Source organism: Furipterus horrens, unplaced genomic scaffold (genome assembly GCF_987537825.1).
Source record: "Furipterus horrens unplaced genomic scaffold, mFurHor1.1.pri manual_scaffold_9, whole genome shotgun sequence".
In the NCBI taxonomy this organism is placed as follows: domain Eukaryota; kingdom Metazoa; phylum Chordata; class Mammalia; order Chiroptera; family Furipteridae; genus Furipterus; species Furipterus horrens.
Genome location: NW_028327179.1, coordinates 1411561 through 1551386, shown reverse-complemented (window position 1 = coordinate 1551386; position 139826 = coordinate 1411561). Strand labels below are relative to the sequence as shown.

Here is a 139826-nt window from a genome sequence, read left to right as displayed (position 1 = left end):
TGAGAAACATCCATCGGTTGCCTCTCACACGCCCCCAACTAGGGACCTGGCCTGCAACCGAGGCCTGTGTCTTGACTGGGAATCGAACTGGCAGCCCTTTAGTTCCCAGGCTGGCCCTCAATCCACTGAGCCACACCAGCCAGGGTGAAACCATTGTTTTTTCAGCCATTTTCTTAACGTGACACAATGACTAACATACATCAGCTCACGCGTGGGTTTCCCTCACGCCTGTGTTTTTGAGTCTTTACCATCTGCCAGGTGCCAGTAAGGCATGAAATGCCTTTCACGTGTTCTGTGTTTCCATTCCCACACTGACAGTTTGAGTCGGGTACTGTCATTGACCCATTTAACGGATAAAGAAGGTGAAGGACGAGGAGGCCTGGCCCTGGTGATGCAGGGTTTCCCCCCAGGATGTCTGACCTCCAACCTCGGACGCGGAGCTCTGGGCTGTGACTGTCTCCTGCTTCCCCGGTGACGGCTTCTGAATGAGTGATTTGCTAACCTCACTCTTGAATGCCGAGTGTGTGTGTGTAAATACGCACACATGTGATTCAGTATCCCGATTACACAAGCTTTCTAACCCAACAAGTCATACACATATTCATATTTCGTGTCAAGTAAACAATGCTTTTTGACAATTAGACACATCTTTTTACTTTTAAGCATGTGTTTGGGGCCCCATGGAGACAGCCTAGCCTACATTAAGTGTCACGATGCATGAACCAAAGTGACAGGCAACTGAGCCTCTTATTATCACGATTTCCGCTCTGTCATATGGGATTTTGAAAAGACATGAGCGGCCACTGCACGCCTGGGAGCGTTTCTGCTGAGCCCCAGGATGTCACAAAACCCCGGCAGTCGTAGGCTTCTGGTGTTGAATTGTGTTCAAGAGGTTTGGGGGAAATTCTCTTCTTGTTAGTTTCTCAAGTCTCTGCTCAGGAAAACCTCGCCTTTTAGCCTGTAGAACAGCAGGACTTTTCCAGACAGGCTGGTTTTGTCTGATGCTGCCCACACTAATGGACAACGATGGATGGGCATCGCTTGTTTTTCTAAATTATTTACAGCTCCTTAAAGTACAGAAAAAATAATGCAGGGAATATACTTCTGGCAGACGGCATGACACGGTGGGATGGATGTGGCCGGCGGAGGCTGAAGGCACGGCTTAAATGTTGGCCGGACTCCGTGCAAGTTAGCTTCAAGTGCACGCTGGCTCTCCCTCGTCCGTGACGTAGGCCTGGCCAAGTAAGCTTCCTGCCTCTGTATGCGCCTCCACTCCCTCCCTCACTCATTCATTCCCTCCCTCACTCATTCACTCACTCACTCACTCATTCATTCATTCCCTCCTTAACTCATTCATTCATTCCCTCACTCACTCATTCACTCACTCACTCATTCACTCATTCATTCATTCCCTCACTTATTCATTCATTCATTCATTCATTCACTCACTCACTCATTTATTCCTGTCACTCCCTCACTCATTCATTCATTCCTTCACTCACTCATTCCTTCATTCATTCATTCATTCACTCACTCACTCATTTATTCCCGTCACTCACTCACTCACTCATTCATTCATTCCCTCCTTCACTCATTCCTTCATTCATTTGTTCATTCGCTCCTTCCTTCCTTCACTCATCATTCACTCAACTCACTCATTCATTCCCTCACTCACTCATTCATTTTTTATGTTTCTACTAAGTTTCAGGCATGGGTTTAGGTCCTAAGTAAGACACTGTGCTCTTCTCTTTCCTGTTCTATAAAAGAGCCATGATACTACTTCCTTGACTTCCAAAATATTGGTTACTGAATAAAATTTTCAGACAGGTGCAACACAAATGTTGGGTATTACACTTTCTAAAAAGGGTGGCGTGTGAAGCATGGCATCACCCTCACTACTGTGTGGTCCAGAACTGTGTTACTGGCCCCATTAAGCAGATGCTCCCTGTGACCGCTGTGTGGATAGGATTTTATTCATCGATCGTCTGTTGTTGGGCATTTGTATTATCTCCACCTTTGGGCTGTTATGAATAATGTCACTCTGAATGTGTCTGTATCAGTTTTGTTTGTCTACCCATTTTGAAATCTTTTGGATTTCTACACAGGAGTGAAATTGCTGGATCATACGGTAATTCTATGTTTAAGTTACTGAGAAACAGCCAAGTCGTTTCTCAGGGAAGTTTTGCACCATGTCATATTCAGACTGGCAGTGCCTGAGGCTTCTGATTTCCAGCCCCTCCCACACCCTGGTGACTTCCAGCTCTTTGGTTGTGGCCATGCTAGTGGGTATGAAATACTATCTCATCGTGATTAATAATGTTGAACATCTTTTCACGTGCTTGCTGGCCATTTGTATATCATCTTTGGGAGAGTATCTATTTAAATCCGTTGCTCATTTTTAGTTGGGTTGCTTGTCTTTTTGTTAAGTTGTAAAAGTTCTTTATATCATGTAGGTAATAGGTCCCTGTCAGATATATGATTTTCAAATATCTTCTCCCATTTTGTGAGTTGATTTTTGCTTCTCTTACTAGTATCCTTCGATGTACAAAGGTTTTTAATTGTGATGGAATCCAATGTATCCATTGGTTTCTTCATCGCTTGCACCTCTGATGTCCTATCTAGGCGTCTGCTGAATCCATGGTCATGGGCGTTTACTCTTATGTTTTCTTCTAAAAGTTTTATTATTTTAGCTCTTATATTAGGTTGTTGATACATTTTGAGTTAATCTTTGTATACTTTGTGAGGTAAGGGTTCATTTTTATTCTTTTGAATATGATTATCCAATGGTCCCAACACCATTTGTAGAAGACCATTCTCTATTCATTGAATAATATTGGTCCCCTTATTGAACCCGACGAACCACAGATGAATGCGCTTAGTTCCGGACTGACAATTCTACAATATCACATTGACCTATATACGTCTACCGTATGCCAGTACCACACTGAAGATTCGTAGGAATCTCTGAAAATGGGAAATGTCGACATTCCAAATTTGTTCTGCCTGGTCAAGGTTGTTGTTAGCATTTGAGGCCTTTTGCAGTTCTTTATGGAATGTAGAATCAACTTTTCCATTTCCTCAGAAAAAACGGTTGGGATTTTAGGGGTTGCATTGCTCTTGGGTATATTGCTATCTTAATAATATTAAATGATCCCGTCTGTGAACACAGCAGGTCTTCCATTTCTCTCCTTCACTGCGCTCAGCAACAGTTTGTAGTCTCCACTGTATAATTGCTGCCCCTCCCTGGTACCTTTATTCTGAAGTACTTTATTCTTTTGGACGCTATGCAAATAACACTGTTTTCCTAATTTCATTTTTTTGTTTGTTCGTTGTTGCTGCAGAGATCTACAACTGAGATTTTGCAAAATTATATTGTTTCCTGCAAATCTGCTGAAGTCATTTATTAATTCTAATATTTTTATGAATTCTTTAGGACAGTCTATATACAAGATCATGTCATCTACAAATACAAGAACTGTCCAGAAGGTATCCAGTCATATAATGTGAAAAATAGAGACATTTATTGAAAAAGATATAAGATATAAGAAACATTGTACACAAGACAGTGACACCTCAGTCCCCTTCAAAATAGGCCCCTTGGGACCTCACACAGTTCTCCTAGTCGCCATCAGCTGCCCTATCGTATTTTCCTGAAACTCACAGACAGTCTGAAATCTCTTCCCTTTCAAAGGTGATTTTAGTTTTTGGAAAAGCCAGGAGTCACAGGGCACCAAACCTGGGCTCTTGTGGGGCAGAGGCGGGGGGGTGGGGCTGAGTCACCGGGGTGATTTGATATTTCTCTAAAAGACTCTGCGCGAGACGTGATGCGTGAGCAGGCATGTTGTCGTGATGAAGCTGCCAATCACCAGTGCCCGTAGCCATGGCTTCTGAAGCATCCAAATAGTTTCCAGGGAGAAATGTTCAAGCTTAATGCAGATTTTGATGCAGATTCTTTGTTCTATTTGCTCAGTCATTTTGAATGCAATGGCCACACAGGACACATGCTCAGTTAATGGCATCTACAGCCCCCAATGACTAGTACAGTGAAGTCATCATTGTTCACACACGCGCATTCCAGCCCACTCTCCTTGGCTGCCGGGCTACATCGATGTTGAGCAAACCATTGCCGTTATATTAACAATGGCTGGACTTCTTCTGGACAGACCTTCATACAGTTTTGCTTCTTTCTTTCTCATCTGACTACCTTTATTTCCTTTTCTTACCTAATTGCTCTAATACAATGTTGAATAGAAGTGGTAAGAGGCCACCCCTGTCCTGTCCCAGAAAGCATCAATCTTTTCCTGTTAAGTAAGATGCTATTATGAGTTGTTATAGATGCCTTCTATCAGGTTCAGGAAGTTCCCGTTGTTGGGAACTGGACTGGATCCATCCCAAATTCATAGGTTGAAGCCATAGCCCTTCGTGCGACTGCATTTGATACAGTGTCTTTAGGGAGGTAACTGAGGTTACACGAAGTTATAAGGGTGGTGCCCTAATCTGATGGGACTGTTGTTCTTCTAAGAAGGGGAAGAGACCCCAGACTTCGCATTCTCTCTGTCTCTCTGCAGATGCAGAGGAAAGATCCTGTGAGGACACAGCAAGAAGGAGGCCTTCTGCAAGCTTGAAGGAGGGGCCCCATCAGGAGCCGCTCATGACGGCAACTAAGTCCAGGGCTTCTAGCCTCAAAAACTCTGAGACAGTAATTGTTTATTCTGTGAGCCCCCCCCCCACTCCCCCGTCCACGATATCTTGTTACAACAGCCCTAGCGGACTAACAAACCATTAATTCTTAGTTATTCATGTGCGTGTTAGTCGTAAAGGGAGCTGGGTTTTTGTCAAATGATTTATCAGTATTACTTGAGATAATTATATGGTTTTTGTCCTTTCTTTTGTTGATATGTCGTATAACATTAACTGATTTTCAGATGGTAAACCAACCTTGCATTCCTCTATCCACGATACACACCAAATATATGTTTGCTGTAGATACACATGTTATGTTTTTTAACCCACATAGTATGTTGCTAGATTTGGGTTGCTAGTACTTTTTGAGGGCTTTTGCATCCATAGTCTTAAAAGGTCCTGGTCTGTCTTCTTGACCTGGTGACAGTGGGGATTTTAGAATTCACAGGAGGCAAAGAGCTGGGCAGGCAGGAAGTGGCCAAAGCTCCTGACCAACTAGAGAAGTGTCTTCAAGTGACAAGACTGTGCCGAAGAAGCAGGAAAGGGCAACTGTATTTTATGATTATGCTTTAGACTTGCATTCAAAGGTTCCCTACTCCAATTGCCCCACTTACAAATCAATTTTTGGATGGGCTAAAGGGACTGGAGCTCAGCTCCGTAGCTCTGCAAGGCCAGCTGCAACCCCGCATCAAGTGTGGAATGCAGCTTCGAATGGACCTTTTTCAACCCCCTGGCTTCTCTCTGTTTAAGGCGTGATCTATGACAAGTCTATGAAGAGCACCACGAGCCTGTCTCATGTTTGGCTGAAGTCAGAATCCAGTGAATGTCAGGGTTCCTTTTCTAATGGTTATATTACTGGCGTTAGTGGGTGAAGAAGCAAAATGCTTAGACAGCCAACCGCATGGCATTCCTTAATTTCTTCCCAGCAAATCATGTGTGTATCTACACATACGTGTATGCATTATGCACCTGTGTGTCTATGGCCCCTGTGTGTCTATGATTAAGCGCACCCTGCATGAGAATTTAATAAGAATTGTGCGATGGTTCACAGAGATGCTCTGGAAGGCTTAGGTCTCCAGTTGAAACGGTTTCACTGGGTTAAAAAGTGAGATAGCCCAGGAAAACCGACCTCTCGTTGTGGGCTGCTTATTTCCCATTTTCAGAGCAGTTCTGCCACCGACGGAGCTCCGGCAGCATGGCCTGGAGTGTTCCATTTCTTCTCATAGGGCCAATGCTGGGGCTCCAGGGCAGAACTGGAGGAGGGGTGCCCACCTCTGCTCCCACCCGCGGGGAGTCTCCTGCCCTGGCAGCCACACCCTCCCCCTTCCCCTCAGATTAATCTCCTCTCCATTTCCTGCGGAGCCGGCGATTGCCTGGTCCCTGCTGGTGTTACCCCACTTCCTCTATTTGGAGATACTTCTTGTCTCCTTCCCTAATTCATCTTCATGACGTGTCTCAAACTTTTCCTACATGAAATTGTCATTAATTCACATCCCTCACTCTTTGGGCCACTACTCTGTCTTGAAATGCGGTGGATTTTACAAAAGAACACCATCAGCCACATGAGGAGGTGGAGAGCTGGGCCTAGGTGGTACTCGGTCTGCCCCCCCAGACAAGCAAGTCGGGGCTGGAGGGACCCACAGGACTGAGTGCTGTCTGGGGCAGGGCACAGCTGAGTTAGGGCTCAGCACACACTGTCAGCTCTGGGGGCGGGAGCGGGGCTGGCGGGAGGTGACCGGCTCCCAGTGGCAGGTGAAGGACAGACTGCAGCCCATCAAGTAAACCATGCGAGGTGGGGTGGAAACACCTGGGAAATTAGTTTCCTGAGACAAGGCCCCGGCCACCTGTGGGTGTTCAGAGGCCGGGGTCACAGCCCAGGGGCACGAGCTGTGACAGGCGCAAGAGGTCTGGGGGGTCGGGTGGGGACTGAGAAGGGTCGCGGCATCACCATCCGCAGCCTGGAGCCCGCAGAGGCCAGGGAGGGCTGAGGACTGGGGCCCCGGCCAGGAGCTCCCGCTCAGCTTAGTGAAGGCAGCGATGACATCAAAGTCACCCTGCTGGGGGGGTGGGGAGAGGCTATGGCTGCGGAGCTTTGAGGATCTCAGTCCAAATTGACTCAGGAACTGCAGATGGAACAGGGAGTGATGAGTGACTAGGCTGTCCACCTCTGAGATGGGAGCTGGGAGAGATGAGGGGCAGTGAGGTCAGAGCATCGGGTCAGGGAAGGAGGCCCACGCCACGCCGGGTTCTCTCACGCCGTCATTTGGTGATGTTTCCAGGTCAGGGGTCAAGGCCTCCGGGTTTTCCGGTGGGAGAGGGTCAGTTTTGCCCTTGCCTCCTGAAGTGACCCATCACCAGAAACAAAGTCATGATGTTCAAACTCACAAGGCACTAGGTTACAACTCCAGAGAGTTTTCTTGTTAAGTTTCAGTAAGACTAATTCCTTGCTGGTGACGCCCCTGTGTTCCGCCTGCGGCCCCACTTCCAAATCAGCAGCCGCTGCTTCTGGCTCGGGTCTGAGCCGGGGCTCAATGGTCTGCGCCTCTCACAGGTTCCCAGGTGGTCCCGGGGCCGCTTGGCTGTGGATCTTGAGTGACAAGGCTCTGGGGTGAAACCGTGGGTTTTGGAGACTCACTGTCCTGTGTGGTTAGTCAGTTTCCTGCACCGCCAGCATTGTCAGCCTGGCTGCACCCCTGCACCCTGAGCCTCAGCCTTGCGTCCATGCAGGGAATACTCCCTGCTTCCCAGGCTCCCGTCTGGATGCAGGTCACGGGTATTCAGTGCTTTGGATGGTGACTGTCACCCGGAATCCTTCTGTTCTTACCTGGCCCTTCTCTCTGAGCCCCTCTGAGCCCTGTACCTGGATGAGCCCGCCAGCAGGTCATGGTGCCGCTGTCCCTGGGGCCTCTTCCAGGGCGTCCGGTCTGCTCGGGCACCAGCTGGCCCTCCGTGTGGCCACAGCTGCTGTTCTCGGCAGGCAGCCGCCTCTCTGTGGCCCCTGGGTTGCGGCTCCCAAGACCGGGGCTCTTCCTGAGCCTGGGAGTTCTGAGCGCACCTGGCGTGAACCTTCACCAGCTAGGGACACCGTGGAAAGGGGCCTCACCTTGATGACCTCACCCACCCCGCAACGCGGCTGCCTGGAGGTAGTGAGAAAGTCTTGCTTCCAACCTGAACGGGGGTGTTTATTTGGGGAGTACATCTCCTGCTCTGGCGATCTGTCCCTCTGAGGAGTGGGTTGCCGGCCCGCCTTCGCCCAAAGGCTGAGTGACCAGACAGCACCTGGGAAGCATTGAAAGACCGCCCGTTCTCATTTCCACGGGAGGCGTGCGAGCCAGGCTGCTGGGCAGGGCCGGGTCACGGGCTCCCGCCTGCGGGGGAGGGGGCAGGCGCCGGCGTTTCTGGAAGGGAGCAGGGTGCGCGAGTGTGGAGAGAGCGAGGAGAAACTTCAGGTCGTCCACGATTACCAAAGGACGTGGCAGAAAGGGGTGTCTAAAGTGGAAATTGCTCCCCTTGGGTAACAGGAAAGGCTGGCCATTACGTTAGAAGCAGGAACTGGGAGCTAATGAAATCAGCACCCAGCACAGCACAGCACAGCCCCCATCCATCCTCCCAGACCCTCTTCTCTCGGGCACGTAAACGCTGCCCCTGACACCAGCTGGGGAAATGGCCCCAGAGGTTTGCCCGGCGCCGCCGCTGTGACCGGAGACCGACGCCGAAGAGCTGTCAGTAAGACGGCCCCGCGACGTCCTCCAAGGGCAAACGCACCCTGAGGGATCCGAGCGGACGGCGGGTTCCTGCGCCCCTGAAACGCTGGGTCCAATGGCCTGTGGGTCTCAGGGACCTCACTGCGTCCCAGTCTCGATGGACTCGGGCTCTGGTCGGGTCTGCAGCCCAGTGTGTCTGGAGAGGCCCCTGTGAGGATGCTCTTCCTGCAGGGGAGTCCAGCGCAGCCCCCTGAGATGCGCGGGAGCATTTAAACCACAGGCCCGGCTTGTTTCCCGCGGGTGCGAGGCTGCTGATGGGTGGTCGGGTCTCCGTGAGAAGTTAGGCACCAAGGGTGTCTCCCCGCGTGTCCCAGACGACGTGACTCCAAGGCTCCTCAGAACACACTGCCGCCTTCACACGGGCCCTCTGTCCCGGGTGGTCGCTGGGAGAGGGTCCTGCCAGCCGGGACGAGGTGGCTTCCTGCCTCTGTGGCTTCAGGACATCGGTCGCTGTGAGGGAAGCCTGAGGTCGGACACGTTCGAGATCAGGTTGGGACCCAGGGTCCCTGTGACACCACCCCCCAGCCCCGGTCGGTCCTTCCTCTGCCGTCAGAGCTGCTGTGACAAGAGGTGCCCACTGGGGAGACAGCAGGGGGACCCAGGCCTGGGCCGTGTCCTGAGGAGGGTCTCTGAGACCCAGGCCGCGTGGGGTCACAGCACAGCCTGAGGGCCGGCTCGTCCCCAGTGCCTGGGACAAGCTCACGCTTGTCCGTCAGGCCTCAGGCCTCCTGCAGAGACAGGGGGTGAGGTGGGGGTGACGTGACCATTTCTTTGTTTCATCTGCCAGACCTGGTGCTGATCCCCACTTTACACGTGGGTCAGCTGAGGCCACGTCCCAGGGAGCAGGCTTCCTGGGATTCCCCCCCTCCTTGGGGTCTGAGGTCACGCGCCTGACCTCTGACGTCTTTCCACGTCCACGCTGGATGCACAGGCCACGTGCTTGGGGGCGGGGGACGGCATAATTGAGACAGGGCCCCAAGGTGCCCCCCGGCGCACAGTGCAGGGAAGATGCCCAGGCGAGGCCAGTTGCTCCCCCGGCACGGGGGCACCTTGCCATGCGGACCAGCGGGTGGTGCCGGCCCTGTGTGTGGGCGCGCGTGCTGCTTCGTGCAGACCGAGATGGAGACGCAGGGGAGGAGGGCCGGGAGCACGTGGAGGGGCCCTGCAGCCGGGCGCTGAGGCCCAGGCCCGCCGTGCCCTGCAGAGGCTGTTGGCAGGAAGCGGAGGCAGCTGGTGGAGGCTGGCGTCCTCAGCGCCGGGCAGTTCCTGCCGTATATAAGCCGAGGCACGGATGTGGTTTCCAACTCTCTGGAGGCCCCAGAAGATATGTATCCTGGCCGGGTAGGCGCTTGATTTAGAGATAAGCCCGGGCCTGGAACGGGGCGGGGGCAGGGAAGGGCGCCCGGCGTGGATCCCCAGTCTCCACGCCACTCCCCCAGGCAGCCCCCCGGACTGCCCCCTGCCCGGCGTGCCCTGCTCTTCCCTGCCCCACCCCGTCCTGCTGCTGCTGCCCCACAGGCCATGCCGAGCCTCGGTGTCCTGGGTCTGCCCGAGGCCTCGGACCTCCCTGCTCCCCCCGCCCCCGTGAAGGTGCCACTGAGTTCATCAGCGTCCCTGTGACAGTCATGGGAGAACTGAGCTGGAGGGAGGCCCTCTGTCCCGCCCATCGCGTCCAGGGCCCTGCGGGCCGGCACCCTTCCCTGGCCTGTGCCCAGCTCTCATCTGGGCCTGTCCGGCCATCAGCTGCCACCCGCCTCCCCGTCCCCCTGGTCTGGGCTCCTCCCAAGTCCCAGTCACACCTCGTCGTCACCTCAGGTGGCCCCAGGCCACCCCTGGGCACCCCACCACCAACGCCTCAGGCACTGGCCCCGTCTCTGTAACCTTGCAGACGCAGCTGTCCCTCCTCGGCCTTGGCACCTCTGGGACATGGCCCAGGGCTGCGTGGCCATCAGGGGCTGTGGCCCTCTCCTCCCACGGGCTCTGGGTGACAGCAGCCAGATCGCAAGCACCTCTGGGTGGTGGTGGGACTGTCTGCCCCTCCCTGACACATCCTCAGTGGGACAGAACCCCAGGAAAGTGCTCGGCGAGCCAAGGGGACGCAGCCTGAAGGGAGCTGGCAGGACCTCAGGAGGGCAGGCCTGGGCGGGTGGGCACTTGGGGGTGGAGGGACGGAGACACGGGAAGGTTGGGGGCAGGCACCGGCTCCGCCAGGGCCCTGGGAATCTACCCTGGTGACAGTGAACTGCCCCCTGGCCCTGCACTCAGCTTCCCCTCCCTGGGGGTGGAGGGGGTGACACTCGCAGCCGCTGAGCTCAGGACACCTGGACGTGTGTGTGGCAGGGTATGCTGCGCCCTGGTGCGGAGCTGGGGTGGCTCCCGGTCGCCCCTCACCCCCGTGTTTCCGGAAGGGGCTCTGAGCAGCGCCTGCAGACAACATGGCTCTCCCTGCAAACTCGAATGGTGCGAGTATGAGGTTGCGAATGGCCTTGGGGCGGGGGGCCGGGGGCCAAGGGGCAGGGGGGGAGCAGAAACCAGGCACAGGAGGGGAAGAGGCCACACGCAGCTGCCACCACCAGCCGGGGGCAGCGCAGCGCCCTGCGGCTGCACGGCGGGGCTGGGACCCAGGAGACGGCGTGTGGTCTGAGGAACGTCACTGCGTTTAATGCTGGCTCACGAGGAAGGACAGTCAGTGTTTATGGTGACACTCTAAAGGGGAGACTGAGGCACGAGGGTGTGGCCTGCGCCCCGCACGCTGGCCCCACCACGCCAGGCCTCAGGCCCAGGAGGCTGCAAGTGCCCTTGGGTAAGAGGCCTCTCCGGGCCGTTGCACAAGGCGCTTGGTCAAGCCACCGAGGGTTCCCTCTGGCTGGTGCTGGGGACACAGCCATCGCACAGCGGACGCCGTCTAGATAAGGAGGCTTTGCGCAGCCCCGGGGCCAGTTTGCACACGGTCCCACCTGACCCGGCTCCCAGGCCGCGAGGCCCTCGCTGAAAGGAGGGCCCGATGGAAACAGCTGTCTGTCTGGTGGCTTCACCTCAGTGACTCGGGGGCTGGGGACAGCTCCGACGGGGTGTCCCGGGACGCCCCATTGTGATCGGCAGGACAGACCACACTTGGGAACGCGCCAGGCACGGAGACCCCAAGCCCAGCCCCTGTGTGTGCTGCGTGACGCGGGGCTCATCTGTGTGCTGGCTCCCGGGGGGCCGCGGGCATGAGCGAGGCCCGGTGAGTGCGCGTGGCTGACAGCGCCCACCACGCTGCTGGGGCGCGGGGCTGCGGGAGTCACCGCGGGGAGACAGGGCCTCTCCCCGGCCTGCTGTCTCCTGGGCACCAGCTTACACAGCTGCCTCTTCCGTGCCACGCGTGACTGATGTAAGCATGCTGGAGATGCCTCCTGGGGACGAGAGGATGGTGTGACCCATGCGGGCAGCCCTCTGCCCCCTCCCGCCTCCCTTCTCCACGGGGCCAAGGGTGGGCTGGGCGAGCCCTGGTCGGGGACTCTCCGCCCCCGCCTTCCCCGAGGGTCTGTCTACAGTCATGTGGAAACCTCCAGGCTGCGCTCACGGGAACGTGGAAGGTGAGCGGGGACAAAGCAGGGCCACAGGGGAGACAGGAGACAGGAGGCAGCGGGTCACTGGCGGGCCCTCTGAGCTGTGGGCACGGGCGGCCCCCAGGAGCCGCCGTGAGCGCCTCTTCTATTCGGTCTCAAGGCTGCACGGACCTCCTGCCACTGCGTCACGGGAAACACACGACCGCCGCTCCCAGCCTTTGTGGCAGGGGCTCCCCCAGCACCGCCCGCACCGGGGGAAGCATGAAGTTGATCCCGCAGGTGCTGGTCAGTGCCCTACCCCGCCCCCCGTGCGGCTGTCTTGCTGTCCTGGCGTCCAGGCTGTGGTCGCACTGGGCCCTGCGCTCGCCTGCAATCGGCGTCCGTCAGCCACGGGCTCTGGGCAGACCCCGCAGGGCCCTCCCCTGTCCAGGGCCTGCCCGTCATTTGATAAGAGTCGGATTAGGAACGATATCTAACACTGTAACAATCTGTAAAGTATTGTGCTTTTCCAAAAAGAGATCCCTGTGACCCAAGCAAGGATCTGGCTTTGCGCGCTTGCTTTTCCCCCTTTGGCAGGAAACCATGTTAAATTTCTGTCTCAACGCCTTCCTAGGATTCTGTGAAAATGTTTGAAAAATGTGTTGTTCTGGAGAAATACACACCAGCCTGTTCAGAGGACAGTTTCTCCAGAGAAATAAAAAACCAGTCAAGTTGCGACAGGTGCCTACGGATGGGGGCCGCTTGGCTGCAGCGAGGCCCCTGAGCGAAGTTTGGGGTCTCTCACAGAGGGCGGGGCCGCTGTCTCCCCTGGCGGGTCTCTTCCTGACGAGGGAAGGAAACAGCTTCTGACCAAATGGGACGGCCTGTAGTCCCGTGTGGCCTCATCCCGCCTGTCACTGTCCCAAAGGGCCGGTGATGACGTGCCGGCCGGTAGAGTGGAAGGCCCCGGCGACCGGTGCCAACAGCAAGAAAAGAAGAGGTGGCAGCCTGGAAGCAGAAAGACGCCTCACGTCAAAGGGACGAGGCCAGGCCCAGAGCCGAGGGGCAGCGCTGGCCATGCTGAGGCCCCAGGCGGCCACATGTGCCCATGGGGGGACATTGGACCCTCTCCTTCCATCCACTGAAACATGGCTTTTGCCAGAAACCTCAGCCTGAGGTGCCAAAGGTCTCTGGTGACATCAGAGGACCCTCCCCCGCTTACATCACTCTGATTTCACTCAAATGATCTTTCAATGACCTTTCACCCCAGTTCCCCTTTCACTGCCCCGCCCCCACGCCGCACATCTGATCCATTGGGAGGTTCTCACGCTTCACCTGCGCTTCAAGCAGCGTCCTCACCCTGCACCCTCATCCCCACCCCGACGGCACACTCTGTCCCTGTCCCTGGACCACGCCTACAACCTCCCGCTCAGTTTGTTCTCCAACCTTCCGGGGACGGAGTGACGGTTGTTCATGCCTCTGGATGATGTCAGGACCCCCCCTCAGACCCTCTCAGTCTCCCTCCTTCCCAGAGTGAACCCCACACCCCTCCCGGCCTGGGCGCCCCAGCCAGCCCCCTGCTGGCCCCGCACCCTGGCGTCCCTCTGGGCCCTGCCGCGCCTGGGAACGGGGGTCCTCTCTCGCGAGTCTTCCTCAAAGGCACCTCCTCAAACGGGCGTTTCCTGACCACACAGTGGTCACTGTGCTGCCCCCCAGGGTCCTGGGAAGGAGAACATCTGAGTCCACTTTATCTCTGCTGGTCGGCCTCCTCCAGCTGCAGCCGGAGCTCCCAGTGGGGAACTGGTCTGTGTGCCCAGGGGCCCCCCAGTGCTCAGTCCACATCCCCAGGGGTCCCCAGTGCTCAGATCCACGTCCCCAGGGGTCCCCAGTGCTCAGATCCACGTCCCCAGGGGTCCCCAGTGCTCAGTCCACATCCCCAGGGGTCCCCAGTGCTCAGATCCACGTCCCCAGGGGTCCCCAGTGCTCAGTCCACATCCCCAGGGGTCCCCAGTGCTCAGATCCACGTCCCCAGGGGTCCCCAGTGCTCAGTCCACATCCCCAGGGGCCCCCAGTGCTCAGATCCACGTCCCCAGGGGCCCCCACCTGGGACAACCTCACCTTCCTCCCTAGCAGGCAAGTGTGAGTCACAGGTGACTTCAAGCACAACCCAAATGTCACCCCCCTTTGAACAGCCCCTGCCCCTCTTCCTGCCCCACCCTCATGGCAGGAGGACTCCCTGTGGGCGGAGTAGGGCCTTCAGGAGGACACACTGGAGGGGCAGGCGGGCTCCAGGACGGGGTCGGAGGGCAGCACACGTGTGCCACCGCAGGCATGGGACTCGCTCCAGGGAGTGGAGCTGGGAGCCGTGCGGGCAGTGTGCCAGCCCCGCCCCAACAGAAGGGACACTGACGAGTGACCTGGGGGCCGAGTGTGCCTGTCGGGTGGTGAGCTGACGCTGGGCCTCAGTGTCCTCCCTCCCCCGAGCGGGGTGCGGGGTGTGTGTGTGTGTGTGTGTGTGTGTGTGTGTGTGTGTGTGTGTGTGCTCCAGGGCCCAGTCACTACTGCCACCTGCTGGCTGTTTACCCGCTGTGCAGGGGGGCTCCTGGGAGGAGTCCCCCCTTTTAGGCTGGTGCAATCCCTAATCTGTCCCCGGTTTTAGGGGGGGAAGTATCACTCAGGCACGACAGGAGAGGAATTCCTCCTATGACGCCCCCCACGCTCGCACCCTGGCCGAAGGTCACTGTGCCCGTGAACGTTCCTGGCGGAGCACGGCCTGGCCGTGGGCCCCTGCCCCTCTGTGTCCCCTCCCCGCAGCCTCAGCCTCCTGGGCGCCAGGTCAGAGCAGCCAGGTGGGGACCGGCAGCACCCAGCTCCGCTCCAGGCCAGTCTCACGCAGGCCCAATGCAGACGTTCTTACCGGTACATTGAAAACGCAGCCCAGCCGGCAGACTCTGCTTTACCTTCCCCGTGACTAACAGCTCACAGAACAACGAAGCGCTTGCTGCCTCCTGGGACCCCCTCTGCCTCCTGGGAGCCCCCTCTGCCTCCTGGGACCCCCTCTGCCTCCCGGGACCCCCCCTGCCTCCTGGGAGCCCCCTCTGCCTCCTGGGAGCCCCCTCCTGCCTCCCAGGACCCCCCTCTGCCTCCCAGGACCCCATCTGCCTCCCAGGACCCCCATCTGCCTCCCGGGACTCCATCTATCTCCCCTCCTCATGACCACAGTTCCAGAAAATGCTGACGGTACATTCTTCCTCTCTGGTGCCCAGGGCAAGGGTCAGGCCATGAGAGGCAGGGATCACATTCTCCCGAGGAGCTGGGGTCTGTGGGCACCCAGCCGGCCATCCAGAACAGCCACAGCAGGAGGTCGCACTTCGTCTGCTCCAGTCTGAGCAGGGGCGTGTGCTCACCAGAAAACGCTGCTGGTGCGCTTCCTGCCGACGCCCTGGGGTCCATCTCAGGGACCATGTGCAGGTGGCCCTGGGAGCCGTCCGATGATCCCAGCGGACTTGCTGTGCACACCAGGCCTGTGACATCTCTGTCTCTGAATGGCAGCAGGAGAGGCTGGGGGCGGAGTCCCACGGGGTCACCAGCAGACGGCTCACCTGAGCAGCGGGAGGGACTCAGGGACAGAGGTGGAGTCACAGGGCTCCAGGCAGCAGATGTGCGGAATCAGGAAATCAAAGACTGGCAGAGCCTCGTAGGGGGGCCCTTACTCCCAGATGAGGTCTGTCCTGGGGCCCCACATGGCCGTCTGTGGACTCAGGGGAGATCTCTGCCGACCGTCCAGGGAGACCCACCCCACTCACTGACTCGGTCACTCATTCTCTCGCTCAGCAGATGGTGGCTGATCTTCTCCTGGTGAGGACCACGCCGGGTGCTGGGAATTCGATGTGGATGGAAACCACCCCTGTTCCTGTTCTCAAAGAGCTGGAGCTTCACAAACAACTGGGATCCGTCAGCGTCTCCCGTGAACAATGTATGATCACCCCGAGGAAAGTGACATCTGACGTGGGAGCACCTGTCAGGGACCTGTGCCTGGCCGGGCGCAGCCGGCTTGCCCGAGGAAGGCCCTGGGTACGGAGAGCAGCGGATGGATGAGAGAGAACTGGGTGCAGGGAGGGGCCAGGAGGCTCCCACTGGGAGGCAGGAGAGAGGTGGCGTTTCCAGGGCAGAAGGGCACGAGGCCTCTTGGAGCATCTGAAAGGAGCTGGGAGACGCAGCAGGGGGGCTGCGGGGCAGTGTGTGCCTCCCTGTTCCGGGGGTCCTGGGGGACAAGCCAGCCAGCACAGGGGGTCTCTGTCCCTGAGCTGCCCAGCAGAGAGCTGCTCACTGCACCAGGCAGGCTGGTCAGTGCCCTCGCATAGCGGGGTCCCCTCCCGGGGACGGCTGTCCCCGTGCCTGGAATGCAGCTGATGTCCAATAAGCCTTTGCCGAAGGATGAGGGAAAGAAAAGATGTGCCCCTTGACCTTGCCCCATTCCCCGCAGGGCTCAGTGGAAGATGTCTGCACTTCTCTGTCTCTGACGACCGGAGGGACTTCACACGTCCCCAAGGAAAAGGGGACATTGACTGAGCATCGATGCTCCGGCCGTTCTGACATTGCAAGTCTCAGTCACAGGGTGTCCCTGTCCTGTGATGGGCCTTCCCTGTGTCAGTGCGTTTGCTCCGCCCCTCTGCTCCCGCCACCCACCCAGGGCCCCGTCCCACTCCCGGCTCTGCCCCCACTCTCTTGCCTCTGCAGGTGAACCTACCTGATAAAAATGGAAACTTCTCCAGTCCCCGTGTTGGTCTTTGATCAAAGCTGCAGGAGACACGATCAAACGAGACCGTGAAGAGCAGACAGACAAAGGGCAGGAATAGTGCAATCACAGAACTAGCCTCACAGAGCTCGGCGCAGCCCTATTACTGCGCCCTGATTGGTCAGACTGTGCGCTCACAGCTCGCAGTGGGGGCTTGGCATGTACACGCAAGGCCCTGGGTGGGCAGCTGGAGGGCCGTTCCCATGAGGCCAGGAAACCGCGCATGCCCAGGAGCCCGGAGGCTGGGGTGACCACCGGGCGCTGGGTCATGACAGCGGGACACCTGCCACAGAAAGTCTGCCCCCTAAAGACAGGGCCAGAATGTTCTGTACCCTGAAATCTGCCAAGTGGGTGAGTGGTTGACACATCCCGTGACCGCCTGGCGTGGACGCGTGAGCTTCGCCGAAGACCTAAGGCTGATTATAACCGAACTTCTGGTAAGAAGCGCTCTAATGGCTCAACCCTGCTCATGCCGGTAAGGAGCTTCTGCATCCAAAGCTCCTCAGTTGTGTTAAAATACCCACAGCACGGATGGACCACCTTCTCCATTTTTAAGCCTTCAGGTCGGTGGCGTTAAGCATGTTCACATAGATGTGCGGCCATCACCCCATCATCCCCGGGACACTTTCCCTTTTCCCAAACTGACATGCTGTCCCCACTGGACAGCTGCCCAGGCCCTGCCCCGAGCACTGGCCACAGCCCTCCCCTTCCCGTCTCAGCCCTGCGTGTGCCAGCGTCGTCGAGCGGCGTCCGTCTGTCTGGGTCCAGGGACCTCACTCAGCAGTGTGCCCGCAAGGTCCATCCACGTCCTGGCCTGTGCGCGTCAGACTGTCCCCCCCCTTCAAGGCCGAGGGGTATTCCATGGCGCGTGTCGGTCACATTTGCGTATCTGTTTATTCTCTGTCGATGGAGACGTGGGCTGTTTCTGCCTGTCGGTCACCGGGAAGAGTGCGCCTGAAGCACCGGAGCACAGACAGCCCCTTGAGACTCCGCTTCCGATTCTTGGGTGCACGCCGGGGACCTGGCGTTCCTTGACCACGTGATCAGCCACGGCTAAGTTTTTGAGAGACTGCCAGGCTCTTCTCCACGGTGGCCGCCTCGTTTTACATTTCCACAGCAGTGGCAGGCTTCTCCTCTCTCCACGTCCTTGCCAACGGTTGTTTTCCTGTTTCCTTTCTTTCTTTGGTCTGTTTGCTGTTGTTCTTTATTTAAAAATATCAACCATTTTAATGGGTGTAGAGCTTCTTGATTTGACAGACGAGGGAACCCAGACTTAGCCATCTACACAGCTTGTTCAAGGTCACCCGCTACCGGGGGTGGGCCGGCCAGTGTACGGGGTGGGCCGGAACCAAAGCACTGTCTTTTCTCCCTCTTTCTTCCCAGAGTAATGGGGTGTGAGCTCGGGCTTCCGGGCTCCTGCTGACTGAATGAGACTGCTCACCGTGGGGTGCTGGGCCCCCCACATGCCAGGGTGACGAGGGGGACCGAAGCCCACCCGTCAGCTGGAAGATAGTCAGCAGTGCGCTCGGCCAAAAATAATGGAGAGCCTGGAGCTGATCCCGTCAGAATAACCCCGACCCCGGGTGCAGACACCAGGGACCTGCGCGTGGATGAGTTTGGGAGGCAGCTGAAGACTTGAGTTATGACTTGTCTTGACGCTTCCTGCTTTCGGTTGGGCCTGGAAGTGGAAGTGCCAGGCTCTGCCAGGAAGTCTCCTCTCGTGGTTTTACTGGTCAGGGCTAATTTAGGAAATGCTGGAAATCTTGTAGAAACCCCTTGGGAAATTTTTACCTTGTTTTCCTGCCTAAAAAGTTCCACTCAGTTACAAAACCTCAGAAACGACATCTGGCCTCCCTGCTGGCTTTTCTGGGCTCACCGCTGCATCCCCCCCCCCCCCCACAGTGCAATCCAGTGTCAGGCGGCCGGGCCAGGTGGCATGGGTCGTTGGGGGCCGGGGACAGACACGGGCAGGGCCCTCTGCGCTCCCGCACGTCCTCCTGCACCCCGCACACACCGCCCCGGAGGTGGGCACCGCTGTTCCCATCTCAGTGCAGAAGACCTGGAGGCAGAGCTGGTGAGCTCGTCAGCCGACCTCAGCCCGCGGCCCACCCAGCGGGTCGGCACGCTGAAACACACCTCACCTGAAAAACGAAACTTTAGTCATGACCCCTCTCTGTTTCAGGAGCATCGGAAACAATTCCCGTCGGGGAGGAAGTCTGAGCTCTTACTGCAGGAGGGGAAAGTGTACGTTCCTGCATCAAACGGAAAACACAGATGTGGCTTGGAGTCCCCACTCGGGCCCTTGTCTCCGGCCGGTGGCCCTGTGAGAGCCTCTCCCTGTCTGCTCTGAGCACCTGCACCTGCAACGGCCCTGTCCCCTCTGCTCCCGGGCAGGCCAGCGTGGCCCGGCGTCCCCCCTTCTCCTCTGTCCCCACCCGACTGGGACAAGGCCACGTCCAAAGGACCCATCCGAGAAGCGGTCGCCCTTCCCTCTTTCAGGCCCCGCAGCGTGACCCCGAGACCCCCTTCGTGCACGTCACTCTCCCCCCGTCCCCTGCGAGCTGTCCACGTGCCTGTTTCACCTGAAAGAGGCGCGTCCGTGGCCCGCCCAGCGCGGTGGCCACGCCCAGGGTTCAGCAGAGCCGGGCCCTTAGGTAAGAGCCACACAGGGAAAGGATAAGGGCCGCGCGGGCCTGCGGGGAGGTGACATCGGATGGGCCAGAAATCCAGCGAGCAGAGGGGCGGGGTGGGGACCCCCGGGTGGTGTCAGCAGGAAAAATAAAGGAGAGAAAAGCAATTTGAAAACCCTGGGTGGTTGGGGTTTGAGGCTGGCGGCAGGGAGGCAGGCCTGCGGGGACGGAGACGAGGGGCTGCTCAGAAGCGAGGCGGGGCCCCCAGGTCCGGGCGGGGGGCTCCTGCAGGCCTGGGGAGCAGCGCTGTGGACGCACGTGGCGGGCCAGGCTGGACAGCTCGGCGTCCCCGCACAGAGCAGCGAGCAAACGAGGGACGCTTGCCACCGAACCGCCCTGCCCTGGGGGTGACGCCACGGGGCCGCGGGGACAGGGCCGGCGACGTATCCGCCTTCCGGGGAGGCCCACGCTGTGGCAGGCGGGGCGTCTACGTGCGGCTCTCCCACTAGGGAAAGTCGAGAAACCCAACGTGGCGCCCCCGTCTGTGGGGGCCACCTGCCTCGCCCCGTCCGTCCGCCAGCTCCGCGTCAGCTGTCGCTGCTCCTTTCCGACGGGAATTCTGCGCGTGGTCACCGTGCGTGGCAGTCGGTAGGCCCCGCCCTCCGGGAAGGGAGACTTGGGCGAAGAGGAGGCAGAGTCAAGACCACGGTCCTCCCCCCCGGCCCCTACGTGGAAGGCCGCCCAGCAGCAGCGGGCCGGGGCCAGCAGCGGGTCTCCCTCTGGGAAAACGCGTCCACGCGCAGAGTCACTGGTGGCGGAACTAACCCACTGGCTCGTGGGCCCTCACGGAAACTGGGACACGGAGAGAGAAAACTCCAGCTTGTTTTTTCCTCCTTAACATCAGTTTTAATAACTAAGAACTGCTTCGCAGCAGATTAACCTGATTCTCTTCCTTCGGAAAAATAAAGAGGGAAAAATCTCTGAGTTACGCGTGGGATACCCTTTATCAGGAAGGCACCAGAGATGCCGGCCTCCTGTGCTCTCCTTCTGAGAGTCAGACATGTTCTCAGACGTGTGGAAATTCCACGTGAAGCTTTCGCACTTAATTTCCATATCCAGCAGCGTCTGAGTGAAACAAACAAGTGAGAGTCAAAAACATCCCTTTTCTCTGGGAAACGGGCGGCCAAGGTTGGTGGCAGCCCCTCTGTGAGTCATGGCTCCGCTCCGGCCTCCCACCTGGCAGGCTGGGGGCCCCAGGGCCCTGCGGGCGTGCGGTGACTCAGAGCAGCCCCGACCCCGTCACCCACCTGGGTCAGGCTCGGCAGTGTGACTCACCCCAGGTCCGGGCGGGGAGCCTGCCGGGGTCCCCTCCATGGGACACGAGCTTCCTGTCACCCAGTGCCCCCGCCCTTTGCTTCTCTCGGGCTCACAGGGCAGACCTGGTCATCTCACTGGGTGAGGGGACAAATCGGCCATTTTTGGAGGGGGACCCGATCCTGGATGTCTTGGGGGCAGGTCCCTCCTCTGTCCTTGGGGGCAACAGAATGTGATGGGCTTTTCAGTGGCAGACCGTCTGGTATCACAGAGAAACCCGTGGTCCTGAAGGCCCCCAGGTGACAGGGATGAAGGCAGGAAGTCACCTGTGCCCCTACTGCGCGCTGTGGAAGGGGGCCGAGGCGGGATGGAGCTGGGGTGTCCTGAGGAGGAAGGAGCAGGGCCAGCCTGCAGCAGCTGTGTGGGACCAGGGAGAGAGCTGAGGGCGGGGTGCCCAGCGCTGGCTCGGAGTTTCCTTTCTGGGCTGCGGTCCTCCCACGCCAGCCTTAAGCCGGAGGACAGTCGCTGGAAAGGACAGCCTGCACTGGAGCTGTGCTTCGAGGCTGGAGAGGATAAGCCTGGAGGGCGGTCTCATTGACAGCAGGCTGGAGACTTCGGGAAGCCGGGAGGGGTGGCCAGAGCTGACAGTCCTGGCAGGACGGGTCCGAGGGAAGTGAAGGCCCCCTGGTGGACCAAGCCCACCGGCGCTTGCTCAGAGGGCGGTGGAGAGGGTGGGAGGCTTGGGCGTGGTCAGGTGACGCTTGTTTCCCCTCACTTCTGTGCAGTCCTAGAGGAACGTTATTATCTATCGGCCAGACGTCAGGATGTCCTAAGTCAAAGGCCCATTCACATGTAACGTGAGCTTAGGCAGGTCTTGGGGGGCGGGGGGTAACCAGAGGCCTAAGGGGGCCTGAGAGCAGAGAGATGGGGGTACCTGGCCAAGGGCCGCTGCAGAAAGGACGCGGTCGCCCACCGCTGGACGGACGGGCCTGGAGGTTTCCTGACACTTGAATGCCAGCGGTGCAGCCTGAGCCACCCGGCAGTTCCCCCTCAGGACATCGCAGACCCGCGGCCAGAACGGAGTCTCCGCGTCTCCACTGGGCGTGATGGTTAATCTTTCGTGTCAGCCAGCAAGGCTGCTGCGGCTGGATTTTAGTGCAGCGCCTCTGTGGGTCCTGGGTGCTGCCGTTGCTGTGATTTGTGTGTGTGTGCGTGTGCGTGTGCATGTGCGTGTGTGATGGCCTTTTAAGTCCCCAGACTGTGAGTGGGGCAGAGCACCCTCCGTGTGTGGGTGGGCCTCCCCTAAGCCGCTGAAGGTCACAAGGCTGAAGACTGGGATTCCCTGTGCAGGAAGGCACCCTGCTCTTGGGCTGCACTGTCGGCCCCGCCAGCTCACCCGTGTGCTGGTCGGCCCTGCAGATTCCGAATGTGCCAAATGCTTCAAATTCAGCTCTCTCCGTACAAACACCGACCCCCCCCCCCCGCCCCCCGCTTCTGCTCTTCCAGAGACGCTGGCTGCTACACCCACATCTCCTATTCTCCCAGCCCACCTCTTGGATGCTCAACTTTAAACATGGGCCCACCCTAGAGATTGGGGGGCGTGGGGGAGGGGGCAGGGACCCGTGGAGGTCAGAGCCCACGGCCTCTGGGAGGGAAGGGATGGGGAACCCAGGCTTCTAACGGGAACTGTGGGTCAGATGCACAGAGCTGGCAGGCAGGGGGCTGCGTGGACCGGGCTGCGGGAGCCGTCCCCGGCGTGGGGCTGCACGCAGAGGGTGAGGAAGAGCGGCGAGCACGCGGGCACACCGTGGCTCCTGCCGGTGCCAAGCGGGTGGTAGCCTCAGACCGGGCAGAACCGATGTTCAGCCACGAGTGACGGCCGGTATGGAGGGCGGGCCAAGCGCCTATTCCTCATCCTTTGGCCTGGACCGTGGCAAGAGATGGCCTTGGACGGGTCATCCTCAGTGGGGAAACCCAAACCTTCCTGCTAATCCTAAGAAAAGAAAATGGCTTAATTTGTAGCCCAAGTGAATAAAAGAGGTCGCGCACAGATATATATATTTTTAAGTGTCTCTTTGTCCCGATTATACAAATGACTGTCCTTCAGACGCAGCTAAGGGGCCCTCGTCCCTGGGAGTCTGTAGAAGGGTTGGTGGAGAGCCAGTGTCCTGTGAAGGACTGCCTGTGGGGACTGACTGTAAGATGCTCAGCAGCACTAAGCCCTGGGGCCCCTGCCTGCCTGACCCCATCCCTGGGAGGCACCCCTCCCCCGTCCAGTGCCGGGGCCTGACCATGAGAAATCCTCGGGCTCCTGCCTCCTGGGGCACGCCCGCTCCCAGCGCTGGACGAACCAGACCCGGCTCCCAGGTCCTTTGTCCTGTGCCGGCCGTACTCCTCCTCGGGGCCAGGCTTTTTCTGCTGTCAAAGAGAAGGGCAAGTCTGAAAGTCGGTCCCCAGGTTGATGATCACAGTGTTTATTGTCTGAAATCTAAGCAAAATAATATCATTTCCCTGGGCTCTGCTGCCGGCTTGGGGAGGACGCGTGAGGCTCAATGAGACGCGACGCCGGGGCCGCCCCCGCCGCACGTTACTGGCCGCTTGGAGACAGTTTGTCAAATCGTATTTATGGTTAGACAGGTTCACGCCGCTGCCTGAGAGTTACCCGCCTGGAACTATATTGGAAATGGGAAGTGAGGGCCACGAGAGTAATAAAGGGTCAATCAAGGCTCCGGGGAGGAGAGGAGAAGAGACAAAACCAGAAAGACTGTTAAAAGGAGCCAGAATTTTTTTATTAAACCATCAGGGAGAAAGAGTGTGTAGAAAAAAGCCTCCCGCTGATATACGGAGAAGGCTAACTCTGCAGGCCCACAGGAAAGAATTCTCAGCATTCATCGTCACCATCACCACCATCTGCCAGGAACAGCTCTGCCGCCGTCTCACGTGACCAGCACTGCGTGCCCAGTAAACTGGCTGTTGTTCCCATCTCCCAGGCAGGGACGGCGAGGCCTGGGCGCTCACATAACCCGCCCAGGTCCGCCTGGTGGTCACTGGTGGGTGGTGCTAAGCCCGCAGCTTCTCACTGCTACGCTCTGCCGTTCCCCCGAGACCTCTGCCCCTGAGGTGGGGAGAGGGGCGGAACTGTCCCGGCCACGTGCCGGTCCTCCCTGACCCTGTCCTCCCAGGGACGCACCCACCGGGGGGCTGCCTGGAGCCCGGGCCCTGTTAAGATCAGCTGTGCCGTGGCCCGGTGCTGTGAGACGGCCTGCGGAGACAGCCCCCGACTCAGAGAACCCACGGGTTCTGGGCGCGTGCAGGGGAGCAAGGGCGGGCACGCAGGAAGTGGTCCGGGATCAGGAATGGGGAACAGCAAACCGAGCAGGAGGAAAGTCCCTGCTGGGGCCTGGGCTCCATCCGGTGGGCCCCTTGGAGGGACCGTGGCAACACCTCAGAACTGCCCACTGGAGCCGCAGCTGGGGCCTTTGTCCCCTGGCTGTGCCCCTTGGAGCAGGGCCGCTTCCTGGGGCTCTCACCCCCTCACGCTCCCCGTTGGGCCTGGACTGTGCCCTAGACATTGAGGAGGACAAGCAGGAAGAGGGGCCCCTGTGTGAGGACGAGGAGGCATCAGAGCTGACCTGTCACCCATCAGGGGGACCCGCACTCAACTCGGGAATTCTGCTCTGCAAGACGGCAGCGTCCTCCGACTCCAGGAAGGCCGAAGGACCAGCGGCACGTGGTCCCACTGTTCAGGACCGCGCCGCCTCTGAGAAGCCCTCCTCCGAGCCCCCCGAGACTCCCTGAGCCCGTCCTCGCCAACAGCCCCCAGCAGAGCTCTCCTTTCCTTCCCGAGCCCTCTGCTCCCCACCTGACACACCCAGGTGGGGCGGGCGCGGGTGTTTCCCAGGCCCCTGGACGCTTTGCCAATGCCAGGTGAGTGGTGGGCTTGGAAACAGCAGTGGGGGAAGGTGGGGGGCGGGTGTCGGTGGGTCAGGTCTCCCCGGGAAGAGGCACTCAGAGGCCTCGGCTTTCATTTTGCGCCTGGACCCAACGGCGTGGCAGTAACGTCATCACAGGGCAAGCAGAGCGGGCCCTGCGTCACAGATGTCCGTCCTCCCCGGGCCCCGCCCCAGGTGGGGTCTGAGCAGCTGCAGGGCGAACTGTGCCTTCTCTGCGCTTCCTTAGAGGGAAGCGGGGACCACGTGGGTCTGGAATGTCCACGAGCTGGCCTGTGGCCTGAAGGACCGAGAGCTGGTTCGCCAGGTGAAGGGAGACCAGGCAGCGGGACCAGGCCAGCGTGGTCCGTGGTGCCGACGCCCGAGCAGGGGTGCGCGCGTGCGCCAGCGTCCGGGGAGCGCCGTGGGGCTGGATGGGCCGGGGACCCACTGAGTCCGGGGACGCTGGGGGAGGGCCCCTCAGACTGCAGCCCGGGAGCCTCCGACAGCCTCTGGGTGGGCGTCGCAGGCCCCGAAACACTCAGACCCACTCCTCCCAGGCGGCGGGGAGTCTGCGCCTCCGCAGTGGCAGAAGGGGCCGCGTCCCTCTTGCTCCTTCCCGCCTTCAGAAAACCATCCTCCTTGCAGCGGCCACTTCCGGGCAGACTGCGGGGACTCACCGGCGGGTGGGCCCTGCTCCTGGGCCGCTTAGAACGAGCGATGCCGGGCGCGGAGGTGACTTCCATCCGTAGGACTCTTAGAACGGAATAAGAAGCTGTTTTTAAACCTCTCATTTCAAAATCGTGGCATTTGAATCCTTTTCGAGCTCCCGAACGGAATGCAGTCGGGCTGGTTTAAAGGCTAATTGACACAATTTCAGCTTCAGGTGGAAACATTACTTACCATGCGGCGCCTTGTCATTCACCCTAATGGGTGTTAACGTTGAAGCGTAATTGAGACTCTGAATAAGAGCATCATTAACCCCGTTACTGCTGATCGACGCCCAGCAAACTTCAAATGCAGACGCTCGTCTGGTGCCTCCGAGCCTGAGGGTCTCTGGGAGGAGACGGAGCCTCCCCCCACCTGGCGTGCCGGCCGCGGACGCTGAGGAATAAGCCCGGTGGCTTCCGTTCCTCAAGCAGAGCGTGATTTCGCACCTGCTCTCCGAACGTGATGCTGACTTTCCTTCTCCCGGCTCCCGGGAGCTTCCCACTGGATCTGGAATGTATGCTGAGCTGCAGGAAGCGTCTCAGGGTACACACTGATCTCAATGTCAGCAGTGGTGGAGTTTTCAGTGTGTGACAGGCACCCCACAAAACCCTTCTGATGCAGGAGAGCGTGGGTGCCCCCAGCAACCCCAAACGGCGGTTGTGATTACGCCCCCTTATCTGTAAGGACCTGGAAGCTGGGAGACGTTACGTCCCCGAGTTCACAGGAGGTGCCGATGCCAAGGAAGTGGCAGACCTGGAGCGTCACTTCTCATGGTGACCCATGCCCTGGACAATCACACACCAGGGCTCCTGGAGGGACTCGGGGTCAGTGGGTCGTTTCTGCTTCTGGCCACAGTGCTCAGAAGAGAAGAGAGAATTTGGCGGGGCTGGCTCCACGGCGCGGCCACGGCCCTTCTCACTTCCCTGGGCCTCAGCACCCTCCCCCGGAGCCAGGACCCACCACCGAGACCATTTCCCTGAACCGGCTCGAGAGGTGCTTCCTCGCGGTCACCAAGGGCGTGGGGGCCCCGCCTCTGCCACCTACTGCAGGGCACACGCCGCAGCTACTACTGGGAACCAAAACGCTAGGGCTGATCTTTCCTAGATGGTGTCTTTAAGGTGTCTCCTGACCACAGAGACCACAGAGAGTGGGCACCTGAAACTCACCCCCAGGGTCTTCTCATGGTGGCCCACTGAGGTGGGAAAGGCTGCCAAAGCCTGCCGGTGTCCCCGCTTCAACTGGCCAGCATGCCAACACACACGCATGGTGCCAGCTCTGGGCACGTGTACATGGGAAGACCCAGCCTCTGGTATGAATGAGTTGCCTGTAGTTTAGTGCAGAAACACAGGTATAAACAAACAACACAGTAGAACTAGATCATTCCTATGATCACAATGTTTTGTTTTATTGAGCACTACATGGTAGGTATTGACAGGCATGGTCCCCATTGGTCCTCACTGTGAACCCCCTGATGTGGGCACTGTGACTATTCCACCCTCCATGTGGGAAAACTGGGTCTAAAGAGGTAAAATGACTTCCTTATGATGATCCGGCCATCAGAGAATAGGCCCAGAATGCATGTCTCGGTGGCCTGACTGCAGAGCAGGAGCTGTCACCCAGTGCCCCACACAGCTCCATGTGGATTGAGGACAGATGGTCAGTGCAAAGGGAAAACCATAGAAGGCTGCATGGAGGAGGTGGCATTTGGTTGGAATCTTAAAGCTTGAGGAAGAATTGGCCAAGTAAACAAGAAGAGATGAAAATTCCCAGCTGAAGAAACAGCACGCCCGAGGCCTGGGGGTCAAGGTCATCTGCTGTTTTGGGAACCTCCTGTGGAGTTACTCAAGTGAACTTCCTGGTGAGGGTGCGGCAGGAAGGCAGGGAGAGAAGGGGAAGTGGCCATCGAGCGGGTTGGGTCACAGAGGCCTGCGGGCTGTGCAGAACTGGAGATTTAATCCTGCTCTAGGCGGGGGTGGGGGGGTGGGGTGGGGGAGCTCCTGAAGAGGGTGGAGATCCCCAATGTGGGGCGATCAAATGCATGGGTTAGGTAGCTCTCTGAGGCTATCCCTGGCGCTGGGACAGGGTGTGCAGCTGAGAGAAGGGAGGTGGGTGTGGGGCCAACCACATGCTCCTGCGATGGTCCAGGTGAGGCAGGATGGGGACTTAGAGGCAGTGGCCACCGAGAGGAGAATGTAGCCTGGTCAGGCCTGTGTCACGGAGAAATTATCCGCACTCGGTGAGCGAGTGCACGTGTCGATGGTGGTGGGTCCTGCCCTGTAAGACAAGCCACAGAAACTGACCGACTGCGGCCAAAAAGCGCTTTATTGGCAGGATGTTAGTTAGCAGACCTCAGAGACAGGGAGAGCCGAAAGCCACCTCAGAGAGGCCGGGCCAGAGCAGCGGCAAGGCCCGTGGTGGCTGCAGGGTGAGGAAGACCCCCTAGTCCTGGTGACGCGGGACTCAGGGCTGCGTTGCTCTGGTCTCTTTCTGACTCCAAGTGTGAGTAACACCTGCAGCACCACATGCTGCCAGGACAGATGCACACATGTCCGCCAGGACAGACACACACACACGTGCTCCCAGGACAGACACACACATGTGCTGCCAGGACAGACACACACATGTGCTCCCAGGACAGATGCACACATGTGCACCAGAACAGACTCACACATGTGCTGCCAGGACACACACACACACATGTCCGCCAGGACAGACACACACATGTCTGCCAGGACAGACACACACATGTGCTCCCAGGACAGATGCACACATGTCCGCCAGGACAGACATACACATGTCTGCCAGACAGACACACACATCTGCCAGGACACTACACACATCTGCCAGGCCACCGAGGCAGTCGGCCACTGGCTCCCCAAGATGGCAAAGCAGCCGCCCCTCTAGAAAGGGGGGGGAACTTCAAAGTGAGATAAGCCCCGTGTTTTAACGAGTGAAAAGGATTGAGATTTGCAGAACCTGGAGGCCGTTTCTGACTGTGAAATACAAGCCCATTTCAGGAGTGAACCCCACGATGTAGGATGGTCAGCTGTGGCAGAAGTTCTCGGCGGCTGGGATGCATGTCCTGGCTCCCCCCCGCCCCCAGGGGACCAGAGTGTCATCTCTCCGTGGGCCGTGCCCACTGAGAGCCCACGCCCGGTACCTGGGGGTCTGAGGCCTGTGGGAACGCAGGCTGCCCAGTACGACACACGTGCAGCCCCATGACGCCCGTGACCCCAGCCAGCCTGACGCTCATTAGCTGCGCGCTTCTGGGCAAAACGACTGCAGCCTGTGAGTGAGGCTCCGTTTCCTCGGAAATTCCAGCACATACACTCGTTCCGGGCCTCACCTCCTCAGCCTCTGGTTCAGGAAGGTGAGTTCTTAAAATGTCCCGCAGGCCGTAGGCTGAGCCACAGGGACTGAGAACCGATGGTTGGGAAGTCCCCCCAACAGTCACGTTCCACAGACCCCCTCCCTCCCCCCGTCCGCTCCCTCCCCCAGCCCTGCTTTCCGAGGACCTCACTGCCGGGGCCGTGCCGGGGCCATGCCGGGTGGCACGGCCATCGCGGAGCAGGCAGGACCCACCACCTCCTGGCACTCACGCGCGAGACGCAGTTGTCAGTAATGAGACCCAGCACGGGGGACATGCTCTCGTGTGAAGCCAGAGGCAGGCCCTGGTTACCCCCTGCTGGAAGCTTCCCGGAATCTCCTTGGCTCCTAAATTCCTACAAAAAATGGTCAGGAATTCCGAACTCAGAGATGGTTCAATGTGCCCCAGGCCGCGTCCGCCCGCGTCTCCCGCTCTGCAGCAGAACATCGCGGGAGGCACAGTGAGGGGTGGGCCATGGCGGACCCTTTCATGCGCCTGCCCGGGCCCCCCCCGCTGCAGGTGGGGCTCGGGAGAGCGTCCGCGGCTCCGAGGCACCGGGGACCTTGACCACCGCTGATGGGACTCGGGAGAGCTCCGGCCATGACAGGGTTAACAGGACTGCCGCGCTGCACTTCCACGGGGCAGAAGTGGGGTGCCCACAGCCTGGGAAGAGCGCCCCACGGAAAGAGGAAGCTCTGGCTTGCACTGTGGTCAGGGTGGGGGAGCCAGGTGGGGGCGGGGAGGGGCGCAGCAGGGCTTGTGGGATTTGGCTGGGCTTTCAACAGACGCTAAAGTGACCGGAGAGCTGCGAGGCTTTCACGCAGGTTTGTGTGGCCCGCCTGTCTCCGTGGACACAGACAGAGGAGTGTCACACTGGGTGACGGGATCCGTCTGCACCCCTCACGGCCCCAGGGACGCAGCCTGTGTCACTAGGTGTTTCTGAATGAATAAATGCCAGACAGGTGCTGACCTGACTGACTAGGGCGTACAACCCTATGACAGTAACTAACTTGCTCCTGCGCCTCTGATGCGGTGGAGACAGACCCGGACCTGGGGAGGTGGCCCAGGTAGCCTCATGTTGGCGAGTGGGGACACAGCTGCCAGCCGTCCTGGGCTCGAGTCCCAGCATGGCCACCTGTGATCGGAGGTGTGGAGCGGTGTCACTGAATTAAACTCTCTGTGCCTCGGTCTTCCAGCTGCTGGTGCAGCTGATGAGCGTGCCGGCCGTGACAGCTGGGCCGCTGCGCCCCAGAGCACATTGGTGTAATAGTGCCCTGTGTGTGCGGGGGCATGTGTGTGCATGTGTGCAGGTGCAGGTGTATGGTGTGTGTGTGCATGTGTGCTGGTGTGGGTGCATGCATGTGTGGTTGGGTGTGCACATGTGTGGGCATGTGTGTGCACGTGTATGCATGAGTGTATGGTTGGGTGTGCACGTGTGTGGGGGGGGGCATGTGTGTGTGCATGTGTGTGCACGTGTGTGAGCGCATGTGTATGGGCACGTGGGTGCATGTGTATGGGTGTGCATGTGTGTGTGGGTGTGTGCACATGCACGCGTGTGGGCGCATGTGTGTGCATGGGTGTGTGCCTGTGTGTAGGGAGCAGGTCTATGAGAGACCCTTCGCCCCATTCCCGCCCCAGAGCCAGGCCTCGGCGTCAGCTGTTACCATCCCTGTGACGGAAGCCCCGTCTATACGTTCGGACGGGGACGTCGCCTGAGTCTGGACCGCCGGGCGCGTGGGCCGCGTGGGCCGCAGCTGCTTCCCGGAGCGGCCGTGAGGCTGCGGCTGCAGTTGGCACAGGCGCCCCCGTCGGCCCCGCCACTGGGGCTCCGCAGACCCCAGCCACCTCGGCACAGTGGCGTGTCCCCTGCATTTCTGCTTCCTTTTTTGTTCCTTGCAGCTTAAAAAATAAACACCTACAAGTCTGCTGTCACGTAAAACTGTGTTTCAGCTGCGCGTGCCTGAAGGCTGGTCCGAGCGGTGACTTCCCGGCAAGGCCCAGGGCACCGTCCTGCCTAACGCCTGCAGCTGCAAACCTCGGCGTCTCTCCTCCGTCTGCGGAACGGCTCTCAGGGACCGCGGTGTTCCCGGCGAGATGTCGCGCTTCTGCCAGGGGTCGGTGCATCCGGAAGCTGGGTGTCCGCCCTGCAGACGTGGGGAGGGGCGGCTGGTGGCACCTTCCCGAAGCCCCCTTGGGCGGGACCACCGCGGAGGCCAGCTCAGCCCCAGCTTCCTCAGCGGAGGGGCGGGGGGTTTTCGGTTGAGACCCTTGGGCAATCCCCCGGCTGTGGCCCACGCGGTCACAGGACCTGCCACGGGCGCAGGCCGAGGGTGTCGCTGGGAGCCTCCTGAGGGGAAATGTGACCGGCAAAGGCGCTGGGTAAGGGAACTTCTGGGCTGGCTTTGTCCAGAAATTTCCTGTTGGGCGTTTCACTTCACATTTAGGGAAGGAATGAGGAACTCTTGGGAATCCAACGGACGAGGGGCGGGACTCGGTGAGAAGCTCCGCAGCCAGGCCGGTCCCCAGGCCCCGGGGACACGGGGCTTCACCCCACTGGGCCCAAGCGGCCCCGCCTCTAAAGTCAGGCCTGTTCGCCTCGTGTCTTTGTGTCTTGACTTCCAGGTGGTCCTGAGTTTGCACTTGGCATGGTCTTTCTTCCTTTTTTCTCCAGGTCTTAAAAGGAAAAAAAGAGACAAAGAAAGAAAGAAAGAAAGAAAGAACAGGAAATGCTGGCAGTGGCGCATCTCTGGGTGTGCGCCCCTGGGTCTGCGGGGTGTGCTGAAAGCACAGGGCCACCCCACCCGTCCCCGTCCCATCCCTGAAGCCTTTCCTGTTCCCTCCAAGCCTCACGCCTGAGCCTCGAGCCTCTGCCGCCGACCACGTGAAATAAAGCGCAGGCAGCCGAGCTCCAGGCGCCGGCACTAAAGCTCGCGGTGCGGCGTTCCGCGGGGGAGGCCACGCGCCCCTCTGACACGGCGGTGCAGCCGCCTCCGCGGGCTCGGAGGGGCCCGTCCGGGAAGCCTGGGCAGGAAGGAGACCGCAGGGTTTTCTTTTCATTTCATGGATCCTTAACCTGTATTTAAAGCAGATTCTGGATTTCAGACAGAGCCAGTGTGCCCGTAATTATTTCAAACACTTAAAAAAGCTAGTTAATGATGTTCAACATAAGTAATCATGTTAAATAGTAAAATTTAATTTCTTAAAAACTTAAATCCTCATATCTTCGGGAACGCATTGTTCTGTGGGATGTCTGAGTAAATTAAATTCTCTCCCGCGCACTAAAGCATCAATTTCCTTATGGTAATTATCTGCTAGATTGGATCTGTCAGAGGCAGGGAAGCAAGCCTGACATTATACCCTCTTTACAAAAAATGATTACAAAAAATTAAGACGAATGAGTAAAATTACGGCTGCGGCTGGTAAGCCTCTGCGCAGCGCCCATGGATCACCCGACGAGAGACGCCATTGTGCGGGGCTAAGCTTTTAATGACGGGCCACATAATCAGGCGAGTCCATTAGCGGCTGGCAGAGCCACCGATCACAGAGATAACGGAGAAAGGCGATTTTCCACCGAGGAGAAGCAATTTATTATCCACAAAACGCGATTCTAACAGAAGTGTCTGGGTAGAGGGGAGCTTGGCGAAGTTGGCAGGATTTTTTCTTGGGACCTTTGACAAACCCGGTGACACCGGGGGTCCCACGGAGAGACCTGGGGTCCCACGGCGCTTTGTCTTGGCCTCTGGCCTCCCTGCAGGCTTCGTTCAGCTGTCCCGAGGCTGCGGCTGACCAGGGTCTGCAGGAGCGGCTGCCTCCTGGTGCCCCCATGTCCGGCCGCCCCCCACATCTGCTCCTTGCCCTCAGATGCTCCTTGGGATGGAGAGAGCCCCCAGTCCTGGGCTGGACCCCCACCGCCGGCACTGTGGCTGGCCGGGGGTGCATCTGCTGGCACTAAACCCAGCCGGTGTGGACGCAGTCGGGGGGTGAATGCCCGGCTCCCGCAGCAAGCATGTGCCATTGACTAACTTGGAGGCTAAAGAAAAAGGAAAGCCCCCCGGAATCCTGAGGACGGCTGCCCGATCCCTGCGTGCCCCGGCATCCAAGGCCCAGAGCAGCTGCCACCCCGGCCCCGCCCGGCCCCCGCCCTGCCTCCCCGCACGGCCCTCCAGCCCTGGAGGCACCTTGGTCCGGGCTTCTCCTTGTGCCTGTTCACCCGCAAGGACCCCCGTCCCCTTTGAGACCCCCGAGGCTGCAGGGTCCGTCTTCTGCACGACTTTCCACAAAGTCCCTAACTTCTCCAGGTCTCCATTTTCTCACTGCAGACGGGATTTTTCCTGACTGCATTAGGGGAGCCCAGGGCTCGGCGGGAGGCGTGTGCTGGGCCTGCAGAACCCCAGGGTCTGCCTGGTGACCCGGCCTCCTCCGGCTGCTCCCCGCTGCGCGTCCTTGGCACTGGCTGCCCGTGGGCGCTGGGAGGGCAGGGCCTCTGTCTGCCTGTCAGGGTGCTCCCAGCACCGAAGCAAATGCTTTAAGTGGCTGCTCTAGGCCAAGGGGGAAGCCCTGGACCTTGTTTAGTCTTGAGTGAGGATCAGGGGCCGTGAACCCTCAGTGTGAACCTCAGTTTACCTCCACTAGGACGCCGGGTGACTCGGGGGCGCCTTCCAGAGCATCAGGCACTATCCGCACCAGACGGACGCCGGGTGGTCACACATGCTCGGCCCCCAGCACAGGGACAGAGCCGCCGGCTCCACTCACGCCTCACGGGCCGGGCGCTGGGTCTCCCGCCGGCAGAGGCGGTGCCGTGCGTGGCAGTTTTCCCGAGACAGTTAGGAACCGCACGCTGTTTGCACGGGTGGCTGCACGGTTTCAGCCCCTGCCCCGCACACACAGCCCTTGTTTCTGCTGCTCCACAGCCTCCAGGAACCGGGGCTCCTCTTTCTTCCTCTTCTTTTTCTGACAAGAGGAGTGATCTTAAGGGGGTGTGGCCACGTCTCCCTGGGGCGCTGGCCTGCATTTCCCCGAGGACCAGCGATTCCCAGCACGTGTGCCGGTGCTCGCTGACCGTGCCGCCGCTCTCTGACCGTGCCGCCGCTTACTAGGAATCATGTTTATTCCCGGCCGCTGTCCGTTTTAATTAAGTTACTGAAGCTGCAGGATTAGTTATGTACTCTGGATGTTAACCCCCCCGCCCCCCTCCTAGAGGCTGCATCCTCACCCAGCGGGTTATGTCCTTCGGCAACAGAAGTTGTCAGTGATGGTGACGTGACACCCCCTCAGCCATTTCTGTTTAGGTTGCCGGTGCTTTGGTGTTAAATCCAAGAAATCATGGGCAAAGCGAATGTCGGAAAGTACTTGCCCTGTTCTTTTCTAAACACGTTCTAGCTTGAGACCTTATGTTTAGGTTTTTGATTCATCTTGAAGTATGTTTTTGATGAAATGTATGGTGAGGATCAACCTTCTCTTGGAACATAAGTTTTATGTTAACAAGTTTTAGTTTGTCGTCCTTTTGATGGAACACCCCTTCCCCTGAGTGGGGGAGGACACGCTGAAAACGAGAGGGCTCTCCTGAGGGACAGACACGGTCTCACCCGCCAGCGCCCCTGCCCCGACCCTGGCAACAGCTGCTGGCCGACGCACCCCGCCCTGTGGGGACACGCGGGACGCCTGCTTTTGGTTTGCACACGAGCCCGTCTGCCGAATGCCCAGCCCCCAGACACAACTCTGGCTCCTTTGCTGACATTTCTGCCTGAAGAAGCAGTCGTTCCAAGGTTTTAAAATAAATTAACGAAGACTTTACATGTATTGGTTTCAATTTCTAATATGGTAAATATCAGTGATCAAACCCATAGAAAGAAACGTCCTTGGGAGCCTTTATCATTTTTAGGAGCGTCAAGGAGTCTGAGACCCAAAAGTCTGAGACCCAAGCCTCCTCTGATGAAGGTCAGGGGTCTCCGGCCGCACCCTGTCTGGCCGGTGCTGCTGTCCCTCCCCGGGCGCCCCCAGCATCCTTCAGGGCTCAGCACACGGTGCGCGGCCCAGAAGAACAGGCCTCGGGGCCCTCAGAGCCTCCTGGGACTACTGGGCTCCCCTTCGGTGTTGATCTCTGCCCGGGGCGCACACGGCACCCGGAGGACCTGGCCCTGCTGGGAGACCCCCGCCCGGCGCGGCCTCCACTGAGTCACAGGCCTGTGCGAAAGCTCGAGATGCTCCCGAGGGAGAAAGAGGAAGGTGGAGGTGCTCACGGATCCCGGCCCGTGGGGCCCACTCCCGCGGACACGGGCCTGGGACAGTCCCTTCTTACGAACCGGAACGACCCCAGAGCACGAGCTGTGGCCTCTGCGTCCGACTGAGGCCAAGTCTGAGCTGCAGGGCGTCTTCAGAACAAGAGCGCTGGGTGGAACAGTTTGCAGCGACTCTCAGTGAGAGCGCCCACGGCCTGGGGCGGGCTGGGGGCGGGAGATGTGCGGGAAGCGGGGTCTGGAGCGAGCCCGCCGCCCTGCACCCGCCCCTCACGCAGACGCCCGCACGTGCTGAGCGGAGCGGTGCCTCGGTGGGTCTGGGACCACTGGACACACGAGTGAGGAAAACGTGGCCGCCGGCCTCGGTGCCATGGGGCCACGCTGCATCTCGGGAGCCCCGGGAACCGGGGCCTTTGTGAGGGCTGGGCTCGGGGAGGACAGAGCCCCGGCCCCTGGGGAGCCCCGTGCGGGTCACGGCCCATCCGGACAGCCGAGCAGGGGGCCGGGTGAGGACACAGGGCGGGTTCGGGCGGGACAGGAGGGTTGCTGGCTGCACTGAGAGCCGTGCAGCCCCGGGGGAGCCGAGGTCGGCTTCGGAGGCGTGTTACCTTTAATCACAGAAGTAGCGTTTACGTTGGTGGGTGTTCCTAACACACCGGGGGCTACGGACGCTCTCCCCTCGAACGCCCTCCACAACCAGCATTTCCCTCGTGAACAGTGGGAGGAGTGAGGGCGGCCAGGGGGGCACCAGAGCCTGCTGGGAGGGGCGCTGGCTCCGCTGTGGGGACACCCGCGGGAACGTACCAAGTTCGCCAAGTAGGGAGTGAAGAACTAACACCACACGTAAGGGGGAACCCTGGCCCCGCACTCAGGGCCCAGGCCCTAGGAGGGTGCAGCAGAAAGGGAGGGTCCTCCACCCCTGGCAGTTTGTGCCCCTCGTCCCCAGAGGCCCTGTCTGCTACTGGCCCTGCGTCCTGCCCTGCGCCCTGCGCCCTGGACCTCCACACCTGCCTTTCTCCTCGGGCAGGAAGTGCCCGTGACTGCTCACAGCTCACCCTCCAGAGGTGCTTTGATGGGGAGGGTCCCCTTCTGAGGAAGGAAGGGGTGCAGTCACGGGGACCTCAGAGGGCGGCACCGTCACACTCCCGCAGGGCAAGCCGTCGTGAACTCAGAGGAACGTGACCAGACCACAGCCAACACCCGCCGCCCAGGCAGCCCTCAGCCGCGTAGCAGCGGCGGCTCTGTCTGCGGGGCCCTTGCTCGGGGCCCACCGAGCTCTGGGAGCCTCTGCAGGGCCAGCCGAGTGCCCGCCAGCAGCCTGGGGGCGGGCGGCCGTGCACTGACAAGCCTATGGGGCCCGTGTCGGCCTCCGCATGTGCCGGCTCCGGTCCGCGGGACAGGACGGCCCCCCCATTGTCCTGCATGGCCGAGAGCTGAGCTCAAGGTGAGAAAGGTCAGAGCCACCCCGGAGAGGCAGCAGCCGGCCGGCCTGGTGACGGGAGCCCATCTGCAGGTGCCGCTAGGAGCCCACGTGGAGGCGGGGCTGCTTCCACGGGACAGCCAGCCCCTGAAGAGCGGAGGCAGGAGGGCACCCACCCTCCCCTACACGCACTCTGTCCCCCGGGTGCGGGACCATGAGGCCGCCTGGCCCCGGCCCCTCCGGGCGTTTGGACGCCACTCACCTGTCCCCGTTGCTCTCAGGTGATCTCTTTGAAGGCCCACCGTCCCTTTGGGTACAAGGCTGACTCCCGAGGCCCTTTGGTTTCTTAGCTGGTAAATTCATTATAAAACGATTCCCGGAGGGACACAGGCCACTGACTCTCCGCAATTTGCATCACCACACTTGAACTTGGCTGGAAGCCAAGCCTTTGCTCCTCTCATTTTAAAAGTGTATTAATATTTCTGTGACCTTTACTAGATGGCAGCTGAAACATATCCTTTTAAAGAGCAAAACCATGAAAACTGATCACCTAAAATGCGTATCACTGACCCTCATTTCGTGAGCAATCGGGGTAACTCCTCCCAAAGGCAGGAGAGTCTCTCTAGAATGATCGCAGACAGACGCCAGCATTTCAGACGGATGCACATTGACCCCCTGCGATGCTTCACGTGCCTGCAAGTCCTGTCCTGTCTCTTAGGTTTTTAAAGGCTCACACCTCAGAGTGGCCGCTGCCTGTCAGAGGGCGGGGGCGGTGCTGCCACCTAGGGGCGCCCGGCTGACTCTGGCCAAGGCCCCTGGAAGGAGCTTCGCAGGCGCCCCGTTTGGACAGGTATCCAGTCACCTGCGCGGTGCGGGATGGAAGCAGGGGGCCTCCCGGCAAACGGTTGAGGTCCGGTGCTGTTGGTGGCCCGCCACAGAACGGCCCAGAGTAGCAGGTGCCTTGGACTCTGAGTGGCAGCGTCACCTGGCCGCGTGGCCCCAGCGACGTCACTGCAAACGGAGCCGCTGGCACATGCACCGACCCACTTCCTGACAGGCTGACCCGCCCCACGGCGTGGCGTGAAGATCCCCCGGAGATGAAGATTTCTGTGCTGGTCTAATTTATTTTTCCCCAGAATTGCTCTTTCTGGAAATAATCGGAGCGCAAGGCTACGTCCAGGGGAGGTCACTCCTTCCCACAGAGGCAAGTGGGCTCAGCAGGAGGGGGCCTCCCACTTTCCTGTCTGTCCTGGCAGCAAGCAGCACACGGGGAGGCTCTGGGGCCGACAGCCACCTCTGGGCGGGGCCCTGGGCTGAGGCAGCGTCCGACCCCCAAGAACAGGGCGCCGGCTGTGCCTCTGGATGGGGTGAGCAGGCACCTCTCGGAGCTGTCATGTGTGTGCGAGGAGTCCTCTGGGGTCACTGTCTCACACTGACTCTCGTGGAGGAAGAAAACAGAAAGAAACCCTGGGAAACACTGAGAAAAGTCTAGAAACATGAGTTTTTTTCCTGTTTCTGTCGGTTTTGTTCTGAATAGCCCAGTGGAGACTGCCCACTCCGCGCTCAGCTGGCGTGGGCGGCACAGGGGCAAGCTCAGTGGGCCTGGCTCCGGCTCCAGCCCGCTCGTCACACCAGGTACAGGCTCCACTGCTGGTCCCAGTCTGACCGCCGGTATTTGCAAGACGCCTGCTCGGGGCTGCGGGACCCGGCGAGCTGAGGTTTGTGAAAGCGCCTTGTACGCTCTCGCGGGACCCGTGGCTTCGGGTACCCCGGTGTAACGGCATCTGGGAGCCGGGGGATTGCCCACGGCCCATGCACACGCGGGAGAGGCCCTGGAACTGGAGCTCTGTTGGATCCAGTCCCCGCCGGGCCCCAGGCTGCCTCTAATGTGGACGCCAGCGGTCCTTCCAGCCTCAGACCTGCATGGAGCCTGGGGGTGCTGCCGGAGGCCCTGGAGCCAGAGTGGGAGCATCTGTCCTATTTCTTCATGGGTGCTGCACCCCCCGTCCCCCGCTGATGCAGTGCCCTTGGTAAAGAGAGCCAGTTTTTCTGTCACCAGGTGTCCCGACGGCCAGATAACCTGTGACCCTAAGAACCTCTACACTCTACCGTCGGAATGCCTGCATTCGCTTGGTCAGGACGCGGAGCCTCTAGCAGGTCTGGCACTCCTGCTCCAATGTGGATCTTCTCAGAGAAAACCCTCGCTGCTGGCGGCCTCTGGAAAACCCGGGCTGCGCCAGGGACCGCTGGTGTGGCGAAGGCTGGGGCCCATGACACGCCCCGCGGCCAGGGAAGAGCGCCCGCCCTCCTCCCGCGTCTGCACACACTCAGAGCACGTTCTCGACTTTTATTTCCCGCCGGCCACGCAGCGCCGCGCAGGGCGGAGGGCTGGACGGCTCCTGGGGCGGCGGGCGCTTCAGCAGCTGGCGGTCTGCGTCTCTCTCCTGTTGAAGGGGTTGTGGGGCTTCACGGTGGTGACCATCCGGGACAGTGGCGCCTGGCGACGGAAGATGCCAACTGCCATTTCTTTCCGTAAGATGCTGAAACACAGTGGAGGGAAAAAAGAAAAACTGACACAAAAAGTAAACATAAAGCACATAAATCCACTCGGCAGCTGACGGCTCACAGGAGCAGCCAGAGAGCGCCAGAGAGACCGGGGACTAGTCGTCACCATGCACGCCGCGTCGCCGCGCTGTGTGGCCTTCAGTTCCCGGCTGCACTGTATGCATCGCAGTGCAGTTCTGCTGACGGAGAGCCTGCTCTGTGTCTCCACTTAGAACAGGTCCTAAGAGAACAGAAAGGAAGGCCCCGGCTGGGCGCTCCGTCGTCAGCCATGACCTCCTTCCTGGCAGCTCTGCGCCTCAGGATCGCTGCTAAGGCACTGCGTGTGCCCCACTCAGATGTGCTCGGGGGACACGTGGCCCTTGGCTCCCTGGCATGGAGGGTCAAGGCCTAGGCAGCTTCCGGGCACCGGAGGGGAGCCCTTCTGTCGAGATGCCTGGGGGGAGGGGCGGGGCCCCAGCGTCAGCCCGTGTTCTCTCCGCACAGCGCACAGCGCTCAGGGCCTTGGGGGCTGCAGTCCTGTCTGTTGTTCACACAGAACGTGAGCTCCCGAGGGGCACGGCCATTCCTGTCCCACTCCGTGTGCTCGGTGCCCTGAACAGTGCCGGCTTGGAGTGGGTGCTCAGCAAATGCTCGGGAAATGGACAGACCCCCCTGAAAAAGGCAAGGTGCCCGTCTGGTGAGCACGGCCTGCAGCACACAGCAGCGTCCTGGGAGGTTTCTCAGCCCGCGCAGCCTCCGGGCCCAGCTGTGTTCACGTCCCACTGGTGGGGCCAGGGCACCACCAGCGCTTTCGGACGTGAGTGGTGATGGGCAGTGGCAGGCCGGGCGGGGCTGGGCGGCTTCAAACAATGGCGCGGGCTGTCTCCTGCCTCGTCTCCTGTTCTCAGGTCGCCAAGTGGAGCTTAAGAATATATGACTTTCAACAACAATGCAGGAGGCTCTTCACAAGAAGGAAACATGCGTCCCATGTCGTATGTTGCATGTTCTGATAAGGCACAGAGTGGTGTGTGTGTGGAATGGAGGCCCAGGGGCTAGGCCGCTGCTCCCCCGATGCCCTCGGCCTTGTCCCACACTGCTGTCAGCAACAGCGGTGGCAGGTGCCCCCTCCCGTTCTTTAGGACCCAACACCCCATTTTTAAAGCATGTAAACTGCCTGTTAGCATTTCATTGTTCTCTAATGGAATAACCGTAATCAGAGCGCCCCCCAGTGCAGCTGGGCAAATCGAGGAACATGACTCTACTTACCGGTGCACTTCCGAGTCCGGTGAGGGGGCTGCTGCCGGGACATCGGAGTTTGCCGGGTGGGTGGTGGCCACATGAACCTTCCCCGTGTACCCTGGAATGTTCGTGGAGCTGGAGGAAAGAGTGGAGCATGGGAGGAGGAAGGGAAAATAAAGATCATGGTCTGTGACACCGTCATGGTCACCAGCACCCAAAGAGGGAAACAGGAGGGTGGATGAACAGTGTTGTCCCCTGGGCCCTGGGGCCGTGCAGGGCATGTGTGCGCCCTCCAGCACCAGGAGGGCCTCTCTCAAGGCCAGGTCTCCTTGTTACCTGAATACGAATTGGTATGTATTTTATGTGCACGGCCCCCGCTGAGCCCCGTTCCCTAACGAAGGCACACATGCGCTCTTCACAGAACAGACCCGCGTCCCACACGGAACCCTAATGCTCACACCGATGGGAGTGGGTGCAAACGTACGTTTGTATCAAGGCGCCTCCACTAGTCTGAGCCCAGAACGGTCACCTCCTCCGTGACAAACTCAGCTCACGGAGGAGACAGCTGGCTTCTCTGTGAGCCACGTTCACCAGCAGGCCCTGCTTCACTCCTTCACTGACAATAAAATCCTTCACCGTCTTCACCCCCAATAACAAAGGAAGGGGGGCCACCGTGAGCGGAACTCACCGACTGGTGCTTGTGCAGAGAATCCTGGAGCTCCGAGGCGCGGCCAGAGACGCGAGGTCCCCGAAGGGGTTGTCGATGTCATCAGCACTGGTGGACTGCACGTGCCCGCTGTCGGGGGACAGAGACAGCAACGTGGGTTTCTTTGTAAGAAATGCAGAGGAAATGAACAGTGTTCTAACTTCCAAAAAAAACCTGATTTGACAAAATACATCAAAATTTGAAAACACAAACAACAAAAACCACCTGATGATGGAAAACTGCCTGAAACAAGGAGGGAGGATTTCCCGCTCGAATAGGACTTGTCTGGGCCCCGTGAGCCTGGCCGGCGTGTGCGTGTGAGCAGAGAGCTGCTTCTGAGGCCCGGGGGCGCCCGGCACGGGACCCCGGCAGGCGGCCTGGGGCGACGCGGCGGCAGAGACTGGCACCCCCAGTCCACGGGGCTGCTGCGCAGACCGGGCCTGGGCCGGCGCGGGGGCCTGAGGGGCGTGGAGACCCGTCACTCGGAGGGAGTCCCCGAGGTGCTGCAGGCGCTGGCAGGCGCGCCGGCGCAAGGACGAGTCCACTCCACTGCAGAGCAAAGAGGCGGCAGAAGTGGGGGCGACGGTGAGCCCAGGCCCCTCCGCTCTCTCGCATTTACTTTGCTCCCAGGTGTTATGACCTTAACGTTGATCCCCGCCCCCAGGTTCATCCGGCAGAGGTGACGGCGTCAGGAGGAGCAGGTGGAGCTCCGCTTCACGGGATCGGCGCTCCCACAGACGAGACCCAAAGGCTCCCTCGCCCCTCCCACCACGCGAGGGCGCAGTGAAGCGTGGATGGCCCAGGGGACCCCCGGGCCGGGCTGGCACCAGCCTCCAGGGCCGTGAGGGCCACCGTCTGCTGTTTATGAGCCGCCAGGCAGTGGTGCTGGGCACAGCAGCCCAAACGGGCTGAAACGCGGGCCGCGCGTCCAAGCGACGCAGAGAAAGCCCCGGCGGTGGACACGCACCCCTGCGCGCTGCAGAATTCCGGGGCCGGGCGGGCGGGCACGAGGCCACCTCCCCGCAGCAACGTCAGCGGTGCAGGGCACCTCCCCACCAGCTGGCAACGTCTTTCTGGCCGACAACACCCTGCGTCAGGAGCGTCTGAGGTGTTTCACTCCCAACATAACCCCTTGGGAGAACACCGGCACCACTCCCCCTTTATTAAAACCTGTAACGCGGCCCTGGTAAATGTGCACTGAGCTAGGGAAACGGCGGAAATCTGTCAGGAAGCCTGAGCTGTCACAAAAAGCGGGTTTCAAACAACGCAGACGTAAATCTAGTAACTTTTAAAGCATTAAGAAACATTACTTACGTGTAGAGAGGAATGTATTTGCTTCTAGAACTGGGACTCACACTTGGAAAAAAGAGAAAATACGGGCAGCTTAGTTACTGCCATTAACTTCAACATCAAATTATGACAGTATTTCTCTCATTCAAATAAAAACAGAGGCTTCAAAGGCCTCTCATAGGAACTGGTCTGCCAAATCTCTAGCTTTAAACAGAATTTAAAGATGTCGTTTTAATTGAACGTCAGATGGAACAAATAAACGCCAAGCTCTAACGGGCGCGCGCCCTTGCTGACGCGCGTGACTTAGTCGGATGCAAGCCTCCCCTTGCGGGTGTTCTCCATTGCTCTGTTTATTTGCTTACACGTCCTCCGTGATGAGACACGGATTAGGGGTTGTGCTGAGAACAAAATGAAGACACTTTCAAAGGCGGAAATGCCGCTTTTTAGACTAAACGAGAAAGCTGCATGTGTGGAAGGGTTTCTAATAAAGCCACACTTCTTAGCATTCACAGAGCCCTGAAGAATCAGTGCCACAAAGGTCGATAAAAATAGCTCCCGCCCTCTGCAGCACTAGAGCCCTTCCCGTCTCTCTGAAGCGCCTGAGCTCTACATCGCTGGGACACACTGAACAGTCTGGATTTTAGGGGGTCTGAGGGACGGCGTGGGAGGCAGCGGGCCCTGGACGCTCTCCAGCCACGGGCCAGTGCACCCCGCCCCTGAGGACAAACGCCCCACAGTGAAGAAGCTGGCGGTGAGGACGTCACGGGGTAAGACTTACAAACTGACTGGTCTGGCCGGCGCCAAGAATGCTCTGGTCTGGAATCTGTCCCAGAGTCCACCCACCACCTGCAACCACCAGAACAAATGGCAGAAAGTGACTGCGCAAGTCACTGGGGTTTCTCGTGCGTGAGCTGCGACTGCTGCCACCGCTGGTCTCTCAGGCCCGGCAGCCGTACTGCCCGCACACCCGAAGAGCCCCCCGCTCCCCAGGAGCAGCACTCCCCAGCGTCCTTAGCTGTGGGGGGTGGCCCCGCAGCCACTGCGGGCCTCGGCCCTGGTCTCAGACCCTCAGTCAGCTTGTTTTCCCACAGCGGGGGTCTGCCGCGGCCCCACCCCCGTCAGGGAGCAGCCCTCCCCCCAGGGGCTGTGCTCACTCGGGTCTGCCTGCGCCCCAGCAGCCCCAGCCCAGACCCTGAGCTTGGACCTTATCTCGCAGGGAAGGACTTCAGGTGCCAGTATAATTTAACAGCAGACGTGTGGAATAAGTGACCGGTGTTTCCAAGACATAATACTTTCACGTAGTTGAGGGAGTCTTAGGAAGTTCGTAAGCCAGGTGCGCCTCGTCTTCTGTCCTTTGAGTTTAATTCCTACGTGAAAACCCCGTGGGAGGCTATACTGAAGCTGTTCTGCCTCACTGGGTATCACTTTTCTCTGCAAAAGCTGAAAACGTTTTTCGAGGTGAGTTGGGCTTCTTAACCTGGGGCTCATGGGCCTCTGGGGGGTCCACGCTGAGAACCGTATTCCATGGAAGTTGGTTTCCCCTTTAGCCCCATGGACTTTCTAGGAATTAAACAGCTTCAGTGTGAGTCGTCACCCAGGGCCATCGGGCTCGTAAGCAGCGAGATGAGGCGGGAAAGGGCGGGGGCCCCCATAGGAGCTGGCGAGCTGGCGCACAGTGGGGAGCGCCGGGAGACCCAGAGCGAGGGCTGAGGTGGGCTCTGAGGGGTCTCGAGAGTGAACTTGGAAAGGGCCAGATGGGTGATGAGGGGCAGTGGGCAGCGGTGGGCTGGTTGGAGGGGGAGGGCAGGAGGAGAGCTGGGGCTGCAGCAGGGTCACGGGCATGTGCCCGGTGAGTGGGGAGACAGGGCCACTTTATACAAAGTGCGGGTCGGAATCAGTGGAGTAACAGGAAGGGAGCCCCTGTAGGAGGCGGCCCCCGGCTGTGGTGCAAACGGAACAGCCCCAGGAGGACTCTGTGCTGCTCAGGAACGATACGCAGAGCCACCTGCATGGGCCTCAGGTGTGCCCTGGCTGTCAGAGATGGATAGCTCTGGGTGTTGTTGGCGGGAGGCTCTGGACATCATGGACGGGCGGCTCTGGGCTTCATGGACGGGCGGCTCTGAGCGTCGAGGGCAGGCAGCTCTGGGCATCACTGACCTTCCCATTCTGTCTCTAAAGCACGGTGGGTGGCTCTAGATTCGATTTCAGACACTGTCCTCAGCGTAGGTTCTCTGGTAGAACAGTAACCACTTCTCTGTGTCCTCATGGTTTACTCTTTCTTTTTCAGTTTTTAAAATAAAGTCGATGCAAATGGCCTCTGAGAAAGAGGCAGTATTAAATACAACTCCTAAAGTATTACTACAGATACGTTTAAGTGCTGGAGGTCCTGATGCTCATGACACGGTACTTTCAAGCCCAGACATGTGTACATTTACTTGTTCTTTCCATGATTCCCAACAATAACATGAGGCTCTCGTTACTCAGAGTTCTGGGGTTCCACTCGGGAGTCAGCACGCGGCTGCCCACGTCCACTGACCTGCGTGATGGCTGGGGCCCGCTCGTATCTTTCCAGCGTAAGGCACTGCGAGACGCGGTCCGGAGCTCCCTCCGCTGTTGCTGCCTCTGGATCGTGTTTCGGTGGGAGCATCTTGTCCCAAGGGACACTTTCGTAAGCTCTGTGAAGTTATTGAGTGATGACATGAAAAATACATATTCAGTTGGTATCCTTTACCACCGCATCACGCGCTGCAGTGGGCAGAATCCCACGGTGCCCCCCAAGATTCCTGGCCCCTGCTGCACCTGCCCCAGATAACAACCCCCCTCAGGTGTGGGCAGAGCCAGTGGGCGTGAGAGGCTATCACTTTTGTGATACTTGGTACGGCAACTTCATATGACAAAAGGGACTGTGCACAAGTCCCCGAGGTCCCTGACCCATTGAATTTGAGTTCATCAAAAGGCAGAAGAAGAGTCTACATGGGTCTGATCTAAGCCGGCGAGTCCCGGAAAAGACAAGACAGCGGCAGACCCTCCTCAGCTGCTTTCAAGCAGATCGCGTGGGCCCTGAAGCTGCCGTGGACTCGGTTCCGCCAGTGAGCGGAATGACCGTGGCGGATGACGCAGCCCGAGAAGCCTGAGTCTCGACCCCACCAGGGCACACCCGGACTCCTGGGCCACAGAGCTGGGAGGTGGTGACGGGCGTGGTTTAGAGCTGCTACACGCGCAGCGAGGAACCAGCACACATACTTACATGTGTTACCCAGGTTACCAAAGGTCTCATCATGTAGAGACGCCAGGGCTGCGGTATGGCTTTAGGCTCCCACATACACGCCACAGCACCCAGAAATACTTCTCCAGCGCAGACCTCCCCCGCAAACCGCGGACCAGCGCACCCCACTGCCTGACTGACTGAGGCTCTGGGTGTACCCTGACCACCTCTGGGTTCAGCACGCCCAAGACTGCCTGCTGGTCTCTCCCCGCACACCGGCCGCCCCCGCCTTCCTGGGCTTAAGGAAACGCGCGCTCGCCACGTCCCGCTGCAGAGCCCAGGCCTGGCTTCTCTCCTCCACGCTCATAGCCTCCGACTGGAGACGGTGTGGGTCCTACTTTCAAAACACACCCGGGAGCCAACCACGGCCGACAACCTCCTCCTTCCCTCCTGCCCAAGGCCACGATTATCTCTGACCTTGGTGGCGGCCTCTCTGTTACTTCTTACAGACTCACCCCCTTCCAAGAGGCGAGCTGTTCGCTTATGATGCTTGCTGCTTATGGTTCATCTCCTTTGGGAACTGGGGCTCCTGCAGAGGGGAGCTTTCTGCTTTCTTCACGAATGAGTCTCCCAGTTTAGGGCGTAGACACGTAGTAGGTTCACTATGCATATTTTGACTGAGCAAACATCCTCCTAGAGCTTTCCCTGCGCCTGCTTTCTGTGGCGCTGCACTCACCCCCTCCCCCTGGGCGCTCCCTTGCTGGTGGGCTCTGCCCGTCTGTGAAACGCCAGCTTCTCGAAGACTCTTCCCTGACCTGTGTGTGTCAGCAATCAACCTGGGGGACGGCAGATCTGTGTCTGTGTTCTCTGACTCTCTCATGAAGTTCAGGATGATGTAGATACAGAGTGGACTTAACTTTAAAGAGAAAAGCACTACATTTTAAAACCAAAATTCTACTTGGGGAAATCCTTACTTTTGTGTAGAGGATTTATAAAATGAGTCCTTCGCACTCCAGTTCTTGTCTGGTGGCAGAAGAGGTTCGCCGTCACCCTAGAAGGCACAGACAATACGAGGTCAGACACGGATGGGGACTGATAATGTTCTCTATTCCCCGCGCTTTCTCCTCCTCTTCCTTCACTTTTCTTCTTTGTAATGGCTTTTGTACCAAGGGTTTGCCTCCCTGCTTTCCCTTATTGTCTTGGAAATTTACATTTTGAGTATATTCTTCTAACGATTCAAAATTCACGAACTGCATATAAACTTAATGCAAAGTCAGATTTTTATGAGAAAGCTTTTGAATTTTAAGGGTTGGCAGATTGTATTTAGTTCCATGCAATTATAATATTTAAAAAAACTTTTGTCTTGTTTAATAATACTAGGACATTAGTTCTGAAATATCCTAGCATATTTTTATAAAAATTACTTATTATGAGCACTGTTGTTACCGTCTTTAATGGCGGCAATGTGTTTAGATTTCACACCACATTTTACCAACCTACTTTCATTCTTTGTATCCTCCTTGAATTCCTTCCCTCCCCCTTGGTTCTTGATTCTATTCAGTTCTCACTAAAGTTCAGTTTTCAGTGGGTCTTTCAAGAATGTAAATTACTTCTAGTTCTATTGGTAACTCATCCTCATGCTTGAATAATGTTCTAGATGGGCTTAGAAGTCTAGTTCAATGGCTATGATGACTTACAGCAGACGCAGCCTACTGAGTTTGCACGTGTTACCACGCCGAGCCTGAGCCGTGTGGCCACGCTGCATCTGGGCTGCACTGGGCTGAAGGGCTGGCAGGGTATCTGTGTCCTCCACCCCCACCCTCTGGTTATAGTTTTTCCTACAGTTTCAACATAACTTGTTTAGGATATATTTTTGTTCATCTGTTTTAAGACTTGTGATGCTTCTTCAATCCGAGAATTCAGTCCTCCAGGCCGGTGGCTGTCACTCACTGCTACTGGGGGGTAGGGTGCACTTGCCAGTAACAGGGTCTGGACTGGGCACTGCCAGCCTCTACCACTCGGTCCTCCCCCAAAGTACAGCTGCAGGGGTGGCACATGCTAATGCAAAACATACGACGACTGTGAAGGCCTGCACAGTGCCCGGCACATAAGACATGTTTTATAAGTGGCAGCTGTTTTCACAAGATTCAAAATATCAAAAACACAGACAATAAACTAATCACAAATACTGTATTACACCATCAGGTGAGAACATCTTACTGTGCGCGCTGCTTCCTCATCGAATGTGTATGTGTGATTCACTGAGCATCCTTCGTGACGAGGTGGGAGAGGGGTCACCTTCAGTGGGCTCGTCCAACCTGGAAACAAGCATTACATGATTTCATCACACTGCAATACATCTCCTTCTGCCACCAGAAGGATTTCCTATTAGAAAGCTAAAATGGGTGCTGTTAATTGATTTTTCAATGGATTATCTAACGATTTTTCTTACCAGTGAGAACAGAGTAGTTCCAAAATTTATATGTTAAGGTTATTTCAACAATGCAGAATTACTTGTTATTTATTAATCATTGAAAAATTAGAAATTATCTTGAGACAAATGGAGATGAAAATGAAAACACAAACCCCAACAAAAGCCATGGGGTACAGCAAAAGTAATGCTAAGAGAGAAGTTTATAGGTATAAATCCTTACATTACAGAAGAAGAAAGAGCTCAAGTCAACAACCTACATTTACAACTTATGGAGCTATATAAAGCACAAACTAAACCCAAAGCTAGCAGAAGGAAGGAAATAATAAAGATCAGAGCACAGACCCAAAATAGAGAATAGAAAAATAAGGAAAATCAATGAACGCCAAGAATTGGTTCTTTGAAAAAAATCAACAAAATTGACAATTAGACTGACTCAGAGAAAGAGACTCAAAAAAGCAAAGTCACAAATGAGAGAGAAAACAGTACAACTGATTTTGTAAAATTAAAATAATTATGATTACTATGAATAATTGTACACCAACAAATTATACCACCTGGATGAAATGGGAAAATTACTAGTTACACAACCTGCCCAGATTGAATCACGCAAAAACTAAAAATATGAACAGACTTATAACCACTAAGGAAGCTGAGTCAGTAATCAAAAGCCTACCTACACAGAAAAGCTCAGGACCAGATGGCTTCACTGGTGAATTCTACAGAACATTTAAGAATTGACACCAATCCTCCTCATTCTCTTTTTAAACTGGTGCAACACCCCCCCCCCCCAAAAAACACTAGCAAACAGGGCTGGAGAGCACACCTGGAGGGCTCTGCACCGTGACCCTGAATGCGAGAACCAGAACTGCACACGGATGGTGGGTGTGTAAAACGCTGCACCTGATGTGAGCAGCAGGATGGTGGCTCCTCAAAACAGCCAACAGTCACCGTGGGGCTGAGCAAGTCCGCTTCTGGGTACATCTTTAAAGCACCGAAAGCAGGTTGTTGAAGAGATGTTTGCACACGCGTGTTAACAGCGTTAGTCACAACAGCCAAAAGGTGAAGCAACCCAAGTGCCCATTGATGGATCAATGGTTAGAGGAGTAGTATATACCCAACATGGAACATTATTCAGCTCTACCAAGAAAGGAAATTCTGTCACACACCAAGATACGGACATGCAGTGAAATGCACCAGTCACAGAAAGACAAATGCTATACGACTTTACTTAAATGAGGTGTCAAGGGCAGTCAAATTCATCAGGACAGAGAGCAGAGGCTGGAGGAGGGAGAACGAGGCAGTTAGGGTTTAATGGACCCCGAGTTTCAGTTTTGCCAGATGAAGAGTCATGGAGATGGACTGCGGTAGTGGTTGTACAATGCTGGACCATACACCTCAAATGGTTAAGATCGTTGTTACGGGGTGAATGTTTTTGTGCCCCAAGCTTCACATGCCGAAGCACTTACCCAAAATGTGAGTTTGCGGAGGCTGGGCCTTTGGGAGGTCACTGGGACAGGTGGGCAGGGCTCCCATGACAGGACTGGTGTCTTTCTAAGAGGAAGGAAGGCAGGCCAGAGTGCGCTCAGCCATGCGAGGAAGGGTAGCCTTCCAGCAGCCAGAAGGAGGGCTCTCAGCAAGACCTGCATCAGCTGGCTCCCCGACCTGGGGCTTCCGGCCCCCGGGGCTGGGAGAAACAGGCCTGCTGCTTGGGCCGCCCAGACACACCGCTGCAGCAGCTCAAGCTGAGACAGCGGCCGTAAAAAGGCAAGGAGGCACAGAGTCATAAATGTTGACGCGAGGAGCTGAAGGCAGGGGAACCTGGGAGGGTGCCTCTCTGGGTCAAGGACGACTGCGACCCCTGCCGCAGGGAGAGGCAATGAGGCCAGCCAGTGGAGGGTCTGCTGCGGCCTCTGGTCCACAGCTGGTGCTGAAGAGCAGCAGGGGGAGGCCGGCTGGCGCCGCCTCTGACGCTGGGGCAGACTCAGCCTTTGCCTCTCCACGTGCTCGGGGATGTTAATCTCTCTGCACTCCCTGTCTGCCAGACACGCTTCCAGCCGGGACTGCTGCCTGTGGCTTCACTGGGAAGTGTGTCTCAGCATTCTGGGCCACGCCTGCCACACTCGGGGGGTCTCCAGGGGAGCCACAAGGCACGGCTGTCACTGTGCCTCCAGGGTCCTGCTCAGCTACTCCTGCCATGGCTGCTGCTCCTCAGCTCCCCCTCTCACCAGACTCCCACGTTTTCAACTGCTTCCCAATCTCATTCCAGTCCCTGTAAACTAACACTTGCACAACCATCAGACTTTTTTAAAGAGAGAGAGAAGGCGAGGAGGCATGCCACACACTTATGAATGTCAAGCACAACTTGCCTTGTGGTAAAACTAAGTTATCTGCATGTCTAGAATAAGCTACACCTTGTGTTGGTCACTCATACTAACAAATGCACTTTTAAAAACCAAAGGTTACTTTACAATAAGTTTATTAAAAAGCTTATTTTTACTTTTTCTTTACAATCTGTAATTTAAAAACGAGGTTTTCTTATTCAGTTCTTTACAACTTTATGTTCAATTAAGTACTAAGTAATGAATCTTATATCCATGCTCTTCTCTCATTTACCTCCAAGTCTTGCTCTGATGGAAACGTCAGGTATTGCCCTGGAATTCCATTTCCTGTCTTGATTCAGTTCTAATAACACGTTTTGCCTTTTCAGTGTCGCTTGCACCCCCGCGTCCGGCCTGGGAACCCGCTGCTGCGGGCTCACGACACTCAAGGCCGCCAGGCTGGGGACAGCTCTGCCAACGCCAGGCCTTAGATCGGCATCGGCCCCGGGACTCAAGAACCCGGAACAGGGGTCGCCTAAGGGCACGTCGTCCCGGAGCGGGGCGAGCGGGTGCCCCGGCCCGCGGGGTGGAGTGGGAGGGCGGTGTCCGTGGGAGCCCGGGGTGTCCGCAGCAGGGCCGGGGCGGGACACCAGGAAGGCAGGGCTGCGCGTGCTCCCGATGCGGCCGCAGTCGTGTCCGTCCTCGGGGCCCCTCGCGAAGGGCAGGTTCATGCTTCGGAAGAGGCCGCAGAGGTGCGGGCGGTCTCCGTGCTCCGCCGCCGCGGCTCCCGAGAGGGGGGCCCGCCCGGAGACCCGCAGCGCCCCGGGGACGCGCTCCGCGGGCGCAGACGGCCTCTTCCAGAACCGCGGCCGGCGGGGGGCGGCTTCCGAGGGCCTTCCCCGGGGACGACGGGGCTCACCCTCCCGGCGGGCGGGCGTCGGCTCCTCTGCCATAACGTGACCCACCGGCCCGGGCCTCTGGGCGTCGGCAGCGCGGGCTCCGGCTTCCCCCGAAGAACCTTCCGGAACTGAGGCCGCGCGGGGCGGGGCCGCAGCACAAAGCGGGGCCCTCCCGGCTGCTCGGCGACGTTAGAACCGCGCGCGGCGGGGCTCCCCGCCCCCACCCCCAACCCCGTCGCCCGGCAGCGGGCCCTGCCCCAGCCGCGTGCACCCACGGGGGACGGTGTCCCCGCGGGGCCGGCTCCCGGAGCGGAGGCCTCCCAGCCGCAGAGGCACGGCCGCGAACACCGTGGCCGGCGGGCAGGCGCTTCTGCACGTTCTCCGGAGCTCGGGGGACGGAGGACGAACCCCAGGCCGCGAGGGGCACGACCCCCTCCTTCTCGGGAGGCGGCGTCCCCCGCTCCGCCCGCAGGGCTGCTTCCCGGGCCAAGGCCTCGCGGGCAGCCGGGCGCCGCGCGCGTCCCCAAGTCCCGCACGTCGCTGAGGGTCGCTCGGCTGCCGCGGGGACGCGGGGACACGCGGCGGTCCTCCAGGGCTGCCCGGCCGTCGGCCCCAGTGTCGGTGGCTCCGGGCCGGCCCCGAGGCCGAGGCTCAGCCCCCGCCGGCCCGTGGGAAGGCCCCCGTGCGCACGCAGAGGCGACAGTCAGGTCCAAGACCGTCGACAAGTGGCGACATCCCGGGTACCCTGAGCGGCGGCGCGACCCCGCAGGCCCACGCGCGCCCAGCAGGACAGGGGGCCCTTCCGTCCGCGGGCGACCTGCGGGGGCCCGGGCCCGGCAGCCATGTTGGCCCGGCCACGCCCCCTCGCCGGCGGAAGTGGCGGCCCGTTCTTCCGGCCGCCATTGCGGTCCGCCGCCCGCCAACTTCCGGTGCGGGGATGGGCGCGCGCTGTGTAACGACAGTCTGCGCCGACGGTCGGTAGCTGGCGGGCGGCGGCGTGTGGATGGAGGCCTCGGCCCCCAGCGGGGCGCGGCGGGGCAGGCGGCAGGCCCGGGCCGCGGGCTTCCCGCTCCTGAGGGACGCGGTCGTCCTCCTGCTCTCCGTCTCCGTCGTGCAGGCGCCCTCGGCAGGTGAGGCGTCGCCGTCGCCCGCGGGTCGGCCTGGGCGCGGCTGCGGGCGTGGGCGTTTGTGTCACGTGCGCCGCCGACCTCCGAAAGCGCCTTCCCCGCCGACACCGGGCCGCAGTCCTAGGGGGGAACCCGCCTGACATGGGGCTCAGGGCGGGGAAGTCAATAGCGTGCGCACAGGCACAGGGGCGGACCCACGGCGCCCGCAGCCGCGCTTCCAGTTGGCTGGCTGCTGCGGAGGGGCGGGCCGGTGGGTGGAGCTCCGCACCGTTGGGTGGGGCGTCGCCTGCGCAGGGGCGCTCAGCGCGGCTCTGCGTGCGCCCGCCCGCGGTCCTGGAGCGCCGCCTGCTGGTCGCGGCTGCCGGTGCAGGGGACGCCGGGCGCTGCGCTCCGCCGCCTTCTCCGTGCCGCCGGCATCCGCGCCGCCGGGGACCCGCGCCCTGACTCCCGCTCCGTCCGGCCGCCGAGGAGCGGACGCGGGGGGAGCGCTGCCCGGGCTGCCGTCCTGCACCTGGGCCGGTCTGGGCGGCGCTCTTCTGGGCTTTTCGGAAAGGAAGGCTCTCCCCGAATCGGATGAGAAAAGGCGCGGGCGTGACTGGTTTGAAGCGCCGAGCGCCGTGCAAGCCGCGGGGCCGCCCCGGGGTGGGCGCCTCCGGGCCAGCGAGGAAGTCGGACTTCGGGGCGCACGGAGCCCAGGGAGCGGGACGGCGGCCGCCAGCGCCTCCCGTTTGCCCGGCGTGGGCCCCTCGGCTCCCGCGACGGCCCGTGCGGCCGGGGCCTGGCTTCCTCCCGCGGCACGCGGGCTCCTGACTCGAGGGCCGCGCTCCCTCCGCGTGGGGCCCTCTCCGTGGGCCGTGACCCGGGCAGCACGGCACAGCGACCCTGGATGCCGCTGCCCCGTGTCTCCGCCGCAGTCGCCCGTTCAGTCGGGACCGGAGAGCGTCAGGTGTGTCCTTTGCGACCCCAGACGCGGTTTCCTGCTCACTGTGCGCGGGACTGATTCTCCGTGCGCTGCCGTGAACCCCGGTCCTCTGAGAGGTGGAGCTTTTAATCTAATGGGGAAAGTGACGCGCGCGCAGAGCACTGCCCTGCAACATGGGGAGTCACACGTGCGCGCAGAGCACTGCCCCGCAACATGGGGAGTCACACGCGCGCGCAGAGCACTGCCCCGCAACATGGGAAAGTCACACGCGCGCGCAGAGCACTGCCCCGCAACATGGGAACGTCACACGCGTGCGCAGAGCACTGCCCCGCAACATGGGAACGTCACACGCGCGCGCAGAGCACTGCCCCGCAACATGGGAACGTCACACGCGCGCGCAGAGCACTGCCCCGCAACATGGGGAGTCACACATGTGTGCAGAGCACTGGCCCGCAACATGGGGAGTCACACGCGTGCAGAGCACTGGCCCGCAACATGGGGAGTCACACGCGCGCGCAGAGCACTGGCCCGCAACATGGGGAGTCACACGCGCGCGCAGAGCACTGCCCCGCAACATGGGGAGTCACACGCGCGCGCAGAGCACTGCCTCGCAACATGGGAAAGTCACACGCGCGCGCAGAGCACTGCCCTGCAACATGGGGAGTCACGCGCGCGCAGAGCACTGCCCCGCAACATGGGAAAGTCACGCGCGCAGCAGAGCACTGCCCCGCAACATGGGAAAGTCACGCGCGCGGCAGAGCACTGCCCCGCAACATGGGGAGTCACACATGTGCGCAGAGCACTGCCCCGCAACATGGGGAGTCACACATGTGCGCAGAGCACTGCCCCCCAACATGGGGAGTCACACGTGCGCGCAGAGCACTGCCCCGCAACATGGGAAAGTCACACGTGCGCGCAGAGCACTGCCCCGCAACATGGGAAAGTCACACGTGCGCGCAGAGCACTGCCCCGCAACATGGGAACGTCACACGCGCGCAGAGCACTGCCCCGCAACATGGGAAAGTCACACGTGCGCGCAGAGCACTGCCCCGCAACATGGGGAGTCACATGCGCGCAGAGCACTGCCCCGCAACATGGGAAAGTCACACGTGCGCGCAGAGCACTGCCCCGCAACATGGGAAAGTCACACGTGCGCGCAGAGCACTGCCCTGCAACATGGGAATGTCACGCGCGCGCAGAGCACTGCCCTGCAACATGGGAAAGTCACACGTGCGCGCAGAGCACTGCCCCGCAACATGGGAAGTCACACGTGCGCGCAGAACACTGCCCTGCAACATGGGGCGTCACACGCGCGCAGAGCACTGCCCCGCAACATGGGAACGTCACGCGTGCGCGCAGAGCACTGCCCCGCAACATGGGAAAGTCACGCGTGCGCGCAGAGCACTGCCCCGCAACATGGGAACGTCACACGCGCGCAGAGCACTGCCCCGCAACATGGGAACGTCACACGCGCGCAGAGCACTGCCCTGCAACATGGGGAGTCACACGCGCGCGCAGAGCACTGCCCCGCAACATGGGAAAGTCACGTGTGCGCGCAGAGCACTGCCCCGCAACATGGGGAGTCACGCGCGCGCAGAGCACTGCCCTGCAACATGGGGAGTCACACATGTGCGCAGAGCACTGCCCTGCAACATGGGGAGTCACGCGCGCGCAGAGCACTGCCCCGCAACATGGGGAGTCACACATGTGCGCAGAGCACTGCCCTGCAACATGGGGAGTCACACGTGCGCGCAGAGCACTGCCCTGCAACATGGCGTGGTGCTGGGAGAGGTGCTGGGGACCCGCTGCGGAAGGTTGGAAACAGCCGGCAGGCAGGGGGCTGGGAGGAGGAGGGGTGTCCGGCGAGCGGCGCCCTGCAGGGCGCTGGATGTAGACTTTCTGGGCGCAGAGAGTGTCCTGAGTGGGTGCAGGGAAAGCCGGCAGGAAGGGATTGCGGGGGAAGCAGGGACGGATCCGCGCAAGGGCAGAGGAGCGGGAACGGGGACACCGGGTGCCCGGGGACACTGACGCAGGGCTCGCCCCTCCTCCGAGGCCCGATGGACGGCGCTGCTGACCCCGTGAACACCTTGGCTTCCTCAGGAGGCAGATGGTGGCTCATTTCTTCTTGTATTTTTGACAGTTGGACATTTGATTCGGTTACCACGAGGTTTTCGCTTGACCAAAGATGCGCTGAAAATCGTGGGATCACCAGATTATCCAGGTATGAATAGATAGATTTGCAGTAACTTTAAGAAAGTAGTTATCACTTACCTAAATTTTACCCACCGTGTCCAGAAGTCTAATGTTCTTCAGTTATCACGGTCTCCTCAGGCCCTTTTCCTTCTATGACAATTGATTAATGCCTCCGTATAGTCAGATCCATTCAAATACAATTCTGTAACTGCTTAAGTGTGCAGAAATAGTTATTTCTAATGGGTATATGATTAAAGTCCACAGTGCTTTCTCGTTGTTGTGTAATGATTCCCATATCACTACATGCACACAACTCAGATACACTGGAACTTGTTTCAGGTGAGCTCTCTGCAGCACAAGGGTTTCGGATTTATAAGATTTTGCAGTGGTCACAAGAGGCATACCAAGTACAGGCTTTTTTGCATGTTTTCTTAACCAGGTAAATTCACGGTCTTAAAGTCTCTTCTCCAAAGCACGCAGCCCAGTGGTTTTGGGCGGTTAACAAGTGTGCGCAGCCACCACCGGTATGTGATTGTACACTTCATTGTCCTGTGAAGGAATGCCGTTCCCATGAAGCCATCCCGTCCCAGCTCCCGGGGACCACTGACCGGCTCCCTGTCTCTGGGTCTGCTGATTCTGGGCATTTCCTGTGATGGAGCGACACACGGTGGGGCCTTTCTCTCTGGCTTCTTTCGCTGGGCCTGTTCTCCAGGTTCATCCATATCATGGAAGGTCTGGGCGCTTCTTGTTGCGGCTGAGCAGTACCCCATTGTGTGGAGGTGCCCCTTCTGGGTCCCCCTCGACTGGCGGGTGTTGGGGGAGTTCCCACTTACTTACTGGCTGTTTTAACTAATGCCGTTATGAACGTTCCTGGTCAAGTTCCTTTGTGAGCATCTGTTCTCAGTTCTCTTCCTCTGTGGGAAGCAGACTCACTGTGCTTCTGATCTGAGTTCCTCTCGTGACCGACAACTGCGAATCTCTCCTCATGAGCAAAACCGTGCAGCAGCGGCCCCGTGTGCGGGGCGTGACAGGGCCGGGCTGCCGGGCGAGCAGGTGGTGGGGGCGCAGGCAGGGGCCGGCGGGACACCCAGGGGTGGCGGTGCGTGCGGCCTGCCCTTGGGAGGGCGCTGGGGAGGAGGGCGGGGTTAAACGAAGGGGCTCACAGAGCAACAGCAGAAGAAATCTCTGAAGAGATTAGAGGAGAATGGGGGGCGGAGTGGGGCCGCAGGCTGCCCTGGGCAGCTGTGGGCAGACGTGCTCGGTGCTCGCGAGAGAGGAACGGAAGGGAAGTACAGACTACGGCTGCGTGAGGATAGCAGGACTTCACAACAGGAACGTGACATTCCGAATATACTCATCAGCCTGGGATAAACAACTATAGTTAAATACAAATTTCTCAAACAGACTAATTCCATTACTTAGCAGATTAATAATCAATTAAATTCTCCTGATTAGTAATTAAAATTTTGTTTTTCTACTCCCCCTTGCCAGAAAAGACAAAAGAGCGCCAGGCTTTAGACTTTTTCCAGAACAAAAAACATTTATGTATTATTTCAGAGAAAATTGATAGAAGAAATCTACCGAGTTCGTTTTGTGTGGCTGTTGTGTGCAGCCTCAGGTGCCTGCCTTCATAATCTGAAATGCTGAATGACAGTTTTGATACATTGGAAATGCACAAGGGGTAGTATAAAGCAATTTTTATATGTTATATATATTATATAGTACATATATCATACATGTAAGTATCCTAGGAAAACTATTTGCAAATTGAATCCAGCAGATTTTAAGTAAAAGAACATGATCAGTTAAAATTATTTCAGAAAAGCAATCTAGTAAAATCAAACATGCCATTATTCATATTCAAGGAGAAAAAAATTCAATAATCGCCTCAATTAATACAGAAAAAGATGTTTCTTAGAATTTAACCTCAATTTTTGATGAAAAAAAAATGACCAAGAATAAAGGGGAAATTTGTTAACCAAAAGGGTATCTACTGGAGAGCTCCATACCGTAGACATTGTGCCAAATGGTGAAAATGTACAGTTTCCTTAATGTTAAGAATTTTGACTCTCACAAACAATTTCTATATTATTGGATCACAGAAGTCTTTGTGTATGTTGAAGCAGTGAAAAGTTGACATGCAATTACTGAGAGGTAGTTGGAACTTTTTCTAAAAGCTTACTTATGAGTAAATTTAAAACAATTTAATTTTTACTCTGTTCCTTTTGTATCTTCTAGAGAATATGACTTTTGCTTGTTTAATGATCATGATTATTTAAATTTTAAAGAAAAGTGGTAAAGTGTTTAATAATTAAAATCAAAGTATGCAGTTGTTGACTTTTTAATTACATTATAGTGTTTTAATTCAGTACCTTGTATTACATCATTGTGAGTGATGTACTGTTCCTTTAAATAAACTTACCTTATTAGGTGCGGTGTCTTAGCAAAAAAAAAAAAAAAAGATGAAGTACAGATATATAATTTTCTTAATACTTTATAATTAAAATAACCTGAGAGTAAAATTAGTATATGTGGACTCTTAATAATAAAACCAATGCGGTATGCTCTGCTTGAGACACACACACAAAATCTGAGTCCATTTTTAACGTTAGTCACGGGGAATGCAGTGAAATTTGACTCGTTACCCGACAGCCGTGATCCACACACAACTGATGAACACATGGAATCCCAGCTGCACAGAGGAAGGCCCGTGCCATGTTACTGGCCCGTTTTCGTGTTTATTTCAGTGAAAGTCTATGTCATGCTCCATCAGAAGAGCCCGCACCTGCTGTGTGTGACCCGGCGGCTGCGCAACTCCGAGCTGATCGACCCGCTGTTCCAATGGCTCGGGCCCAAGGGGAAGATTGTTGCAGGTAGGCCCGCGCCCCGGGGCGCGCTGACAGCGAAAGGCGCGTGTGTCTCCTGTCCGTGTATCTGCCCCTCACTTCTCTTCCCCGGGGGATTGTTTGGAGCCGTGGCCGCACAGCGTTGACGGGGCGACGATTCGTCACAGAGCTTCCTCTGCGGGACGGACAGACCAGGTGGCCTCACTGTCCGGAGAGCACTCTAACCACCTGCATTCCAAAGGGAAGGCGTTACTTTCCTTTCTAAGTTCACAAAGTCATTTCGGTTACCTTCATCCCACTGCCGTTAGTAACATGTATCTGAATTAGCAGATATGATTCGGGCTTTTGTTAAAAACGCAAGCGACTGCTTTGAGCCACTGACGTGGACATGTGGTTTTGTTTGTTCTGTGTAGCCCCGCAGGGCGGCAGTCTGGGGCTCCATCAGTAGTTAAGGTTTTATATTTTTCACTTTATATTTCTACCTGACCAAAATCCTGACAATAAGGATATTTGAATTCAACCTCCATATTAATATCAAATTTGAAAGTAATAACTAACTTTGATGTTGAATATTTCTGTATCAAAAGCACGCTTTTAATCACACTGCATGGCCTGACAGGGGCTGTGTGTGAGTGCTGCAGCAGCCGGGCCGGTAAGACGGACTTAGCATCTGGGTGTCCATCCGGGAGCGAGGGCGGACTCATGTCTGTCCGGGTGGGGGCCTCGCAGTTTCTGCAGTTTTGAGAAACAAGACCTTCTTCTCATGCGGGTACTTCTCTCTGTAGAGCAGTTACTGCTGGGATGACTGATTTGATCAACGTCTTCCCCATTCGGCTTCTTGTTTTCTCATTTTGAAATGCATATCTTATTTTTATTCTAATTTTTCATTTGCTAAATGCTGATTTGTTTTTGCAGTATAGCTTAAAAAAATACATATTAGCTCAGCCTTGCTAAGAGTTCAGATGAATGAATTTTCATCTTAAAGGTCTGTTCAGTGAAGCATCTAATCACCTTTGCATCCTTCTGAGGAGCTGCTTCTGTGCTGTTCTGTTCACCGTGATTTCCTCTTTCTTCCTTAACCCTCATCGGCATACGGAGGCGTCTTTGTCTTCTTGGCTGGAGGAGGACATGGGTTCATACAAAGGCTTGCTGAAGAAGCGTCATGGGGAATGTTGGTTCTGTCGTGTGTTTTACTATCTTATGTGGCTAAATGAGTTCAGCTGTGCCTTCGTACGAAGCTCTGATATATGCAAATGCACATAAGTTATGTGCAAGTTAGGAAGCACAACAGAACCGAGGTCCGTGACGTGCCCTACAAGTCAAGGGGCACCCTGACCACGACTGCCGGCCCTTCAGTAAGGGGTTTAAAAAGTTCCCAGCCTTTCTTTCAAGTAAACGTTATCCTGACCTTTTACACTATTATTTCCTAGGTTTTCTCCATGCATTTACTATGTCTGTAAAGGCACACATACAAATACATATCTATGTATGTATTTTGCAAGAGTAGTATGTTTTAGCGTTTTTACTTTGAACTTTATGAAAATGCCGAGGGCGTGCGGTGTTTGTCACATGTCAGAGACGGCTCTGAGCCGCTGGCACGCCCGGGTCGCCTCCTCTGCAGCAGCCCACGCAGTGAGCACAGCCCTGCACCCCATGCTCCACGCGGGGACAGCTGCACGGGGCAGGGAGCGCCCCGTGCCATGCAGGAGCCGAGGGGAGGCTGCCCCTCGTGGCACCGTCAGCCTCCAGCCACCGAGGCGGCGCACGGTTGCAGAGCCGCGGGAGGAGGCACCCTGAGACGGAGATCACCCCGCTCCCCCGTCGGCAGATGCCGGCGCAGCGGCTGCTTATGCAGCCGACACCGGGGGAGCGACTCTGTCGGTGCGCCCGGTGGTCCCCCACCGCGCAGGACACAGGGTGCTTTCTCGCTGACCCCCGCGCCCTGAGACTGATGCCACGTCTCTCTCTGTGTTAGAGAACAGCACCACGCACGTGACGTCCACGGGCAGCCTGGTCTTCCAGGACTTCGAGGAGGGCATGACGGGCGTCTACACCTGCTTCCTCCAGTACCGGCTGGCGGTGGAGGAGGCGGTGCGCAACCTGCCGCTCAAGTACATCGTGTACGGTAGGCGCACTTGGGCCTTCCGCCGGCCCCGGGTAGCCGCATGTCCCAGCCGTCTGGGGCCAGGGGACGCCGCCATTTCCTCTCTCTCTTCGTTGAAGAGGCGCTGCCGCCTGCCTGTGGGCAGCAGAGGGCTCGGTGAGGGGCTCCGGTGAGCCGGGCAGCCTTTCCTCGGACGGAGGGGCGTGGGCACGGGCGCAGAGACGGGTGGCGGGGGCGTCATGGGCTCTGGGCTGGCTTTCTGGGCCGCTGCTCCCTGGAAGCCCCCCAGGCTGTGCACTGCAGCCCTGGCCCCTGAAGGGCGGCGCTGTCTTCCCCTGCGGGTTGCTCCGGGGGCTGAGCGCCAATCTTGGGAGCAGCCTGTTACATACTAAGAGTCTAAGAAGGCTGAAAGCACATTTCTTATCAAGAGGCAGAGAGATGACGTGTTTAAAGGGTGTGTTTGTTGCAGGTGACGGTGGCTCTTGACCAGGCGTCACCTGCGGGAACTGCCCGGGTAACTGTGTGTCCCCCTCTGCTCGCTGTCTCCCCAGCGTACCGGGAGCCTCGCTTCTACTACGAGTTCACAGCCCGGTACCACGCTGCCCCCTGCGACAGTGTCTACAACGGGTCTTTTGAGAATGAACTTCTGCAGCTTTTAACCAACCTCGTTGACAGCATTTCATGTGAAGTTGTGTTACTGGAGTCTGAATGCCATCATGTTAAAATGCAAAAAGCTGGTTTTGAAAATGAATTGTTTCTTAAATTCGCAGGTGAGTATGTGCAGTTTTTAAAAGAAAACAACCAGAGAGCACAAAGCTGATTTAAAGCCACGAGTTCCCAGCAGCGGTTCCACGTGGACGCTTTGCGAAGCTGGTGTTTTCGTGTTCTCTGCTTGGACTTAGTTCTAACAGCCCCCAAACAGAATTCTCCTGGCCTGTGTACGTAGTGAAAAGTGTACTCAAACAGCTTAAACGCCCCTGTGATGATTTACTTCAGAAAGGAACTTGGCATAAGGAATGTCTTTTACGCAGCCACAAAAATTTAATTTGTAAAAGTAGTAAGACCGGTTAATATTATAAACCAGGGGAAACATTCTGACACCTTAGGGTGCTTTTCCTAATAATACAGAGTGGAGACCCCATATTTTCTGGGAGAAAATAGGACTTGCAGGTAGGAAGGGGAGCCTCCGAGCTTCCCCTCCTTGAAATCGCTGCCACCCGCAGGGCCCTGGGCCGCCCCTGCCTCTGCTCTGGCTGCTCCTCGCGCTGGACAGGTTCAGGAGGCCTCTCTTCAGGTTCACTGACTTCCTGCGGTGAGATCAAGGGTGTGGTTGGAGACCTCCCGTGAATCCCTGACTTTAGTCACTTACAGAACTTCTGTTTGGTTCCTTTTTATAAGGGCCTTCTCTTCATTGATACTATCTATTTGTTGAGGCATCATTTTTCTGTGGTTTTTGTCCATTATTTTCTTTAGCTTTAATTTGTTCTTCATTTATTGATTCCAGAGAGAGGAGGAGGGAGGGAGGAAGAGAGGGAGAGACACGTCCATGTGGGAGACACCCCGCTCAGTTGCCTCTCACACACCCTGACTGGGACTGCACCCACAACCCAGGTCTGTGGGTAGAGCCCACGTGACGTCTGTGGGGTGACACTCCAACCGACTGAGCCACACCGGTCAGGCCAGGGCACAGTTTCTGTTGTTCTTTTTCATGAACTGTCCACGTTCTCTTGCCTTCGTGTGCCTTGTAAATTTTTTGAAAAGGGCACATTTTGCACATCCTGGTATAACACTCTTGAAATGAGACTCAGCAACCTCTTCTGTGTTTGTTCTTGTTACTTGCGTGGGTTTAGTGACTTTTTAAACTCCTTTTGTAAAAACATGTTCTTCATGGTGTGCGACCTCTGCTGTGTCTCTCTGCCTTTAACTTCATGTTCGGTAGTGATCTGATGCAGATTTCCTTAAATTCTGTGTTTAAGTCAGTTTTTCTTAATTTAGCCTTCCCTTGGTTGTTTTAACCAATTAGCAGTTTTCCAGAGTTGCAGCGAACTGATTCCGACAAAGCCAAGTGATGGGGCTGGAAGGGCGGAGGTGGGGTGTGGCGGGGGCCACGGTCACGGAGACCGTGAACACGCGCGTCCACGCCGGCACACGTGGACCTACACATTCAACACGTGGGCGTGACCCAGAGTAGTCCATCGGGGACACACACGCGAGAGTTAAAGTGATCCTGTAAAGCGTTACTCAAACAACAGCCAGATGCTAACCGTCAGGAGCCTTGAGCGGTTTCCCAGCCCGCCGTGCCAGCCAGGTTTTCCTGACGCACAGAAAGCAGGTGCTTGGCTTGGTGCTCCGGCTGGAACGGGGCTCTGACCTGCAGGAAACTGCTTCATTTCTCAGCGGGGGAGAAGGCGCTGGCGCGGGAGCGCTGCTGTAGTTCAGAAGCTGCTGTAAGTGCCGCGGCGCCGGGCCTCGGGCGCGTCCCAAACCGCCCTGTGCTTTCTCAGTTTACTGTGCAGACGCTGAGCAGGAGCCCCGGCCGTGCGCGGACCAGAGCTGCGACCTCCACGGAAGGCTGGCCAAGGTGCGTGCGAGGCGGGCGGGAGAGGCGAAGCGAGGAGGCGCCCGGGGCCCGGGGCGAGCGGCGTCCGGCCGTTACCGAAGCGGGGGGGATTCAGTCATAAGAACAGCGCTCCCCAGAACAGTCCGTGATACGGATGTAACAAAGCTGAGGCTTTTATGAAATACTTTGAAATTTAGCGTTTTGTAGCTGTTGAGACGACATCCCATTTGCTTGGCCTTATTTGCTATTTCAGACTAGTTTACACTGTTATTATCTAAGTAATAACTTTGATCTGCAACGTTTACTGACTGTCTGTCGCTCTTCGTCCAGGACACCGTGTCTCTGCTTAGGGGGAAAGTTATGCTGTGGCTTCCAGCGGCAATTTAATTTAGTTCTTCCTTCACTATGCGTAACGCACTGTGCGTGTCCAGTGGGCTTATGGCAATGTGTCCCTGCCCTCAATTATTCTAAATGACCATCAACGCCATATAAAACTGTTTTTAAGTACTTAGGACATTAAGTTGTTTGTTATGATGATTGTGAAACTTTCCTTCTTCAAGGTGTAGGTGCTGCACACCCAGGTCAGTATCCACTGCTTTTGTCTTGGAATCGACAAGCTGATGACGTTTTTTTCTTTTTAGTAATTAATTTATTTACTTTTAAGTCTATGGCTTTTTGTTGGATTCATTGGGGTGACGCTGGCTAATAAAATCCCAGGGGTGTCAGGTGTGCGGCTCTGGGGCGCACGCTCTGCGGGTCGCGTGCTGTGTCCCCCCAGCCAGGCCTCCTGCCGTCACCTCTGCTCCCTTTGACCCTCTGATGCTTATTCAGCCGTGTTAGCTCTTTGCATCTTTAAAAACAAAGTTTTATTATTTTATTTGTTTGTTTTTAGAGAGGGGGGAAAGGAGAAAGAGGGAGAGAAACATCCATGAGTGGTTGCCTCTCACGTGCCCCCAACTGGGGATCTGGCCTGCAACCCAGGCTGTGCCCTGACTGGGGATCGAACCGGCGACACTTGGCTCGCAGGCCGGCACTGCATCCACTGAGCCACAGCAGCCAGGGCTCTCAGCTCTTTGCATCGTAACCAGAGGATTTGTCTGGAGTTTCTATAGTCGTGGTTTGTTCTTGGATCGTCGGGACTGGTCCAGAGGCTTCGCCCTCTGTCTCTGCAGTCCCTGCCCGACTCGGTGCTTCCTCGGGTTCACCCGCTGCCCATCAGTGCCCCCCGGGAGCTCAGCTGACAGCCCGGCTTCTCCCCTGCCCCCCGTTTGTATCAGGTGGAACTCCTGTCCTTACCGTCCTTCTCAGAGGGAAAGCAAGGGACAGGATTCTGACTTCTGTGGTCATTTTTATTCCTACCAGGTTTTCTCAGGTCTAGTTCCATTGAACTTTTTTTTTTTGGATGGAGTGTGAGGAAGCTAAGAGATCATGATTGTTTCCTGAAACTTTTAATTGTAGTTTGGCAATTAAATATAGTGACTTAGATACAAAGTTTGTATCTAATTAATTCTTGTGCACTTTCTTAAAGAATGGTTATGTTTGACGAAATAAGTAAAAACAAATTCACCTGGATATATCAAAAGCACAAGAAAACCATTTAAACTGTAAAAAGATAATAACTGACTAATAGAATTAGAGTTGTATGCATGTGTTGCATGCGGTGTATTGGAAGACATGTTTATAGAAATCGTAGGGAGGGGGTCCTTTGTCAGATGTCCGAAGCAGCCAGGGCGTGGAAGCACACCGTGCGTGGTGTCGGCCGGCGGGACCCCGCTGCACACAAAACAGCAACGATCGTAGATCGCAGTGATGCCTTAATTATTTCATAAGTTAAAGTTTTTGGAACACAGAACTGGAGGTTTTAACATGGGCTGTATTTTCCTCTGTTTTTAACCCCGATTTTTGTTTGTGGAAAGAGCGAGCGCTGGCCTTCTTAGGGACCCCCGAAGCAGCGTTAGTGGTCAGCGTATGGTGAATTCCACAGAGCTGTCTTGATTTTGCTTCTCGTCCCAGCCACATTTCATTCAAAATGCCCGGGGACCAAAACGTTTGGGTGCGTGTCCAGGCGGGTCCTTTGCGCCGTACTTGGGAATGCATTTGGCACTATCGGAGGTTTGTAGTTACAGCTTTTAATTTTTACACGTGTTACATACATATCCTGCGAATGCAAGAAGAAATAAGGACCTCAAGAATTTGGTTTCTCTGCTTCTAAATATATAAGCAACCCATTTATTCTAGAATTACATTTATTTGTGTTTTTTCCTGTTTCTGTTTCAGGCTAAAAGTCTCATAGAGAGATTTTTTTTAAATCAAGTAGCAGTTCTGAGCAGACGTGCGAAGCGCTTGCCTGAAATATACTACATCGAAGACACCCTCCACATGGTCTGGATCAATCGCTGCTTCCCAGGCTACGGGATCAACGCCCTGAAGCACCCCAAGTGCCCGGAGTGCTGTGGTACGTGCGCGGCCGCGCGCGGGCCTGGCACCCACGGGCGTCCCTCCATCCCGCCGCCCGTTTCCAGCGCCCCTGACATACCCTTCCGCGGGCAGGGGCGGGTTCGGACAGACTGTGTGGGCGTGAGATGCGGAGCAGAAGGGCCGTCTGGGTTCAGCCTCGGTGTTCGTTTGTGTTGCAGTGACGGGGGCGGACACGCGGGCACTGTCCCCGAGGGAGCCCAGCCACCAGGAGTTGGGGGGCTGAGGGGGACCCTCCCTGGGGAGCCGGGCTGCGCTCCTTCCAGAAGCGGTCACGGGAGAGCTCATGCACGCACAGCCGGGACGGGCTCCGGCTCCCTGCCCTGGGGTCGCTCACGGGCGGCAGCTCCGGCGGCAGCAGCGGTGCCTCTGACCCCGGCCGGCCTGTCCTGCCCCGAGAGGGGCTCCTGCAGGCCGTGGCATGGGGGCCCATCGGGTCTGGGGCCTGCGCGCGCCCTCCGAGCCCGTTTTTCTGGAGGCCCAAGGCTTCCGGAGTTGGTGCCGTTTTCGGTCCGTCTTTGTTCCCCTCCTCTCTGCTAGTTTACGTCAGACTAAACGCCTCTCTGCCAGACACTCTCAGAAACCCTGCAGGCCTCCCCTGTGCGTCATGGAGGTCCGGGCCACGCGTCACGAGGGGCAGGTCTTTCCCGCAGAACCGGGACTCGGTTCCAGGCCGCTTCGGGGACAGTGGAGCCACATGCCCGCTCTCGGTCACAGAGTTCTCCCCAGGCCTGCAGGTCCGCAGGGAGGTCCCGTCGGCGCTTCTTTCATCCTGACGGGCCGAGAGCTTCCGGGGGGCAGGAGGGCTCCCCGGCCCAAGGGCAGCGCCCTCGTGTGCGGCTGCCCCGCGCTGAAGCCGGGGGACCCAGCGCGCCTTTCCTTTCGCTGTTGTTGGAATGTGTCTTTTTGTCTTCGTGTCTTTTTTGTTTTTTGCTGAATGTTCCATTTCTTTAACACAAATGGCTGTTCCCATTATTTGCTTTTTCCTTGGGGACGTTTTGGTAACTGTCTCGGCGTAACTTCCTCCCCAGCGCTGCTCAGTGGCCCTCACTGGCTCCTCTTGTCCTTTCACTTCCCTTCACTTCCGAGCGCGCGTCCCCGCCTGATGTCTCCTTCCAGCAGCTGGTTATTCAAGTGTGACGTTCCGTTTCCGAACGTGCTGGGAGTCCCAGACACCGCTCTTCTATTGAAGCCTCATGCATTTCGGTGTGGACAAAACTTCTTTCTGTTATATGTGCTGTGAAAATGCTTTCCCAGACTGAGCTTGGCATTTCTGTTTTAAAGAAAAAAGGAGTTCAATTTATTTCTTTTTACTCTGTGGTTTACGTGTTTGTGTATTTTTTCTGTTCTGCATGTTTGTTTATTTTGTTTTTTAGATTCAATTATTGATATGTATATATTGCCATTTTATTGTTTATATATATCTTTTTTTCTTCTTAAATAAGACCCTTTAACATTTCATGTCATACTAGATGGTTGGCATGAAGTCCTTTACCTTCTTCTTGTCTGGGAATCTCTTTGTACGTGTGGCCCTTCGGTTCCAAATGGCAGCTTTGTCGGGCAGAGCGGCCGTGGTCGTGGGTCCCTGCTGTTCGTCACTTTGAATATCTCTGGTCTCTGGCAAACCCCTTCTGACCTGCAGTTTCTGCGAGAGCTCGGCTCACACTTTCGTGGGGGCTGCCTTGAAGGTCGGTGGCTGACGGCTTTCCTCTCGCTGCTTTTAGGGTGTTCCCTCTGCCTTTAACCTTTGGCATCTGAATGGTGCTGTGGCCTGGTGGGGGCCTCTCTGGGCTCATCGTGCTTGGAGCTCCCTGTGCTTCCTGGGTTTGTGTCTGTTTTCCTCCCCAGGGTCGGGAAGTGCTCTGCCATTATTTCTCAAACAGGTTTTCAGTGTCTTGTTCTTCCTCTTCTCCTCCTGGCGCCCCCACAGTGCGAGCGCTGGTACTTTTGAAGTTGTCCCAGCGGTTCCTTACACCCCCTTCATTTATTTTGGGTTTCTTCTTCTTTTTGCTGCTCTAGTTGGGTGTTTTGTGCTTCCTTATGTTCCCAATCACTGATGTGATTCTCAGCTCCGTCTGCTCAGATGATGGGTTCCTGTAACTTAGTCTTCATTTCGGTTGGCGTATCCTTTCTGACTGGTTCTTTTTTTGTGGTCTCTCTGTCCTTTTTCCTGCTGTTGAAGCTTTAAGCTCCTGGAGCATCCTGATCACCAGTGTTTTGAACTCTGCATCGGGTAGCCTGCTTGTCTCCATTCTGGTTAGTTCTTTTTCTCGACATTTCTCCTAGCTTTTCATCTGGGACCTGGTTCTTTGTCTTGGCCTTTTGTCTGCCTTCCTGTGTGTGTTCCTGCGTGTTTGGTGGAGCTGTGGTGTCTCCGGGGCTTGCAGAGTGGCCTTGTGTGGCGAGGGGGCCTGTGGGCCTGTGGCACCGCCCCCAGTCACCCGAGCTGAGCCCTCCCTGTGGTAACAGGTTCATGGAGTACATTCTTCTTAGGTCGGGGATGGTCGGCTCAGTTAAGTGAGGCTGAGTGGTTTTTTTCAAAATCACACATTTAGCAAGAGTTAGAAATGACTTAAAATTGCGAAGTTGGTGGAAACAAGCTGCATGTCCTTCCCGTGTTTGGGCGACCTTCCTACACCTGACTCGTGGTTGTTACGGGCAATAGTGTAGTCGCACTTGTCCCGCCTGAGTCTTGACCTCTGTGGCTTCTGCAGTGACTTATCGATGGCCCGTTTAACCTTTTAAACTCAACATCATGTGATCAGTAAAACTATTTTAGATCATGGTCTTCATCTAAGCCAGGATCAGAGTAAAAGGTTAAAGCTTGCCACTCACACGAGGCATGTAGCGTGGGCAGACTTCACAGAGACCACAGGGAAGGCTGACTGCGGGCTGAGGGAGGGGCTGCGGTGTCCCCAGTTAGCGGGACGGCAGCAGGAACGGGCTCACCCCTGCCTCACGGGACACGTAGAGGCGGCTTGCCTGGCACATTTTGTGTGGTGGGTATTTGACCGCAGTGAAAAGCAAAGCCCGCGTCTCGAGGTGACAGCCACGCGCCCTTGGGCAAGGTTGCCTCGCGTGGCCTCCGAGGATGCCCGCTGACCGCCTCGCCCTTCGTCCCCAGTGATCTGCAGCCCGGGCTCCTACAACCCCGGCGACGGCACCCGCTGCCTGCAGTGCAGCAGCAGCGCGGCGTTCGGGGCGAGGGCCTGCCTGTAGCCCGCCGCGGCCCCGGGCCGCCCGGAGGACGCTACGCAGCGAACCACTGTTATGCCAAAATTAAATGTATCCGGTTTACGAAACAGCGATGTCATCATTTTAACCGAAACACTGTGTGTCTGATGTTTTATGAGTGGGACGTCCAGTGTTCTGTCTCCACCAAGGCCAGGCCTATGTGCGACTCCAGAGTTTTCCCTCGGCCCTTGCGTCCCAGAGACGGTTCAGGAAACTGTGGCCAGTCAGCCCGAGAGACCTTCCAGGGCTTTCCAGAGCCAGCCCACGCGCCGCCTTCACTGCACGCTGACTCTTTCTCGGGCCCCCGTAGCCTTCCTCACTCATTTTATTTTCAGTCTGTTTCATTCCTTTAATGGGACTTATTTCTTTCGGTTTGGCCTTTCGTAATTTAAATTCACTTTTTAGACAGACTGGCAGTCTGATTATCGCCGTTTTTAGCCACCTGAGTGTGAGGGCTGGCCCACCCCCTGCGGGTTTTTATGTCGTCCGACGGGCACCTTCAGGTTTGGGCGTTTAGGAGGCGTGATCACTGCATGTGCCTCGGAGCGTGGCGACTGTCGCCATGAGGAGGGGGACGAGCAGCGGTCCCTTCCCGAGGACCCATGCAGGGAAGAGGCTCACCATCACCCCCACCGGGTTTCCTTGCTGTGGAGGCATCGCTCTGTTGGAATATGGACGGCCACGGGAACTGTGGAAGGTTGCCGTCCTGGAAAGTACGTGAGTAACTTACAAACTCATGGTTTCTCCGTTTTCTGATTATTGTTGTATTTATATTTTTGTCCACTTCACACTCTCTTGGAAATGGCTTTTAGATTTCCTTTCCTAAGACGTAGACACGTGTCAATGGAAAACACACACATCCTTGCTGAGGTCCGCTGATGCTTCTGCTGAGCCCTTTGCGGCGAGTTCTCCCTCGGCTCTTCTGTCCCCCTGCGGCCCCCCTGCCTCTTCCCCTTGTTCCGCTCTGCAAGCCCCTCCCGGCTACTGCGCCTCGGGGCGCCTCCAGGAGCTCCCTCCGCAGTGACCCCCGCCCCGGCCCCGGCGACTGCTGCCCACCTCGGCAGCCTGGCGGTGTCTGCGGCCTCCCCGTCCTGGGCGCGTCCTCGGCGTCCTGGGCAGACCTCTGGAGCGTCTTCTTCCAGATGCCGTTCCCGCACTGCCCGGCGACGCTCCTCCAAGGCCCTGGGCGCTGCGACCCTGCTGGGACGTCACCGGTGCCCTGCCCAGGGTCCTCCTCGGGGAACAGAGAGCCTTAGACGCTGTGGTGGCGTCCTCACCCGCGGGCCGGGTCCGGGGCGCTGCTGCAGCTCTGGGAGGCGGTTACTTTCTATTTGTTCGTAAAGGGGCCTTGCTCCACGGCACAGCGGCGGGGCTGCCGCGCGGGCCCACGGGGGAGCTGGGTGTCGGGTGCTGACTTATGTCACTGCGTGTCTGTAGTACACGGGGCAGCCAGCACGGGTCCCCTTAGGGAAGAACAGGGGGGCCCGGCGCCACGCCCCCTGGGCACGTGCGTCGTAGAAAGGCTTCTGGGCGGAGCACTCGGGGTGTGACCTAAGGACACACATTCCATCGCTCCCGTTCATCGGCTCTAAAAGGGGAGAACGTCTCAGAGGTGGGCACTTAGGTGTGACTTCCATGTGGCAACGCAAAACCGAGCTCAGTAAGTGGCTTATTTCATGACTGGGTCCCGCACGCGCACCCGCACCGCAGCACGTACAGCCGGGCCGCCTACGGGAGCGCAGCTCCGTGTAAAATCCAGCACTCCAGAAACTTTTCCTGGCAGATATTGTATAAACGGGAGAGACCTAAGATGTTATACTTGTACAGTTATATGTTTTAAATTTCAACACGTGAGGAGCGTAGAACAGGAGAATAAATGAGTCTGGAATTGAGACATTCGCTTTGACTTCGTCAGACCTTCAGAATGTCCTAGTTTCCCTGCCCTCGTGTAGCTCATGTGTTTCGTGAGCAGCACTTCCATGTGCTCTGCAGTCTCCCTGTGTGGGTATTAACTGGTGTGATCCCCACTTCAGGACGAGCGGTCTGGGTGAGAGGCGGGGTGGCCGGCGTCCAGTCACATGGGGCTGGGTCAGAGCCTGAGCTCTAGGGGCCAACGTCTTCACTGCCGTGTGACTTACAGCAAAGAGCGCCCTGTCCATGGAGGAAATGGGTGACACCCATGCCACAAGGATGCTTCGGCCCTGTTTCTTGTGACGTGACTCCTCAGCTGTGAAGTGAGGTCCACTCCCGAGACAGAGGCCACTCCCCGGGACCTCCTCCCTCCTCCCATCGTTGCTGGTCCCAGACGCATCGTCTGACCAGCGAGCTCCCCGCCTCGCTTCCCAGCAGCACCGCGAGCACCCCCTCTGTCTCCATCTCCTCTGTTCTGTTCCCAGCCGGCACGCCCCAGTATCTTGATCTCTGAGTGTAAGACCTCCCGCCTGGCGGGCGAGCAGGAAGGCGGTGTGGGAGAGTCCCCGTTGCTCTACCTGGCCAGTGAGATGGGTGTTGTCTGGGAAGCTTGCACGGACTCGCCCTCACTGAAGGCCACATAACATTACTCTCAGTCTGTAGAAAACCGGCCATGAATCACGTGTTGCAAGTGCACACCTTTTAGTACCATTTCCCCGTGGGAGGCTGCTGATACGGAAGCAGACGCTGTGACTTTAGAGTCATCTGGTACCTTGTAAAGCATCTCACGCATTTGTGCTGCTGAGATGCTGAGGACCCCCTTCCCGCCGGGGGAGGGCCGGTGAGAAATCACAACCTCACAGAACCTGCTCTCCAGGAAAACCTGCCCTCAGGTGATGGGCGGCTGCTGCCTAGCTTCCTCTGGTACCAAATGTGAGCTTCTGGAAAGCTGGTCACACCTGAGAGACACCAGGTAACACTTCCCCTGAGTATATTTATGAAAACCTATGTACCTGGACCTCACGGGGCCCAAGCTGTTCTGGAGAAACAAGACAAAAATTAAGCAGACACACATGTAAATTTCTTGAGGGTCCAGTTAGTGGTTTTACATTTATTCATGTCCACACGGGTCAGCTTTTCAGCCGTGACAGTGAGCCCACTGGTCCTGACCAGCATTGAACCGTCAGTGGTTGACACGCCCTTCCACACTGAGTGGCGTTTTGCAGTCTCCGCCCCTCTCAGGAGGCCTCTGGAACGTCCCTTTGCTCACCTGGGGCCGAGCTCCAACCACAAGGCCATGTGATCTCTTACTCTGTTACGTCAGGTGCCCGAGGTCCTAAAGGCAAGAAGCCAGGCTTGAGTCCCTTTTCTGTCACGGCTGTAATTCATACTCGACAGGTGCGAAGTCAGAACGTTGGGATAGACCCACCTATTGTACTGCAAAGGCTTCGAGCAGTGACTTCCGTCCCACCCTGCCACCCTGCACCTGTGCGGGCTCTGACCCCCTTTTGGCCTCAGTGGGCCAAGTGCCGGTGTGATCGATGAAAGGCAGGAATGGCCTCTAATACGCACTGGTCACACTGGGAGGACTTGGAGTGGAGAGAAATGACGGCGGTGGGGAGCGAGTGACCCGCCATGCAGGACAGCTGCAGCGGCCAGTGGCCTTCTGCGCTGCTCGTTTTAACACACTGGATGGAAACACGGCCGTGTCCCTCTGTGCTGCGGGGTGACTGGCACAGGTACCTGTCACGCAGCGTGGACGGTCACTCCAAGGAGACACGGGAACCCACTGAGTGGAGAGCTGGGGCTCCTGTCACATGTTCGAATGGAGGTACAGACTCGATCAGGGGTGCATGTGCCTTAACTGCCCCCCAGACAGGCAAGGGGACCCCCATTTTACTGCTGCTTCAGCCTGATGGCCCCGTGACGTGAACTGTCCCACTACCTGATCCTTAGTCTAGGGACAATTTAAAGTCATGGCCAGGAGCGAAGTAATGCCAGTGGAAATGAGACCCACATGTGTCCGTCCAGTGGGGGTAGGGGTGGGGCGATGGACGGACAGAAGCAGTGCCCCGAGCTGTCCCGCAGGTGCACGTTCCACGTGGCTGAGCACAGAGGTGACCAGAGGGGGAGGGGTGCAAGGGGACCCTGTGTTCACGTGAGTTAGGTCAGATCTTCCAAGGGGAGATGCTAGGTCGGTCTGTGAAATGAAAGGGAATCTGGGCAGGATTTCAGGAGAAATCAGTCCCATTGTTTCATGACCCAGCACTAAGCGCACGGCTCCGAGGTGTGCAGGGGGCAGCTGCCACGGTGCCACGTGACGGGGTCAGGTTGGAAAGAGACACCGGCCCAGCGCCTTCCATCTGCGTCTGCAGAAAACACCAGGAGTGGGGTCACACCGCACGACAGGGCGCTGCAGCGTGCTTGCCGCGCAAACGGCACGTTCATCAGAGTGGGTGGGACCTGACGCCCAGGGTCTGCGCCTGTTAGAAATCGCGCGTTTCCTTCTCTCGCAGTAACTGTTACCAAACAAAGCAGAAGGACCCCCAAGTGTCCGGTGTTCGTCACCCAAAGTCCCGTCCTCCGGAGCGGCCTTTCCCAGAGTCCGGGAGAACGCCCACTGGAGGGAAGGCCGGCGGGGCGCGCGGCGGGCCCTACGTCTGCCAGCACTCGTGCCGCGTGCACGTGGCCTGCCGCTCGATGCGCCAGGTGCCCTCCTCGTAGGTGCAGTGGCAGACGGTGCAGTCGTCCGTCTTCACCTCCCTGCCGGCCGGGATGACGGCCGTCTCCGCGAAGCAGTTGGGACCTGCAATGCAGAGACAGGCGCGGTGAGCGTGGGCAGAGGCAGGCGCGGGGGTCCTGGGCAGCGGGCTTTGCAGGCGCACGGCACTCGCTCACGAGCACCAGGGAAACGGGACAACGTAAGCAGCAGGACGCATGCACACCCGTTTTCTGACCTGTAACCAGCGGCACTCAAAACCCCTGTTATACCTGACGCCCCTGTTGCTGTCACTAACGGATGATCCCATCTGGGGGCCTTGGCCATCGGCCAGATCTGCAAGCCTTGAGTCAGTTAATTCTAAGTAACCCTAGAACAAACCACAGTGAACCGTGGCTCAGAGTCTTACTCCTCGTGGCCCTTTTCGGAGGGAGAGTTAAACCAGGTACTTGAAATAATCTGTAACCTATGTCTGTCCACAGCACGTACGTGGCTTTGCCAACTCGGGACAGTCCCCTGGGGACTCCGGACACTCGGCTGCCCTCCCGCCCCCAAAGCTTCTGGCTCCCGGCTTGGAGAGTTTGCTCTGGGAACAGATTCCTAGGGGACGCCGCTGCCCCACGCGGGAACCGTGCTTGAGAAGCCCCGTCTCGCAGGCCAGGGCTGCGTCTCCCCCCTCTGTCCCCAGGGACCTCCCAGCCCCTCCCTCAGCACCAGCTGTCCCCTTCTCAGGCAGCCCAGGCACCACAGCCACACACGGCCTGAGGCTGAGCTCGCGGGCAAGGGCAAGGGCACGAGGACTCCAGTGTCACAAAGGGTTGAAACACACAGTCTCGTGCCGTGGCCCCCGCGCCAGGTCCAGGTGGGAACCGCGGCCGTGCCTGCGCACCCGCCTCTACCACACCAACGCCTGTCTGTGCGGGGCCTCGCTCTCCCTCCCTTCGCTTGTCGGGAAACCTCGCAGCGCTGACCCCACTCGACCGTGGAGGGCTCTCGTGCAGTCACTAACAGCTCGTGGACATTTATGTCCCGCAGGAAAACCAAGCAATGAAACAGTAAAAGCGTGGCCAACCCCTTGGCGCCGCGTATGCAGAGCCCAGAGCGACGCTGGGGGGCAGCACAGGCTCCTTCGCCAGGCAAGGGTGTGGGTGCCCTGCACCCCCGTTCCCAGGTCGCTTCCCGACAACAGCGCCCTGCTCTCCTGTCGTGGTGATGTCAGCCACGGGTCAATTTTTACTTACCTGGATTACAGAACACCCGTTATATTAGCGATCTACACATAACCTCCTGTTAGCAGGAGCAAAGTCCGTCCTATCCATCGGATTTCTGTTTCGTCTTTGCTGACCCGCCCTTGATTCCTGCAGGAGCAGCAGGGGGTTCACCGCAAGGGTGGGGTGGGGGGCACTGAGGCTGAGCGTTCAGGCTACGAAGTGTGACACCCCGGGGAGGTCTCTTGTTCAGGTGGGAAAATTGAAACAGCTCTCCAGACGGTCCGGTCGAGCTCAGATATTTCTCAGACGTCTGGGACACGGATGTTCGTCTCTCAGACTGTTGTGGTGCCGCCTGCCATGGGACGTGGCGTCCGTGTGTCAACGTGACAGCCGTGGGTCACGGCGCAGGGGCCGTCTGTTCGCTGCAGCTGAGGGCCAGCCCAGGCTTCCCGAACGCTCCGCAGCCACTCGGGGTCCTCAGGAACAGGGTGGCCGAGCGCGTTCAGGCCCCCCACGCCTGTCACTAGGCACCGGGCAGAGCGCCCTGGGCCGAGCCCCTAGCAGCATCGCCTGGCAAACGCGGACGCTGCGCCTGAAGCTGACTTGGCAGGTGGTGCGAAGGCTGAGCGAAAAGAGCAGGGGGACGCCCGTAACCAGGAGAACCGTTGCCAGGCTAGTGACGCCACGTTTGTTCCCGCTGCAGACCCCGTGCTGGCGGGTCCTGACCCGCTGAAGGCAGGGGCCAGCTGTCGGGAACGGGGAGGGGGACCTTGAGATAGGATAAGTCGTCGAGGCTCATGGGAAACAAAAACGCAACAAGACAGCCTTCCCCCGGCTCCGGCTCTGGAGCTGCCCGCGGCGAAGGCTGATGGTTTTCCCAAAGACGTATTTCACGGAAGCGTCAAATAAAATATGAGTTATCGGAACAGCATACCTGTGAACACCTCTTGAGAAGTAGCTTGTATTTCGACACAAGTGTGTGGTCTTAAAAGAGCATTCACGTCCACTTCGTTATTTTTAGAACTCGGGGAGACAGGTGTGGCCCCACTCAGAGGGGCAGATGGAGGACCCAGGCCGTGAAGGAAAATGCACGAATTCTTCCTCGTTTCTGGGGTAGTTTTGTTTCCATCAAATCCGCGCTGCTGTGGCGGTGGGCAGCCTGAGTCTGCCTGGTCACGGTCCCGACGCCCGGTTCCGGTTGACTGACTGTGTCCTGGGACCCGGAGTCACGGTCTGCAGGACGCAAGCTGGGGACCGAGGTCCCGGGCTCCGCCCACCCTCAGGCGGCACACAGCACCGGGCGCCTCTGCAGGGTCACGCCGGCCCTCCGCACACCCAGGGCGGGCATCGCCACCTCCGCCACCGCCCCCAGCTGTGGTCTGGGGCTCCCCCGCCCGCCCGCCACCCCACTGCTGCAGCTCCTGGCCGTGCTGGTACCAAATTCTGACACCAAGCGGGTCCTCCTGCTCCCGCTGTCTTCCTTTCCAGCAATCTCAGGAGTGACACCTTTAAATGTTTATGTTAGTGACATTTCCGTCAGCACCATCTCCCTGGGGAGCTGTTAACGGATGTGGGTGAACCAGGTCTAAAGCTCCCCCAGGAAGCCGGCCGGAGTGGAAGGCTGTCCCTGCACTCCTGTCCGTGTGCTCTGGACGCTGGAGAGGCCGCCGGCACACGGGGGGGCACTGGGTGTGGCCGGTTAAGTTTCACGAGCCCCCCGTCTGTGCACCTCCCGGGGCAACGAGGAGTCCTTAGCAATAAGGGGACACGGCAGGCTTCCGGGCGTCCGTCCTCAGAGAGAAAGGGACGCTGCCCCTGCGCTCCCCCTCCCCGCCCTGCCCCCCCCCCCCCCCGGGCCCACCTGAGGCCCGCTCCTGCCTCGGCTGCTCTGAGTGGGGAGGACGCACACGCAGGGCCACCCCACAGCCCAGGGGCCTGTGCACTGCGGAGCAGAGCGGCCCCTGGCCCCGAGCTCCGGCCGCCCGGGCGGTGTCACGGCTGTCCTGGGAGGTGGCTGCTTGTGTTTCATTCCCTCCTCCGAAGGAAAGGACAGCCCGGGGCAACCCCACGGAGCCGCCCGCCGCCCCTTAGTGAGGGGGCCCAGCGCCTCCCCCCAGGACGGGGAGCCTGGTTTCGCACCTTCGGAGTCAGGACTTGACCGTGACGCTTGCTCTGGCCCCGGGACTCGGCGCAGGCAAGACTGCAAAGGTGGCGAAGGGCCGGCGCGCGGGGGGCCGCCCGGGGGCCCCCAAGGCACAGACCCCGCTGCCGGGCGGCACCAGCGCTGGGACTGGGCACCGGGCAGAGGGCAGGAGAGCAGGAGGAGCCCGCTGGCCAGGGCGGGACCGAGGACAAGCGGGGCACCTGGGGCAGCGGGGACCCGAGCCGTGCGGCCCAAGCTGGGCCTGGCAGAGACGCGGCCTCCTGCGGCGGGGCCGACGGGGAAACGCCTTCGCGTGTTAGCGGGGCTTGGAGCACGCGTGGGGCAGCCAGCACTGTCGGCTTACACGTGGAAGTGCCCACGTCCCTAACACCACCGACCAGACGGCCCGAGGGAAGAGAGGGCCCCGGGAGAACGTCAGCTGAGGCGCAGCTGGAAGGTCCTATCGCGACCTGAGGACGTGGCGGGCGGCGCCTACGGTCTTCCAGCTGCGCCAGCGCCCCTGGGACACGGGGCTGTGGGGACAGCGCGGGGCTGGGCGGCGGGAGCCCTGCCCGTGGGAGCGGAGGGGGCATCGCTGCCACGTCGGGCCGCTCGCGTGCGCCCCGAACCTCACGCCCGAGGAGGAGCGGACTGTCAGATCCGGGGAACCGACGAGGCTCGCGGGGAGCGTGTGACACGGACCAGGACAGGGGCCGGGTGGCCCGCTGAACGGAAGGAGCTGCCGGCGTTTCTCCCGGCTCCTGCTTCTCCCGGCTGCGGTGCGGCCTCAAAGGCTGCGTCCCCGTAATGCAGCCTGGAGAGCCCCCCCACGTTATCTCAGGTGGGCGCCGGGGTGCCCGCCCCCCTAGGTACGCCCCTGCTTCAAACAGGGCGCAAGGCCACCCCAGTCGCCAGCCGGGCCGGCGGGCAGAGGCGGGGTTCAGCCGAGCCTGCCACTCCAGGGCCCGCCAGCAGGGGGCGCCGCCGTCTAGGTCACGGCCAAGGGGCGCCCGTGGGAGTCCAGGCCGGAAAGGGTCAAGTCCGGGTCAAGTTCAGCCCTTGGGGAGAAGCCCAGGTCGCAGGGGTCTGTGCTGGGCGGGTCTCCGGAGGAAGGCGGTCAAGGCAGAGGCCCTCCCTCCCCGAGACGCAGGTCTGCAGCCACACGGCCCAGGCCCTGCCGGCGACGGGTCTGTCTCAGGACTCGGGACCGGAGATGAGGCCCTTGACCCACAAAGCGGTTCCCACCCTCGCCCCGCAGTGAAAGCCTCGAGCCGCCCAGGCAGGACCCACCACCGCGGCCAAGGCCCAGCTCTGCTCCTCGGCCGCTGCCCCGCTGCGTTTGCAATGGTGACAGAGGCCTGGTCTAACGGGGGACAGCCCTGCTCCCCGCCGCGCCGGGCCAGCGTGGAGCTCCTGAGGTCCATCGGCCGCACGGGCCACCGCAGCCACCGCTGCCCGGGGCGCGGCCGGGGCTGGTCTGGGGGGCCCTCCTCCCACCCGCACAGCGCAAAGCAGCGCTGTGGGGTGCCCTCCAGCCGGGACGCAGGTCCGGGGACGGTCACCCACCTGGACACAGTGGCGCATGTGCTGCATCTCCTGTGTCCTGGCGCCCAAGGCTGTGACAGGGTCTGCGGCCCTGCTGCCTCCCAGGGTTGGCTGGCTCCCAGCGGTAAGAAGCAGCCCCATGGAGGTGGGGGGTTGGGGGGCGTGATTTTCACGTGTAAACCAACCAACCCAGAGCCCACACTTCTGGCCCCCCCTGGAGCTCTTGCAGGCCACTGTCCCCCTGCCCTGAGCACCCCGGGGGCAGCGGCCGCACAGCAGGGACAGGTCCCACGGTGTGATCCCACCTGTCCAGCCCTGAGCCTGCGCACCTGCTGGCCTGCGCCTCCCCACAGGAGCCTTGGGGAGGCCTCTTGTCCATGCCCCCCCCCCCGCCTCCCGCTGACCCTGGTGCTTCCCGGGTGGCCCCTGTGTGGCAAGATATGTCCTCTCCCCCTGGGAAGGGTGAGTGTGACATGCTACCTCGTCTATGACCTCGCCAATCCTAACATCAACTGGAAACCTCAGAAGGTTTTTGAACTTCATGGTTGTAGTATCTGTAAGGATTTCAAAGATTTTTTTTGACGTTATAGCATAAGGACCAAAGGGACTATTTCACTCCGGTCTCAGAAGAAGAAATAAATATGCTCTTTCTGAGCAGCACATTTTCTCAGCTTATGAGCACCATGGATCGCAGAAGGGATTCCCTTTCTCCCCTTGGCTACTAGAAAATGCAGAACAAAATGTGCCTTTCGTCTTAATCAGTGGGGATGACCTTTGGGGTCACAACCTTGCTACTGAAATTCTCTTTTTTCTCTGTCCTCTCAAACTGCGTCACATTTACATTGTAAATGTCTTCATGGCCTCTATCTTGTGGGAGGTTTGTCAAGCCTTTTTGAAACAAAGTGGGGTGCAGTGGATCAAACTCCTTTTTCATGGATTCTTGCCAACCTTGACCTTCGAATAGCCCCCAGAACCCCAGTGACTTCCCTGAACAAGTGCCCAGCTCTGGACCCTCATCCGGGACTCTATGGACCCCCACACCCCACCCTTTGTGTGAAGGATCACTCTTCATTTTTAGCTGGTAAGAGGGACCCCAAAGCCCCTCATGGGTCCTGGGGACGCCCATGCCCCTGCCTGGCGTGCTGAGCGCGCAGTCAAGGTTACTGGTTCCCATTGCTTTCCTGGCACTTAATAACGGTTTTTACAAAAGACAGACGCATTTCCAGCAATTAATCTAAAAATGTCTAAATTTAATTAAGTTTGATTAGACGAGGCAGTATGAGGAGCATTTCTCTGGCCCCCCGAGGGTCACGGAACTTGGTTATTTAAACATCCCCTCATTGAACATCACAGCCGCAGCTCCTAATTCAGGTCCCCCCCTCTCAGCGGAACACGTTTAATAAAAACGTTTGCCAGGAACTGGGTCGGTTCTGTGAAGGTCCTCGACTCACTTCAGCCGTCGCCACACAGCCTATGATCCGTAAGGCCCGTCTTTAATGTCACACAAGGCAAATGACTTCGGCTTCAAAAACCAAAATTTCAAGTAATTATTGACTCTGTGCTCTAGCAAAAACTCGTGCACACATCCTTGTGTTCCGAAATTTTGTTCAAGGGCAGAGCAAAGGTAATGTGAGCCTGTGGCCTGAATTCTCTCTGCGATTATTTTACACACACGCGCACACACACACACATGCACACACACACACTGGTGTGGTTTCCTCTGCAGCATGCAGCACACATAGATCTTTTGCACATCAAAACTCTAAAAGATTTTGTCAGACCCCAGGTAAATTTGTATAAAATTCATAGGCAAAAAAAAATTAAATAAAAATATTAATGAAAGCCATCAACCCCACATTTATGTCTCAATTTATTTTTCTTCCATTTTCTTTTTACCAGTTTGGTTCTACAGACATAAATGCAACTCTTGAGCTTGCTGGATAAAATATTCGATCCGAATTAAGTGCGATGGCTTGATGCCATATCGGATTTCCCAGGAACAGCAGCCCAGACTCTGGTTCAGCCCAGAATGAAAACAAGTGACCTCACCGAGTCCCTTCCTCCGGCTCCTGTTAACTGTCACCCACAAGCGTCACCACTCAGCAGCCGGGAACAGACGACCAGAGAGCCGCGTCTTCTCCAGAAGCGATTTAAATCCTCTGCAATTTCCCACACAAGGGACTCAGTCACCATGACGTTGCACACACTTCAATTTTTTCGTTTCTTCTGATGTAAAAAAGAATGGTCATTATCGCAAATTAAAAGCAATATCTGAAAAAGAATTAAAATGTTAATAACTTTCTAAGACAGTTAGTCGATAGAAGTAGTTTGCATCTGTCCTCCCAGTGACTGTAAATAACTGAATAGCCTCTCTTACTGTATCTTTCTAAGCAGTGGTTCTGGGGGCAGGAAAACCGGCGGTTCTTCCATGTCAACTTACTGATCTCTCTCGTTACTTCTCACGGTTTAGCTGTAGACTCTGGACTTTCTACGTCCCGTCTTCTATGAATGAAACTTTCTCCATCTTCAAATCCTTATTTCTTTGATATTTGCTACCTGTCTCGTGATATTTGTTAGGACTTAATAAAGTGTTGACTTTAAAAAATGGTCAGAATGGTTACTCTTTCCTTTTTCTTGAAGGAAATAGGCTCCACGTTTCTCCTTTAAGTGTATTTGCCGGAGGTTTTATTTGCTTTCACGCCCCGTTCAGATCCTCAAGCTTCACTCTTCATCCTACTTACGATGGTTTTTTACTTTCTAGTCATGAACGGGGATGGAATTTCGCCAACTACTTCTTTTGAACATTTGGGAAAAGCACACATTTTCTTACGTAAGAGGTCTGTGTGATCAGAGACCCAGCTGAGCGTCCTGTCTGGCCCACTCCTGACATCACAGGTCAAGAGTCAAGGGTCCTACTCACAGCGCATTTTTGATTCATACCCATGGATTCGATTGATGGTATTTTGTGCAGTAATTGTTTTATTTAGGAGCATGAGACTGAGTTACAGCCGCAGTCTTTCTGCAACGTTTGCACTTTTCTTTTGCCTACAGAGAGTTGGGGGGGTTGTATCCTTTATTCAAAAAAATGTAAGGGACACCTGTTTCTTGAAGTTTGAGGAAACCTACCTATAAAAAAATACCTGGACCTGTTTTTGTGAGCAGGTTTTTAAAAACTAGATCTATTAATGTTTTATTTTTTTTCTGGAGCCAATCTTGGAAATTTACAGTTCTCAAAAGCTGTTCACTGCACTTAGGTTTCAGTGTTCCGTGCACAAAATTATTCATTGTGTTATCTTTCTCCATTTTATAGAATTTCAGTTATAACTGTAGCTAGCCCTCAGATTTTTCTTCTAAATATCGCTTACTTGTATCTTTCCCCTTGTTTCACTCCCAGTCTTGAGTTTTAGTTATTACTTCATCGGCAGCACAGCGTTGCGTTTTCTGGGATCTCCGTTTCTGACTTTGAAAATGTCGCTAGACAGACTGCGTGTGACCGTGGCCCTGTGGTCCCCACGTGGCACCAAGGGCTTCCGGACGCTGTCCTGGGAGACGGGACGGGGCCTCCCTCCTGCTGCTCTGCACCGGGCGGTCCCCAGGGCCCCCGGCCCCGAAGGTGCTGCTGAGTCTCTGCCGCAGAGAACACAAGGCCGCTCTCCACCGCCAGGTTCAGCCGTGCGGCCCAGGAGCGCTCTCCTGCCACTTCCCACTTCTCCACAGCTGTCCCCTCTGTGCCCCCACTTGTCACCTCCCGCGGGCCCCTCGGCTTCTGCCTGTCCTCCCTTTAGATGCCTCCCTCCCCTCTGCCGGAGCCGAGCTCCGTCTGCACGGCTCCCTCCCCCGCGGCCCGAGTCTGGAGAGAACCGGTCCCGCGTCCTGTGCAGCTGTTCATCGGCCATTTCTAATCGTGTTTCATGCTGCACCCCCGCCACGCGTGTGGGAACACCGCACCCCAACCCCGCGGGTGTCACAGGCTTAAACACGTCCGCCCGCCCCCGACGCCCCTCAGCACACAGGTCGGTGTTCTCGACCTTCAGACACACAGCACTCGCGGCTTAACTTCCCGCCCCCGCGTGGGACCCCACGCGGTCACTGGGGCCCCGTCAGCCCCAGGCGCCCAGAGTCCCTGTGGCATTGCCTGGCTTTCACTTCTCTCTCCATTTCCAGGACTTCGCTCCCTTTGTACAGTTTGTTCAGAAGCCAACGCTATGCACGCAGAGTCCCCAGGATTTCACATTTGCAGGGGGAGTTTCAGGAACCTCAGCGCCACCCGTCTGTCCCAGTGAGACTCCAACGTGTAGCACAGACACTGGCGCTCGGCAGCACCCGCGAACCGATGGGCACCCCGCTTTCCCACGAACCCACTGCCCGAGCGTATCCCCGCAGAATGGGAAGCTCGCTCCCAGAGCTCCGTGCCTCGTTCCCAGCACGGCCTCTGCTGCGTGGGGAACGCTCTCTGCTCAGGTCCACTCTGCGTGTAACCGAATGGCTTCATTCCCACAGGGTCCCCCCTGGGAGTGAGTGAGCCGCCGGGGAGAGAGAACAGAAGGCCCCGGAACACCGATGCCCGACACCAGGTCCGCCCTGACGTCTGCCCCAGGCCCACACGGCCCGTGCATTGTCCTCAGCAAAGCAGAACAGCCCGACTCGAGGGTCAGAGAGGAGAGATCCGGAAAATAACCCGCCCGCCTCGGTCCCCAGAGGGCCACAGCTCATCCCCGCCAACCAACAGGTTACCCAGGATGCAAGGTCAACATCTGGCCCCTGGACTGGGTGACCCAGACTCCCTTGCTCAGCCGCCTCTCTGGGCCGGCCCCACCTCTGAACCGCAGACTCCCACCACCTGCATGGCAAGGTCACCTGCACCTCTGGTGGGCTTATTAAGCGTCATACGTCCAAAACTGAACCCCTAACTCGCCCCTCACCACCATCTCGTGGATAGAACAGGATGGTCAGATTCTTTTCACTGTCATGGAGCGTGGCCCCCGCCTGTACCCCGACCCCCAGTCGCTGCCTCCGTGGCCGTGGGAACAGCGCTCCCCGCTAGGAGTTTCGCTCTGCACTGAGCCCGCATCTGCTGCCTGCACGTTCTCCCACAGGGCCCCACGCGGACCCCACGCAGTCCTCGTCCCGTGAAACAGGTGCTCAAACATCACGTCTCTCCCCGAAACCCCCACGCTGCTCTCCAGGTTACAGGGCGACGCTGCAGAAGCCCATGGTCCTGTCATCCCGAAATCCCGGCATCCCGACGGGGCGGAGCGTCCTCTTAGGGACTGCCTCTGAGGACAGGAAACATTTAAAGTGGCAACAGTCCAAAGGCAAAGGATGCCATTTCAAAAGGAAGAAAGTCCACACCCAAGTACACGATGACGATTACAAAGAGCAGTTGGAACTGAAACATCAACACCGCCCACGAAGACCAGCGTGTCGCCACAGCGGGACAGGAGCAGGCCTCAGGACGGGCACCCTCCACGCAGGAGCCGGAAGCAGCTGCCAAAGCCAAAGCAGGAAGACCCTTCTGGGGGAAGGAGACAAGCGCACCTGTCGCGTCTGGTGTGACAAACAGCCAAGTCCTGGGCCTTGGGGACAGACGCACGTTTCAGAAAGTGAAAACAGCTGAACAGAGAGAAACACGGCAAGTGCCGTGTCAGATAAACGCAGCCCAGGAGAACTGTCACCAGCCCGGAGGACGGCAGCCATGACAGTTACAAAAGAGGGCTCGCAGGCGTTGGAGGCGCATCCAGCAACATTCACAGACAACCAAGTCAGGAAACCAGAGACATGAGAGAACTCCAGCCCACGCTGCCCCCGGCCCTGTGCGGGGCGGTGCCGCAGGAAAGAGCTTCTCTTCTGTTCTGAGGATCCTACTTATTAAGATATTTTTTACCTGCAAAAAAAAAAAAAATTCCTACCCCTTTCTAGGACAAAGAAGCAGAACACCTCCGATGTCCTCCAGCTGGATAACTGGTCCCAAGTGGGGGAGGGGAGAAGGACGAGGAGGGGGGGATACAGGGAGGAAGCGAGGGAGAGAGGGAGGCAGAGACATCGGTTGGCTGCCTCCTGCACGCGCCCTGACCGGCCCTGAGCCCACGACCTCTGGTGTGCGGGACAGCACTCTAACCAACTGAGCCACCCGGCCCAGGCAGGCTGGGAACTGTTTTCATTCCCAAAAGAGACATGCTGGTAAGAATATCTAAAATCTTTGACAGTTAGAGCTCTGACATTTATCCCTAGGGTACCACAGCTGGTTTGGGGCAATGATGAATAATAAGCGCCCCCCAATCAGCCTGGAGTCGTTTCCCGCTCCCAGGTCCTTGAGTCAGTAAGACCATGTCTTTACGGTGAAGTTCTGCTCCGACAAAAGTGTGCTCACGGTCACGGGCACCCAACAACTTCACCTTCACCGCTGAACTTTTAAAAATGCACCTAAAATAGCTGTAGCAGCAGCATTAGATATTTCACCACCGAGGAAATTAATTTCCAAAACTTTGTTTTGATTCCAGGCATTGACTTCGAAAAACAACCTGACTTGGTTTTTGAAAATAACTGAATTGATATCCTATCTGAAGCACATGAGAAACTGATATAAAACCGATAATTTTCTGGTACGTTGTTTTTCTGCTGTTACAGCCAACAGTTAATGGTTGTTGCCTTACTTTTGTACAAATACAAAAAAGAAAAAGAAGAAAGAGAAAAGAAAGAACACCCCTGCAGTTGCGTGTGAGTGAAGGTAATGGAGAGTAAGTAGCTGTGTGGTTCAGAGGGATGGGTGGGAAAGAGCCTCTTCCGTTGCCACGCGTGTCAAACCACTGTCTTTGACAGCCTTTTAAAATGCTACTCACTTCTGAGCTAGAAGCCAATGGTTCTTGAGCAGATCTATGTTTCTAGGTTATTTGTATCTGCTTGGTAAGTTCGCTGCCTCCCCCGTTAATGGCCAAAGTCTGTGCGAATCCAGGTTCAGCATCAGTAACCCCGTGAAGCAGAAAATCAATACTACAGGTTTGCTAAACATGTCCTTCCTTCCTAATTTCATTCCTTCTTCGTTTCTGAGGTCGTGGCTAATGAAGTGACTAGCTACAGAATAGAAGCCTTTATTCAGAGCCCCGTCTGGGAGGCCCCGCAGCCCAGCTCCAGGCTCCAGGCACCTCTGACCCCAACCCTCACCTTCTCAGGGACTCCTGTCCTGCCTGACGTCCCGGCCTGGACTTGGGCTGCTTCTTTGGGGCGTGATGGTCAATTTTCATCTTTCCAGTAATGTCCGGGCACCAATTTGTGCTGGTGGAGTTAGGATCTGTTGGGACTCTGTGAGTCTGGATGATGGAGGAGGCAATTCCAGCGAGGTGAGCGTCCCCCTCTGTCCCCAGTGCGTGCATTTAAACAGGCACCCCTTGCCCCCGGAATACAGGGCAAGTGCCAAACTCTGGACTGTGTGATTAGAATTTGCGAATAAAGTGTCAATCAATAGTGAGACTTTTAATGAGCAGGTTAGAGCCCCTGGCAGGCACTGGATTTCATCTTAAGTTTTTAAAAATGAATTTACTTCCTCTGTAAAGTTCCTCTCAAGTCAGACTAGACGGAATAAAAATGGATTTCATTAAAACCTCTATCCTCTCGTCCTCGTTCTGCTTATAAAACTGTAACACAGGTGCCTTTGCTTCGGGCTTCTCATCGCTCCCGGGCCCGGCAGGAACGGGCGGCGCGTCCTCACGGTCCTCGCGCACATTTCCCACACTGAACGTCGCCGCCCTGGTGGCGGGGCTTGGGGTGGGTCAGAGCCCAGGGCAGCCGTGGAGGGAGGGTCAGACCGGTGTTTACAGGAGCGGAAAAGGCAACCTGTCCTTGCCGGGAAAGGAGGGGGAGTTTGGTCTCTCTCAGCTCATTTTACTTAGAAAAAATTGCCCCCTTGGAAATACTTAAGGAAAGATTTTATTTTGTTTTGCAGTCCCACAGCCCCTGGGTGGGCATGGCAGGGGACAGCCGGGTACAAAGTGAGCAGGCTCTGTCCCCTAGCCTTGGGGCCGCCACTGCCACTGGGGAGACAGGTCCACGCCATCACTCCTCAGGGGGCAGAGACCACAGTGTGTCCCAGACGGCAGGGAGCACCTCGCCTGTGAAGCAGGAGAGGGAAATACATTCCCAGTGGCATGAGCACCTGAGGAGAAGCAGGGAGGGGGTGTGACCGTGGCTCAGAGCAGAGTCCGCGGGGACGGACAGGGGTGGGGGCGGAGGGCTCTGGGGCAGCTGGAGGCCATGCATGCTGAGCCTTTCCAAGGGGCCCATGAGAGAGACGCAAAACCTAATTTTTAGGAGATAAATGAATTTCAAGTTTTTAGGAGGAAATGTGAGGACTTTCTGTAAATATTAATCACATTTATTTTATTTGCTAAGGTATTTCCTTTAAAATAAGTAAGGCTATGAGGTGTGTCCAGAAGGTATCCAGCCATGTATTTTGAAAAATAGAGACATTTGTTGAAGAAGATACAGGAAACATGGTACACAGGACAATGACACCTCAGTCCCCTTCAAAGTAGGCACCTTGGGACCTCACACATCTCTCCCAATTGCCACCAGCTGCCCCATCATATTTTCCTGAGTCTCATCATGGTCTGAAATATCTGCCCTGTCAAAGGTGACTTTAGTTTTGGGAAAAGCCAGAAGTCACAGGACACCAAATCTGGGCTGTAGCGGGGCTGAGTCACCGGGGTGACTTGATGTTTTGCCAAAAAACTCTGCACGAGACGTGATGCATGAGCAGGCGTGTTGTGATGAAGCTGCCAATCACCAGCTGCCCGTAGCTGTGGCTTCTGAATCATCCGAATAGTTTCCACGGAAAAATGTTCAAGCCTAACGAGAGATCTGATGTAGACTCACTGCTCTCCTCACTCAGTCGTTTTGAATGCAATGGCCACACAGCACACACACTCACTCAGTGGCATCTACCACCCCCACTGACTAGTACAGTGAAGTCGCCTTTGTTCACACATGTGCGTCCCAGTCCACTTGCCTTGGCTGCCGGGTTACATCGATGTCACGCAAACCATTCTCGTTACATTAACAATGACTGGACTGTCCCCAGACAGACCTCGTACATATACAGACACATTTTTAAAAGCATGTGCGTGTGTATTCTCTCCCGTTTTATCTGGTCCTTTTATGCATGAGGAATCTGAGGCCCCAGTGTGCCTGGGGATCCCCTTGGGGACACAGGAGGAAGAGCAGTGGGTGGGGCCAGAGCCAGCCACCCTGCCCCCTTCTCTAGGCTGGCTCGGGGTTCCCAGGTCCCCAGTCTGGGAGTTCTGTTGACATCAGGAAGAGGTGACATGGGGACTTCCCTCTGCGCATGTGCAGAGAGTAGGTGTTTGCCTGTGTTAGGGTTGACCTTGGACATGTACTGAATGACTGGCTTACGTAACTAAGACAGGGCAGAGGAGGGAAACCTGGGAATTAGCCGGAGACGAGAACACTGTTCCTTCTGTGCGCCCGAGGAGGCCTGCGGGTAACGTTCCCTGAGATGGCTGTGCCTTCGTGTGAAGAATCAGAGACCCGCAGCCCTGACCAGCCCCTCTAGCCACCTGGTCCGGGCTGGAAAGCGCCTGTCTCTGAGTCCGGATCCCAGCCTCTGAGCACGTCTGAGGCCAGAGAAGGCGCCCTGTGCCGCCCGCCCCCACCTGCCTCCTGCCTGTGCCCGCCGGCTTCCTCCCCACTGCTGACTGGGAGGCCGGCGCGCCAGCGTGCCAGGCGCCGGGGCAGAGTCTGAAGTGGACCGAGGAACTGCCCAACCATCCGCTCCTTTTACCCCGTGCGTGAGATGCGGGTTCTGACTCGGGTTAACTTACAGACACTTCCCGGAGGCCTACAGTTCTGGCATCTCAGACACTCGATGCCCCTCATTGAAGAGTTAGGGAGGGTGTGCCCTGCACAGCAACGCTTCCGTCGGGACGGGGGAGGCGGGTGTCCCAGCGGACACTGGCCGCAGGCGGGGTGGCCATCGTGTCGGGGCACAGCCGTGGGCCTCACCCGGTGTTAACTGGCCCTAAAAAGGCCGAGATGCAGTGTCCAGACCCGGCGCGGTGTGGTGCCTCCCGGGGGCAGGCCCTGCCAGCTGGCGTCCATCCTCCTGGGAGGCAGACACAAGGTCGGCTGGGAGCGCGAGAGCAGATGGCATCTCCTGCTCATGGCGAGGGCGCTTCCGTTCCTCGGAAGCAGCCGCGGGAAGGCCTCGCTCAGAGCGTTCATGGGCTCCTCCTCCCGGGACTGAGACAGACCGGGCGAGCCGCGCGCACGGCCGTCTGTCTTCAGACGTCTCCGCTGACAGCTCACTTCTCCTGAAGGCGTCCCCGCTAAGGGCTTGCGATGCGACTCCAGGCGCCTCAGGCAATGGCCCCATTGATCTCGCCGTGGACGCGCGGAGACACCTGCCCGAGCTGGGACGAGCAGCTCCATTGCAGCTGGTGACAGCGGCTCTCTGCTGCGGAGGCCAGGACCTGGCGGCGACCCCCGCAGGGCTGCGTGCCGACCAGGCGGCTCGGACAGAGAGCGGCGGCGAAGGAGCGTGGACGGGCCACCTTCCGAGAGCAAACGCGTGGCGGCCCCGGCCCGCCCAGCCGAGCCGGGCAGGCCTCTGCGTGTTCCTGGTGCGCAGCCTGGGCTTCCTGGGAAGGAATCGGCTGGTGACTCGGCTGCGGTGCCGCTCAGGAAGCCGGGGGCGGCAGAGAGAGCGTCCTGAGCAGGCCTGGTTTACCTGCCAGGAGGTCCACAGGCTCCCGACGGGAGATCATCCCCTTGCAGGCGAGGACGCTGACGCGGACCCGCAACCTCAATGAGGGGCCGGGACTGCGCTGGAAAGCCCATCTGCTGAGGTGCAGGGCCAGGGCGTTCTCGCCGCCTCCGGGACCTGCGTCTGAGGTGACAGCTGGACTGTCCAGCTAAGGGTGTTCACAGCCCGCGTCTTCCCATCAAGCCTCTGACCTGCCCGCCCTCCCAGGGCCCGGGGCCCCCCGGCCAGAAAGACTGCGGAGGTCGAGCAGAATCGCACGGCTCCCGACCTAACATCCCTGCTCCCTGGCGTGTCTCCGTCTATGGGTGGACTCTGACCCCTAACATGGACACAGGTCCCCTGGGGGCTTGCAGGCACCCCTCTTCCCTCCCCATATCACAGGCCCTGCTGTCACTACACCTCCAGACGGCGGGCGACCTAGTCCAGCCACAAATGGGCACCTCCAGCCTTCCAGCGCCCCAGCCCCGGCCCACACGGCTCCCGCCCCGCTGCCCACAGCACCCCGCAGCCACGCCCACCCCTGTCTCGTTCTCCTTCCCCGCCGCCCCGGGAAGCCCCTCCTGGTCACCATTCCATCTCCCGCAGCACTGCTAAACGCATCCTGTTACTTAATTGCCACAAAACCTCCGCAGAGGGAGCCCCAGTTACAGTGTCTATTTTATAGGCACGCGCACGCGCACACACACACAGGCACGCGCACAACGAAGAAATTAAGCTGCCTTTTCTAACTTGTACTCCGAAGGCTCCACCGGACTCCAGGCAGCTCAATAACTGCCTTGCACATCAGTGACCTTCAGACATCAAGAACCACTTAAGTTCTGTTCCAAGTGATTGTATTAGGAACGCAGACAAGGATAATACACTGTAGAAAAAAGCGCCATGGGAATATTTTGAAGTGTAGGTGCTTCCTATTGAAACAGGGAGCCCCAGTTTGCATAAGTCCATGAAAGGTTGGCAAGTTCACTCTAAAGCCAGAGGCGTTATCAGTGTGTGAAGCCTTCTGAAACCCAACATGGTTACAATGTGTCAGGATCACGGAAACGTCCTCAGCCTTGAGATCCGTCTCTGCCGGGAAGTTATTCTAACGAAACATTCAAAAGCAAACAGGGCCATGCAATGGGTGAGGTTCCCCGCAGTCTTCTTGTCCTCCTCCTCCTCCTGCCCCCTCCCCGCCGTCCTCCCTGTCTGAGGAAAGCCGCGAACCTGAGCTGTCGACAGGGCCACACCCCCTCTAGTCTCTAAGCTCATTAGGGGCAGAATCATGAACTTGATTCACCTCTGTACCCCCGGTGAAGCTGGTCCTAAGTGCCTCAATGTTTCATAGATGCAATATGTATGCACACTTGGGTGTACACACACACACACACACACAGTCCTCTCCAAACGTCTAGAAAGAGAATCAAATATTCAACCAAAGAGCAGAACAGGCCGCTGAAGTGCACCACCTCCCAACTCCTGCGTCGGAATACAGAGGGAATAGCTTGTCACGTTCAGCTCCCTTGGTGACTTGCTTCGTGATTGTTCTAAGAAGGAAAATATGCAGTGAATACGTCCTGATCTATTTCAGATTAATAGGAAGCTAATTTTCCTAAAGCAGGAAGTCCTTTTTCTGTTTCTATTTCTCTCAGGTCCTTGCCCCAAGGACAGGCCCTGCCCTGGAACGGTGCTGCTACAGGTCAGCTCACTTGTCCCTCTGAGCAGTGGGACCACGAGCAAGACACCGGCATCCAGAGAGAGCTGGGAGCCCACTGCGCCTCTCCTCCTCGTCACTCCCCTCTGTCTTCATGTGTCGGAGTCAGTGAGTCATGTACAAGATACATGCATCTCATGGATGCTTTCCAAATACGGGTGCTGCTTTGCACTGGCTTAATGAATAATGGCTCTTAATTTTGGAAATATTCAACGGTGAGGCCATATAGGAGTCGGCCTTTCCTTGCGAGAAGGACCTTCGTACAAGTCTCACACACACACACGCACACGCGCGCGCACACACCACTCTGCTCTGTCCACTGCCTGAGATGTCATTACGCTCTTGCCCTGTTCTTGGAAATACACAGAAAAAACCCACAACAGCCCTATTTGGTGCTCCTCTCACAATTTCCATAAAATTGCTTCTAATAATTTGCATTCTCAGTATTTATCTTTAAAATGTTACAAAAGTTTTCATTTTCCTCCCAAAACACGGCCAGCTTTGCTTCCTGTGGAAGCGAAGCTGTGTGTCACTCTCCTCATGCCGGACCTACAACCTGTATCCCTAGTGCCCGAGTGCCGCGGGACACCGTGCCCTCTCGGGTGTGCCGTGCCCTCGGAGGGCCAGCGCCAATCCCAACAAGGCCTCGCCTGCCGCCAGCCCCCGCCTCTGCATGCGGGGCGCGGCACGTGCCCACTTGGAAACAGATCTAATCTAACGTTCCTCACTTCTGCCCCTCCCCCACCAGCAGCGAAAACCTGAAATCCTGCAAGTCAGCATATTACCTGCTCTCTGTGTACTTCAGAAAAATAACAGAAAACAAAGGCAGGCCACGCAAACATGCACTTCATCAAAAGAAAACCCTCATGAGAAGAGCCGTCTCTACAAGTCACTGAAGTGAATATATTAAGTTGCATTTCATCTGTGGTCGTGTATTTATATTCCAGGCATTCTTGGTCTCCCTCTTTCGCTGCTTTGAGGTAAGTGACTTTGGCAGCATGCAACCGAACGGCAATTTTCCTCCTGTCAGGAGAAAGAGCTATTTAACGCCACAGGTCAAGACAACAGAGGGTGAGGGGCAAGGGGCCAGATCCCTGAGATCAGCAGTTAAAACCTTCACAGTTCCACCCACGCTGAGCTTCCCCAAGCGTTTAATTTCATACGAGGCACCATGTTTGATGTCTCATAGTTTGTGGTCTATCAGATATGCAATTTCTTAATGAAAACATGTGTATGTGTGTGTGTGTGTGTGTGTGTGTGTGTGTGTGAAAGAGAGAGAGAGAGAGAGAGGCATGGATAAACTGCTATAAATTATTTGGTCAATTACTGCAGAGCATTCAATTCTGATAGAAAATGTTTTCATTTTTCAAGCAGATATTTGACTAAGAAGTCCAAAGGCTATTTGCCCCTTCAAGGTCAGGGCAAGGTCAGAATACTCCATAACTAGAGAGAGCTGAAAGCCAGCCTTCCTGTTGAGCACGTTCTAACAAGACTCAGTGGTGTGCCCATGACCAGACAAAGTGAACTTTGTTCCTAGCTGCAGTCCTGAAAATGTGAAGTCGCTGATACTTTGATAGCATTGGATCAAACCTTTTAAGGCAAACCCTTCCGTAATCTGTATTCCTTGAATCTAGTCTTAGAAAACCTGCCCATCCTCCTCCTAAGCGTCCCTATGAGCCACCCTGATCCTGCTTCCCCCCGTCTTCTGCTCTCTCGGAGGACAGCGGCCATGGGGGAGCCTGTGGAAGTTTGCTCTCAGGGCAAGAAACACCCCTCTCTCCCCAGACCATCAGCGCACTAGCCAAACAGCCTGTGAACTTCAGAGTAGACCTTATTCACACCAATGGTACTCGGGAACATGTTTTGCTTATTCAAAAAAAAAAAAAAAATTACACCTTGATGACAAAAATCGAATACAAATGGAAATACACGACTTTAAAGCCTTACAAATGGTTAACACAGCCATATGCGATAAAGAAGTAATTCCAGTGCCTTCTGAACAGGGCTCTCTACTCTGCACCCTGAGAGGAACACACCCAAAGAGCGACAAGCAGTGCAAAGGAGTCCTGAGCTTCCCCGGGGCACTCGCGCTGGCGGTATAAACAGCAGGCACCCTGCGCGTGTCCTGCGAGCGAACAAAGGGGCGCAAAGGCGGGGCTGGTTACCATGGGCGGGGAGGCTCCGGGAGGGAGCGATCGAAGGAGAGGACGGACTAGGCGGGCGTGAGCGACAGGCTAACGCAGCTCGCTGGGCGGTCATTTCACCTTCTCCGCAGGCCTGCCCCGCTGGAAAAACATCCTCAGGGAGTAGGATCCTGTCTTCCTGTCTTCGTAAACATCAGAGCGAGGATTCTCTGTCCATCAAACGCCAAAACTTGGTTTCTCACCATGACAGACCAGAGAACACACAATGTCTTGGATCTTGAAGATGCCAAACACCGGAGCCCCCCGGAATTTGAGTCACTCCCTAAATACCCTCTGACTTGAGGAGCGGTTCTGTGACTGCCCGCCTGCCCGCCCGCCCGCCCGCCCGGACGTCAGTGCCGCTGTCACCCCGAGCTGGGCCACAGCGCCACGGGGCTCCTCAGCAGGGTCACGCCACTCCAGCCTCAGCAAGACACCACCAGCCGCTCCACCGGCATCTCCTTCCAAACCCAAATCCTTTCACTGCTGCCAGTCTGGCAACACGGGCCAAGTACACGGAGGTCCCGCCACGCTGCCGCCGGGTCAGTGACTCCATTTTAAAGAGCACGGCCCTCGCTGCAGCGCCTGCTCACCATCAGGGACCGGCCGCGCCTCTGGGTCTCCCTTCTTCACACCGACAGCAACCCCACCGGGCGCTCCGGGCAGCTCCTGCTGTGCCCGGAGGGTCAGCCAGCAGCTCGCTGTCTCCGCAGTTGTTCACCGGGCCCTGGACGCTCTCACCGCGCAGGGTTCTTCCTCCAGGACCTCCTTCTTCCACAGAAAAGGCTCGTTTCCAGGGTCCTCGACTCGTGCTGAAAGCTGGGTGCTGCGTGCCCCCGGGGAGACCGACCTGTGCCGCCCCACAGCCCCCGCGAGCTGGGCTGGCGTGAGCACAGAGCCTCAGAGCTGTCTCGGATGCTCGTACCCGCCCCGGGGGACCTCCCGCCATATCCAAAGTACGCAGCGCAGGGCCACCAGGCTCGGCCCGGCGACCCCGCACAGGAGGGGTGCAGAGCCGGCCACAGCCTGGAACCTCTCAGGCTGTGGAACGGCTCTCCTCTTTCTGAGCCAACCTGTGGCTCCTGCCGGCAGCTAGCACCGGGCCCTGGGCCGTGCGGAGAAGGTCCCACCCTGCTCACAAGCAAAGGCCCTCAGACACTCGAGGACAGACGTGGTCACGTCTCCAAAGCCAGCTCCTTTGGAAGGTGCACCCAGTGGCCTTCTCAGCCTGCCCTCCTGAGCCACATTCTTAAGTCCATTCACCCCGGGGACACAATCTGGGCAAATATTCTCTTAACACGTGACACCCAGCACGGCTCTCAGTGCTTCAGATAAAAGAGGTAACCCTCGTTATTCAGATGAGGAAACGCTCTGCCTTTGTAAGTCACGGTCAAGGACACCCTGCCATTGCTCGTTCCTAATGCAGACAAGGCTTTGATTTACCAGGGGGTCTCCCTGGAAGCGAGAGGAGGTTCTCTTCCTGCCCAATTTGCTTATGAAGAATATTCAGTTATGTTTCAACTTTTAATGTGCTTCGTAATGAAAAGTAAACGAACCCAGCCAGCACGTCTGGTCTGTCTTGGAAAGAGAGGAACTGCTTTGCAAGGACAAACAATGTTAAATTCAAATAAGCGACTCTCCTCAGTGGTGGAAATTGAATCGCTCCCCAAAGAACTGCTTTGGGTCCACAAAACCCAGGCTGACACCGACGAGGACTCCAGCCTCGCCACAGCGCAGGTCCCGGCGGTGGCCTGGGGCCCGGCGGTCACCTGGACACATGCCCGGGCATGCGTGGACACGCATCCCCGCTCACACACCCACTCACCCCTCACAGGCTGCGCTGCAAGCAGAGAGCCCGTCCGTGGGCAGCGGGCGTCCCACGTACCGTTTTTGCAGATGGGGCAGCACTGGTCGGGCTCGTACACGGGGTCCACGCACTCCGTCTGGGGACACGCGGACACGGAGCAGAGCACCTCCCCGTTGGCCTCGCAGCGGCACCTCTCGCAGGGGGACACCTGCAACAGAAGGCCACGGTCAGGTGGCCAGCCCACTGTCCCTGCCGGGCGGAGACCTGCCGCGCGCGTCTTCCCCTTGAGGTGTTAGGAAGACATCCCAGTGTCCCAGGGATGTGAACGAAAACCATCCAGCCAAGGGGCTTTCCAGGTGTGGACACAGAGGCCGGGGCTGGGCAGGCCCCCGGGTTCCCCTCTCTGCTCCGGGCGGGGAGCCGTCTCGGTTATCCACCTGCTGCGGTTTCTGAAAAAGGGCTGCTGTTTGCTTAAACATTAAACAAAGAACACGTCCCATTGCGTTCCTGCCCAGCCACTCCTCACAGGGACAGATCCCTTCCTCAGCCCTGCCAGGTGCCCCCCGTCCACCCGGAGCAGCTCCCACGTCAGACTTGGGAGCTCAGTGGACTAGGAGGGGAAGGGAAGTGGGAAGGGAAAGCTTCTCTGAGCCTGGCCCCTGGCCTGGAGCTGGGTGACCGTGACCGCACGTAACCCTCAGGGTAATTACAATGCCACTGGTGCTGCCAGTGAATCCTCCCGGGTGACATGGGCAGGGCGAGGCGTGGAGGTCTTCCTGCAAACCCCCGGGAGTTAGTGTTCACCAGGGTCAACTCAGAACAAAGCAGGAACAGCATGTGGGGACCCCACAATCACAGCAGAAGCTGTGACGAGGAACGTGGGTCTAACAGACAGCGAGAGGGGGACCCTGCCCGGCCCTCGGCCGGTGGTTCCAAGTCAGAGCTCCCCATCTGATCACAAGGAGCCCGGGACTGCTGCCCAGGACCCAAGTCACAGAACAGAACGCTCCGGTCTCTAGTCCCGGGGCCCAGAGCAGTACCCCTCCCAGCCTACAGAGCCCTCCCAGGCCCCTGCCATCCTCCGGGTGTCCGGTCTTGATCATCCATCACTGATCACCCATCACCGACTGATCGGGCTCCGCCCAGCTCCCCACCAGGCCTGCCCACACCCGGAGGACACGGGAAATGCCAGCCTGTCCCCTGGGAGACTGAGCCTGCAGGTCCCAGCAGGCTTTGCTGCCCCAGGCCTCTCACTGCTGCCCCTCCCCCGGAATGGCCCACCGCTGGGGACACACCTATTGTTTTGGACCCATCTCAACCCTTCCTCCTGTGGGCGTCATCCCTGATGTCCACACGGGAGTGGCTCACCTCTGGTGGGTTAAACCACTCGCCTCCCACGGCCGCACCAGGTGCCCTCAGTGTTGCTAAGCTGAAGACCACCGCCACCCGCAAGCCCCTGTCCTGGCCCCTCACCTCTGCAGCTCCACCCTCACCCACCCAGAGACCACCGCCCAGGGCACAGGGACGACTGCCCAGGACACAGGGACGACTGCCCAGGGCACAGGGACCCCCACCCAGGGCACAGGGACCAGAGACCACCGCCCAGGGCACAGGGACCCCCGCCCAGGGCACAGATGAAGGAACACTGCAGCTTTTATCTGATGAACTTTCCCCTTAATTCCCAACCCTTTACCTACACTTCTCTTCTCCTTACGAAAGGGGCCCGTTTATAATGGAATCGAAGACAGTGTGTCAGGGCACAAGCCCGCTGTCTCCTCAGGTCTCTGACTGTCTGAACGAAGTGCCCGTAGAGATTCAGTCCCTGCCTCTGCTGGTTGGGTCTGGTTGGTGACGGCAGCCAGATGGTTTCATCACGGGCAACAGCACAACCCCCCAGGAGGGCCCTGCGGAGCCCCTCCAGGACAGATCCCCGCTCCCTTGGCTCCTGTTACTCAGTTAGTCCCTTGGCCTCAAGTCCACAAACCAGGGGCCAGAGGCGCAGACGACAACAGCCTCACTGAGCTTGCTCTGCTTGGCCCTGGGAGACGGGCAGCCTCCCCAGCCCTGGTCACAGTTTCGTCACCAGATGGCGGAAGCGTCCTTCCCAGCTGCTGAGTCTGTCTTCCCCAAAGTGCCCAGCTCCACACTTAGCTCAGTGCGCTGAGAGGGAAGACGCCAGGTCCCTGCTAGTTAACCCCTGGCTTCTGATGACCTGGGGGGGAGGGGGGTGACTTGGGAGCGGGAAGAAAACAGGAACCGTCCTTCCACTCGCTGCTTATGGAGCGAAACCCGCCCCACCGGCCGGTGAACTGCCAAGAATCCCCACGGCGGCCAGGGCAGCCGCCGGAGCCGGGGTCTGCCCCGACCCCCGGCCACAAAGGTGCGGTCTTCACGGACGCGTCCTGGGCCGTGCTGCCCCCTCGCCAGCATCCCGGAGCCCCCGCGGGGGGCCTGGAAGGTGCCGTGCAGATCACAGCTTTCTTGTCAACAGCCAGCTGGGTCTCAGTCTCTGCCCAGCCCTGCTCCACGTCCTGACCTCAAACTGTCTCATCAAAGCAGCCCACGGCAGCTCACAGCTCCTGCAGACCCACAGCAGCGGGGCCCCCGGGCCCGAGGACCCCCGCCCAGCAGCCTGCCTCTTCTGGAGGCTCCCAGCGCTGTGTGATCCTCCGCCTTCCCTCGGGGGCCTGGAGCAACCCCCACCCCACCATGTGCCCCTCCCGGAGAGAGCGAGAGAGCGGCTCCCAAGTGACACCCTGGGTCCCAGCCCCCTCCCAGCGCCCTCCCCGGGCTGCTGGCCCGCTTCCCGGCCCTTCGCAAAGATTTCTCTGCTGTTCTGTCTCTTCACCCTCCAGCGGAGGACGGATTTGCACACAAAGGGACTTAATTAAGAACTGTCCCCAGAAACTGTCAGCTTCCGTCTCAGGAAGAAAACCAGTCCGCCCACCACACTACAGGGGACAGTGTGACAGTCTGACATCCGGTCCGCGAGGCTGTTCCTTCTTTACGGTTTCGCCAGACGGAGGCAACCCCGTGCCCACCGCCCCCGCCCCCGCGTCCAACCACCCACGAGCCCTCCTGCGGCTGCTCTCCTCAGATGCACGTCTGTTGTACGGGAGCTCGCTTCCGGGGGGCAGGTAATGCGGGCAGGGGGTGCAGGTCAGGTTTTCCCGGGGGGCACCCAGTGGCATCGCGATAAGAATGAGGAAGATTCCTGGGCTGGGGCCCAGGCCTGGCTGCATCCTGGAGACCTCGGACCCGACAGAGAACAGTGGGACCCCCCCCCCCCCCCCCGACGCTCAACAGCACATGGGCCTCCGGCTGTGCCCTGACGGTGTGTGCCTCCCAGAATTCGGAGGTCCAAGCCACAACCCCAACGAGATGATGTCTGCAGGTAAATGGAGTCTGATGAGGTCCCGAGGGCAGTGGGGCCCTCGTGGCGGGGGTGGGGGTGGGGGAACAGCGCGCTTCTATGAAGGGGAGGAGCCTGGAGACAGCTCCGCTCTCCCTCCAGCACGTGAGGACACAGGGACACGGGAGAGGGGGCCTCAGCAGGGCCCAGCCGCGCCAGACGCTTGAGCCGGGACGTCCGGCCCCCAGAGCTGTGAGAGGGGCGTTTCTGCTGTGGGGTCGCTCGGTCATCAGCACCCGCCGTGAGCCTGGGCTAGGCCGCCACATGCACCCATTTTGGCAGCAGACTCAGAGGTGCGCCCCCAGCCGCCACACCCTGGCCCGCGGCAGGTGGAGCAGGACAGAGAGCGTGGCGGAGCCATGGCCCACAGGCCCACGCAGCCGGACCCGGGGCTCCACGCAGCACGCTGGGCCCAAGCAGGGCGCCGGGGTCTCCACTCCCGCCTTGGAAGCGTGGGCGATGCTGAGGTTTGGGCAGCAACTTCTATGGATCCTCCCCTCATTCACAGATTCCTAGCTCAGCCCCTTAACGGAAGGGGCAGGACGTCTGCTGGGCAGATCTACCCGGAGCAGACTTGGGGAGAATAAAAAAAAGGACAAACTCCTCATGATAAAAAAAAAAAGGGAAGAGCTAAACCCATTTGTTTCAGAATTCGAGTAAAGGAGTAAAGATAAGCCCTACCTGGAAGAAAGAACCAGAAGCCTGAGTTCACTGAACATACAAATGATTAAAATGACGGTGTGGGAGTATAACAGGGGGGTTGGCTTTCTCGGGGAATCATAAATTCAGATTCTTTCAGGGACTCAACAAATGAGCTAAAGGGACTGAGGGTCACATTAGAGAGTGGTGGGGACTGCGGCAAGCCAGCCAAGAACCCATTGACACTGATACGCATACCTGCTCCTAAACCACAGACGTGCACACACACCAGACGAAAACCCAACGCCCGTTAGGCGTTCTTCATCTGAGACAGCAGTAACCATCTCACCGTGGGCGGGCAGAGAGGAGGGCGAGGGGGGGGCAACTCCGCTTCCTGCGCCCACGGCCGGCCCAGCCCCAGGAACGTGGCTGTCACTCCCCAGCTCCACTGTGGCTATGTGGGTGCCGGTCAGGACACGGTCTGAGGTCAGAGCCGAGCTCCTTGTGGACGCCCCTCCCGGGTGCACGGGCTACCAACTGCCCTGCAGGAGGGGGGCCTCACCAGGCCTGTGGGCAGCGGCCCTGCCAGCTCACAGCTTCGGCCCGGCCTGCGCTTCCTGCTGAAGCTGAGCTTCTTCTCCAGCGCTCTGACATCAGCACAGGATGTCACCAGCCACCCGCGGCTGCCACAGTCGTGAAGTCCCTCTCCGCGGGCCCTGAAGCTCGGGCAGAGCAGACACTGCAGGGCTGGCACAGGAGAAAGGGCCCGTGTCTGTCTGCACCAGGACAGGCAGGCCGCCCGGTCCCTGGGAGCTGGCCGCTGGTTGTGAGTCGGCCCTCGCTGACACCTCGGAGCAGGCTGAGCTGGCGACCTCGGCTTCCCGGGGGGCCCTGGGGACCAGGGAGGGAACCTGAGTGAGCTGAGAGGCTGACAAGAGGGCACAGCTTTTGCCTCGGGCCACCAGCGTCCCCTGCTCCTCATTGGCCCCAGGAAAGGCCCGGCCTTGTCAGAACCATTCCCTTTCCAATCTTCCCCGCCCTGACATCGCTGCGGTGACAACAGCCCCCCTTCCCCCCAGCAGCCGAGGCGAAGGTGCTCCGGAGAGCTGGTCTGCCGGCTGAGGCCCTGTGTCCCCAGGACGCGACTGTCAGCAACCAGCAGTGTGACCAGGAGCAGAGCTCTGGCCCCCGACACCTTAACAGAGATGGACACATAGAAGCTGCGACTTGCTTGAAACTAATCGTGCAGGTTATTTGTTCCATTCTCCTCAGGCAAACGAAGAGAACGGGACACCGGGAGGTGAACTCTAAGTGAGACGCTGTTTGTAAAGTGGGGAAGGGGAACGCAAGTCCGTGCAGCCTGGCAGCCCATGGGGACAGCAGGGAGCCACCGCGAGGCCCATCCCGGCCGGTGGAGGTGACGTCACTAGGCATCTCTGAGCCCCTCGGAAGCCAAGGGCACCGAGGAGCACGCCGTGGTATCGCCGTGAAGGGCTCTGCGTTTGCTGCCGGGGGCACCGGCGCAAGCACCCTTGGGCCACTGCAGCCCAGTGGCTTCTGTGACCACAGCCGTGGACAACAGGAGCGGCCTTTCAGAACGGTCACCCATTTCACGATTTAGCCTAAAGCTGAGCTGGCTCCAGGAATGACTGTTTTATCCAACAATATTTAAAAGTTGTATGTGATGGTATTTCCTGTGTGTTTACAGATAAAGCTCTCAACTCAAAATTCAGAACAGGACACACCAACCCCCGTGAAGCACAGAAACACGAGGGCCACCTCCAGTGAGCCACCACCACCAGGGTGGCCCCCTGGATTTAGTCTGCAGCTGGCTGTCAACACTAGCACTCCTGACGTTGGTCACCAGGGGCTGCTCTGCCCCCTGCAGGACCTCAGTAGTGTGTCCGGCCTCTACCCGCCAGATATCAGTAACTCCCCCCACCCCCCACCCTGTTATGAGAACAAAGACTGTCCGCACAATTCCCCCGGGCCAACGGGCCCCAGGCTGAGAAGCAGTGCTCTATCATTTATTGAACAACAGGTTCTGCTTTGTTCCTTCCCGGCTCTGTGACTTCACATCTGGGGTCACGTTCCTCTCCCCGACGTCATCCGTCAGATTGCATTTTTAAGTTCTGTTAGGAAAGGATTTGGGGCGGTATGCTCTCTGTTTTTGTGAAAATACCTTTGTTCCAGCTCATTCCTGAGAGAGTTTCGCTGGTACATAAATCAGATGAAGACTTATTCTCTCTTTGTTCTTTAAAGATGTCCTTCTGCTGTGTGGGGTTTTCTCTTGCTGACAAGATGTCAGCTGACAACCTACTTACTCTTGTTTTGGAGATAAAATCTTTTTTCTCTGGCTGTGCTTAGAATCTTTCTTTTGCCTTGATGCTCTGCAGGGTCCCTGTGATATGTGTTTGTGTAAACATGCGCAGATTATGTAAATATGCATTAGAAGACAGCGATCTTTCAGCTGGAGAGTCTTGGGTACCTCCTCTGCATGTCTCCCACATCCTCAACCCCCTCGCGCAGAATTCTGATCTGATTGCCCATTAGGTCTTTCCTCTCTGACCATTGATCAAACGTCTGTCCCCAGGCTCCATCCCTGTGTCTGTATTCCATTCTGGGTCACTTCTTCAGACCTATCTACAGGTTCCCCAAATTACTTAGAATCTGGATCTAACCTACTGTCAAACGCTCCCCTTGAGTATCAATCCGATTTTCCTATCGTTCATTTATACAAGTTGTGGCCACTTTTTTCCAAAGTAGCCTCGCGGTTTGGACACGCCGGCATCGCTGACCTACCCGTGTGTTCCTGGCGCGGGTTTCCTTGTGCATTTTGAGGCGTTCCATTTACGCCCAGCTTCTGGGCCTGACCTGATTGCCTGTCTCCGCCGGCTCTTGTTCATGAAGCCCGTTCTTCTGGGGCATAAGTTACTTTGACAACGCATTTCTCCGAACGCCGTTTATGGGGGTCGTTTACGGCCAAGGGTGTTTGCTTTGTCAGCTACCAGCCTGGGACCCCTTTAAACAAAAATATCCCACTTGGGCACTTTGAGCCACTCAGAGAAGCACGGATTTGGGCTTCACACCCACCGAGGGGCACACACACTCCAGGCGGCCACTGTTCAGAGGAAGCCTTCCAGCTGCGCACAGGCCTCAGGCGCCTGCAGGGACAGTCGGCCCCGCCCCTTTGCAGGGCAGGCTCTTGGGGAGACGCCTCCTCGTCTGATCCGACTCTCCCTCCGCCCGAGGGGCCTGGACGTGTCCAGGGACCCAGGCCAGCCATGAGCACCCAGGGTCGGGCCCCCGCCGCTCCAGGACTGACTTCCTTCTCTGGAGTCTGGCTTCCACCTCTAGGATGGACTTCTCCTACTTTTTTGGCCATTTCAGCTTATAAGATGAAGGACTGTATCTGATAGGATTTCACAAGTTTCGTACACGGTACGTTTCAGGTCATCGGTCTCCCAAGCAAGGGGGCAGTCCTGCCACATTCACAGCAGAATCGCTTCCACGCGGCGGCGGCGTGCGGAGCTGGCCGGCACCAGCCCTCTGCCTGACCGTGCCTGTCCCCGGCCTGGCGCTGCCGAGCGAGCCCACGGCCAGGGGCCGTGGCAGCCGTCCTCCTCCCCTGCAGATCCAGAGGGCACGCTGTGTCCTGGCCGCACCCCAGTGCCGACAGAAATAGAAGGCCCCGCGAAGTCCAGCTGGCAGGGTGTCAGGCTTGGAACGGAGCAGCAGCAGGAAGGGCTTCCAGCGACGCAGTCCGAGCCGGAGCACAGAGGACGGGGACGGGCCGCCTCGGCTTCCCTCTGACCCACAGCCGCTCCGTTGGAGACAAGCTCCTGTTGTCACCCCAGAAACTGGCCCCAGGCCTCCTCTGCCATTTAATAACAAGCTGGAGGCATGGTTCCCCCTGCCTCCCCGTGGGGGCCCACTGACGCTCCCTGCACACGTCACACACTCGCGGCCATGGCTCATCCGCCAGGGGACTCGGTGGGTTCTCACTGCATCTCCTGTAACCGGCCCAGTGCCTGGCAAACAAATATCCAAGCAATGTTGTAAATCCATAAATGCAAGAATTATTTTTTTAAATTTGGAACTCACCGGATTTGGAGAGAGCATCTGAGAAGGAAATATTTACAGGAAAACACAACCCCAGGGAGCCACTCCCGAGGGACAGAAGCCTCCAGGGGGGTCCTCCCCAGGACCAGCGGCCACGCTGGGGGGCGTCAGACGCACACGCAACTCAGTGCGCCCGCAGGTGTGCGCCGGCCCAGCGGCGGGCTTGCTCAGAGCCGTGCCGGCCGAGTGAGCCCCGTGTGCACCTCGCCCACGTCTCAGGATGTGAGGGAAGAGCAGCGCACGCTCTGATTTTTACCGCCACACGACGAGGGGGCCATGAGAATGGCCCAGGGCGCGGGGGTGCAATGCAAGCAGGGCCTCGCCAGCGGCTTAGGTGGTGAGTGCTCCGTGCCCGAAGCTCTACGGGCCGGCTCTTCACCTGGACTGAATGCTGGGGCTTGACAGCCTGGGACTCGGGCTCCTCAGCCTCCTCTGATACCAGCTGGCCGTACGGTTCTGAGCAAAGCGCTGGTTTCTGGAGGTGAGATTTATCTACCTGGGCAAGGAGACAGGACGGAGCCATGTGGCTGACGGGCCGCAGGTAGGTTGTGCCAAGTGGGGATGTGGTCAGCTGGAGAGCAGATGCGACTCTCGGGGACAGCCTGGCTCAGTGCCGGCAGATGGCTGCCACCTGGGAACCATCCCATTTTCACAACAATTGGGCAATCTGGGTATTTATGTGAACCCTTCATTTGTTAAATATCTGCACTCATCAAACAAATGTATTCCGTGCTGGGAGCCAAGCAGGATGCTTCCCGGGGCTGGAGCTGGCACTCGGGGCCCCAGTCCGTCCCCCTTCCTCCCACGGGCCTGCTCATCTCCAAGGTCTTGGCCACGTCCGGAGTTAGTGTGCCATCCACTGCCCACTGGAGTCCCCGCCCCCCGTGCCCTCAGGCAGCTCCTGGAACTAAAAGCGTCAGCTCTCGGGACAACTGAAGCCTTCACACCTGGAAGGGCACGGATACTCACTTCGTCCTGGATGGCCCGAGTCAAATATTCCACACACACGGACACTTAACTGAACTGACCCCACACTTACAGGACACGAAGGTGGCCAAGTGCTCCCAGCCTGCGTGAGCTTTCCCTTCTCCATTGACGAGAAGCTCCCCTGGCCACACAGAGAATGCCACCTCCTCGCCGTGTGGCCCCTGAGACAAGGCGGCGTGGTCGGAAGGGCACAATGTCAGAGTCCCACAGGCTAGGACTCACCCCCCAGCTCCGCCGTTGACCGGCTCGGTGACTTTGATCCACTTACTTAACTCATTTGAACCTTAGTTTTCTCTCCTTTAAAACAGAGAAACTACCGGCTCATCGGTCTGTTGTGTAAATTACCATAAAGATGTGCAACGCATGCAGGGGCTGAGTAAATGCTGGTTCCCGCCTTCCCATGGGGGAAGACCAAGCCTGTACAGGGCTCATTCCACCGTATTTGCTGATCCAGTGTAACATGAAGGGTACCCACACGCAGTCATGCAACCGGCGTCTCCCCCACTGTGTTAGGGACCCACGGGAAAGGTCCAGAGAAACCGTCTGAGGAGCCCTGGATTTCAAAGCTCAGCGCTAACGGCGCTGCTTTATGGTAAGAACCATCGGCTGATAGAATATAAACTCCATTAATCTGAAAACATGAAGAATCGTGGCTTCCTGCACTGGATCGCAACGGCAACAGAGATCTACTTAGATGGACCTGCGGATTCCAAATCCACGTAAGGTTTTCTTTTTCATTATTAAACTCCTGAAATGCGAGTTTGTGACAGGGTTAGTCATGAAGTCAGACGCTGACACCCCAGAGGAGGGTCGTTGGCCCCAAAGTGTTCCGCCTGCCACCACTGCATCCCGTCCTGCCCCGATTTGCGTCCTCAGGCTCTGAGCAGCTGGCAAGCCGCGCTGATTCATAATCCACTTCTCTTTTCCTTCAAAGACGCGCACAACGGCCCATTGGTGCTCCCACTCGGCTCTGGTAACCAGGGTGGGTGCGCTGAGTGAACGGGGATCAGCCGACCGGCAGCAGCGGCGTGAACTGCCAGGCATCCCGGCTGGTCTGATATCGGGGGTCGCGGGAACCGCCTTAGCTCTGTAAGACAGCCAGACAAGCTTGCAGACCGGTTTCCACTGTTCCCACCGCCCCAGGGGGTCGGGATGTCCTCGGCAGGAACCATTTCTTTTGTTGTTCCAAATGGAATCATTTCATTTCCGAACAATAGACAGACTTGCCTCTTCCCCGATGGTTGCCTGCAGGTGCGCGCTGAAGACCAGGCTACTTGGTCTAATCTGAGAGGCAGCGGAGGAACTTCTACTAGTAACTATGTTCTTATTTGGATAAAGAAATTAAACTGCGAAGGTCCCGGATGGAGGAGGATGTTACTGTACTTGTTATTAGTAGGTTCATGGTATTTTGTGGAAGCAATGAGTGAGGTCTTCTGGCGACGCCTGGCTGAGACCAGCCAGGCTGTAAGAAATGGGCATTTCGACGGGGTAAGGAATGCGGCGAGCTGCGGGAAGACACGTTGGAAGTACCGAGAAGCCCAGGCAGAGAGGGCGCAGTGGCCCTGTCCCGGGGAAAGAGAAGACGAGAAGGCAGGGACCCAACGCGCAGCCCAGCACAGGGCGGGACTGGGGTTCCGTCTGCTCCCCCCTACAGACGCACAGTGAGCACCCAGCAGCCATCACGCCCTCCCTCTCGGGAAGCAGAGAACAGACGGCCTAGGCGCCGGTGCTCCCCGCTTTCTTCCCCTTCCTTGCTAGCAGAAACAGTGTCCCCAGCTTGACCCGAGTGTACCCCAGCTGGCGTTTCAGGCAGGAAATGCACCCCCTCTCCAGTTCCCGTATGCTCTGTGGTATGAGAACCACAGGCTGCAATTCCTCCCCCCAAAGCCCAGGACCCCCTGAGCAGACGTGTGAACAGCAGGTGCGCCCTGACACTCAGTTCCCCGTATCCACCTCCCACAGGCCCCTTGGGCTTCCAGCTGACCCTAGACCCTTCCTGCGTGTATCCTTCTGACACCCCGAAGAAAGCACCCTCTCCTGGTGTGGAAGGAAACCAAGATACCCACACTGACTGACTCACACAAAGCCACATTGAATGAGGGAAGGGCCTGGAAACTGTCCCAATACTAGCAGCACGAGATCATCGCGTGGCTGCATGTGCCCGGGGGGCAGGCATAGAGGTAGAAGCACACAGGTGCTGCCCGACAGCCCCGCCCGGGCACGGCTCACAGCGGGTGACAACTGGACGAGAGCTAAGGATGGAGAGTCCCTCGAAGATGAAAGATGCAGTTAATACTCTAAAGATTGGCTCACTGGTACGTTAATTCTCCCCAAGAGTGTGACCTTGCCGGTCCCTCTTTTGCTGCTGTCACCCCCATCTCCAGAATGTGACACACATTCCGACTGGTTTTGAAAGGAGGAGCCAAATAAGAGGCCCCTCCCTGCACCCAGAGGCAGCATCCCGGCTTCTCGCACTTGGCAGGGAATCGCTGAACAGGAGTTTGAAGTGGTCCTTCTTGCTGTGATCCCTGGGAGACAAATGTCTGCTCAGTGACACGTTCATGAAATGACTATGCAACTAGGAAGTGCAACAATAAATGTTAATAATTAAAACTAACCACTGTCTTTGATCCTAAAGCACTTGGACTGTCTTAAGTCTCAAGAGAATTTTCTTAAATCTCAAGAGAATTGTTTTGTTGGGTCTGTGCTGGCGGCCGTGTCCCAGGCCACCATGGAAGTCCCTCCTCTGGGCTTCACCAGCACCCACGGCCACCCTGCCTCTGCACTGCCAAGCAGCACCCAGCAAACCTGGGAGGCCCCTGCATGACTCCCTGGGAGCCAGGGACCATTTGGAGGACAAGGGTCCTGACTCACTCGTGGGCGTGGCCTGGTTCCCATGAGTTTCTCATCAACGTTTTCTTTGTTTTTCCACGGGCGGAAGCCCCGGGCTGTGAGGATGAGCAGCTGTGACATCAGCTCCCAGGAGCCAGAGGAGGGGCTGGGCCCCTTACCTTACAGGTGGGAAAGGGGAACCCGGAGGGGACGCGGCTGGTTAGCGGCACAGCCAGAATGGAAACGCGTTTCTTGAGTCTAAATCCCGACAGTATTTCTGTGCTGCGTGCGTTTCCCATAGCTCTGCCGTCCTGGCTTTCTGCTTCTACAGCACTCGGGACTCCAGTCCTAAAACGCAGTACCTGCGCTCACATCCTGGGGCCGTCCCAGTCTCCATTGCTCCGGGGCATGCCCTGGGGGCCTCCCCTAGGGTCCTCCCCGCCTGCCTCTCCTGATCAGCTCCAGGACTCTAGGTCCCAGGAGGCTTTCTGCAGCCCAGGGCACCTCTGGCATTCCAAGTCAATGGGCCAAGTTCAAGTCCAGGCAGGCCATGGGTTGAGCCTGCCTTGGGGAGCTGGAATGGCTGAATAGCACACAGATGTGCCAAGCCAGGAGGGCTTTCCCAGTGCCCAAGGGGCCAGCGCATGCATGTTGGGCAGCGTCACCATCGTAACTGCCCTGCTGGGGCCTGAGCTTTGGGTTCAAGCAGAACTGCCCGCAGGACATAAGAGTCTGCTTCTGAATAGTGCCTTCAACGCATCACCTATATTCTGTGTCTGTTTTACCTTCTCCATAACACAGAGGCACTAGATAATAACCCAGAGCATGGCAAGATTTAAGCAAGTCCACGTAGGTCTGAGAAACAGCCTGGAGCCCCAGCCACAGGGCATTTGGGAGCTGGCCCCTGCTGCTCGCGTTGCTCCTGGTACGCCCAGAAAATGAAGCATCTCTTAACCCACGAACTGGCTTCTGGTTTTTGCATCCAATGAGTGAGCACGGGCTTCCCGCTTTTAGACTATCTGCACAGCACCCCAATACATAATCTAGGGAAACAGCTTATTTCTGTGAATCATCTCCCTTGGCTGGCTATGAGCTTAAGACTATACGGCCCACATGGCAGGGCAAATCACCCTGTGTTTGGACGCTCCGCAGGCACCACTTTTACACGAGCAGCGTGAACTCCTGTTGGAAGCACAGCTACTGGGGGCGGGCAGCCCCTGCAGGGCCGCGGGCTGGCATCTAAGGAAGCCCTTTCACGGGGAAGACAAAAGGAATCAGTGTGAAGTGGCCTCGTGGCTTTAGAAGACCGCCTCTGCACCGCACACAGAGGCGGTGTCGGGGGGGACAGGCAGGGCGCCGTCCACCTCCGGGGAGCGCAGAGCGCCTCTTCTCCGCAGTGGGGGGGACACCGCGCGCGGAGCGGCCTCACGCCCTCCTGGGAGGTGCGGAGCCGCCCGGGGCGCTCGCCTCTTACCGCGAACTCCTCCAGAGTCTGGTAGGTCTTGCCCCGGAACTCGCAGTAGTTCTTCCTCTCCTTGCACAGCGGGCAGCACCGGCTTGTGTCGACGTGGACGCAGCGCGGGTGCAGCCGCGGACACTCTGGCTGCGCGCACAGCGGCCCCTCCTCGGTGCACAGGCACGGGCAGGCCGACGGGCCCGGCGCGAACTCCTCCCCGATGGCGTACACGAAGCCGCTCTCGTCCACGCAGCCCTTGCCGCGGTAGTCCGGGTACGCGTACTCCTCGGGCGGCTCCGTCGCGGGCGCGGGGTCCGGGGCGGCGGCGTCCTGCGCGGCGGCCAGGGCTTCCTCCTGCGGGGCGTCCCCGCGGGGCCGGACCTGCAGGTCCCCGGCCTTGGAGCCCGCGTCCTGGGCGGCCCAGGCCTGCTTCTGCCTGCTCCACGCCTCCCGGCTGGCAAGCCCGCGGCCGCCCTTGCTCTTCCAGTCCCGGCCGCTGCCGCCCTCGTCCCTCGCCGGGCGCCCGAGCTCGCTCACCCGCCCCGGGCTGTCCCGAGACGCGTGCTCGCGCTTCTCCTGGCCGGGCTGCTCCGGCGCCTGGGCCAGCTTCTCCAGCGGGATGCTCGGACTGCACAGAGCCACCATCAGGCAGCAGGTGACCAGGACGGAACCGGACAGCGCGCCAACTGCCATCGCCGCCGAGCTGGGCGTCCCTACCGCGTCCCGGCGGGCGGGCGGGCGGGGAGCGCGGCCGAGGGGCGAGTCGCATCCACAGCCCGGGGGCGCGCCGCCGCCAGCCGGGAGCCGCCGTCCCTGTGGAGAGAACAGCAGCGCGGCTGAGCCCCGCGGCCGGCGCGCGCCCCGGCCCCCACCCGGCCCGCGCCGCCCGGCTCCCGCAGCGCTCCGGGGGAACGAGCGGGGCGCGCGGGCGGGGGCCGCGTGCCCAGCGCCCCTGCCCGGCCGGGCTTCCTGGGCATCACACAGGGAAGCGAAGTTCCAGAGAAACGCCCGCCGCAGTGTTTCTCTCTTAGTCGTGATCAGCTGTGGAGCCGGCCTCGGGCGGGTGGCGGAGCCGCGGGGAAGCCGCGAGCCTGGCCGCAGCCCCCAGGCCCCCACTGACGAATCGCGGGCAGAGCCACAGAACTCAGGCGCCGGGGTGCGCCGCCCTAGGTCCTGCCACATATCCCCAAAAGTTACCGGAAGGAGAGCGCCCCTACGGAATTGGGCACCCAGGGCCGTGCTGGGAGCTCAGCAGGACCCCCCTCCCCCCAGGGACCAGAGGGGGTTTAAAAAGCGGCTAAGACCCCATGGTGCGTTTCCAACAACTTTTAAAATGCTTCTAGTGCGGGGAACAAATGCCGCTTCCCGCCCTCCTCCCCAAACCCCGCTGCCAGAAGGGTGTTGGGGATCCCGGAGCCTTGGTTCCCCACTGGCCACAGTGCCCAGCGGGCTGCCCAGAGGGACTGGGGTGGCGAGGAGAGACCCCCGTGTGGGCCCAGCGCGCTCTCTCTGTACCCAGGAGGGGGGTCAGGGCGTTGAAGTTCGAGGTGTGGGAGGCTGGGGGTGGGGGGCACAGTCCCTTCCACCATCCTTGTCCCCAAAGCCTTTCTAGACCCCACAGTTTCTGCAGCCCAAATGGGCCGAGAGAACCCAAGACCCCGCAGGGCGGGGGCAACCCAGCCACCCTCTGGCTCCCCTTCCAACCCCCGCCCCCAAACTCAGCGAGCTCCGGGTGCCTCCCTCCCCCTCACCGGGTCTCCAGCAGGGCTCCCGTCATCTGTGTCCTCTGCACACTCCCAGCCCAGGCCCGGCGGACCTCAGCCCCGGTCGGATCGCCCATAGTTACCAACTTGGGGAGGGGTAAGCTCCTCCGGAGCTGCACGGAGGCTGACCGGCGCCCAGGGAGCAGACACCCAATGTGCACCCTCACCCCTGGGGGTGAGCGCCCGCCCTACATACGTATCTGGTCGCAGGGCGCCGGCCGGACTCCAGGCTCGCGGCGGACGCGGAAGCAGCAGCTGAGGGCGCGGCCCCGGGGCGCTGGCACCCATCCTCCGGGCAGCTGGGAACCTGCGCGGGGTGCCCCACGGGGGGCGCAGCCCCACCAGCGCGCTCCGCCCGGGCGCGTGCACCGGGCTAGGGCGTCTCCGCGGGCTCGCTCTTCGCCCAGCCGGCGTCAGCGCCCGCGCCGCCCTCCGCGGCTCATCCCCGGGTCTCGTCCCCGCGTGTCCGCGACGAAGCGCGCCCTGGGACAGCCGCAGCTGGACTTCGCTGCTCCCCTCCGGCAGGCGCGGGCAGCTCCCCAGACCGGGGGTCGGGACGGCGGGCCGCCGCCGCGCGTCAGAGGCGGAGGAGTCGCCCGGAGCGCGGCTGGCTAGCGGCCCCGAGGCTGGCCCGGGAGACCGCGCGCCCGACTCCCCTGCCTGCCGCAGCCACGTCCCGGCCCGCGCGCTCCCCGCTCCCCACTCCCTCCGCCTCCCAGCCCGCGCTGCCCGTGATTTGGAGGACCTCCCGCCCACTTGTTCCCCTTCCTGGAGACGCAACCTACCTGCCACTCTCGCGCGCGGCCCAGTCCCCAACTCCACGGCCAGCCCGAAGCCTGGCGAAGGCTGCCATTCTCCTTCCGTCCCTGTCACTCACTTTCCGCTGGACCTTCCGTCTCCTCCCCCCTCCTTGTTCTCTTCTTGGGTTTCTTCCTTCCCAATCGGCCCCTCTGGCTCTCCACCCTGTGCACAGCCTGGCTTTGCCACTGTCGAGAAACTTGAACTACACTGTGTTCAATGTGGAATGCGGAGGTCGGACTAGTGTAGCAGACTGTTGGGAGTTCCTCCTCTTCACCATCACAGACCCCGAGTCAGAGGCTCCTAGGAAGTCTGCATGGCACCCGGCCCCTCTCCTCCCCGCCGCAAACAGACAGGCTCACGACCAGCTGGACTGGAAATGCTGAGCCTTAAGTACAGGCCTGTGCGCTTCCAATTCGTTTTTACACTTTGATCTTGGTCGAGAAATGGGCTACTTTTCCTGGATAAAGGGGAAGAAGGTATCTGTTCGAATTAACCCCTAAAATGGAATGTTTTATGGGGTATGTGTTCCCAGGGCCCTGGTTCCTACACCTGTCATCTTGGAATCACTGAAAATGCTTGGATGCGTAAAAACAACAGAATCTTATCCCACATGCTCACGCCCTGGGCCGTGGACGGGGAGAGGCTTTGAGACAAATACCTCTCCTCCCACCCACCTCATAATGGACAAACCAGATTTAAATAAGGCGCTAGAAAGGACGAGGAGGCCCCAGGAAACCTAGGGGAGAAGCTGCTTCCTCTTAAGCACCAAACACACGAGGGGCAGGGGTGGGGGGACCAGAGGAGGGAGGAGGGTTTCTGTGTGGTTTGCATCCCTCTGCCTTTGCAGGCCTCTTTCTCCCTGTCACCCCAAGGCCAGGTACAGCTCCCATTTGCCCAGTGTGTTTACCCACCGGTCTCCCCAGCTTCCTTGTTCTTCAGGCCCTGCCTGGCTTCACTCCTAAGAACACAGGGCAGCGCGCCAGGGGCACGCGGACAGGCAGGCAGAGCCCCCTGGAGGTCAGTTTCTGGGACTTCGTCATGCCCACGTGCCTAGACCAGTCCCCCCCCCAAGAAAGGGGCCCAGTTTATGTTCTCCAAGGAACAGGGGGGTCCCTGGGTGGGTGAGGTCTCAGACCTGGGAGAAGGAGGAGGAGCAGGGTCTCCTGGGAGAGAGAAGTAAGACCAGCTGCGTTGGGGTAGGAGACACATCAGGAGAGCAGGTTGGGAGGGAAGCTGAGGAGACCTCAGGCCGGGAAACGGATCTGCTGCTGGAAGGCAGAGCCCAGGCCGTTGGCCGAGGGCGTGTCTGGGACTTGAGCGTGAGTAGAAAGGAGACGAAAGTAAAAGGTGGAATGAGGTTAGAACAACTAAGTCGAGAGGCAGGCCTTATGGAGACCATAAAGCGGACGGATGCGTGGCGGGAAGAGCAGCCTGTGCGTCTTCTGCCCGGGGATGTGGAGGACTGGGCGGGGTGGGGGCATCTGGGCAGGGGAGGGACCGGCAGAGGAGCTTCTGGGGAAGGGGAGGCTTCTGGGACCCGGTGTCCCAGGTGCAGCTGCACAGCGTTGCAGGGAACGCAGCGCCCCTCACTGTGTCCTGCAGACAGCTGGCGGCTGGGACCCGAGACACCAGCGTCGCTTTTCCTTAGTTCATCCCTTGGGCAAAGCCGCCTTTAACTTGAGTTCTGAGCTCCATCCAGGGAAGAGGAAGAGCTGTAAAACCTTCATCTTTCAGGGGGAGAGAAAGTAAAAGCCATTTTCACCTGAAGTCAAGGCTCAGCAGGATTTTGGTGGTTCATGCAGAAGACTGATCACGAATTCAATTAATGGTGAAGAAGCCTCCTTTGGTGCTCAGGTGGCCATTTATGGGTGCACACCGAGCAAGCCTGGCCGTTAAGGGGTAAAGCTCCACTCTGTGAGGCTACCAGTGGGCAGAGGCAGCTCCATCCCAGCTCAGGATCCCCCCCAACAAACTGCCCGGAGCCTTCAACAGCCTCCATCCCGGCAACCGGCACCCCAGAGCATTTGTAAGGTGGCGTCGCACAGACTCAGTGATCTCGATCACCCTCCCTGCCCCAATGCCCTGCCTTGAGTCCCTTCTGTAAGCAGAGCATGTCACTCCTGCGCCATCCTCGCATGTAGCCGGGCCATGACAAGTGCTTATCAGATGACTTAAAGAAGCCACACAAACCAGGGGACACAGAGTGCTTCCTCTGATCTCGCCTTTGCCTTGTCTCCTGCCCTCCCCCGCCTCCAGGCTTGCTCAGTCATGCAAGATAATCCTGCAAAGGCCTTAAGCTCCATCTCTGATGCTCTCTCTCTCATCCCTGCCCCTGGTCAGGGCCTCCCAGGCCCTTCCTCTCGCCCCTCTCACCCAAGAACATGCGCATTTGGTTTTCTCTCCAGCTAATGAGAAACTCTTCTTTCAGCGCCAGGCACAAGGTAGCCGGAATTTCCCTGTTGTCTTGAGCCAAGAACAGTCCCTGTTCTCTTGCTCTGCCGATGCCTTCCACAGCCAAGCCAACCCCCGCTTTCCCGCCATCGTCCAGAAAGACATCCTCGGAGGAGTCCATCCAGGGATTCAACATCGCGTCCCCATCAGAGCAGAGGTAACCCAGGGCTGCGCAGAGTTTGTGGGCAAGGCAGCCCATCGAATACTTGTGGGGGTGGTCTCAGGTGCCTCGTACAGCCTTGATTTCATTCTTTACACCAAGTTATTCACCGTCCCCCTCCCTTTTGGTGACCCTCATCGTACCTTCCAGTATGAACTGCCAGCCAGGTCTGTGTCATCTAGAGACTCAACGAGCCTAGCTTTGAGGCTCTGGGGCTGAGCCTAGGACTGCTCAGCACTCCTGTGACTCCAGGCTGAGGTCACATCATCCTGGAGTGCGTTGTTCAAACCTACCAAAGCCCCTGTCAGACCTGCGTTCAGATCGTATTTCTTCCTTGTGCCCGGAGATACTGATTCTAGTCGTTTGTTAGAGGTTTCCTTGTTTATGCTCACACAGTTGGCGTCCGTGCCCATGGGTTCTGCATCCACATGGAGTCAGCCAACCCCGGGTGGAAAATATTTGGGAAAACGCTGCCGCCGTTGCTGCTGCGGACGTGGAAGCCAGGCCGAGGATGTTTGCAATGCTGCTGGGCGTGTGCAGACGTTTTCTGGTCATTGTTACGTAAACTTCGTGGTGTGACAGTGTTTACCTAGACTTCATACTGTCTTAGGTATTATAAGGAATCCAGAGATTTTTTAAAGTTCATGGGAGGGTGTAGGTTATCTGCAAATAATACACGATTTTATATGAGGGACTTGAGCATCCACAGAGTTTGGTATTTGCGGGATAGGTAGTGTCCTGGAACCAACCTTCCACGGATCTTGGGGAGACTGTCCTCATTTTAAGGGGGGGTTCATGCAGGTAACCATATACAGATAGGCGTGGCTATAAATCGGTGTTTGCCACCCAATATCCATTCTCTTTCTTCTGATAACAAACACAGTCTAACCCCCCACTGGAGACCCCAGTGCTAGGCCATTCCCAGCCACCTGCTCCTTGGGCAGCGGGGGGCAGGGCGGTGCCCCCGGTCCAGCCAGCATCACAGTCGCTTGGCCACAGGGGATGGCGAGGGGCTCTCACGGGGTCTCCTTCACACGGTGAGAGTCACACCTAGGACTTGTGCTCAAACTGCTTGAGAACAAGTGTTTTTTCCTTTGGATGTGAGTCATGTGAAAATATTAGGGCTGGGCCTGCCCTGGGCATCAAGACTTGCAGATCCTATGTGCCATGGTGACAGCTCTGGAGAACAGAAGCCAGAAGAGAAGACAGACTGACTCCAGAAAACGCTCTGTGACATCCTCACAGCATCAAAGAAGGCGCTCCATGGCATCTTCTGTCCCCAAGGCCAACTGATACCTTTAGATCCTTTTTGCCCAAGTTGATTTGAATTGGAGTTTCCTATCCCTTGCAAATCAAAAGCCCTGACAACAAAATATTTCATGGGCGAATTCAGGGAGATCAAGATTCAAAAGGTGGTCTGCAGACCCCAAGACCCCCCCCCCCCATCGTGCTGAGACTGTAAGTGGCGTCTGTCCTGCGGTCAGAATTCCCCAGAGCGCCCCTCACTCAGGATTTAAGCCGCCGCTTCTCCTACACAAGAATTCCTTTCATGCCGCCCTGCCTATCTGCTCGGGCGGCCGCGGCGGAACTGTTTCTGAATTGTGTGAAGAGCCGGCTGAGCCACAGGTTTCCAGCGCCCCCGGCATGCAGTCGGGACTCTGCCTCTTCCAGCTCTGAGGCCGTTTGGATATGCTCAGCGTTGCCCAGCCCTGAATCATGGATTCAGCCCTTTAAAGGAAGCAAATATTCTCACAGGCCCGCAGTGTTTACTTAAACTCTTTTGCTTGTATTTTACTTAAATGTGCGCAAACAGAAGGCACTACAAGCGCTCAGGCTCACTGCCTTCAGGCAGCTGTAAAAGACATTTACAGATCAGAGGTAAGGGGGGCTGCAAAACCAAAGGCACTGGAGTTAACCCCATGGGTTTCGGGGGACTGGGCTGCTCGCAGCGTGCGTGGGAGGCCTGTGTCTCCACTCCGTGTGTGAGTTCCGCATGATGACGAGATGTGTGCCGGGTGGCGTCTGGATCCGCCGATATTTGTCTCTTGATTAGAGCACTTTAATGCTTTCTTAGCGTGGCTTCCAAACGAGTCCCCGGCTTCCTGGTGCCACAGCTCCAGGACTGGTTTATGAAGACGCACGCGTCTGGGCGTGTCCACACTGCGCTGGTGTGTTGGCAGCGCCCCGCTAACTGACGTCAGTGGCAGGAGCGCGGGCCTGGGACGGTCCCCCAGCAGGTGGAGATCCGAGGGCCTGCAACACGCCGACCTCACTTACAACCAATATTGCTGAGGAGCAATTCAGTTACAATTCATTTCACAGACTTTATATACTTGGATGAATCTTGCCAAATGTCTCTACGTGTGTCACCAACACAGCGATCAGGGTCTGTACCTTGTTCCATTTCAGAAAGTTCATTCTGGTCGGTCTCTTCTCTGCCTGCTGGTGTTACCCCTCATACACATGTGGCCCCAGGAAGCCCTCTGCGCTGGCTGGCGGGGGACTTCTGGCCCATGGCGTCCCGTCCTGCCCCAGAGCCTTTGTGTGGGCTCCCTTGGCACCGGGACGGTCTGGGACGCCCACGTGTGTTCTGTGCCCCGGAGGCTGTTTGTCCTGACTGCCCAGCAGTGCTCCACGGTGTGGCCCTCCCACTGCCGGGTTCCCATTCGCTGGGTGGTTCCTGGCGTCTAAAATAAAAGCTGCGAAGAGCACTTTCCTACACGTCTTCTTGTGCATATGTGTTTCCGTGTTTCTGAGAAGGAGCATTTCTGAGTCTGTGGTGTGTGTGTACAACTTTATAAGAAATTACCTTCCAGAATGGTTATGAACATTTTCTGCTTCTACCAGCAACATGCGAGCTTCGCCGCTGCCCCATGTCCTCGTCAACACGGATGCGATCATGTGACCACTCTTTTCCCTCCCAGCTGCCCCGGTGGGTGGGAAGCAGGTCCCCTTGTGGTTTTCATCGTCACCAGCCTTCAGCTCAGCGATGGGGAGTGCTCTGCCACGAGCTTTTGCCTTGTGTCTCTCACGTGTTTTGAAGTCTGTTTTCAGTTACCCTCCTTTAAATTGGCTGTTTATCCTTATTTACTGTTTCTGGGGTTTATACCTTTTTGGTAGAATTTCTTACATACCAGAATGGTGATTTTTCTTCCATTTTCATTGTTTTAAATAAGTTTGAAAAGCTCGTCTTTTTTATTTTTAGCAATGAGATGAAAATAAAGATTTGTAAGTCCATGTTTCTCATTTTTAAAGTCTTTTGAAAAGAAGTCATTTTAAATTTTCATAAATTCCAACTTAACAAATTTCTGTTTTATTCATGAGTGACCTTTTTGTGAGTGTGTGTATACTTTCTTAGATGTCTGTACTAACTCTAAGGTTGAGAACAGTTTTTTCCATGCTTTCTTGTTGCTGTTTTATAGCTTTAGCTTCTGTGTTTAGTTCTGTGAGCGAGTTCAAGGTCATTTTGTGGTTTATCCCAAGTTAGAGGTCAAGGTTATTTCATTCCAGAGAAACCTGGCTTTCCCAGCATTATTGTTAAAACAACTTTCAGGAGTTTTCAGAATTCGTTCAGCTATGGAGTGTGTGGTTTGGATCTCTGTTCTGTTCTGCGGCTTTATACAAATACCCTACACCAATAACCCTACGCCCTCCCAGCAAAACCCATAGGTCAAAGAGTTCCTGGGTGGAAAGCCTGTCTTTGCTTTTGCGTTTCCTGCAGGCTTGGAGGTGACATGCCAGCCCAGAGATTTTTCAGTAGTTTGCATGGTTTCTTTTTCCCTCTGGCCGAGCTCCACCTCTGCCACGCCGGCCGCCGATTCCGCAGTGACGGAGAGGGTGCCCGAGGCATCCATCAGTGGGCAAGCTTATCCTTGGGGGCTTGAGCTCTTTCTGACTTCTTTGAATCCACACTCCTCAGTGAAATTTTCAAAAATTTGCTTTTGACATTTTCTTGGTACCATGGGAGGGATTTTTTTCACGTCCTCCTAAATGCTAAATGGTCACCAAACCAGCTTATATGATTTTTAAAATTATTAGTAAAATGAAGCTAAAAATCTTAAATCAATGAAACACACACAAAATCCTCATAGCTTATGTCCCAAAATGTTTAGTCGGTCACAACCCTTCGGGAAGTGAGCTCCGTAAGAAACTGTGTCCTCTCCTGCAAGGATGGTCTGGTCTGGGGCCAGGGAGAGGCTGAGACAAGAAATAAGGCTTCTTATCCTGGGCTCTCTCCCTTTGAGGTGGCTGGGTTAGTGCACGCGCCAGCTCAGGAGACACACTCGTACTAAAAATAGTGTGCGTTGTTTGTCAGAAGCTCAGATTTAACTGAGAATGCTCCATTTTTACTTCCAAACCTGGGCAGTCCTACTTCCATTGCATAATACTGACTCTATTTATGTCCAGACTTTCTACAAGAAGACGTTATAATGACAGTTTTCTCTTTTTACCAAATCAAAAGGTAAAAAAATGAGATTTTAATATTCTACTTTCCTATGTGGTCAGAGCTTTGCAGGTAAAGATATTTGACATGCAGAAGTCATTTTATGATCCTGGGTTCTGAAGAAAGGACTCAAACAAATGTTTTATGGAATTAAATTTCTCTTATAATATTTTAACGTCATTGAGGAAAGGAACTCACTGTTTACTGATATGAAAAAATATATGGAGGCCTAGACAGACACGCTGCGTCTCCCTCCACAGCTAAGAAGGAACACAACTACCTCAGAACTAGAGACAACCAGAAGTTCTGGAAAATTGAGCTGCATGGAAGTCCAGCAAACAAAGAGATAAAGAAGAAATACTCACCCAGACAGGCAGGAGGGGCGGAGCTGGGGCGGAGAGGATGTGGTGTGGTGGCAGCAGCAGCAGGCTGGCAGAACGCACAGTCACACATTTTAAAAGTTGGGAGGGACACCTGGGGAGCACTCCCAGCACCAGACCAGACCACACAGCTCATGGTCCCAGCACCAGGGACAATAAAGCCTCATTGCTTCTGACTGTGCAGACCAGTGGGGGTTGGGGCAGAGGCAGAAACTGCTGGTCTCTCAGCAGAGTCCACTTGTTTAAAGGGCCCCCACGGTCCTAGAACGTCCGCAGACCCACCCACTCTGGGAATGACGGTCAGGGCAGCAGCTAGAGGGGCGCCAGTCCCATAGGGAGGTGAGAGAGGTGCCTGGAAAAGGGGCGAGTGCTGGGCAGGCAGCATTGTTTCCTCTAAGACCCCCTCCCCCACACACAGTGCCACAACGTGGTGAAACAGGTCGCCTTGTACTGACGAATCCCTAAGGCTCTGCCCCTTACAATGTAAGAGGTGCGACAGCTCTACCTAAGACACAGAGGCAAAAACAGGAACCTGTCAAAATGAAGAGACAGAGAAGTATGGCCCAAAATGGGAAACGAATCAAGGTTTCAGTGGGAGAAATAAGTGACGAGGAGATAGCTAACCTAACAGACGCAGAGTTCAAAACACTGGTGATAAAGATGCTCACAGACTTGACAGATATGCTTGAGTATGGCAAACGCATAAGGGAAGAAGTGAAGGCTATGCTAAATGAAACGAAGGAAAATCCACACAAAACCAGCAATGAAGGGAAGGAAACCAGGGTTCAAATCAATGATTTGGAACATAAGGAAGAAAAAAGCAGTCAACCAGTGCAGAATGAGGAAACAATAATTGAAAAAAAATGGGGAGAGGCTTAGGAACCTCTGGGACAGCTTTAAACGTGCCAACATCTGAATTATAGGGGTGCCAGAAGGAGAAGAGGAAAAGCAAAAAATTGAAAGCTTATGTGAAAAAATAATGAAAGAAAACTTCCAAAATTTGGTGAAGGAAATAGACATACAAGTCCAGGAAGCACAGAGAGTCCCAAGCAAGCTAGATCCAAAGAGGACACACCAAGACACATCATAATTAAAATGCTAAAGTTTCATGATAAAGAGAGAACCTTTAAAGCAGCAAGAGAAAAGCAGAGAGTTACCTACAAAGGGGTGCCTATAAGACTCTCAGCTGATTTCTCAAAATAAACTTTGCAGGCAAGAAGGGACTGGCAAGAAGTATTCAAAGTGATGAAAAGCAAGGACCTACAACCAAGATTACTCTATCCAGCAAAGCTATCATTTAGAATGGAAGAGCAGATGAAGTGCTTCCCAGACATGGTAAAGCTAAAGGAGTTCATCATCACCAAGCCATTATTATATGAAATGTCATAGGGACTTATTTAAGAAAAAGAAGATCAGCAGTATGATCATTAAAATGACAATAAACTCACAACTATCAACAACTGAATCTAAAAAATAAAAACAAAAACAAAGTAAGCAAAGAACCAGAACAGGATCAGAATCATAGGTATGGGGATCATTTGGAGGGTTATCAGCTGGGAGGGGGAAGGGGGAGAAATGGGGAAACAGTGCAGGGACTAAGAAGCATAATCGGTTGGTACAAAATAGACAGGGAGATGTAAAGAATAATCTAGGTAAGAGTGAAGCCAAACAGCTTATATGCACAACCCATGGACGTGAACTAAGAGGGTGGGATTGCTGGAGGGAAGGGGGGTACTGGGTGGAGGGGAGCATAGGTAAAAGAAATTGGGATACTGTAACAACATAATCAATTTAAAAAATGAAAAATATATTTAGGACACTAAATAAGGGCTCATTTAAGAGGACAGATGGAAAATTATGACGTTGTATAAAAAATAGTCAACAATAATTTGATCACCTAAGAGAAGCATCACATTTTTATGCATTGCTTTCACTCCTTATGGAGATATTAGGTGTGTGTGTGTTTGTATAATGTTCATAGATTATGTCTTAAACTCCAGCCGTCACCTGTAACCACAGCTAGAGAGGTATTTACCGCGCCGCTCTTTGTAATGGCCTCAATGTGACTTTTACACGCTGACTACACGCGTGTTTACACACCCACTTGCAGTTCTGAAGGTCTACGGTGTCCCTCCCCTCGCCTCTTGTCCTCAGCTCCCGTCTGGGGCTCTTCCGCCAACGCGGGCCTTCCGTCCGTTAGGAGTTCCCTTCTGGCTCCTGCCCGCATTCGGCGTCGTCAGGGCGACAGTGATGTGGCTGGAGGAACAGTCTCGGAAGCCGATTCCGTGCCCTGGCTGCGGTTCCGGCACGTGCGACGGATGTGCCGTGGGGCGGGTCTGCGGCTCTGCGCCTGGGCTGCAGGGCGCGCCTGGTGGCCGACAGGCCCTGCGGACGGGCGCGGGCGGGGTCCCGGGGCCGAGGCCCACGCTCCCTCGTGCAGGCGGAGCACCCGCAGGGCCTGAGTAAACCGTTCGCAAGCCGTGGGGATTCTGGCGCATGGGGCCTGCGGTTCCTTTCCCGCGGCTCCTCCCTGTCGCCTGCCGGCGCTTGAAGCAACAAGGACCCACACGCGGAGCTGGACCTTCACGGCCTCACCCTGTGGTTCTTCCCACGAGGCTGCAGGTCCTGCTGCCCGGTAACCCCATGGATAGGGCCCTTCTCCCCTGCGGTCCGTTCTGGGGGTCCCCAGGCTCCTGGCCATCTCTGCTGGAGCGCCTCCTGGGAGCGCCCAGGCGGGGTCTGTCTGTCCTGCAGTGCTCTCCCTACGGCTGTCCTTCGCCTACCCAGACTTCTCTGACCGGTGTGGACGGGACACGCACCCAGTCACGCGCCCTTTTCCACAGCGCCCGCTCCACTCACCCCACAGGGAGCGCTCCGCCTCCGTATGGTCGCGACACCCTTCCTGCGTTCCTCTGACGCCGCCCCGAGTCCCCTCCCGTGTCAGATGCAGCTTGTTGGACAGATGTGACCTGAGGAACTTGCCTCGCTCGGCGTTTCACAGCAAAGCCTGTGAGGTCAGGACGCTCAGCTGCTGCACCGTCGCCCTTTCACAGACGCGCTGCAAACAGCTGTAGCACGTGGAGTCGTTTGTTACAACATACGCCGCTCACCCGCGCGGGGTCCCCCGACCTCCTGCCGTTCCATAGCCTCCGAGGCCCGTTATTACTGATGAAGCCCTTCTCTAGCCTCCAGCTAAAAACTTATAAGTAACGGCAGGCTCTGAGCAGAGTTATTTAAAATGATGTGTTATTTTATTTATCGCAAGGAGAGACTTGCCTTCTAAGAAAAAAATGTAGGTTAGTAAAGGCATAGATTTATTATACTTGTATATGCATATAAGCCTGGAAGAATATACACCAATAAGTTAATAATGGTTCTTTATAGAAAACGGAATTCTCTGCGACTTTTCTCAGGTTTGCTTGTGTTTCCTATTCTTCTACCACGACAAGGTTACTGGAGGAAATGCCACAGCTAAAGTTCAATTCAGATGGAAGTGCCACTATTTGGGGACACCCGTCTGGGGCCCCGGGGTGAGCTGGGGGTGCGGTGGAGCCGCCCCCCCCCCAAGGCGCACCTGAGCTGGTGAAGCCGCACATCTGCGCGCTTTTTCTCAGCAGAAAGGGAGCTCTGCCCACGGTGGGCGGGGGCCGCCCCGGTGCCGTCCCCACAGAACAGAGGGGCCCGGCGCCCGTCCTCGCCCCCTGCAGTGTCGTGAGCCAGCAAAGCTGACCTTTGAGAAGCTCCAGGAGGTGACGAGTTATGTGTCAGACATGTTTTTCGACACAAGACAAAGTCGGCACGAGGCGTGAAGGTCGCTGCACTTGCCACGCTGGGAACGTGCAGTCCCCTGGCGCCAGCTGCACCCACTCACTGCGACCCTGACTGACCGTCAGTGGATCCAGGTGAGCACCCCCGGGCGTCGGCGAGCCCGAACCACCCCACCTGCCTTTCCTCTCACTGCCCTGGGCTGTCCTCCTGTGGCTCCTCCTCCCCCCAGCCCTTTCGGCCAGGCTTCTTCGCAGAGCAGCAAGCGCTTCTGATGACCAAGCAGTCATTATTCCTCAAATACAAATATTTCCCAACTGCTTTTTGATTGCGTTTTTGACTTATGAGTAGTTTAATACAGGTTTTAAAAGTTTCAAGTATATAGCATTTACCTCTTCATCTGTTGATGTATCCAGACAGTAAAATATTATGTAGTGATTCAGATATGGATGGGAATTGTTAATGAGATTATACAGATGACCTCCTGTGAAAAAGTAGCAGTTGGGGTCATTCATACGTTAGTATTTCAAGTTCATGTAAAAGTTTGCCACAAATACTGGCTGGAATATGTAAAAATTGGTGGTGCTCTCCGTGGTGATATGTCATTGATTTAAAATATTTTCACACTTTCCCATTTTTACTAATTTTGAACAATGATTCCATTTTTAATTGTCGGGACAAAAGAATACAGCTTCACCTGAACATGCAGAGGCCCCAGGAGCTTTCCTCCTGGACGTGTGAGGCACGGCACTCCGCCTGCAGCCAGCACTGCCCCAGGGCCCCCCGGGCAGCCTGCAGTCTGCGTGGCACCCGGGTCCCGGCTGCGCACCGGCCCGCGCAGAAGCCGACCCTGGCCAGTGCCCTCTGCCAGCCTCCCTCGCCCCGCTGGCGGCTCTGCTCTGCTCCCTGTGTCTTGAGGAGCCTGGGGGCCCTCCTCAGGTTCCCTCGAGACCCTCCCTGACACCTTTTGGAGCCCCGTCTGCCGTGAGACAACCCAACGTGCGTGCCCTTGGCCGCTGCCCCGGCTGTCCCTGGCCGGTCTCTGCTCCTGGCTCACGCTGGTCCCGGTGGCAGGCCGGGGGCAGGCGAGCCTCATGGCGCCTTTGGCACTGCCTGTTCGGTGGCCGTGGGGAGGAAAGGTGATGTCCCCTCCCCAGGAAAAGCGCACAGGCAATAACGACTTAAAAACAAAAATACAACCAACAGAGCCTCAGACCAAAGAGCCAAGTTGGCACCATCTGCTAGGTTCGCTCACGTAATCCAAGGGTGTTTAATGTGCTTTCCATGCATCGTCCTTTTAATCGTCCCAAAGACTCTAATGGGTGTTATGATATATTATGGACTCCCAGGGTTGCTAGCGATACATCAAATCTTGGAACGCTGATGATGTGAATTCAGAGCTCCCCCGTCTGCTGATACCAAGATTCACGTCTCACCCGCGCCTGAATGCAGCCCCTCCAGCGCCCCCCCCCACCCCCGTGCACCATGTTGTCCAGCAGGCCCTCCTTCCCACATTGGTGGGGACAAAGGTCTCCCGGTTTGCTGCGTGACTAGCTGAGTCCTCACTGTCAAGGGGTCCTGACCTTTCTCACTGGAGTCACATGGCCTGGTATTTGGCTCACAGCCCCTCTCAGTTCATTGTGCCAACCTGTCACAGGTCCAGCGTGGCTGTGAGCCCCTCTTGTCCCATCGTTCCTGCCTCATAATTCAAAGAACTCCTCCCACGTGAGTATTTTATCACCGGCTGACTGGTATCTGATGAGGATGCCATGCTCCCGAACATCTGGATGTGGAGTGTGTGCCCCCGGGAGGCGCTGACACGGCCATGGGCTTTGTTTTCCCTGCTGTGTATCAGTGTGCAAGGCTTTCTTCTCCTGGAAGGAGGGAAAGACATTATTTAATCAGAATTTTGCTTATGTCCCTAATATTTGGTAAGACACCCACTATCAGTGTTACTCTACCCAGAAAATGAAGCTGAGCACAGACTGCGAGCTTTGTCAGTGCTATCAGAAAAAGCTCGGGGGAAAGTTGAAAATGCTTAGAGAAGCCCAGCATCACCCCCGAGGCAGGTCCTGCCAAGGCCCGTCCAGGTCAGATCTATGCTGAGGCTGATGGCGGCTGTTCCTTCCACACCGTCCTCCGCACCAGGGACGTCTCTTTCTGAGCACAGCGGCCTCCCTCCCAGGTCTCCCTTGAGAAGGGCCATGGAAACGGTGCTGGTGTTTCTCAGACAGACTGATGCGCTCACCTGCACCGCCAGGCCATTCATCACCTGTATGTGATTTTGTTTTTTGTGCAAGAAGTGATTCCGCGCCGCATCCATCACTTACTGCCAGCCGTCATCAAACTGAACACGCACCGCTGTTCTGCAGCAGGAGGGGTGTCCGGCGCGGAGCCGTGGGGAGGCGGGGTCCCCGAGGCCTGCCACGCCTCCTGCCATGAGACCTGGTGTAACAGAAATATGCTCTTCTCCAGCCGTGAGAGTGACCCCGGTTTTGTCCCCCTGCCTCGCACGCTTTCCGGCCATTTCCCGACTACATGCTCGTAGGCACTTCCCCGTCTGCAAGAAGCTCTCAAAGGTGTCATTTGATTGTGCCATCCGAGAGCAATCACTTCTGCTGCGCATCCAGAGTCCTTCCCTGACACTCAGGCCAGAGACAGCCGAGTGGGCTGCTCAGCTTCCGATGAAAAGACAGAGGGGAGGGGGCCTTGAAAATGGAAAAAAAAAAAAAAAACCCAGCGATTCCCTGAGGGGGAGATCCTTCCCCGGGATGGACCGGCTGAGGGTCCCCTTTGTACCCCTTGCTTCACCACCGGAAGCCTTGGGAAACAGAATGCTGTCGGTAGGATGGCTGACACTGTCAACATGGGGGTGTGCTGGCCGTGGGCCAGGAAGGCTGGCTGAAATGGGGACGCTGTACCCACAACGCGGCATGTGACCAGGAGACCCCTGAGCTCGGCCAGGGGCTGGCATGAAGCTCTGCCCACTGGTTACTCGGTATGGTCAGACCTGAAACTGGCTACTCTTGAAGACGCTAAACGGAGTTAGCGGAACTGAGAAAAGTGTCACAGATATGAGACACACCGTAGGCACCCGCCTATTCATCTGCAGCGAGGAGGAGGGCCCCAGAGGGGTTTTCTCCGTGGGACGCAGCGCCGGGCAGTGCGGGGAAGCGGACACAGGGCAGCCGGAGGGTTTTGTTTCCTGAGCTCAGAGCTGAGCGGATCTAGTTCTCTGGGCTAAGTCGCTGCTTCTCCCATGGAGAGAGACACATGAGTGTGCAAGGTCTGCCTTCAGGCCCTGCATCCTGACACTCCCATTGTTGACCCAACCATCTTCTTGGGGACGCCTTCACCCTCTAAATTCGACCGCACTTCCAGATCATCCGGAAGCACCGCCCTTCTATTTCGGTTCAGCATCACTGCAGCCATGTGTATGCCATGGCCCTGTTCCCTTATATTTCCATGCACAGTAATTCTCAAAAGACAGTCTGTAAATATTTTAGGCCATAGAGTGGGGTGCAGGCAGGGAGAGGATTTGTTGCTACAGAAAGTTAGAAAACTTCTTCCATAAAAAGAGGAAAACATAAGCCTGGGCACCTCGCCCATCCGTCTCAGGCAGCCTTTAGAGTGTATGCACATTGTCTGTGTCGTGACTATATTTTTGTCTCCAAAGTGTCTCTCACTTCTTAGTTCCCAAGTTCATCCCGCCCACATCCGCTCTGCTGTGCGTTAATTACTCTGGCTGTCCCTTAGATACCTAGAACCCAAAATTATTTTCCCTTCTCCCTGATATCAATCACTGCCAGTGGAATCTTTCATTCCCTTAAGTGAGTACAGAAAACATAGTCAATCTAATTGCGATGCCGTAGGGCGAGTTCAGCATACAGATGGCACCTCCACCCAGGACGGGCTGTGCGGCCTCATCTGTCACGAGAGAATTGCACATTAAAGCAACAATGCGATGCCACCACCACTTATTAGAATGGCTACCATCCAAATACACTGAGAACACCAAACACAGTTTATTTGGGATGTGAATCATCAGAAACGCTCCTTCATTTCTGGTGGGAAAGAAAACGGTGCAGCCACTTGCTGGACAGTCGAGCCGTTTCCGTTTCTTATAAAACTAAACCCAACCTTCCCATACAATCCAGCAGCCACCTCTAACACAGTCACCCGGCTGAGGTGAGCGCTCCTGTCCACACAACAGCCTGCGTGAGGACATTCACAAATGTGGTATTTCTAATCACTCAGCCCTGGAGGCAGCCACGGTGTTCCTCAGTGAGTGACGGCATCAAACACTGTGGTGCATCCACACAATGGAAAATTACTCAACAAAAAAGAGAAATGAGTTACAAAGTGCAAACAGATGCAGATGAACCCTCAATGCATACTGCTGAGTAAAATAAGACAGCCTGCAAAGCTTCGTGCTACATGATTTTAATTATATAACATTAAGAAATCAAAATAATAGAGGCATCAAACAGACTGGTGGTTGCTAGAGGTTTGGGGGAGGTGGGGATGAGGGGGTGTTGAGTAGGTGGATTTTCAGAGTGACGAAACCATTCTCTATGACTCTGTGCCAGCAGATATATAACATCACACATTTGTGAAAACTTACAGGTACTTACAGCCCAGTAAGTGAACCTTAATGTATGTAAATTCAAAAATTACTTAGGCGATGAGGGCAGCCAAGTACAGAATACAGAACGTGACACAGCTCCCCAACCCTGTTACACAGTCACGGAACCGCTTCCCGGAAGGAGGTCAGGGAATCAGCTGCTGAGCTAAGTTACTTCGGAATCAGTGGAATCTCTGACTCTGAAGGCAAAAGTAATTTCATCCAAGCACTGTGCTGTGGGTGCTGAGGCTGCTGCCCACAGGGGTGCAGCTGAATGGTCCCGACACTGTCCCCCACATCTACTGGCACTGAACACCAAGGGGGTGCGCAGGAAATGGTAGGAGCCGGGTTTCTCACTGTTGAAGCTGGAGTTGTGGACAAGATGGGGAAGGACCCTAGAATAATCTGTGTGGTCCTGGATTAAAGCTGAAGACATCAGCAGGAGCTCATTTTTAGATTACATGTAGAAATCTTCATAGATATGTGTATACACCGGGGGTTGTAGACACATTTCCTCCCTCTCTCTGCCAGCCGAGTGGGCCGAGAAGCAATGACATCCCAGCTGTGACAAGCACCCTTGCATGCAGATCTGGGTTCCCAATCCCATCCTCTAATGAAAGGCACCACGGCTTCCAGGAGAGGTAGCTAATCCTAGGACTGAGAGGATAATTCACAAGATGAGTCTGAAGCACCTTGTTGTACAAAAAAAGTTAGGGAGTACTAAAAACAAACAAAGTAAGCAAAGCAAGCAAGCAAACAGACAGAAAGATGTAACGGGACGAAGAGAGTTTAGAAAGACTCAAGACAACTGAAAATCTTCCAAGGGCTCTTCTTTCTTTAGTTTGTAACACAGGTGCATCTGCGGCAAATGGTGGCCAAAACTGAAGGACAGGCACATGTCAGAAAGCTGGCACGAGTCTGCGGAGGTATTTCATGAGTCTTGTACACTCTGATCAGGCCCCAGTCCTCAGCTATTTGGAAATGTGCTTTTCCAACCCAGGACTGGAATAACCCATGAGGCTGCTGGTGTTGAGTGGAAGTGAGGAGGAAAGTTGTGTGGCAGGTCCACCCCGCTCCGTGGTCCAGCGGGCTTAATGGCGCTCAGGGACAGCTACGGAAAGGGACTCCTCCGGGGGCCTGTGGCCATCCCGGGTAGCAGAGCCCCATGGTAAGCCCCGAGTGACTTGAAGAAATGACATAGCATCCTCGGTCGATGATGCTACCTTTCAGTTTGTCCTGGCAGAGACCGCCACTGCCACAAGGTACCGTGTGACAACGCGGCTTGAGTTTCCTGTGACGAATTGGCTGGTATCTGTTCCCCACACCGCAAGGCTGAAGTAGAGAGCAGACATGGACCATAAAACGGAAACAGTGAACATAGACAGGCAGTCCCAGATGCGTACTCAGCCTGCACGAGAAGCAGACAGACCTCAGCCCTGACCGCTGAGCTCAGGGGACACTCCCTCCAGCCAGTTAGTGATGTTCAAATTAAAAACAAAATGGAGATCGGACCTGAGAATTTTCTGAGCTGAGAAAGCCATTGAGGCCACATCAGCAAAACTAAATCTAGCTTATTTCGTGAACTTAAACAAAGCTTACCTGAGGCTATTTCTTGTAAATTCCTCTGAAAAATCTCAAAAATCTTAGATCATCTTGCTCCAGACGGTGTGAGATAATCACTTTTTCACCGGCCCTGGCCCTCTGGGAGCCCCACTGTCACAGTCACTGGTGAGGCTAATGTCTGCCTCATGTTCCCCTCACACGTCACAGCTGAGCCTCATTCCCTGCGAGAGGACCCCTGTTTGCAAACTGCTGTGTGTGCGAAAAACTTTTGCTAATTACTATTTCAGTGACTCATGGGTTTTACTTATTTTTTTCTGAACTTTTAAAAATGAGAAAGAAAAAAATAGCTTGCCCTGGCTTCCCATAGGTCCTGTATAAATTACTGGCATCAGCCAGAAGTGAATTGTTGCCCCAGTAAGACCCACTTGTGGGGGGGGCGGTGCTGAAGATTAGTGGTTATGGGCAATCCTTCCACCGTGTGCAATTTTCCAAGTAATACCAGGCCGTCCATTTCTAATAGAAGGAGAGAGGGCCAGGGGTGTAGACATCATGTAGCCATGGGAAATGACTTATGGTTTGGTCAGTTAGCTGAGAATTTGGAGTTGAGTGAAGAGCTTGTTTCCACAAGAACAACCAGTTCTCCAGACACCAATTGGGTATTTAGGCATTTGACTCAAATCTGATACCTGGAGTTGGCAGCAATTCACAGGTCTCCCCCAACCTGGACAGCATCTTCAAGTCTTGGGCCACTCATGCTTATGAAGGACTGGCTATAATTCCGTGGTTTCCATGAGCAACGCCTTGGGTCCACTAATTCTCTACAATGGTTCTCAGGATGCTTTACTTCCATTTACTGGTTTATTAGTAAGAATTGTTGACGTAAGAATCGTCCTAACTTGTAGAGAATCTTTATGAGTTTACTTGGGCCAAAATGATCACATATTGGGAAGCAAGATCTCAAGTGCTCCAGAGAATGACAGTTTTGCAATCCTTTTTATACATTTGGCTTAAGGAGGGAAAGGAAGGAGGATTATATGATTGCAGAAGAAAGCAAGAGGAGAATGAGTCCCTACGCTTGTACTACAGGGGAGTTAACGAGATTATGTGCTCTTAGGCACAGCTGAGAAGTTCAAAAGTTTCAGTTCCCAGGTTAGTGAAAGCAGGAATTCAACTGTCTCCTCATCCTCAGATAACTCAATTTTAGTGATCCAACAGCTTGACCGTAGTGACTACATTTTATTTCTTCTTCCCTCATTGGGGGCCTGAAGATGCCCTCCAGAGGGCCAGCCAGTTTCCAGAGGACAGGTTGGCTACACTGTCATGATGGATATGGGGACACAGACTTCACATCCTGGGTACAGATTTATTTTACATGCCTAGCAGGTCTCTGTCAGCTGCTCTACTCTTGGAATGTACCCTACAATTTAGAAGCAACTGGCCTGATAAATTCATGTTGAATGTCCACTCATGCCTGTTATCACCGGAGCATAGCCTCCTTTCAGACTGGATTACACCTTTAGATGACGGACTATCTATGATGTGTGGTGGGCCAGGACCATCATATGGATGACCTTTGCAGGTGTTTGCTTCCTGTTCCTTCAATTCTTAAACCTGTTGGTTTAGAGATCCTCGTTTTCAAAAAAAAGTAATGCTTGCATGTGTGGACATGACATTGGAACTGTTCACTTGGAAGGTGAGTCTGCCATTTGACTATTTTTGGCTCCTTAGGCTCTGAAGCAATTGCCCTATCAGACTGCTGTCCTCTTTGGGATAATTGACCCCAATTGTTGAGGAGAAATTGGGTTGATGTTTACAATGAGAGGAGGAATTGTGTGTCTGTAAGTTAGGGAACTCTTCAGAGGCCCCTTAGTAATTGCAGGTTCGGTGGTAACGGCCACCCTGTGACTCAGGGTGAAGGAAGCAGGAGCGCCGGGGATTTCATCGGGTAAACAAGGCAACATTGTCAAGGAACGAATGAGGACGAGGGGAGCCCCAAGTGTGAACGGCCGCCTCTGACCGGTTACAAACGAGAAGACGGAAGCGGCCGCAGAGTCGCGTTGTGTAAACGTCGGCTGTGACCGACATGTGGCTTCTCGGTGAGCAGCGTGTTTGTGTGAGAACCCCAGGAACTCATTTCAGCAGACGCGGACCCCGACCTTCGGGCACCCCAGCTCCGGGGGTTCGCCGACCTTCAGACATAAGACCAGGAGGACGCGAAGCTGAGGATGAAGACCGGGGGGCGCGCGCCGGACCGTCACTCGGCCGGTTTCCATCCCTCACAGGAGTGACCGTGCGCCCCGGGACACGGAGCCCCCCGCCCCCCAACGCCGCCGCCCGCGCCGAGACGCGGAGATGGGCTCCGGGGCAGGTCCCCGCCGTCGCACACGTCCCGCCTCTGGCTGGTGGCACTGCCTGCCTCCCCGTCCCAGCGCGTGCAGAGCCGCCTGACCGAGGGGGGAGAGGGGAGAACAGGGGTGCGGGGCGGGGGGCAGGGGCAGGCTCGTGCGCGCCCCGGAGAGCAGGGCTGCGTCCCCCGTCCGAGGCCTCGGGCGGCATCTCAGTCCGGCCTCCGTCGGGCCTGCCCGTCGGTCGGCGCAGGGAGGCGCCCAGGGCCCCCCCCCCCCCCCCCCGGGCCCCTGCGGCCCTCGGACACACGCCACCGCCCAGGGGCGGCCCCGCTCCCCGACACAGGGCTGAGCGCGGCCGCGCGCCCGAGGCAGGAAGGCCGTCCCGGAGCCGGGGCCGTGCAGCGCGCTCACCGGGAAGGGCACCAGCACCTGCCCCCGGCCCTGGGCTCGCACGGGCTCCTTAGGGTTTGGGAGGACAGCGAGGCGGGACAGTGTCTCACCCATGAAGTCACCTCGCGAGTACGACCCGAAGAGGCGGACGAGGGCCGCTCGCCTGCCCGTGGTTACTCCGGACCCTGAGACCCCCTTCCCACGCAGGCGGCTGTTTCTACTTCTGTGTGAACGTGGCTGACGGGAGAGCCCTTCCTTGCGTGGGGTTCCGTCCGCGTTTCTTCTGCCCTTGACAACTCTCGGAAACGGGGGGTCCACAGGGGAGGTTTGGGGGGCACGGAAGCCGCTCGCGCCGAGAGAGCCAGGCTGTCCTGCGCCCGGAGGGTAGCCCCGTCCTCAGCGGAGCCCTGGGACTTGGGGCGCTCGGGGCAGAGTCTAGGTTTTCGGTGAGTTCTGCACCCCCGCCCCTGCTGGAGGGCAAAGCTCTCATTTTTCACGCGTCTCCGCTTGGCTCCCGCCGAGTTCCCGTTCTCCTGACTTAGGAGGAGTTGGCAGCCGGCGAGAGGCCCTGTTATTTACCGGCGGCATCATCTGTGTCCATCTGCAGAGGACTTTCTGCAGCTCTTGCTCTTCCCGTTCTCTTCCTGCCAACCCGCCGGAGGGAGACACTTCCACGGAAACCGCGGCCTCATCTGTTTTCTTTCCCGACTCAGGGCCACGTGATCAGTCGCTGAGGAAAAAGGCCGAATCAGATTTACATTCCGGTTGTGCACAATCATCCCTCATGTCCCAAGGTTATAGGCCAGAGCTGTGAGGGGAAGCAGATAGAGCCTCCCATGAAATAAGATTAAACAGCCCGAGTGGCTCTGGTTAAATCCCAGCTCTGACAGCCTGTAAATGTAGAATCGTGAAGAGTTTTTTCCCTTTCTGAATTGCATTTCCCTTTTCTGTAAAATACAGGTTGTATGGAGTTGTCTCATCACTTCTAAAAAGCCTGCACAAAGCATCTATAATAGTATCTGACAAATAATAGGTGGCCAATTCATGTTAATGTCCTCTCCAATGTTTTATACTTGAAAATGGATATCAAGATGCATATACTGTAAGCACACCATCTTCTTCCAGAGTCTTAACTAGCCGAGTGTTCTGACTCTGTGTGAAACCTTCAGTGGCCAGTCACTACCTTCCATGGGTCTATTCTAAGCCCAAGAGTAGACAGACCTTTTTTCGAAGGAGCTCAAGAAAAGTATCATGGGCAGAGGTGGCGTGCAATCTGGGGTTTTGTTTGTTTGTGGTAGCCCTCTTTTCTCCAGCTCCCTGCCCGCTGACCCCCGAGATAAAGAAGGCTAATGCGGCCAGCAGACTGTGGGGTAGCTCCCAACTTTGGTGGTCTTCTTCCCTTTAGTGTGGGCAGGGTCTGTGGCTTGCTTTTCTCCAACAGAATACGGCAAAGATAATGCCACTTTCATGTTACATCTGGTGAGACTACAGGTGAATCTTTCTGGAAGGTTCTATTATCTTAGAATATGGCAGCCATGCTGATAGCTGCCCATAACCATCATTAAAACAGAGCATCTTGGAGCCTCTTCTCATCCCTAGGATGCTTCAGTAGAGAAGAGCCCAGGGGTCTAACTGTGCCCTGCTCTGAGCTCTGGCTAATGTCTCTGTTCCCTCATTGTGTTCATCTCTGTCTCAGCACTGGCACTACTGTTTATCGGTGCTCTTGAGACTGATACTTACGGCTGTACCTGATGTCTCCTGGCTGGCTTCCTGACTGTGGCTCAGCATTTCTTGGACAGACTATCTGGAGATTAGCACTCCCGCCTTGTCTTCTTAAAGCCCGCTAGTGATCTGTCTCATGGGCAGCCTCAGTGCTGGCTTCTTCAGGCAGTGCCCATCCTCTTCTTGGCCCCTGTATTTCAGGGATAGAGGTAAGTAATATTACTGGGTTTTTTTTTAAAGTAGGTTCAGGAAAAAATAAACAAAACCTGGTTCCTTTCCCCTTCCCTAATTTAGTGGGTGGAATTTCATCCTTGTTCATTTTTATTACCTGATAGGCTTTGCCACAGCCTATTATTAAGGTCATCTGGGATGCTGACATCTGATAAATTTACTAACTATCCTGGCTTTTGTTCATTTCAGAAATGATAAGTGCACTGTACAAATATCATCACATCAATGATATATTTGTTGGACAAATTTATACAAAAGATGGTCTTATTCCCCAAAGTAGTTAAAAATAACAGCTATTCTTCACATATGGTAAAGCAAGTACAACTAGAAGATTTGCATCAACATTTAACGGGAAATCTTGTGAGGAATTTAAGTCTCTCGAGCTTTCCAACACAAGTAATTCCAAACATACAGGAAGGTTTAAAGATTTTATTTGTTCCAAGGCTGAGAACAAGACCCAGAACAAAAACTCAAAGGATTTAGAAAACTCTGAAGAGCATCAGTTTTGCTGTTCATTTTATACTTGAGACAAAAGAAAGGGTACATGAGAGACAACCAAAATGTCCTTTGGCAGAGGAATGGATAAAGATGTGGTCCACATACACATGAACCTCTGCTCAGCCATAGAAAAGAGGAAATACTGCCAATCGCAACAACACAGATGAGTCTTAAGAATATTATGCTAAGTGGAATAAGCCAGTCAGAAGAAGCTGAGAACCACATGATTTGACTCATCTGTGGGGTATAAAATTCAAAGACACAGACAGACAACAGGTTGGTGGTTACCAGAGGGAAGGAGCTGGGAGGGGTAGTAATGGGTAAAAGGGGCCAAATATATGGTGACAGACAATAAAAAATAAAAACTAAAGGATACATGAAGTCCATCGGTGGTAGATTAAGGCATGAAGAGTAAGTATAACAGAGAAATCTCTAGAATTGGATGAAAAGTAACATGGGGAGACACACACTTTGTATAAACTGGTGGGGTCGCAGAGGCGCTAACACATAACATACTTCTTGTACAGAGGCGCTCAGGCAAAAGATGACAACGAGGAATGTTGGGGTCACTTCACCTCGTCACAGGGGCGTTTGCCTCTGGAGGCCTGGAGAAGAGATCATTCTGACAGTCTAAGTCTGCTAGTCTGAATACACAAAAACAATGAACAAGGCTGCTGGAGGTGAAGGGTCACATCCTACAGGCCTAAGATGTGACTTCCCATTCTAACCTCCTCAGTAAAGAATGTTTGTGATCAGAGTGTGCCATATGGTTATTGTCAATTACTGAGCGTCTCAGACCTGCCAGGTAACCAACACCCTGAGCAGTGGGTCTGCCAGGTAGCCCCCTTTTTGTTCCTTTGGTTAAGAGATAAAATCCAAACACATGGATTCTTTCCCTTGAAGGTTAATGGATCATCAAAATGTCTCACACTTTAACTTGGGAATGAATAGAAAACGGTGGAGCGCACACACCTTGCAAAGGTATGTGGTAAAAAGCTGGTCAAATGTGGGCATGTTTCTACCACAGACTCTCCTTGGGCACAATATGAACCCAGTGGTCAGTGTTCACCTGCAATGCTGATGCTCCGCATGGAGATGCTGAATTTTCTCTGTTACAGAAGGAAGTGCACAGACCAGTGGATGTGGGAACCTCTCCCTCCTGCCACACACCCTGCCTCTAAGCACCGTTTGAAGCTGCCATGGGCCACACATCGATATGCCTAGTGGGGACCTTGTCCATCTCGGGGCCTGTGAGTCGTGCCGGCAATGAAAGGACATCCGTGTTCCTGCACCAGACACCTGTCTCTGCGGCCTTCGATGGAGATGCCACCTTCTGCATTCAGACCACCAGGCAGGGGCGACTTCCAGTCCTCCGAGTGTGGAGCTACATTCCGGCCACCCAAGGAGGAGCTACTGTCATTTTTTTATTAACCTATTCCTCGAGTCCATGAGTTTTAAGAAACAAAGCCATTTTTTTCTGATAGTTGAGTTTTCAAAAGGATGGTCAGCGGCTCATTCTTAGCGGAGAGGCCTGCGGTATACCATGTGTCCGTGGCCCACGGAGTGGCTCCACTCAGCGGCAACAATCGTGTTCCGGGCATCGGAGGTGCTGTGTCAGGAATGACGCCGGCTGCATCATTTCTTCAACATCTGCACTTCCCCGTAATGTCAGTATTTGTGCTTCTAAAAACAAGGAGATGGAAGCTCAGAAAAGCTACGTTTGCAGATATGTGACCTCTAAGTTCAAAAAGCACAGATGAAGGTCGCTTTGAAGCCAGCACACTCAACCATATTTTGTACCGGGAGCATGCTCTGATGGTGGGCAAGGCTTGGTTCGGGCTGGAAAATCGCTCCCATCAGCTTAAAGACAACACAGGGTCACACGCTTCATCTGAGGGAGATGCCCGTGTTGAATAAAATGTAGTGGATGGTAACTGAAATAGCTGTCCATTCAATAAGAGTATAAAAAATGCACTTGTAAAGATACGAGTACGTTGCTTAATTCCAGGCAAGTTTGACATCTCATCCGACTTTCTTTTGGTTGCTTTTTCTTTGCGCACAGGAACATGAGGACTCTAGGAGGTGCTACACATGTTTGCAGGGCTCAGGTCTGACCCAGGGTCAGTGTCAGGCCACGGAAGTCATCTGCTAGACTCAGGTCCTGTGTTCCATCCTCTGCCACGGTGGAACCTCCCCCATTCCATACACATTTCAGGGAAGGAAGAAAGTTACTTCTAAACTATGCATTGCACAAGTGCATTTCTTCTTCCAAAGGTTCCCTCCCCTTAAAATAAACCTGTTTCAAGCTCCTGCATATCAGCTGGCCAGGCTCCCACAGAAGCTCCCTGTGGAAGGCAAATATCCTGAATCACTGGCCCCGGCCCTTTGAAGGTGAAATGCCCCTCCTCACCCCGCAGCTTTGGGCTGTGCCTTGTGCCCAGTTATGGCCACTGGCGACAGCTGACTGGACCCAGGCAGAGCTTCCACTGTGCTTGCTGACGTCCTGGGAGGAACATGCTCCGTGGCCTGCTAATCCTTCAAGGGCGATGAGAGATGCCTAGAGGAGTCCTCTCGCTGGTCCACTGACAGGTGAGCGAGAACTCACTGTGGAGAATGTCAGCCACTGCGATTCTGGGGTTGTTTGTTATGCAGCACCGGCTGACTGCTGCAGATTCCTTACAGCGCTTTCCAGAACCTGTCCCTCCTGATCCTTTGGCTCCACATCCCACCACTGTCCCTGGTACACCTCCCCCTGTCCCCAGCCCCAGTGATGTCCAGAGGATGGCAGCTCCATGAGCAAGCCCTGCTGGCTGTGCTGTATTCCTGCTGGCCTGCCTGCCTGTGGTGGCTTCCTTCAGCCTTTCGTCTGCCTAACCCTCCAGAAGACACTCACTGCAGGGACTGGGAGTCACTCCGCCCGGCGCGGTGGACACAGGCCAGGCCACTCATGCTTGGGTGCACACAACTGCTCTGTGCACCTGGGAAATGTGGGCAATCTTGTCTCGTAGGGTTTATGAGCATTACATCTGTATGAATCACGTGTTGCACTAATTCAATAAAATTTGCTAATGCTAAGTATCTTTTAAATGTAAGATTTGTATAAAGGTGGCTTTATCTTGAGAATTTGCTGTCCCCATCTCCCAGTCTCTGTTGCCCTGTCCCCCAAAATGAAACTTACTACACTGCATTGGGCTTGGGGAGACCTTCAGCTGTCTAAGGGGAAAATGATCCTTAGTCAGTGCTGGTCGGTACCTAATAGGGTCCATGTTTGTCTCGTACTGAACTTAACTCCCCCCTGGGTGTCTGCCCCTGGCTGCCCCTGTCCGCAAACCCCACCTCCTGGGGCCCTTCCACAATCAGCAAACAGCATCCATCTCCGCCCCCCACCCCCACCCCGGCCTCCTAACCTCTGACTGTGCCTTCTGCTCGCTGCTCATAACCAGCAAGACCATCATTCTTGCGGGTTTCGTTCCAAAGGGACACAGTGGACACGATTATTCACGTGGAGGAGTAAACAAATTCGGCTCGTTTCCGTCTGGGAACCAAGAACCCTGGAAGCTATTAATTTAGAGTGAAGAACAGGAGTTTAAGAAGCGGTTCCCTTTTTAATGATGCATTCCCTGTAACTCTATTGTCTTATATTTGGGAAACCACAAGAGAGTCCTCTTGTGGCTAATTTAACACCTGTTCCAAATGAAAAGTTTTTTTTTTTCTCTCTTTAACACCAGCACATTAATTATATTGCCTTTCTAAGGAGAAAATACGATTAAATACATCACAAGAATTAAAGAAAGCCAAATTAAACGCTGGCCCTCTGTAGTACTGCACTATTCAAACACTTTTTAGGAATATTAGATTAAGAAGGGAATGAACACACGTTGTGTCTTTCCGACAATTTTCGCAACGCTTTGGTGTCTGCTTCTTTGTGCAGCTCGTGAGGAAATAACGCCTGTTTCCTGGGACTCTGTGATAGCTTTGAAGCAAGGAATCAAGCGTGAAGGCTTTGAACTTCTGAAGACCGAAGTGCCGGGTGCACAGGAGAAAAGAGTTGCCGTTTCGAAGTCAAGCTAACGGGCATCTGGGCCACTTCTTAACTGCGCAACTTAAGAGAAAAACCCTCTCTCACCTCAGTTTTCCCCGCCATGAAATGGGAGTAACAGACGGCACCACCAGCGCGTGGTCGGCTGCACAGGCTCCACAGTGTCGGGGATAGCTCAGGTGCATGATGTTTGGTTGTCCGCGTGATGAAGCGTGTGTCTCTGTCCTGGGAGGGACCGACGTCGCGGGGTGGGCCCTTCGTCTCCTGCACCGCGTTCCTCTGAGCAGCCCCCCCCCTCCCCGCAGCCTCAGGTGTGTCGGCCACAGAGAAGAGCCATCACTGAGCGAACACTGCAGGGCCGTTTGGGTAGGAAAATATTTCAGAGGGTTTGATTATCCGTTTGACTTCATAGTATCTCTTTGGGGGGATGGGCAGCTTTATTGAGATATAATTTACACATCACAAAGCTCACTTGCTTGAAGTAGGAAATGCTTCTATGTCCACTTGGGATCATCACCACAATCTAATTTTAGAGTGTTGTTAGTAAGCCCCTCCCCCCCCGAAAGCTTGTACCTACCACCCCCTCACCCCATTTCTACCCGACTGCCTCCCAGGCCCCTGGCCCGCGTCTGACCACGTGCCTGTTCAGATCATTGCAGAAACAAGTACCCATGATGTAAAGACTGCTGAGGCCCCGGCTTCCTGAGATGTGTACAGTTCCTAGCGTGACCCTGACGTGTTCCCGCTCTCTGTCGTCCCTGTGCTCCCCTGGGGCTCAGTGACAGAGGAGCGGACAGTCCTGTGGAAGCCAGGTGCTGTCCCGGCGCAGGGTGAGGTGTCCCAGGGCAGGGTGGGCTGAGGAGAGGCGATGCTGCTCTGGGTCACAGCCCCGCCCCCTGTCCCCGACTGTCCCTGGCTTGCTCTCCCGGGTCCTGCACTGTCCACACTCAGTGCGGGGGCCGGAGCCACCACTTCGGCGCTGTCAGAGGACAAAGCAGCCTGTGCCGCCCCCCAAGCCGTTGATCCCCACTGCACCACCCAGGATGCCCGGCAGGTTCCCCACAAGTTGAAAATGACTCGTCCTTCCGTGTCTTTCCTGGGGCCACACCCCCTGCCAGTCGCCCAGGGCTGCGAGTCTCCTCACACACACTCTGTGCAGGTGCGTGAATCCAGTGAGTCATTACGGCCAAGGACAGCCATAGGGACAGCTGGGCCACCTTTGCTTTTCTAGGGCCAACTGTTTGATTTCACTCCCTGTCCCCAAGGGCTGATCTCGCCCCGGGTCCGTCCCCAGCTCAGCTGGCCTCAGGACCTGCTTTAGAGTCCGCAGGCCACACGCGAGCTTGGCCGTTCGTCCGAGGACGATTTCCCACCAGAGAGTCTCCTCACTCCGCCTTCTCTCGCGCCACCGTGTGCATTTGGGAACACAATGTCCGCTAAGTACCTCTTCCTCTTTTCTCCAAATTAGGCCCGTTTCCGCCTCGTTTGCATACAAGACGCACCACTTGAGAAGTGTTCACAAACCACAGTAATTACTACTCACTCGAACATGGTAACACCCACCTACAAAGCAATTTAAATTTATTAATGAAGTCAGTTAATTGGAAAACAAGGGTAAACCATCGCCACTGATACAGCGCGTGGGGGATGGGACGTGGGTGCCCGGGGATTTGCCGCAGCCGATTAGCAAGGGCATCGCCGGGGGAGTTCGAGCTGGGCCCTTGCCGGCTCCCGGCCCGGCACCGGGACCCTGGTGCAGTCCGCGGGGACCACGCAGTGCTGGCGATCAGCTATGCAAATCAGGCAATTACCCACAAAAACGCCCAGCGCCTGGTCCCTGTCACCTGGCCAGGGAGAGCCCAGGGGCAGCCAGGTCTTGGAGGACTAGATGAGCAAACTCAGCAGGGTGGGCACTTCCCACCCGCGGGCAGGAGACAACCTCTAGCCACCCTGTCTGCAGCAGGGTTGTGTCAAGAGGCCCTGAGTCCTGATGCCTTGTGGTCTGAAGTGAACCTCTCTGGTTGTTCTGATATGAAATCGGCTGCCTTTTTGAGAAAGTAAGTTAGTCAACCACTTACGACCTGCTAAGCCGTCCCAGGACGGGCATTTGGGAATGAAGACGGGAACAGCGCAGGCCTCTTCCCTTAGGAGACTGACCAAGGGAGCGTGGGTTCCGGAGGATTGCGTGTGTTGGGGGGACTCTTCTGCTTCCCAGGAAAAGCCAGGCTGGTATGATTCTGTTACTCACACACGGCGGCCGGGTACTGAGGAGCAGAGCCCAGAGTCACAGGCAGGTGGGAGCTTTAGAGTCACGGCTGTGTGAGCTCTCATGTCACGTATGTTAGTGAGTGCGTCATGGACACAGGGAAGTGCACACATCGGAACTGACGTATCTTCACACAGAGAGGACACTGAAGGAACCGGCAGGGGGCTCACTCACATCTTCACCAGAGCGACCGTTTGTGGGCCCGTGCTAGGGACTGAGCCCTCCTGAGCGCCCCTGCACGGGGAGGGCCCGCCGGCCACGAGCGGAGCAGTGAGAACCTTTGGTGATGCAGGGACGGCGCGCGTTTCCTGCGCTGTCCCGCTCTGCCCTGTTGGAAATTCCCTTCTGTGCTCAGAGTATAACTAATATGTTGGGAACGGTCCGATCTTCCTCGGTACTCCAGGGAGTCAGCCTCTTGCTTATGAGTGAGGAAGGCCTCAAGGGGACAAAATCACACCGCACACAGGTGACG

General features: G+C 56.7%; 3 protein-coding genes and 1 long non-coding RNA gene across 4 annotated transcripts; 1 reads left to right on the top strand and 3 right to left on the bottom strand.

Moving 5' to 3' along the window:
* Positions 1-31201: 31201 nt before the first annotated feature.
* LOC150001187 (uncharacterized) lies at positions 31202-33635 on the bottom strand. Its single transcript, XR_016513173.1, has 3 exons — positions 33350-33635; positions 31577-31799; positions 31202-31399 (listed from the first exon to the last, which is right to left on the bottom strand). It is a non-coding gene; the product is annotated as an uncharacterized LOC150001187 (long non-coding RNA).
* Positions 33636-38714: 5079 nt separating this feature from the next.
* Positions 38715-51071, bottom strand: SPMIP7 (sperm microtubule inner protein 7). The gene is made up of 9 exons (XM_090287767.1): positions 50414-51071; positions 47587-47684; positions 46341-46417; positions 44698-44836; positions 42940-43007; positions 42186-42227; positions 40854-40961; positions 40193-40300; positions 38715-38922 (listed from the first exon to the last, which is right to left on the bottom strand). The coding sequence occupies exons 1-9, from the start codon at positions 51069-51071 to the stop codon at positions 38799-38801; spliced, it is 1422 nt and encodes a 473-aa protein (XP_090143893.1). The 3' UTR covers positions 38715-38798.
* An 864-nt stretch (positions 51072-51935) lies between these two features.
* Positions 51936-68546, top strand: ZPBP (zona pellucida binding protein). The gene is made up of 8 exons (XM_090286991.1): positions 51936-52147; positions 55207-55287; positions 58007-58132; positions 60081-60230; positions 60761-60979; positions 62714-62790; positions 65047-65224; positions 68369-68546. The coding sequence occupies exons 1-8, from the start codon at positions 52021-52023 to the stop codon at positions 68461-68463; spliced, it is 1053 nt and encodes a 350-aa protein (XP_090143117.1). The 5' UTR covers positions 51936-52020; the 3' UTR covers positions 68464-68546.
* A 2919-nt stretch (positions 68547-71465) lies between these two features.
* Positions 71466-108644, bottom strand: VWC2 (von Willebrand factor C domain containing 2). Its single transcript, XM_090287772.1, has 3 exons — positions 107928-108644; positions 94540-94669; positions 71466-73195 (listed from the first exon to the last, which is right to left on the bottom strand). Exons 1-3 carry the CDS (start codon positions 108600-108602, stop codon positions 73044-73046), a joined length of 957 nt encoding a protein of 318 aa, XP_090143898.1. The 5' UTR covers positions 108603-108644; the 3' UTR covers positions 71466-73043.
* Positions 108645-139826: the final 31182 nt, after the last annotated feature.

Bases quoted from the DNA above. Each gene is read 5' to 3' on its own strand.
- SPMIP7 (XM_090287767.1), bottom strand. From the start codon at position 51,071: ATGGCAGAGGAGCCGACGCCCGCCCGCCGGGAGGGTGAGCCCCGTCGT. The intron at 44,837-46,340 runs GTAAGGATTTCC...ATAACTTCACAG, and splicing joins TATAAATCCTCTACACAAAA to AGCTTACGAAAGTGTCCCTT. The intron at 38,923-40,192 runs GTAAGTAGAGTC...ACTGTGTTTCAG, and splicing joins CCGGACTCGGAAGTGCACCG to CATCTTACGGAAAGAAATGG.
- ZPBP (XM_090286991.1), top strand. From the start codon at position 52,021: ATGGAGGCCTCGGCCCCCAGCGGGGCGCGGCGGGGCAGGCGGCAGGCC. The intron at 55,288-58,006 runs GTATGAATAGAT...TGTTTATTTCAG, and splicing joins GGGATCACCAGATTATCCAG to TGAAAGTCTATGTCATGCTC. The intron at 62,791-65,046 runs GTGCGTGCGAGG...TTTCTGTTTCAG, and splicing joins TCCACGGAAGGCTGGCCAAG to GCTAAAAGTCTCATAGAGAG.
- VWC2 (XM_090287772.1), bottom strand. From the start codon at position 108,602: ATGGCAGTTGGCGCGCTGTCCGGTTCCGTCCTGGTCACCTGCTGCCTG. The intron at 94,670-107,927 runs GTAAGAGGCGAG...CTTCTGTTGCAG, and splicing joins AGACTCTGGAGGAGTTCGCG to GTGTCCCCCTGCGAGAGGTG. The intron at 73,196-94,539 runs GTACGTGGGACG...TCTGCATTGCAG, and splicing joins CTGCCCCATCTGCAAAAACG to GTCCCAACTGCTTCGCGGAG.